General features: G+C 36.3%; 1 protein-coding gene across 3 annotated transcripts; it reads left to right on the top strand.

Annotated features, from left to right (window-relative positions):
• The first annotated feature begins 61,050 nt into the window (after nucleotides 1-61,050).
• On the top strand, nucleotides 61,051-116,241 carry LOC101028844 (transmembrane serine protease 11E). 3 transcript variants are annotated; one of them, XR_012516840.1, is made up of 11 exons: nucleotides 61,051-61,140; nucleotides 77,311-77,435; nucleotides 82,100-82,221; nucleotides 84,270-84,337; nucleotides 86,845-87,008; nucleotides 90,242-90,280; nucleotides 91,709-91,886; nucleotides 92,824-93,083; nucleotides 93,898-94,040; nucleotides 110,021-111,547; nucleotides 113,142-116,241. XR_012516840.1 is itself a non-coding variant. In XM_003931900.4 (10 exons), exons 1-10 carry the CDS (start codon nucleotides 61,133-61,135, stop codon nucleotides 110,180-110,182), a joined length of 1,269 nt encoding a protein of 422 aa, XP_003931949.1. In that variant the 5' UTR covers nucleotides 61,051-61,132; the 3' UTR covers nucleotides 110,183-112,609. The 3 variants fall into 3 exon arrangements, 2 of the variants coding, with proteins under 2 accessions (XP_003931949.1, XP_074252324.1); XM_003931900.4 differs by lacking the exon at nucleotides 113,142-116,241 and having other exon boundaries at nucleotides 110,021-112,609; XM_074396223.1 differs by lacking the exon at nucleotides 113,142-116,241 and having other exon boundaries at nucleotides 86,890-87,008; nucleotides 110,021-112,609.
• The last annotated feature ends 14,064 nt before the right edge of the window (nucleotides 116,242-130,305 follow it).

The raw sequence follows: 130,305 nt of genomic DNA on the forward strand, positions 1-130,305 counted from the left end.
CTTACAGAATTGGAAAAAGCACTTTAATTTTCATATGGAACCAAAAAGAGCCCACATAGACAAGACAATCATAAGACAAAAAACCAAAAGCTGGAGCATCACACTACCTAACTTCCAACTATACTACCAGGCTACAGTAACCAAAACAGCATGGTCCTGGTACCAAAACAGATATATAGACCAATGGAACAAAACGGAGGCGGCAGAAATAATGCTGCATACCTACAACCATCTGATCTTTGAGAAACCTGACAAAAACAAGCACTGGGAAAAGGATTCCCTATTTAATAAATATGTTGGGAAAACTGACTAGCCATATACAGAAAGCTGAAACTGGAGCTCTTCCTTACACCTTATAAAAAAATTAACTCAAGACGGATTAAAGATTTAAATGTAAGACCTAAAACCATATAAACCCTAGAAGAAAACCCAGGCAATACCATTCAGGAGATAGGTGTGGGCAAAGACTTCATGACTAAAACACCAAAAGCAATGGCAACAAAAGCCAAAAAAGACAAATGGAATCTAATTAAACTAAAGAGCTTCTGCACAACAAAAGAAACTATCGTCAGAGTGAACATGAAACAGACAGAAAGAGAGAAAATTTTTGCAGTCTACCCATCTGACAAAGGGCTAATATCCAGAATTTGCAAAGAACTTTAACAAATTTACAGGGAAAAAAAAAAACCAAACAACCCTGTCAAAAAGTGGGTGAAAGATATGAACAGACACTTCTCAAAAGAAGACATTTATGCTGCCAACAAACATGAAAAAAAAGCCTATCATCACTGGTCATTAGGGAAATGCAAATTAAATTTACATTGACATACCATCTCATGCCAGTTAGAATGGTGATCATTAAAAAGTCTGGATACAACAGATGCTGGAGAGGACGTGGAGAAATAGGAACACTTTTACACCGTTGATGGGAGTGTAAATTAGATCAGCCATTGTGGAAGACAGTGTGGCAATTCCTCAAGGATCTAGAACTAGAAATACCATTCGACCTGGCAATCCCATTACTGGGTAATATACCTAAAGAATTATAAATTATTATATTATGAAGACACATGCACATGTATGTTTATTGCAGTACTGTTCACAATAGCAAAGACTTGGAACCAACCCAAATGCCCATTAGTGATAGACTGGATAAAGAAAATGTGGTACATATAACACCATGGAATCCTATGCAGCCATAAAAAGGATGAGTTAATGTCCTTTGCAGGGACATGGATGAAGTTGGAAACCATCATTCTCAGCAAACTGGCATGAGAATAGAAAACTAAACACTGCATGTTCTCACTCATAAGTGGGAGTTGAACAATTAGAACACATGGACACTGGGAGGGGAACATCACAGAGTGGGGACTGTCCAAGGGTGTGGGGCTAGGGGAGAGACAGCATTAGGAGAAATTCCTAATGTAGGTGACGGGGTGATGGATGGAGCCAACCACCATGGCATGTGTATACCTATGTAACAAACCTGCATGTTGTGCACATGTACCCCAGAACTTAAAGTACAATTTAAAAAAGATGCCTTTATAAGACATCTTTAAAAATAAAATGTATTCTCTGAAGTGTCAATACAATAAGAAAGAAAAAAAAAGGCACTTAGGTTAACTAAAATAATGAAGGAACTCAAACTTGAACCAAGAACTATGTGATCTTAAATCTCACTTTAGTCTGCCTCCCAGACGCTTTGAGGCTCAGGGGTCTAAAGTGGGCATAGTGGCATCCTGGGAAGATTTCATAGGACAACAAAGTAAGGCACACAATTAGCTCCAAATTCTAGTCAGTCCAAAGCATGCTCCCTTCTAAAATTACATTCTAAAATCTTGAGAAAAAATACAAAAAAGGACATTTTCCTAAAATGTCTTATAGTCCTTCCTCTGAATGACTAACCTCACCTTTGTTCTACATTGCATATTCTTTATCCCAAACCTGCAGAACATGTTGATGTGTTCTTGGATTACTGGTGCTTTCAAATGATAATGTGATAACTCAGTAGACTTGTAAAATGGAGGCAGAAAAAAATATTTAAAATCAAAATTGACTGTGATGCTTCTATCTGCTAAGAGAAGTGCTCTAATTCACATCAGAGGGGTAAGAGGCAGAGTTTCCTTCCCCTTTTGTTAAAAAAAAAAAATTGGGAGCAGCAAGCAAAAAATCATTCAATTGTTAAGAAAAAAATCTAAGCCACCCTCTCGATTGCCTTCCTTCTTTTCCCCAAGAATTGATTGCACTACTGAAACCAGAGGAATGCAGGAATTCTACTATTTGTATAAAATAAGTTTTAGCCAAATTTGCTTGAATTCCTAAGAACAGGCTACTTTGGTTGATACACAAATTAAACCTAAAAATAAAAACTTTTGAGAGAAATTGGGTAGTACAGCCACAAAATTGCAGCTGAGCTAAGGAGGGAAAACCTTTTGGTATTGTATATAAAAATAATTTTTAATTTTTCCTACAATGAGGCGAAACTACTCACATGTGTTTAACTGTTCACTCTGAAAGACACACAGGCCCGTTACAAAAATAATTTTTGCCATGTATGGTGATTCAGTTACAAAGCAGTGAAAAATAAATTGTGTCTATAAAAAAGTTAGAGAATTTACTCCTGTGCCATTAAATATTATTTAATAATGCAGTTTTTAAATTGATGTGCCATATTCTATCATATCAATATTGTATTTGATATGGTTTAGTTGCAGACCACTCTTTCAGAAGAATGAATTTATTACTTGCTGCAAACCATGAGAAGGCTTACAAACCGGAATTGTAGGAGCAGGCGCTGTATGAACGTTTAGGAAAAGCTTCCATTCTCTGGAACCGCATGGGCACTCCTGCGATCCAAAGGCAGCACTGTCAGGAGGATGCCCTAGAAGCCAGAGACTGCGGTTGGCAAAACAAAGCAGTCTTGGCCTGGGTTGGCAGCACTCAAAAGGGCCTCAGCTGCCCTGCGGGTGCATACGGGTCCCATGCATCTGATTGGTGGAACCCAAACCCATCCGCAGTCCTTCCTGGGAAGATATCTGGGGAATGTAGTTTCTAACCTAACCTCTAAGGCACGGAAAGCTTATAGATATTGATTGTAATGGAGATCGAATAATGTACATGTATTAGAATTTGTTTAACCCGAGTTTTACATATTTTGGTTGTTATATAATTTTCTCTATGATAAATAAATTTCCCAGTCAAACAATACGAACACTCTCAATTTTTTGATAATGATTGCAAAATTGCTCTCTTGAAAAGTTATACTGCTTTATACTCCTTCCAGTGATCCTTGTTCCATATTGTCAGTCATGATTAATACACTTGTCAATACTTTTGAAAAGGAAGATGACGTATTATTTTAAAACTTTGAATTTCTTTGGCTAGTAAGTTTAAAGATTTTAATCCTCAACACAAGTGAATTACGATTACTTTTTTTTTTTTTTTTTTTTGAGTTGTCTCACTCTGTTACCCAGGCTGGAGGCTGGAGTACAGTGGCAAGATCTCGGCTCACCACGACCTCTGCATCCCAGGTTCAAGAGATTCTGGCTGCCCCAGCCTCCTGAGTAGCTGGGCTTACAGGCATGTGCCACCACGCCCGGCTGTTTTGTATTTTTAGTAGAGACGGGGTTTTACCATGCTGGTCAGGTTGGTCTCCAACTCCAGACTTCAGGTGATCCACCTGCCTTGGCCTCCCAAAGTGCTAGGATTATAGGCGTGAGCCACTACGCCCAACCTTGTTTTCAAAATTAAACTTAGTTGAAGCCTGTAAGACTTAAAATGAAAGCAAAAATATGTAACTTGATTATGATGCAGCCAAATGAATGTAGGTGCAAATGCTAGACTTGAAAGGTAAGTGTATGAATATGCATTAGTAGAATTTGATGAGGTCTTGGGATTACTTGTCCATTGGCCCAGGCTTTAGATGTCTGGCTACTCACAGTAAGATTCATGAAGGAAATAAATTCTGTAAGGAAGCACTGTATGACTTAGAGAAACTAGAGAGATCCAGATGTTCAAAGCTGCCATTTCACTTGCTGGAATTTGCTGGTGGAATAACTACCCTTCCCTGATTTAATGAGGCTAAATGAATTCCTGGGGAACCCTCAGGTTGTCAGTGCAACATCTCCAAGATCTTTTTTCTCCAGCAGGTGGCATGTACACCACTATCCTGAAATGGTGATAACTTTATTTACGGAGTTTTAGCACAGGCTTTAAAGAAGGCTCTCCAGGCATGATGGCTTCAGTGTGGAATCCCAGCTACTGGGGAGGCTGAGGTGGGAACCTAAGAGTTCAAGGCTACAGTGAGCTATGATCATGCCACTGCACTACAGCCTGAGTGACAGAATGAGACCCCCTCTCTAAAAAAACAAATTAAAGAGAGAAAGAGAAAAAGAAAGCGCGCACGCGAGAGAGATTTGTTTCAGTGACTTAAAGGAAAAAAAGATACTCTAAATTTGCTTTTGAAACTGGAACATTAACTTTTCACCAGATTAAGACAATACCCTGTATATACACAGTAAACTTAAAGAGCTATCTTTAAAGGCTGTTGAATGCAAGGCGGTAAATTTATGTACTCGCTTAGTGGTAGGCATCACTCTCTATCTAGTGGCATTGCTCTCCATCTAGTGGCAAGACAGGCTAATTGAAAGCAAGTGCCAAAGAAGAAATATTCTAATACCAAAATGTTGGACAAAGTTTAAAAAGAGAATAGTATTATAGTATCACATAAACTTTACCACTGTTGTATTAATTGACATAAATAAACTATGTAAAATAATCCGTGATTGTACCATGTCATCTAATTTGGAAATGAAAAGAACACTCTTGCTGGATAGTAAACAGACTATTTCTAACATCTTTTCTTGGAAGTGTTTTATCTTATCTTAAACCTTTTATGATCTTAAAAACTTTATTTTCAAATCTTAAGAAGCTGTTGAATTATATTTTAATCATTTCAGGGAAAATATTCAGAAATTATATTGTCAACCAGTTTAGATCAAATCAACATCCGAATTGGGTCATTACAAGGAGATTTTTGGTATAATAACTTTGTAATCTGAGGATAGTAATCAGGGTATGATAGTATATATAATTAGTATGGTTAACTGATAGTCTAAAGTTAGAATGACAGTCATTGAGCCTATATCATGTAGTTACAATGAGATCTATCTGTTCTAACATGTTCAGCATTCTGTTAGGATTAGTTGGTATCCATGCTGTCTTTGTTATTAAATCATTTGAATATTACCCAAGACCGTAAGGGACTGTATGTTCACAGGAAAGAAATAACAAAATCACAAAATGTGAAGAACGTATGTACTATGAAAAGAAAGTAGGCAAACAGGTTTCTTTAAAAGAGGAAGCTAAATAAAAATAAAAGAGGAAGCCAAATGAATGGATCAGATAGAAAAAACATTTTGAAAGCATAATAATTTTTTAAAAAGGACAATAAATGTTTTTAGCGATCTAAAGAAGGAAATTGAAAACATGAATCAGAAAAATTAGTTATGAAGGACCAATTGAAGATAATCAGTACAAAAAAACCTAATAACTGAAATAAATCAGTAAGTATGGTATTAGATAAAGCTTATAGATTTTTTTTTAGAGACTGCTTTTTAGAGTGAAGACATTTGAAATATAAATTAGTGAACTGAAAAATCCGATGAAAGAACTCTTTTAGAAGGATTCAGGAAGTGACGAAGCAGTGCTAAAACACTGAGAGAAAAGTTAAGACATAGTGACAGAATTTTGCAGGACTGAAGAGTGATGTTAGTACAATCTTTCTTCAGTATCTTCAAAGATTAGTTCCAGGACCCACCGCCTCCATAGTAAAATCCAGGAACGCTCAATTCCCTTATACAAAGTGGTGTATTTGCTCATAATCTGCATACACCCTCCTGTATACATTGAATTATCTCTATATTACATATGATATCTAACACAATGTGAATGCTATATAGTTGCTATGCTGTATTTTTTTAAATTTATATTTATATTGTTATTATAAATTGTTTTTTTTTTCCTGAAAAATTTCCATCCCAGGTTGGTTGAATCTGCAAATGCAGAACCCAAGGATACACAGGGTTGGGTGTATTTAGATAGAAACAGCACAGAGAAGTTGTTGGAATAAGAGAAATTTGAAGCTAGGACGCTATATGCAATTAATTCGATGTAAGGCTGACATAAGTTATTGAAAGGTACACAAGGCCTCAGAAGGCTGACAAAAATTCCTTGAAAACACTTTGGGAGAATATGTTCAAGTAAGACAAGGAGTGAATCCAGGAGGTAACTAAGAGATGTGAAAAATGTGGAACAAGTGAAGCTCTGTAATGTGTTTAGATAAAAACCTGCCAGAGTCATATTTAATCTAAACAGCTTCAGGAAGAGAGACACACTGTATTGCTTTCTTTATCCCAAAGAGTTCAGAGTGTATACATAGGTGTCATGCATGTCATATGCATATGTGTGTATTTGTTGGAGGAACAAGCCCCCATCCCCCCCCCACAAAATTCCCTAAGTTTGTTTACAAATTGTACATGAGAATATGCACTATTTCCTATCATCAGAGGTTGTATTTGAAATACATAAGAATTGGTACAACATGGGGCACTTACCAATCAGAGCAGACATACAAATTGTACATGAGAATATTCACTATTTCCTATCATCAGAAGTGTATTTGAAATACGTAAGAATTAGTACAATATGGGGCACTGACCAATCAGAGCAGACATCAGCAAACTACTGGAGTAGGTTCCTGGATGCTGTGTCCTTCATGTCAGGATTATGAGTACATTTCTGGTGGGCTGGGGCAGAGGCATGGGGCAGGAACTCAAGGTAGCTTCTATTTACCATGTATATAGGATAGTTTTAATATTTTAACAACTTGTATGGCCATGTATACTGACCAAATGGCAATTCTGCTATAAGACATGTTTGACGACTTCATGTAATTTTCTGAAACATGCTTTTTTTTTTTTTTTTTTAAATAAACCTTGGGCAATGTTATGTTAAGACAGTCTCAGTAGTAAAATAATTTGTCATATTGAGAGACTTACCTTCTTTACAATGAAAGTCAGAAAATATAAGTAAAACATATTAAGTTATACTAAAGCAGAGAGAATAATCAAATATAATCTTACTCAAGATACTTTTGTGACAACTCAGCTTGCAAGATGTTTTCCTAGGCTTACTGGGTCATAAATATTCGGTGTCATTTTCTTTCCCATATTTTAAAGAAAGGGAATTTAGAACACGTAAGTTATTAAGCTAAGTTTTTAAAAATCTAAATAATAGTTTCCTCTCATTGCAGACCTCAATCAAATTGCAGGCTGGAATCATGCCCAATAGACCTCTTCAGAGCCACAATTACCCACAGGTAGGTGGGTACTTGATGTGTGAGAAAAAAAAATTTGCTGTTATAGGTCATTGAGTTGTGCCAGATGTTTGTTACACAGCAAATGACATTCTTTTTTACTTATTCATCATTCATTCAATATATTCTAAACATATAACTATGAGCTATAAAAACCCAAAACTGGCTTTTCTTTTGAAAGGTTGACTAGACGAATAGATGTTAAAACTAATCAGGAAAGGAAAGGAGATGCAAATAAATAACAGCACCCATGAAGTTTGCATTCTACTGTTGAAACGGAAAAGACACAAATACACTGGGAATTCCAGATGAAGAGTGACTTACCCTTACTCTGTAATCAGAGAAATGCAAATTAAAACAATTAAGTCTGAGAATATCATGTAGTTGTGAGGATGCTGGGAAATAAGAAACCTCCCATACTATTTAAGGGACAGTAAACTGGTGCAAACATTCCAGGGAGTCACCTGAAAGTACTTGGTAAATTAACTATATTTATACTTTCTCTACAATGTAGCAATTACATTTCTAGGTCTCTTGTCCATGTCCCTGGGAATATTTTTCATAGCAGTGTTTGTGGCAGTAAGAATGGGGAAAGTCTAGATGTCCACTGGCAGAGGAATGGAAAATAAAATAAGAGACATATAATAAAGTTATATTCAGCACTCAGAAATAATGTTCTAGACTAATATTTATCTTGATGGCTCTTGAAATATTATGATAAGATGAGGAAAAGACAATACGAGATTCATTAAAGAATAATTTTCTTTCTTTTTTTTATTTGAGATGGAGTCTTGCTTTGTTGCCCAGGCTGGAGTGCAGTGGTACAATCTTGGCTCACTGCAATCCCTGCCACCCTGGTTCAAGCAATTCCCCTGCCTCAACCTCCTGAGTAGCTGGGATTACAGGCACATGCCACCAAACCAGGCTATTTTTTATGTATTTTTAGTAGAGACGGGGATCTGACCATGTTGGCCGTACTGGTCGCCTCTCAAAGTGTTGTGAATACAAGTGTGAGCCACCATGCCCTGCCAAGAATGACTTTCAAGGAGATTAAATGCATATGCCCAGAAACACTAAATGTATCTTTAAAGATACACATATAAAGATACACATATATCCAGATATACTGGAAGGGTATAAATTAAATATGTAAGGGTGGGTGAGAATGGTGAATTCATGGGAAAAAGGTAGTAAAAAGTAGAAAGGTAAAATTTAAAACGGATATTGCACAGATACTGATAGGGTGCAATGAAATGGAAGGTGTGATTAATTCAATTTTGTGACTTAGTAGTCTAAAAATAAAGATATGTAGTTCAGGAATAGGGCAAAGGGTGTATATAAAGTCAGTGCTGTCTAAGCATGCGCGCATTGAATTCTCACACTTTCAGTGATCTCTTGCTATTAGGTCTTTTCTAAGGTTAGAGGAAGACAAATATCACAGTAGTTATATTTTAATTCTAGTTTGGTTTAGGCAAATGATAATAATAGATAAACAAAGCTCTAATTGACATACTTATTAATATTTGTATACGTAAATGTAGAAAATCTATTTAAAAAGAAAAAAAGAATGTACCACGTTTATTAAAAACTTCATCTTTCCATGTGATAAGTATTGTTGATATTTTGATTTCTTTTTGCCATGGAATGTATTTTGCAATTACCTTGGTAATCAGTATAATGTGAGGATTAAATTGCATTTATGGATCTTGCTGTGTCATCTTTAGAAATTATTTAGATAGAAGCTATCATGATAGCTTTCTTTAAATATCTTATTAATGATCTTGAATGAAGATTATTATAGGAGTTCAGTGTCTTGGAAAATTGTCCTGCACTTTCCCTGTGCTTCATATCCGTATTGTCTTGCCTCTTTTGAATAATCACAAAAGAAAAAGAAGGCAAAGGAGTATACAGCACAGCCTATTAGAGGAAATGGCTGAGATACTATTCTCATATTGTTGAATATGACTATTAAGAGGATATTATGCTTGCATGTAAAACATTTAATTATATTCAGTGTGCTTTAACATCACTGATTCCACCTTAATTGATGGTGTAGTGAATGTTCATCTTGGGGAAAATACCACCTTAGTATCTCAGGGGATCTGAAGAATGTCTTTTGCTGATGAATAAAGTGCTTCAGAAAGTTCAAAGGGAGAAATATGTATTTTTTTTATGGTAAGGAAGGATAGATTTTACCATCTGGGAAAGTAACAGCTTATTAAATCACTCAGTGATTATTGTAATTAAGCTGTCATTCTATTTCTTTAACCTTATAACCAGTGAACAAAGTTAGGTTACTTATATCTTTGACTAAGTGAGTTGAAAAGGAATAGATTAAGAAAGATTATCTAAGAAAACTTGTTATTACAGCAAAATGGTTTGTATTCATTCTGTAAATGAATGCTGCTGCTGTTTTGCTCTTTATTTTAATCATAATATTTCTTTATTCTGGTTATTTCATGTGAATTTTTTGTTTGTTTTTGTTTTTGAGATAAAGTCTTGCTCTGTCGCCCAGGCTGGAGTGTAGTGGCATGATCTCTGCTCACTGTAATCTCCACCTCCCAGGTTCAAGAGATTCTCCTGTCTCAGCATCCCAAGTAGCTGGAACTACAGACATGAGCCACCACGCCCGACTAATTTTTATTGTATTTTTAGTAGAGATGGAGTTTCATCATGTTGGTCAGGCTGGTCTCAAACTCCTGACCTCAAATGATCCGCCAGCCCTGGCCTCCCAAAGTGTTGATATTATAGGTGTGAGCCACTGCACCTGGCCATGAATTTTTAAATATATCACATTTCAGAATAAATGTGCAGTTCCAAAATAATTATTTTGTAATTCAAAGACAGTTGAATAAGCAAATCCCTTGGGACTGGATTGTGTCAGAATTATAAGGTCCTGTTTATTTTTATTTAGAATTTGTCTGATGGTTGCTGATTATTGTCATTACTTCCTCATGTTTGTTCCCAAAAGAAGTATGATTTGTGAGACTTGGCTCCACCTTTGATTTTGCTCCATCCCTCTGGATCAGGCTGCCACAGACTTCCTAGGTCATTGCCGCAATTTTATAAGTAAGGCAACTAAAAATAACCTACGGTACTCACTTTCAGAAGATCAATCACTCAATTCATTGAGTGTTAATAATTAATTTAGGCCTAGGAGAAGGACATTTCTCTTATCATTCTCTAGAAGAAGGTCAAATATCTAGGTTCTTATATTTTTGAATAGCAAAGTAATGTTGAAATTAGATGGACACCTTGACATAAATCTGAATAAAACTAACATATCTCAGGAATCTATTAGTATTATATTATTGATATAAAAATTATTAAAATAGCAGTATTATTGTCTACCCCTGATCTTAGCCAAAAGGCCAAGAAGCCATAGTGTCTTAAATTTCTGAGATCTTTCTAATTGATAAAATCCTTTAATATAAAGCTTTATATTTATTTAATTTTTTTTAGATACAGAGTCTTGCTATGTTGCCCAGGCTGGACTAGAACTCCTGGGCTCAAGTGATCCTCTTGCCTCAGACTCTTAAATTGCTGGGACTAGATGTGCACACCACTGCACCTGGCCTCTATATGCAGCTTTTTAGAGGCAGAAACTATTCCATTGACTTCTATCCTTGAACCCAGAAATTGCCAGATATAGGTCAGTAAGTGCCTAAAGTAAACGTGGGTCTTTTGTTGTTACTGCCCAGAGTGCAAACTCCCTGCCTATATTTGGGGAATTTTCTTCAATATATATCTTTAACAGAAACTGCAAAGGCCATGTGCTCTAGATTCCACCTTTCTTTTCAACTACAGCACAGGAACATGATTTAGGCTCACCCGATCAGCTGTACCCACTGGAACTTTCACTGGGAGCAATTGATGCGAAAGAGAAGCGATGATGGCGAAATCTACTCTGATAGTGGCAGCAGTACAGATATCAACAACCTCTTCCAGGGCAGTAGTGGAAATGAAACTAGTGGTGGCCTATGGTGGCTTTGCCAGAGGTGATGGCTGTGCATGTGGTGACATCCAGTGTTCAGCCATGGTGGGAGCAGTCCGCGTATGACCCTGGATCGATGGTTTTAGTTGTGAGTCTGGCTGCTGCATAGTGCTTGTGGATTTTCCCTTTTTCAGAACTTATTTCTCCATGCTTCTTGACAATTCTCTTGGATACATACAATATTTTTAATAAATCACTCTTCTGCTTAAATTAGCGTTGGCTTCTGTTACTTGCATTAATATACTTGACTGATAAAATATGAAATTGAATTGAATAGCTCTATAACATTATCAAGATAGGCTTTATGAACACAGTTTATAAATCAGTAAGCAAAGACTAAGAGTAATTTACTTGGCTAAGATTAACATTTAGTAAGAACTGAGAACCAGGAATCATACCTAGTCACTCTGATTCTGTGTCTGGGACTCTTTCTGCCCTATCACAGTGTGGTGGAGATGGGCTAATAGAAATTCTAAGTACACAGAAAGCTTACATTTCACAACTTCTCTTGTAATTCTCAGAGTCATCACTTGGAGTCCCCAGAGAGCAACCTGATCCATATCACAAACCTGAGACAAATTTTTGTTGCATTAAGCTCCTATACTTCGGACTTTATTCTTATAGCAGCGAATGATCTTTACTCTATTTTTTTTTTTTTTTTTGAGATGGATTTTCACTCCTGTTGCCCAGGCTGGAGTGCAATGGCATGATCTCAGCTCACTATAACCTCTGCCTTCTGGGTTCAAGCAATTCTCCTGCCTCAGCCTCCTGAGTAGCTGGGATTACAGGCATGTGCCACCAAGTCTGGCTAACTTTGCATTTTTAGTGAAGACATTGTTTCCCCATGTTGGTCAGGTTGGTCTTGAACTCCTGACCTCAGGTGATCTGCCTGCCTTGGCCTCCCAAAGTGCTGGGATTATAGGCATGAGCCACTGCGCCTGACCTCTACTTTTGTTTTTTATGTTTTTCAGCATTTGCTAAGTTTCCCTTTGGTAAGATTTACCCTATTTATAAGGAGGTAATTTCATTTTTACCTGTGTTTATCTATTATTTCTAGTGGGGAGAGCATTCAAAGTACACCGTATCAATGTAGGAGTTAAAAATATAAAGATCTTAGTCTTTAAAGAGTTTGTAATTCATTTCAACAAAAACTATTAAGCTCCTGCACTGTACTCAAGATATGAGGATGAGTAAGTTGGAGCTCCTACCCTCAAGGAGTTAACAATTGATTCCTAAGAAGGGCGTGGACATGTAAAGATTCACAGTTCAGTGTAATAGTTAGCATACTAGTTAACTACATAGTAGTTAAGAACATGAACACAGCTGGTCTGATGGTAGTGGATTATCAGAACTTACTAACATTAGTGTCATTAAAGCTGTTACACAACTCACCACAGCTAAATTTGTGTGTGCTTCCCGGGCTCAAGCCATCCTCTCCACCTCAGATTCCTAAGTGGCTGGGACTACAGACATGCACCACCATGCCTGACACATGTTTTTACATTTTTTGTAGAGAGATGATTTCACCATATTGCCTAGGCTGATCTCAAATTCTTGGGCTCAATCAATCTACTTGCTTTAGCCTCCCAAAGTGCTAGAATTGCAGATGTGAGCCACCACACCCAGCCACACATTATTCTTTATTTTTTATGAGACAGAGTCTTGCTCTGTTGTCCAGGCTGGAATGCAGTGGCACAATCACAGCTCACTGCAGCCTTGACTTCCTGGGCTCAAGCAATCCCCTACCTCAGTCTTCCAAGTAGCTGGGACCACAGCTGTGTACCACCATGCCTGGCTAATTTTTAAATTTTTTTGTAGAGACAAGGAATCACTATGGTGCTCAGGCTGGTCTTCAACTCCTGGGCTCGAGCAATACTTCCACCTTGGCGTCCCAAAGTATTGGGATTACAGGAGTGAGCCACTGTGACTGGCCTATATGGGTAATGTTTGAAAAGTCATGTAAAATTTGTGTGCCTCAGTTAGCTTGTAACAGAACCTTCCTCTGGAATTACTTGAAGTTTAAAAGAGTTAATATATCTAAAGAACCTAGAACAGGCTGGGTGTGGTGGCTCATACTGGTAATCCCAGCCTTTTGGGAGGCTGAAGTGGGTGGATCATCTGAGTTCAGGAGTTTGAGACCAGTCTGGCCAACATGGTGAGACCCCATCTCTACTAAAAATACAAAAATCAGCTGGGCATCGTGGCATATGCCTGTAATCCCAGCTACTTGGGAGGCCGAAGCAGAAGAATAGTTTGAACCCAGGAGGCGGAGATGGCAATGAGCCAAGATCACACCACTGCACTCCAGTCTAGGCAATACAGCGAGACTCTGTGTCAGAAAAGAACCTAGGACAATGGCTGGCATAGAGTAAGCACCATATTTATTAGCTATGATTATAATAGAAGAATCGGTTAGGTATTGTGTGGGCAAAGAGAAGGAAGTGGCTAATTTAGTATGCAGGGTAGAGAAGGACCTCCGAGAGCTGGAATTTGCAGGCAAGGAGGAGAGATCAATTTTTTTTTTTTTTTTTTTGAGATGGAGTTTCACTCTTGTTGCCCAGACTGGAGTGCAATGGGGTGATCTCAGCTCATTGCAACCTCTACCTTCCAGGTTCAAGTGATTCTGCTGCCTCAGTCTCTCAGGTAGTGGAAATTACAGGCACCTGCCACCATGCCTGGCTAATTTTTGTATTTTTAGTAAAGATGGGGTTTCATCATGTTGACTAGGCTGGTCTTGAACTCCTGACCTCAGGTGATCCACCTGCCTTGGCCTCCCAAAGAGCTGGGATTACAGGCATGAGCCACCGCACCCGGCTGAGAGATGAATATTAAAGCATATTTGCGGGACTTTAGAAATTGTCTATCTTTAAAGGGTGTGGTCTGGATAAAGGATGGTCTGGATGACTCCTTTAGCATGAACACACTATTCAGTAGATGACTTCATCCCAATTAGTATTTTTGCCTGTGGAAGTTTTATATGAAGAGCTAGATTTGATCAGCAGTTCTATTATATCTAGCTTAATGCTTACAATTTGGTCTACAAAGTTATTTTTTTTCCGTTTATCTCTTTCCCTCCTTCCATTTTGTTAGATCACATCCTTTAATAGTTACACAGTTTAAAATCTTACTAGAACAGTAAAGAGGACTGACTCACGCTTCAGACATTGTCTCTTTATGTCACTAGTTCTAAAACTTGCTCAACTTAATAATAAAATGTAGTGCCTCCTCAGATAAGAGTTTCATGATAGTTTCTTAGAAATGAGTCAATGACATTACTGTAGCGTCAGGGGAAAAGATTTCTAAATTACAACATATTTTCAACTGACAATTTTAGATAAAAAAGTACAAAAGTTCAACTTCTAAGAGGTAAACATGGAAGGGATTTACTAATCCACAGAAAAGTGACTCCTCTTCCTTGGATAAATGAAATTCTTTGCTTTCTGAAAATGAGAAACTGCTATCTCAATTTCAATGCCAAAGATCAAATTTTCTGACTATTGTGAATGAGTCTGCTCAGTGTTTAGAACACTGAAAACAAAGAAAGGAAAGCCAAAGAGGAACACCTTTTTTAGCATTTGCCCCAGGCCTTTGCAACTAAAGCATAACCCAGCTTATTTTTGAGATGACGTCGCCCTCCCTCCTCCAGGTAGTTGAATCTTCCCTGCATGTGTGAAAGCATCACTGATGAAGTTTCATTGTCACAGAGTTTCTAGATAAGTATCTCTGAGTTAAAAATCCCAAATTATATGCAGCCACCCACTCTTATACTGTAATTAATATCTGTCTTGGGGCTTCTTAGAAATAACTACACACATCAACGGTTTCACAACTGCTTCCGTGACTGGTAAGATTAGTAGGCAGACTTCTAGGGAAATTATACAGGTGACCAGTCATTAATGTCCACATTGTTAAAATGTTTGAACATTGTCATGATGATGATACAGCTCCGATGAGTGGAGGAACACCAGGTTCTTGGTCCTCATGCTTGTTTAGATAAAACGACACGGACACATGTGGAGTGGTTTTAAGGAGTGGAGAGTCTAATAGGCAAGAAGGAAAGGAGAAGGCAGAAGGAAGGGGCTCCAAAGCCGAGAGAGGGAAACCCACCCGCCACAGATACCAGCCAGGTACATATACACAGGCTGGAGGAGATGGTGTCTGATTTGCACAGGGCTCAAGGGATTGGTTTGACAAAGCATGCCATTCACATAGCCTACTGAAAAACTAGCCCTCCCACCCTAATCTTTTAATATGCAAATGCAGGGTGCCCTGATGTTCTACACAAGTGGGGATATGTGTGTAGAACGTGGTCGCCATGTTGCCAGGGGCAGCCATGTGTGGCAAGTGCAAGAAGGCAGTGGGTAATAGCCATGTTTGGGTGGACCCAGTTTCTAATGGCTGGCATTTGCATATCCAAGATTGCTGGCCTGGCTCTAAGAGCTGCTTTAAAAATGAAAACTGCCCAAGGACCCCCTTTTCCTCTCTATCTGCCTAAAATAATTTCTTTAATAACTCCTACAACAATGAGACGAAGGCGCCAAACTCTAAGATTCCATTAACATGATGCAGTTGGCTTGGCACTTCAGAACTCAATTAAAGGGTATTTATGAGGGTTGTTGCCTTAGGTGTATACTGCCTGCTTTGAGGTTTTTTCCTCATGAAGAACATAATGCAGTAATGTAGGAGAGACCATGAAAGCATTTTCCCTTTAAGAATTGCAGCAATAATTATGATCTGGTAGCTACTTTCTTATGTTCTTATAGGATAGCTAGTCATCAGCCATTTTTTTCTCTATTAATTTCACTTCGATTAAATAATCCTCAAAATGAAAATAAAAGATAAGAATTTCCTGTGTATATATATAAACTCAGTTATTTTGAAAAAACACACAACATCAGAATTGAGAAAGACCATAGAAACGTTGATTTTAGTGTGAATGGAAAAGAAAAACTTGGGACTCCAATTCACTATGCGAAAATAGAAAAAAATTAAAAGATGAGTCATGCAAGAAACTGCCTTTCCTTTTGTTCCTAAGCGGATAGCTACAGATAAAAGTTAAACATCTCCACTAGTTGTTACTCTATATTCACCTTATTTTATGCAAAGTGCCGATTTACTGAGCCCAAGATTAATACATAATTGCCGATTCCCCTACTTGTTCATTTTCCTCTGCCAATTGTGGATTACCATATCCTCCCTTTTCCCCCTCCAGCTGGCTTTTTCTCTTCAAATATTGAAACCTGCAAATTCAACCTCGGAGAAAGGCACAGACCATAGACTGTCTCTGTGATTCCATGTTTATTTCGTCCTGGCATGTCCTTAACCTTGGCAAAATAAACTTCTAAATCTATTTAGATCACAGAAGTGATTTTTAATTTCTATACTTCTTTAATGTGTTTTTAAATGTCTGCCTAACAGTCCATACAGTTGGTATTCCATAATCTCCTCATGATTATTTCTCTGCTGTATAGAAGAGGACACAAAGGAAAAGAGAAGGTAAATATCTTGTCCAAAATTACCTAGCTTTTAAAACTAAGGTAGGAAAAAGGCAAAGGCCAAGAACAGTCACATCCTTTCATTTTGTTTCTTCTTTTGCTTTTCATGCTTAGAAATTCTTTCTCTGCCTAGAGATGAGATGAATATTCAATTATGGTTTCTTTCCATTGTTGCTGGTACTTGTTTGTATATTTATATTTAACCCAAGATAGTCTGGAATATATTTTGGTAAAACAAATAAATTAGATGTTTCTTCTAAGAGAAGATTTGATGAAATGATTAAAAGGTTTATCTTTAAAAATTAATAGCTAATACCACTGAGAAATCTTTAAAAGGAAGAGTACTGGAACAGGTAACTTGTACTGACAAAAATTGAAACTGATAGTCATTGTAACAGTTTAATTAGCATGCACCATTTTAAGGAAAACAAGATCAATTCCATTTAGTATAAAAGCAACAATGAAAATGATATGAAAATCTATTTTTCTTAAAGAGCATATTAGTTTATTAATTTAGTATTTGATAATTTTTTCAGATACAGATAATATCAAAATGATAATTAAAAAAATCCAAACATCCCAAATAAAAATCTAGGCTAAAATCTCCTAGTAAGTCTGTCTCTTAATAAGCTGTGACAGTGAAATAATCCTTTTTACCTGGTGATAGCTGATACTGTAATAGCTGTAAACTTGGTTGTCATCACAGATCTTGGCTACAGAGGCTCCTATGGTGATGAGTGCACACTAATGGGCTTTGTTTACTTGAGGGAGACGTTTCCTTCATGCCCCACCCCTGCCTGTTTACAATGTGCATCTGAAGGCAGGAGGATGTCTTTCCAGTTGATCCCACTATATTTCTTTTTTCTTTTTGGGATGGAGTTTTGCTCTTGCTGCCCAGGCTGGAGTGCAATAGCATGATCTTGGCTCACTGCAGCCTCTGCCTCCCAGGTTCAAGCAAGTCTCCTGCCTCAGCCTCCTGAGTAGCTGGGATTACAGGTGCCTGCCACCAAGCTTGGCTAGTTTTTTTGTATTTTTAGTAGAGACAGGGTTTTGCCATGTTGGCCAGGCCGATCTCAAACTTCTGGCCTCAGGTGATCTGCCCTCCTCTGCCTCCTAAAGTGCTGGGATTACAGGTGTGAGCCACCGTGCCTCACTGGATCCTACTATCTTTCTGCTTTTGAATTGCAATGTGGTTTATGTCTTTGGATTTGAATAAGCAGAAAACTCCTCCTGGAATTAGCAAGATATCAAAAAAGGCCTCTAAGTGGAGAGCATTTGGCCTTGACCTCATGTAGAAAAGAAAGGCGTTGGCCAGGTGCAGTGGCTCATGCCTGTAATCCCAGCATTATGTGAAGCATAGGTGGGTGGATCACTTGAGTTCAGGAGTTTGAGACCAGCCTTGGCAATGCAGTGAAACCCTGCCTCCCCCAAAATACAAAAACTAGATGGTCATGGTGGTATATGCCTATTATCCCAGCTGGTAGGGTGGCTGAGGCAGGTAAGTCGCTTGAACCCAGAAGGCAGAGGCTTCAGTGAGCTGAGATCCTGCCATTGCACTTCAGCCTGGGTGACAGAGTGAGACACTGTCACAAAAAAAAAAAAAAAAAGAAGAGAGAGTTTGAAGAACAATAATTCTATAATTAAAGTGTTTAAAAAACAGCCCTTAAGGATCCTCTTTCTACCTTTTATGCCACCAAAACTCTATAAACATATGTGTGGTTTCCTGGATGAGGAACACAGTACTTGAGATGGAAAACTAAAGACTGGCTATGAGCTCCAAGATTGAGGAACTTATTAGCTAAACCCTTCCTTCAATTACATTTATAGAAATAAGAAAAATAGAGTATTTCTATTGAGCAGCATTTAAAAACACTGAAGAAGTGTAGGGATGAGAAAACACTTCTAAGAAAGCAAACTTGGCAAAATATCAACTTTTCTTGAGGAACCAATCCATTCTAATTTTCTGTTGATTTGCCTCAGATTATTAAACAGCATCTGATTTCTAAACTCTTACAAGGGTAGCTGGATAAAGCAAGTTATATTTTCTCTGTTGAAAACCAGCTGATATTGTGATGACTGTAAACGTAGCTATCATCACAGATCTTGTCTACAGAGGCTTAAATGGAGAAACATGCCTTATTTGGTAGTATGCAAAGGTTTAAGGCTTTTTTTTTTTTTTCTTAGATGAGGGATATCAATACAGAAAAGTCTGTCACTGTTTTAAAATGTATAGAAGCTCAAAGTTTCAAGTGCTAGTTCATGGGGAAAGACATTTGTTTATTTTTTATTTTTTGCATTTTCTATGACATCTTTTAGCCTAAATCGTTATGGGGATCATTTTTAAAGTAGTAAAAACAGAAATGCTTCTTGAACTGAGCACCCTAGCCAAAGATAATCTTTTCATTAATTTTGAGATAAGAGGCAAAAATGAAAGCACATTACAAACCTTACTGATTATTTATTCCTTACTTTGGCTATTGGCCATCTTTTTGTTGGAGCATATACATTTATTTCTCTTCAGTCTCACATTAAAAAAGTTTACAGGAAGATCTCTCCTTATGCCTTAGTGCTATCTTCCAGGAAGAGGGTATATGGCCTATATAGAAAGTAGGTATTCCCTCTTATTTTGTAATATATGTCCTTCTGCAGCATGAGAAGAAAACTTTAAGATCACAGACTAACCTAAGAAAAATGATTTATTCTTTCAGCAAATATTTCTCATCCATAATTTACTTTGACTCACTTCTATGTCTATAAGTCTTTGTTGTACCATATAAATGAAACTATTTTCAAATCATCTTTTAGGTGGAATATCAAAATGTATGTACCAGAGCTTCTGGATAGCTGAACACGTGGCCATTCCTGGAGGGTGGTGTGTCCAGGGATGGCATGGAAGCTCTGTGCCCCTTCTCCTATGTCTCACCCTATGCATCTCTTCATCTGTATCTTTTGCAATATCTTTTATTTTATTATATTTTTTAGAGACAAGGTCTTTCTCTGTCATCCAGACTGGAGTGCAGTGGTACGATCTTGGCTCACTGCAACCTCCTCCTCCTCAGGGTTCAAGGAATTCTCCTGTCTCAGCCTCCTGTGTAGCTGGGATTACAGGCGTGCACCATTATACCTGGCCAATTTTTTGTATTTTTAATAGAAATGAGGTTTTTGCATTGTTGGCCAGGCTGGTCTCGAACTCCTGACTTTAAGTGATCTGCCTGCTTTGGCCCTCTAAAGTGCTGGGATGAGACATTGTGCCTCGCTGCAATATCTTTCATAATAAAGCAGTAGATGTAAGCATTTCCCCGAGTTTGGTAAACTGCTCCAGCAAATTAATTGAACCCAAAGAGGGGGTCATGGGAACCACAACTTGAATCCCAGTGGTCAGAAGTTCCAGAGGCCCAGACTTGCAGCTGATTTGTGTTTGGTTGGCAGTCTCGGGGACTGAGCCCTCAGTTTGTGGAATCTGATCCTCTCTCTGGGTAGATAGGGTTGAGATGGAACTAAAGGACACACAGGTAGTGTCTGCTGCTTGGTGTGTTAGGAAAAAAACCCATGCATTTGGTCATAGAAGTCTTCTCCTGTGTTGATGATTGTTGTGGTGTGAGAGGAGAGAAAAAACACAGGGAGAATTTCCCTAAACAATTGATGTCACTGAAGTGGGATGTGCGGGAACAGCCGCTACTCATGGCAATATGTGGTTTAGAAAAAGAAAGGGTAAAAGAGCCGAGGGATGAGGATTCTTTGATTCCTGGGTGACCACGTGGTCACCCATGGTATGAAGTTGCAGGTATGTTGCAGTTACTAGAGGTGAAAGTCATCAGTGGAATTTAGAGATGGATAAAATTCCCCAGGAATTGGTTCATTGGATGCAAAAGGAAATGCAAACTAATAAGAAAAAAGCAAAATATTCATTCCTTTGGTTATCGTTACTTATCATTGCTAAAATGAAAGTAAAAGAGGGTGCTGGGTCAGGACTTGAGGCTGGATCAAGTTCAGATGTGGATGTGTCTGAGCTTAGGCCACTAGCCTCAAAGTCACCCACAAAGGAGAAAATTACGTGGGGAGAAAGTACCTCTGAAACTTTTGGAAGACAGTTAGTGGGAAGGAAGGGCAAAGCCAGTTACTCCTGAAACTATTAGAGTAGGTAGTTGGGCAAGTATGAGCAGGGCAGGAGCAGGGCCCCATTCAGAAATGCCAGGGAACCATCAGGTGATGGTCAGGTGGTTGTTAAACTGTTACTCTAAAATAATAATTGGTCATAGGCAATGCCAGGGAAAAGCAGTCTCCCAATAAATAGAAAACACCTGAAACTGGTGATCAGCAGCTTCCTGGTAAGATTTCAGGAGTTGGGCAAACAGGCTCAAGAATACCCTCTAAGAAGCAAAATGGCTGGTATATTAACTGGTATATGATCTTCCTCTAGGAACACTTGACTAGTAAGGATAAAGTGCCTCAAATGAGCATATGGACAACTTCAGTAAACACAGTGTGCATGCAGCCCCTCCTCAAGTGTTGGCAGGCCAGTGTGCATGCAGACAGCCCATCCCAAGGGAAGAATCTGGGGAGAAGAAATGCAAACCTTGGAACCATGCCAATGTATTCTTTCCTCTTAGCAGGCAAGAATCACTTGCTGCAGACCTGTCCGATTCACAGCTAAAAACAAAACCAGAGGGTATAGTATAGTGTGAAGGAATTGTTTCATTTTTGTAGAATGGTATTATCAGTTTCCCGAAGAACCTTTGCTAAAATTGATATTAGAGTGACACATATAGGGGCAGTGTCTTTGGTTTTAAATGTTGCAGAGTGAAGAGTATGTGTTAAGGTTGATAGAGGAATCACAGCTCACCATTTGAACAATCACAGATGGGTATATATGATCCAGATACATAGGAGGTTATTTCTCAGGGAACAGCCAGTCTGATAGATTGGATAAAAGCCATTATAAGATCTTTTTGAGAAGACGGATTGTCCAACTCCACCTATAAATGCCAAGTGGAACACCTTCGGTAAGGCAGCTGATACTCTTCATATGCAAGTCATGTGCGATTGGCTTTATGATGACATGAATATGTCCATTACACAGGTCACGGTAAATGCTGTGGTTAAGGGGGCCCCTTTTACATGGGCACCCCGTGTGACATTACTCCTGCAGAATCAAACAATAGTTCAAGAAGCCTTATCAAATTTGTGGTCTCAGTTTCCCCTGATACATCTCACAGATGCTAATAAAAACAATAGGTTAATTAATAAGAGAACAGTAAAGGCAAAAGGGAGAGTCAAAGGACTCGTCATCCCAGGAAGTTAGAAATTTTAAAAGGTCATTAAAAAATGAGGTGAATAAAGAAAACATTGATGGGGTAAAACTAAAAAGAAAAGGGAGAGTTATGGGAATTGTCCCAGCAGAATGGAAAACTTAAGATGGTTCTTAAGAAATTGAATAAATAAAATGGAAATGGATGCCGTTAAAGCAGAGGTCTTAATACAACACCACTGAAGTTTGGACAGACCAAAGGGAGCCCCATCTTGTCCCCTAACATTAAAAGGCCACAAACCAGTCTGCTGTATTTCTCCCCGTTCGGAGAAATTTAAAAAGCTAGAAGGCAGAGATTACAATGAAAAAATCCGATCTGAAATTGCCTGGGGCAACAGTCAGGAAGACTAATCAAGGAAAAGGTTAATAAAACGGCTAGGGTCCTTTGGCTCAATCCTTGGCTGAGGACCCAAAGCTTTTTACACAAAAGAGGGTAAAATAATCCGGGGGTAAAGAAGAGAAGATCCTGAAACTAGAACATAAAAATGTAAGGGTTGATGGGATTATGAAAGTTGGTATATTTGAAAACACTTTCTGTGAAGTGACTGCGTCTCTTTTACCTGATTTTTAAAAAATGGGAATGAACACAGTATCTCATTGGGAAATATTTCCCCTACCTGGTACTGTAAAACAGATCTGCCCTCAAGCAATATTAATTGGATATGCTAAATGGGAACCAGAGAGATTGCCCAAATCCACACAGTGCAGAGTAGAAGCTAGAGTGCTGTTAGGGATAAATTCTCCATTTGAAAAGCCTCTCTGGTATATTTCCTGGAGCTTGTGGCAAAAGCCCCACAGCACCTCCCAGCAACATCTACTGGGATTTTGGACTATGGAATTTCCTTTTGAGGGGCACTTACTTCCATGCCGTGAAACATTAGCTAAAGCTACCCTTATAACACTTGAAATACCCATGTTGTCCCAAATGTCAGAGAAACATTCTAATGGGGATAGCAGTGCCCAGGAGAGTTCCATAATAAAATGAACATGGTTTATAGAGGATCATATCATCTGGGAAATGCAAGGAGGAGATACTGGTGAGCAGGGAGTTTCTTTTCCCCTAAGACTGACTCTGGAACTGTGTAAGAAACTGCTGGATTCCACAGTGCCTGATAAACAGCTCTCAACTGATGAGAAAGAAAGACTTGGTTTGTGGATGGCAATTCCAAGGCAAATGGACACCACCCATGTTTGGAAGGCAGCTACTTTGATCAGGGAAGATAAAAACAGATTTGTTCGGTGGGCTGAATTGCATGCTATTTTTCCTAACAGTGATAGAAGAATTGATCAATGGTAAAATCCCCTGAGTTTGGATGTTTACTTACCCATGGGCAGTGACCCATGGCCTGGCCATACACTCAGGCAAGAGAGCCATAGAAATCTGACCTATTAAATGTATACACATAGTAACACAGTTCTATGGAGATTTGAGGGTTGCATTAAAGAAAAACAGGTTAATGCCCATCAGAAGAACTCCCTTTTGAGTTAGAAAGTGACTGGAATTGACAAGCAGATATTTCCATGTACTCCCTTGAAATGGCCACCTGGGTCCATGAAATGAGTGGATGTGGGAGTATTGTACAGGGCAGAGATGAGCTGAATGTAGACATGTTTTTTTTGCACCCTCGGGCAAAAAATGTCATAGAGAATTGTTCTGTTTCTCAACAAGAAAGTCAGAGACTGCTGATGTCTATAGGACAGATTCTCTGGTGGGAAGGCCCTGAACGTAGCTGGCAAGTGAGACAAATGCTGGTAGCCATGGAGGGCTACAGTTGGGTCTTGACAGGAGAAGATGCTGGCTATGGAGTGGGTGTTGCTTATTCAGAGGAAGATGAAACTGCTCCGAGTGCCATGAAAAACCAGAACAGAAGATATTGCATGGATATAGATGGCTAACCATCATTTTTTTCAGACCAAGGAACACACCCTACAGCCTGTAACAACAGTCCAGCAATAGGCAGAGAGATAAACACCTTAGAGTAATAGTTTGATAGAGAAGTAGAGCAGGCAATTGAAACATTGGTTGTGTAAAACAGGAAGAGAAAAAAGCATGAAGGGCTGGCTTACATGCCTTCCTGTCTGCTCACACTCAACATAAGTAGGACTAGAGTGTTTCTGCTAGATTTTTTCTTTTTCTGGTTGATCTAAGGACAAGGGGGTTGGGGGGATGCTGGTATAACTATGCCATTCTTGCCAAGGAAGGAGTACACTGGCATAACAAATGTAATTTTTGTTTCTTCCCCAAATCACCTAAAAGTAATTCATTGTTTCTCCCCTACCTGATGCAGTGGTCCTAGGACCAGGACTGCAATTACAGCTGCTTGAATAGCAGGGATGATTTCCAAGCAAAAAACTATAACAATGTTTTGAAACCTTATGTCAAAATTTCCAGAGGCATGATAGGAGTGAATTGTGTCTTCATGCCATCTAGCAAAATTGGGGCTGTGAATGCAGATCTATTGCCTGGTGGTAAAAATAGCTCACTCATTCTGCACCTGTGTAACCTTACCCTGTCTGAATGGGCATGGACTGAGGAGGAGCTACTTGCTAGACTTGTACTGCTACGTGCAGCATAGACCAGCACGGTGGTGGTTCTAATTTCCCTTTCAAAGGTGAAAAGGTTTGGGTATTAATGAAGAGAAGGAGAAATAGCTGAGAGTAAGGAAATGAATAAATGAGTTATTAATTAAGGAAAATTCAGTATTACATTAACAACTCAAAAGAGTCTCAGAGCAAGAGATGACATTGTCTCTCAGCTTAATTATCCCAGATGCCTGAAAGGGTGAAGCTGTGTATTACCAAGGCCACTCCCGCTTTCGGGATCTGACAAGACTGAGAGGAAACCTGCAAACCTGAGTGGCCTCATCCTGGAAGACATTCAAACAATATGAAGGACTAGATTAATTGTTAATGATTGTGCATTATATATATATATATATATATATATATATATATATATATATATATATGTATATTTGAAGTAAAGGAACCATGGTGGAAAACCAGGGAGTGGCCTGTGGTTTTGTGATATACAATGGTTTTAGTCCACAGTTCCTGGCTTAAAATTCCTATATCCCTTGTTACAGTTTTTTGTTATAATATTCGGTATGTTAGACCTCAGGAGCAGGCCTCTGACCTTCTGCCTTCCTTTCAGTCTAATGTTCCCCACCTTTCTAACTGTGGGTCTTAAGACCCTCCCAGGAGAGGATCTCATCCTGCACCCTGGGGGAAGGAATGCTGATGTCATAAAGCTTCCATAAAAATCCCAAGAGGACAGGGTTCAGTGAGCTTCCAGACAGCTGAATGTGTGGCACTTCCTGGAGGGTGGTGCAGCCAGGGAGGGCATGGGAGCTCCAGGACCCTTCCTGCATACCTTCCCCTGTTGGTCTCTTCATCTGGATCCTTTGCAGTATCCTTTATAATAAACCAGTACATGCAAGAAAAAAAAAAATGTACCTACAGCATTTTCTCTAAGTCCATCTCTAGTTGCATACTTACCAAACTGGGTAAATTTTCTCTGAAGGCATATGCCATAAGTCAGGCTTTTGTTTTGTTTTGTTTTGTTTTGTTTGGTCAGGATTAGTTTCTACACGTCACCCAGTATTTTTTTTATGTCTAATGAGACATAAATGTGAAGTTGTATATATACAAGTGAAGGTTTCAGGACCATTTGGCAAGTATTCCATTAAAAATATTGCTATCCTGCTTCTCAGAAAAAAGGCTAGGCATAAATTATTGTTGTTATTATGATTATTTTTTAAATGTAGCCCTTCATCAGAACTTAGGTTTATAGGTATAAATTATTAATGGTCATCCCCTTCCAGTGGCAAAAGGAGATACCAAATTATTTAAGATTTGAGTAAAAATAAAATTAATACATGAATAGCAAGAGGATTGGTGTGTGAGTAAGGTTTGGGTTACTTTTTTATTTCCTTTTAACAAGAATTATTAAATTCTTACCTGGCTCTTGCTGCAGTCAATTTGAGAAGAAAGGACATATTGCCATTGATTTTAACGATTCCGTCATCCCATTCGTTTTTTAGTAGATTGAAACTCTCCTGGTCTGGTTTCCTAGCTCCATCTATGTATTGGATGTCACTTCTTGATTTAATTTTGCCTGTTATTATTCCTTCATAATGCCTTTCCTGAGGCAACAGCACGTCCTTCACCTGCCAAGGTAAGCAGACCACAGTTTGCTACAGGAGATGACTCTTCCAGGATCATATGCTAAGCCTATGTAAGGGCACAAACAGACTGTGGTGGTAACTAATAGTCTCAAAGTTACTTTCTTTCTTCAGCTTTCTTGCTATATAGTTTTTGCATACTCTCTAAAGTAACACATGATAATTGGAAATATTTGAGAAGATAAAAAAAATCAGAGAAAATGAGACTGTGTATTAACCAGTTAAAAAATACCAAACTCCAGACTGTATAAAATGTAAAAACAGAAAATAATCAAGAGAAATAATAATCAACAGAAAATAATCAACAGAAAACAGCAAGTCCTGCTTAATCTTAAACATTGACAGCAAGTAAAGCCTTCTCTGGCCAGGCACAGTGGCTCCTGCCTGTAATCCCAGCACTTTGGGAGGCTGAGGCAGGTGGATCACCTGAGGTCAGGAGTTTGGGACCAGCCTGGCCAACATAGTTAAACCCCATCTCTACTAAAAATATAAAAATTTGCTGGGCATGGTGGTGTACCCGAATTCCAGCTACTTGGGAGGCTGAGGCAGGAGAATCACTTGAACCAAGGAGGTGGAGGCTGCAGTGAGCCAATATTGCACCACTGCACTCCAGCCTGAGTGACAAAGTGAGACACCATCTCAAAAACAAAAACAAAAACAAAAACAAAAAAACTCACATTATCAGCCAGTTGCAATGGCTCACGCCTGGGTGACAGAGTGAGACTCCATCTCAAAAAGAAAAGAAAAGAAATGAAAAAAAAAGCCTCCCCCCGCCCATCTTCAGACCTAATAGGAAATGCCAATCAAAATAAACTACATTCTTGAGACACGGGGCCAGAAATTAAAGCTATTTAATTTATGGTCCAGGGACTATTGCCAAAATGGTGGGCTTGTGAGACTGTAAGGGCTGAATTTGAGAGATTAAAATAAATTCAAAGGCACACTGATGCAAGAGCAGCATATGGGCCTCTGTGTCAGATTAACAAAGTTTTCTTGAAGCATTAACCAACTCTTTAATAAAGGTTATAAAGGCTTATGGAAGTTATATCTTATAATCAAAATGAAAATGTGATAGATTGTTTATAAAATTTTGAAAAACAAATTTAATTGGCTTCATGCTGTTTTTATTAAGGCTTATTGTTTGGAAAATTAACTCTCCTCTACCAAAAAATGAAAGTTTTCACCTTTTCATGAAATCCTTGATTTATAACTTCAATTAAATGAGTGACTTATTTTACAGTGATCTGTGATGTTATTCTGTAATATCAAGTGTTTCAAACCTTTGATATTTGATAAAATTACTAAAATCAAATTATAAATTATGTTTTTTTTCCTGATCTAATTATTCCTTTTAGACAGGCGTCCCCAAACTACGGCCCCACGGGATGCATGCGGCCCCCTGAGGCCATTTATCTGGCCCCCCACTGCACTTCAGGAAGGGTCACCTCTTTCATTGGTGGTCAGTGAGAGGAGCACAGTATGTGGTGGCCCTCCAACGGTCTGAGGGACAGTGAACTGGCCCCCTGTGTAAAAAGTTTGGGGATGCCTGCTTTAAGATATTATTAACAGATTTCATAAAGTTCAAAAAATGACATATTTGGCTTGTTTGGTATAAAAATCATACAGGAAGATTCTCAAATATAAAATAGTGTTTGGGTTTCTTTGGGCTGTATTCGTATGTGTATGTTATTGTTATATGTTCCAAAATTATAGGCAACTCCTATAATTCTGATATGACTTAATGTATGTTATCAGTAATAGTTATAATTGCTATAATTACATTACTGTATCCCACAGAGGTAACGAATTTCTTTGTCAACTGTATCTATGGCTGCTTTAAAACTTTTTGTCATCTGCAGACACTTTTTGTCTCATTTTGGTCCTCTTTAGAAGGTGGTTTTCCAATCAGCTATACAACTCTAACAGGTGCTCTTGAATGCAGGTTTCTGATAACTTTGAAGATTGTGACATCAGAATAGAGGAAAAACTTACAGGACTCATGGAGACCTGGAATGTTCATGAATATCAAGCAGAACAGGAATTAACTGCATGGACTAAACTAATAGAAGTCTAAAGTAATCTTTTAAACTTTTTGCTTAAAATGTTACTGATCTTTTGTTTTTCAGAGTCAAGAAAACTTTTTTTAAAGCTATTTATAATTTTTAACAATTGATTAAAGTATACTTCTATGAACAAAATTTGGAGCATATTTGTTTCCATCTGATTTCTACAGAATTTGGAAACTATTTGTAAGGATTCTTAAGTTATTTGGATAAGTGCAATAAGCATCTATTTTCATTTGTAACAGGACACAATTGGAGAAACTGGTTATTTTATGAAGGCTTTAACTGGAATGGTGTGCTTTCCTTTAATAAATCAAACTTGACTTATGGAACCAATAAAAGCTCGTTGGGAAAACTGGCCTTAACTTTTGTCAACATAATCCCTGTACAGGGTTCCTGACCTATGGTAAGTAAAGAATATCACTTTATTACAGGACCAGGAGCCCCAAGTTTATCTTGGAACCTCAAGAGGACAGGAATTCACCCAACTCATAGGTATTTAATGGCATAAATCTGTGGCTGGTCTCAGCTTTAAAGAAAGTCTTATCTGTGATTCCTTTATGGAACAAACCTTTATCAAAGCCAATTTAAAAGCCTATGTTAAAAAAAAAATTCTTCTAGGGTTTTTATGGTGTTAGGCCTTATGTTTAAGTCTTTAATCCATCTGGAATTAATTTTAGACTTAGATTTTTGGGATCACAACATTCGTTGGAGACTGGGGGTAAGTGTAAGGTGTCAGGAAGGGGCCCCATTTCTGCTTTCTGCACATGGCTAGCCAGTTTTCCCAACACCATTTATTAAACAGGGACTCCTCTCCCTATTGCTTGTTTTTATCAGGTTTGTCAAAGATCAGATGATTGTAGATATGTTGTGTTGCCTCCGAGGCCTCTGTTCTGTTCCATTGGTCTATATCTCTGTTTTGGTACAGTACCATGCAATTTTGATTACTGTAGCCTTGTAGTATGGTTTGAAGTTTGGTAGTGTGATGCCTCCTGCTTTGTTCTTTTTGCTTAGAATTGACTTGGCTATGCGGGCTCTCTTTTGGTTCCATATGAAGTTTAAGGTGTTTTTTTCCAGTTCTGTGAAGACTTACTGCACTGTATACAAATAATTAGGCCAATTATCATAAACTAAACCAATCCTATCATGATTTATCTTTAGTAAAAATGGGAAACTGAAGAGAGACTAATTATGTTTCAAAACCCATAGTAAACCTGTTGTTAGATTCTAGTCTTGCCTAATGTTTTTCAATTTTTATTTCTACAGTTTGGACTAAATTCTAATTTTTCTTGGTTACAAGTCTTCAAAATAACATTTTCAATTTTTTTCTTCCCCCTCCCCACATTTTTCTTAATTTGGAGTCAATGAAAACTAAGCTGTGCTTTTGTAGAAGCCCTGTGAACTGAAGCTAGACAACTCAAACTTCAGAAGAAAATAACAGCAACCTATTTATGTACATAAGCCACTTTCCTACCTGCCTACCAATGTATGGATTTCAGAGTAATGTGGCCTATATCGATTTTCTAGGATTGTTCTTTTGTTTGTTGTTGTTTTTCTCCCTTCCTTCCCTTACTTTATTTTCAAAAGATATGAGACTTCACAGCCTTCTAAAAAATGGGCTTTCCTAATAACTCAGGACCTATCTGTCTAGGAATAATCCATCCTAGCCATGAGAAATCAGATGAAACCTGAGACCAGACACTCATTTTCTTCTAACATGCTTTCCTCAAAAGATTTTTAAAAAGTAAATGGGGAAAATGTGAAAGAAAAATATCTTGGGCTCCCCAAATTACTAAGCTAGAGGGAAAAGTCAAGCTGGGAACTGCTTAGGGCAAATCTGCCTCCCATTCTATTCAAAGTCACCCCTCTGCTCACTGAGATAAATGCAAATCTGTCTTCTTTGGAGAGGCTAACTAGGAACTCAAAAGAATGAAACCATTTGTCTTTTATCTACCTATGACCTGGAAGCCCCCTATAAGCTTCCAGTTGTCCTGCCTTTCCAGACAGAAATAAAGTTTATCTTACATATGTTGATAGATGTCTTATGTCTCCCTGAAATGTACAAAACATAACTGTGCTCTGACCACCTTGGGCTCATGTTGTCAGGACCTCCTGAGAATGTGTCATGGGTATGCATCAACACTGGTAAAATAAACTTCTTAAATTAACGGATACCTGTCTTAGATTTTTGGGATCACAACATTCATTGGAGACTGGGGGTCTAGTATTGAAATTTAAAGGTACGGGTGAAATCTGACAGATCCAATCTGATGTTAATTCTGGGATTTTCATTAGTTTCTACTCAGTCCCCCTGTACTCCTTAAAGTACTTTACACCTCCCAGTTTCTTTCCTTTCATAAAAGCCATTAGTCTGTCTAACACTAGGTCTCTGCCTTGCTGTTACCTGCCTTCAGAACGTGGGGTCTTCCCTTCATGGTTAGGGTTCCCACAGGCAAAGAATTCACTGGGTGGATCTCTGCATATCGCCTATGGTCAGTTTGCCTTGCTGCCGTGTCCCACCTGTCCTGTCACACTTTTCTCATCTGGAGTTTGATTCTTTTCTTGTCATTATTCCTTCCTTGTAGTGTGCTCTACTTTGCTTCTCTGAGCAGACTCTTGCGTAATCCTGGGTCTGCCTCTATATGCCTCTAGTAGGAGTCGATGCTGGACTTGTATTTTGGTGATTCCCAATGGTAAATAAACCCTGACTGTCATTCATTCATTCATCCATCAAATATCATTATACTCTACTGTGTATTAAGTATTATGTTAGGTACTTGAGACATAATGAGAGAAATAACCACGGAGGAACACAGAAACCCTCATACATTGCTGCAATTTGGTAGTATTTTGTAAAGTTGAACATGTACATGCCCTACTCTCCAGCTAATTAATGTTTCAGGATGTACCTATAAAGACTCTTGCTTTTCTTCATTTACTTCACTTGGTTTTCTTTCATTTACAACATATTATGTAGGACATACAGGTTTTTTTTTGTTGTTGTTTGTTGGTTTTGTGTTTTTTTAAATTTGTTTGTTTTTTGAAATGGAGTCTCTCCCCGTCCCTCAGGCTGGAGTGCAGTGGCTCAATCTGGGCTTACTATAACTTCTGCCTCCTGAGTTCAAGGAAGGTGGAGGTTGCAGTGAACCCAGATCCTTCTGCCTCAAGCTTCTGAGTATCTGGGACTATAGGCACATGCCATCTAGCCTGGCTCAGGTGCATGACTTCAGGTGATCCTGACCTCAAGTCATTCACTGACCTCAGCCTCCCAAAGTACTGGGATTGCAGGCATGAATCACCATGCCTGGCTGAGAATGGAAAATTTATAATCAGTAGACATTGTTTATAGGCATGTTTCATAATTATGAAATTAATTAAAAATCAGTCACATAAATATATAGGTTTTTGCAAAATAACCCAACATGGAAACCTTGATATCCTTCCCTAGTTTTTGTATGGCAGTCTTTGGCGTCTCCATAAAATTACATAGCTTTGGTTCGGAAATGACTGTCTAGAGAAACTGAAACACCACATTTCCGTAGATAACGATGTGCAGCTGGGTATTAGCTACTTGTGTTACTGAAGGTCCTTTCAAACTGAAGATACCCACCCCACTTCCATATTATATTCAATCACAGTATTTCAACTTCTGTCAAAATTAATTCCCAGTCTTGATCTATGGTGCAGCAGATCGTTTCAAATGTAAATATAACAGCATAAACTTATAAACTGCCAGTTTTGTAATACACAGAATTTCATTCTGTACAATTCTATTCAGTGTATTTTCAAATGATTCATATGGATGACAACAAAATAAAGTAAGGTTAAAGATGTGCTCTTTATGAAAAGGTGTAACCTACATTTCAATCAGGGATACTTTACAACCTTTAAAAAACATACCATTGGCCAGGTGTGGTGACTCACGCCTGTAATCCCAGCAGTGTGGGAGACAGAGGCAGGTGGATCACCTGAGGTCAGGAGTTTGAGACCAGCCTGGCCAATATAGTGAAACCACATCTCTACTAAAAATATAAAAATTAGCCAGGCATGGTGGTGGATGCCTGTAATTCCATCTACTAGAGAGGCTGAGGCCAGAGAATCACTTTAACCCAGGAGGTGGAGGCTGCAGTGACCCAAGACTGCACCACTGCACTCCAGTCTGAATGACAGAGTGAGCATCCATCTCAAAAAAACAAAACAAAAATAAAACACACCATCAGCCAGGCACAGTGGCTCATGCCTGTAATTCCAACATTTTGGAGGTTGAGGTGGACAGATCCCTTGAGGCCAGGAGTTTGAGATCAGTCTGGGCAACATGGTGAAACCCTAACTCTACTGAAAATACAAAAATTAGCAAAGTATGGTGGTACACACCTGTAATCCCAGCTACTAGGGGGAGCTGAGGCACAAGAATTCCTTGAACCTGGAATGTGGAGGTTGCATTGAGCTGAGATTGCACCACTGCACTCCAGCCTGGGTGACAGAGACAGACTCTGTCTCAAAAAATCCAAAAAGCCCCCCAAAACAAAAAACCATCATTGTTTTTATTTTTATTTTTTCCCTATTTGCTACTTCCAAAGGAAAATTGTTTGATTTTTGCTCTATTTTAAGCCAAACTTCATGTGCAAGGTAAGACTGAGCGAAAACAAGTGAGAAAGTGGTTGTAGATAAATGTAAAGGAATGACCATGAGATGACCCTTTCAGAACTTGTGCAACAAGTATGTCAACAGCCCCATTAGCCTGTCACTACATAATGAGGTTATGCTTCATTTTTATATCTATATAATTATGAAAAAAGACTCTGTCTATTTGCTTACCAGATGTTAACACATATTTTTCTACCACACTGTTTGTAGCATTTCCCAGGGTACTGCTTGGCTTTTGTTCAGGAGTCTTGCTGCAGCTGGGTCCTTCCCTGTAGACATCCCATTCTGCTGATTGACAGAATGTTACCTTTATTGCTGCTGATGTTCATCTGACTCATACTCTGCCTCTAATTGCAACTGGCATTGCCTCTCCAGCTCACAGGAGGGGACACTGTTCTTGCAATTCTTCATAATACAGTTGAGGCCCAGCTAGGACCTTGGCCAGGGTTGGGAGTCATAGGGTTTAGAAGCTCAAATGTCAACAGAAGTATGGCTGGTAATGGAAATGTGTGAAGGCTGCATAGTTTAAGAAATGTGGCCATGCCATTTGGCTTTAATGTTAAGAAATAACAGACAGCATGAGTGAACTGATGCCCACATGTTGCATTTAAAAGAAGCAGCTGCTATTCAAAGCCATCTGATTTGTTGATATATGGAAACAAGGGCTTAGTTCTTCCAGTCACGATTTTGCAAAAGATTTCTGAAATTTATATGTTTTAAGTGAAATATTTTTATTTTTCAGCACTGGCAAATAATTATATATTTTTAAAGACACTGCAGTGGCCAAACCAAATATTTCTGTGGGCTTTAATAGAGCTGTGAGACACTAATCTATGACCATTGACTAACAACTGCTACCAGAAGTTACTTGCTACTCCTAGAATTCACAGACCAATTATCTTTTAGATTACCTGCATAGCAACCGGCAGACCTCCATGTGGCATGAGCCAACACAGACAGACATACAGACACACACACACACACACACACACACACACACCACACACACATGCACACGCACATTTACAGAGTGCATGTGAATGAAAATCCCATTTATAGCAGGAGAAAAACCCACATCTTCCCCAATATTGGTGTTTGGCTCCACGGACTACTCAAAGCCATCACTGTGGTTTGCCCATTTAGTCTCAAATAACAATTTATGTTGAAGAGAAACGTTACATTATAGTCCATATGTCATTGCATCAAACCTAATACAAGATTGCATTCAATCTTACCTTGAGGATGAAGAAAATTTGCTACGGTATGTATGGCATAATCTCATCTCTTATCCTCCTGGAAGTAAATGCTTGAACGAAAATTATAAACACAACTTCCAAGAACAAAATAGTAATTTTCATTAGCAAGTAGGCTGAATTCGGATTTAAGATAAACTATATCTCACTCTGTAAACGTTTACCCTGGCTATTAAATAAAATTTACCTTAAGGTCGGGTGTCTAGTTGGGGAATATTCCCTTATATTCAGGAGTGTCTTCAAGAATAATGGAAAGCTACTTGAGTACAAGAATAAAAGGACCCCCTCAATTTCCACATTAGAATGCAGGAAAACCACATGCCATCTTCTCATTGGAAACTTCTCCTGCTTCAAAATTTAAAGTTCATTCTGCACTATATAATCCATTTGACTGAAAGAAAACAACTAACTTCTGAGGGCTAACCTATCAATAAGCCCATATCCAAAGTTATCTTAAAGGTGACTCTCAGACCAGTAAGATGAAACAATAACCCTGCTTGAAGGCAAACCAAATTTGAAGAAAGGGTGACTGGCCAGCAACAAAGCTGATACAAGCAGAGTCTTGAAGTCTAATACTAGCTGTAACAAATGAACACTATGCTGGAAAAGAGGTGAGAGATCAAACTACCTCATTTTTGACTAACCTAGCATGTACACATCCATTGTGGAGGAAGATGTATCAGGTACATTGGAATTACGAAACTAATGTCTATGCTGCTGAATTTATGCTAAGAAATATTCTGATAATTTGATTTTCCAATTAAGAAAATGTTTGCTGGTCAACCTTAAAAATATGGTCCATTTGACCAGATTGACAATATTTCTCGTTATAAATTAACAAATAAGTTTTCTGGTTATATGCTTTAGTTATGCAAATATTTTGTATAATTGTATGGTATGCATATATTGAGAGGGTCTAAATATTTTATATACTTAAGAAATATTAGGCAATAGGCATTTAACAGATGGCAATATGGCTAAATTAAAATATCACCTTATACAGTCAACTTATTTTTAACTTTTCTTTATTCATGCACTGGAAACATGCATTTTTATTTTTGTTTCTCAAATTATTTTTTAAGATTAAATGAATTCATTTTTCTCTACCTACAGAACTTGCTCTGCCATTAGAGGGAGGAAGAAGAGAATATTCATATTTATTGACAGCCTATTATTGTTTGGCTTCTTATATATATTATGTCATTTGTTTTGCATAATAACCCTGGGGAAAAAAGATACTCTCCCTGCATAATAAAAATAGGTTTAAGCATGTTTAGTAAGACATGCCCTAGGTCATACAGCTAGTAAATTGTGGGCTAAGACAACTCTTTTATTCTTTATAATTTTTTATTGGCACACTGTAGCCTAAAATTCTAAAAGAACATATAATCTTATGTGCTACTAAAAATTTTAATCTGCCCTAACCAAGGTTTAAGTAACATTTGAATGAGCCACATTGGGAGAGGCCATGACTCAGAGTCAAAGTGTCAGACTTGCAGTGTTGTTTGGAAAGATGGGTTTTCAAGATGGGCATCAGGTCAGAGACATGAGGCTTCAAGTAAATCTAAAATCTAGGAGATTATTCTTCATAGGGTAGAGGAGAGGCACAGGACACAGGTCTAAGATAAGCATATTAACCTTTCAACCGAGTGCAGCCTTGAAAAAAAATCTCTTCATTAACAGAGAAAATAATGAATATATTCATACATAGTAGGCCATTGACAGGAGACCCAGGAATAAGATCAGTCATGCATTATATTGGAATATGGCTAAAGTGCAATTAAATATTTGATACTAAACTAAACTCATATAGAACTGGGAAACAAGGCCGTCAAATTCTCAGTTATTATCTCTGAAAGTGGTTTTTTTTTACTTGATAATTTGACTAGGGATAGAATTCTAGGTTCAAATATATATATATATATATATATACACACACACACACATACATTATATATATATACACACACATATATATAATGTATGTGTGTGTGTATATATATATATTTTTTTTTCAACTCAAAATTTTGCTCAAGTGTTTCATTGCAAATAGTATGCTGATGAAAAATGTGATGTCAATCTTGTTCTTATTTTTCTGTAAGGAATCTTTCTTTTCCTTCTAGTAGTGTCAGGATTTTTTTTTTTTTTTTTTTTTTTTTTTTTTTTTTTTTTTTGTACTTGGTATTCTAAGATTTCAACATCTCGTATATGTCTTTTTAATTTTGCGTGGCATTCACTGGCCCATTGTGTAGTTTCATTTGAAGAACATGCAGGTTTGTTAAGACGTATACATGTGCCTTGGTGGTTTGCTGCACCCATCAACCCGTCATCTACATTAGATAGTTCTCCTAATGCTATCCCTCCCCTAACCCCCCATCCTCTGACAGGCCCTGGTGTACGATGTTTCCGTCCTTGTGTCCATGTGTTCTCATTGTTCAACTCCCACTTATGAGTGAGAACATGCGGTGTTTGGTTTTCTGTTCCTGTGTTAGTTTGCTGAGAATGATGGTTTCCAGCTCCATCCATGCCCCTGCAGAGGGTATGAACTCATCCTTCATTATGGCTGCGTAGTATTCCATGGTGCATTATGTGCCACATTTTCTTTATACAATCTATCATTGATGGGCATTTGGGTTGGTTCCAAGTCTTTGCTATTGTGAACTGTGCCACAGTAAACATACATATGCATGTGTCTTTATAGTAGAATGATTTATAATCCTTTGGGTATACACCCAGTAATGGGATTGCTGGGTCAAATGGTATTTCTGGTTCTAGATCCTTAAGGAATCACTGCACTGTCTTCCACAATAGTCGAACTAATTTACACTCCCACCAACTGTTTAAAAGTGTTCCTGTTTCTCCACATCCTCTATGGCATCTGTCTTCTCCTGATTTTTTAATGATTACCATGCTAACTGGCATAACTGGCATGAGATTTTATCTCACTGTGGTTTTGATTTGCATTTCTCTAATGACCAGTGATGATAAGCTTTCTTTCATGTTTCTTGGCTGCATAAATGCTGCCTTTTGAGAAGTGTCTGTTCATATCCTTCACCCACTTTTTGATGTTTTTTTTTTTTCCTTGTAAATTTAAATTCTTTGTATATTCTGGATATTAGCCCTTTGTCAGATGGATAGATTGCAAAAATTTTCTCCCATTCTGTAGGTGGCCTGTTCACTCTGATGATAGTTTCTTTTGCTGTGCAGAAGCTCTTTAGTCTAATTAGATCCCATTTGTCTATTTTGGCTTTTGTTGCCATTGCTTTTGGTGTTTTTGTCATGAAAGTCTTTGCCCATGCCTATGTCCTTAATGGTATTGCCCAGGTTTCCTACATTGTTTCTAAATCTATTTAAGAGTGTTATGAGTGGTGGAGTACCTTGGTGACTGGTCTTTGGGTATGAGTGCACCTCATTCCTTTGGGTGTCATCAGCTTTCAATACATTGCCCTATTTCTCTGCAATAAGTGCTGTATTCATCTTTCCTTTATGGAGATAAATATTTCCATTTGTCTTATAGGAGGGAGGGTAAAGAGATAGGAAAAGCCTGTCTGGCTTTTCCCTTTGTGGGGCTCCAACTAATCATCCTGTCAATAGCTTCTGGGTACTCCTCCTGCTTCTGGATTTCATTCCCTCGAGGCATGGAGCAGTTTTTCTTGTTGGTCTCACCTCCCAGGTTAGAACTTTCTTGAGGAAATCATGGACTATGACCTCTTTCTTTTGTGCTCTTATTTTTCAAAGACTAATTACTGTTTCTGTAGTTTTCACAATAGATATTTTTACTTATTTAAAAAGTGAATTTTCCTTAATTTTTATGAATTTAATGCAGGAGGAGGGATTATATTAAATGTTCATCATTTTAAAATTAGAAGTCTGCCTTCTACTTTTCTTTCACTAATATGTGTGTTTTGTATTCAGTCATATGGTCAAATACTTGTACATAAAATTATCTGAAAAAACAAAAAATTAACTAGATTTCCCTCTCGTATTTACATATATTCCTTAAAACTTACCTCAGTACTAATTTTTTCTGCCTTGTTCATTTTCATCCAAATGTACACATATATATCATACACTCAAGATAAGCATGCATATATTCACAAATATCTTTAATGACAGTTTGAAAATATGACTCTTCATTAAATGATAATGGAGAAACAATAAAGGTAAACTTAGAGGGTATCATTAAGAGATAGTATTAAAACAATTGACTTTTAAACTTATTGGTCTTTACTATGGAACAGAGACGGGTGAATCATTCATTTAGATTTTATGTTATTTATTTATAGCTTGATAATATTTTCTCTTCTTTTATTGTCTAAATATTCAGATTTAGAGGAAATATTATTTTCTTCAGCCCAAATAACAGTCCTGAGAGGCAAATTTTTTTTTTCTTTTTTTTCTTTTTGGGATGGAGTTTTTGTCTTGTCACCCAGGCTGGAGAACAGTGGTGTGATCATGGCTGACTGCCACCTCCACCTCCTCTGTTTAAGTAATTCTCCTGCCTCCTGAGTAGCTAGGACCACAGGTGTGCACCACCATTCCTGGCTAGTTTTTTTATTTTTTGTAGAAACGGGCTTTCACCATGTTGGCCAGGCTGGTCTCAAACTTCTGACCTCAGTTGATCCAACCACCTGGGCTTCCCAAAGTGCTGGGATTACGAGCGTGAGCCACTGTGCCCAGCCTGCTTTTAAAAATATTAGTTTTAAGTTATTAATATAATGGACTTATTGAAATATATATATATTTTAACTGTATGTACTTAGCATGGTGAATTTAATTGTGTTTAACTCTGTTGATTTGGTTTTACATTTTGTGCAATCATAAGTGTTGTTCAGTTCTTAAATATTCACAGCAAATCAAATATCAACTCTGTGTGTGCATGTATTTTGAATTTTTATTAAGTAGTGTTTGTATCATTGTACATCTTCTTATATCTATTGTCTACATCCAAGTAGGCACCTTGTTTAGCTCCTTTTCTTTAGTCTCTCAAAATAATGAAAAGTGAAAACTTCTATCATTTGATTGATTTTTAAGTCTTTAAGTATATTACACTTTGGGCAAAATGCCTACTACTGATAAAGACAACAAAGTTTTTACAGATGTAAAATTAAAAACTGAAAATACGGTATAATGGAGAACTCACACAGAAAGTTCCTTTTGTAGTAGTAAAAAGCTTGGTATGCATAGAGGCGGGAACTTCAGTGAGGGTAGTATGGAGGGAGTGGTGTGGAGGTGCTATGCAGTAAGTGTGGAAAGGTAGGTAGGAAACAGACCTTTCCTGGCCTTCTAGGTTATAATAAGAATATTAGATCTTTTTCTCAAGCCAATAAGAAATTTAAAAAGTAACTTTAAGGAAGGAAATGTCATGATTAGTATATAGTTTTAAAAAGTCACTCTGCCTTCACTATGGGAAATACGCTGGAAGCAGGGGGTGCACAAATGCACATAGGGAGGAGGATGTGCACTGAAACATGTATGTGGGCACAAAAGAAATATTTTGCAATATTGGTAGATCGACTAACTCTATTCTCTTTAGATTTCTTTTTGATATTTTCTGGAATTATCACTATGGACAAATATAGTTCTTAAAAATCAATAAAACATTATTACCAACCCTAATATAATGTAGTACAATATAATATGTAATACAATACAACATAATAGGTGCAATGACTAAGGAAAGTTCAGATTAGGAAGGACACCTTATCTAGACTAAAAGAGAATAGCTTCCTAGAGAAAGTGAAAGATGAGTTAAATGCTGGATAGCTGGATAGTTCAGTAGGACCAAGAAAGAGAATGGATTCTGAATCAAAGAACATTTATGTAGATAACCTGATATAACAGAAAATATCTCAGAGTACAAAGTACACCATTACCAGGGATGTGGCTGAAAAGGTAGGAAGACAAGATATTAGATATTATGCTAAAAATCCAGAATTTATCCTGAAATGGTAAATGGTAATTGGAAGATTTTTAGCAAGACAGTGACATGACCAGACTGGTATTTCAAAATGAACACTTTAGCAAGAGGTGGGATAACGTGTTAGATTAGAATAAGACAGGAAGAAGAAAGACTGCTTAGGCCTTTGATTCATTTATTCAATAATAGTGGTACCAAATTCTTAGTAGATAACAACTATTGAGCCAGGTGTTAGGGACACAGTGGTGAACCAAAAAAGATGACCACTGCTTTCTTCAAAAGTTTGAAATCTTGCACATCAATACAATAATCCAGGAAGGTAATTCAGTATTTGATCATTATCTCCCTTTAAAAATTATATGTGTGTTACTTTATTAGAATTAAAGAACATAGCCGGGCGCGGTGGCTCAAGCCTGTAATCCCAGCACTTTGGGAGGCCGAGGAGGGTGGATCACGAGGTCGAGAGATCGAGACCATCCTGGTCAACATGGTGAAACCCCGTCTCTACTAAAAATACAAAAAAAAAAAAAAAAAAAAATTAGCTGGGCATGGTGGCACGTGCCTGTAATCCCAGCTACTCAGGAAGCTGAGGCAGGAGAATTGCCTGAACCCAGGAGGCGGAGGTTGCGGTGAGCCGAGATCGTGCCTTTGCACTCCAGCCTGGGTAGCAAGAGCGAAACTCCGTATCAAAAAAAAAAAAAAAAAAAAAAAAAAAAAAAAGAATTAAAGAACATAGATTAATAAGAAGAGTAGGAACAAAATCTGACATCATTTCAACCTCTAGGAAATATTAAATTTTATTGTAGATAAATACTTCTAGATTTTTAAAAATATATGTATATATTATATATCATACAATTATATGAATAAATCAGACTATTCTCAATTGGTTTTTAATGTAATTTCCTCATAACAACACACGGTGATCTTTCCACAACCATAAATCAATTTATCCGTATTATTTTTTTAAGAGGCAATGATGTTCTTTTGCATTTTCAGACATTTTGGTAGGACTATTCTAAACAATGTTAAAGTGAATATACTTATAGGCAAGTTTTAAATTTCATTTAATTAGATTAAATTCTTAGAAGTGAATTCAAAGAAAATGCACATTTTAAAGGCCTTTGATAATGCCTCAAGTCTTCCTTTATAATCTTTTTTTCTGGCTTCTATACTATACTTCTTTAGGGCTTTTATTTTTAACCACATCAGCAACTCATACACAGTCTTATTCATTAATTCATTGCTCCACATTGAAATATTTGGGGATCTTTAAAAATTATTGATGCCTGGCTCCCGCCCTTAGATGTACCAATTTCATTTGTATGTGGTACAATCTGGGAATTAGAAGTTTTAGAAGTGCCTCAAGTGATTCTTACTTGCAGCAAGAGATAGTAACTACTGTATTCTTTTTTTTCTTTTTTCTTTTCTTTTTTTTTTTTTTTTTTGAGACGGAGTTTCGCTCTTGCTACCAGGCTGGAGTGCAATGACACGATCTCGGCTCACCGCAACCTCCGCCTCCTGGGTTCAGGCAATTCTCCTGCCTCAGCCTCCTGAGTAGCTGGGATTACAGGCACATGCCACCATGCCCAGCTAATTTTTTGTATTTTTAGTAGAGACGGGTTTCACCATGTTGACCAGGATGGTCTCGATCTCTTGACCTCATGATCCACCTGCCTCGGCCTCCCAAAGTGCTGGGATTACAGGCTTAAACCACCGCGCTCGGCCTGGAACTACTGTATTCTTTTATTTTCCCTGTTTACTACAGAAATTTAGGTTCCATCCTAGATCTGTATCTTATCTTTTTTCACATGCTCTATCTTCGTATGTAATCATAATTTCACCTCTTCCAGTCTAAACTCTATGAATGTAATTAAAAACTCATATCTTGCATTTTTCCTGAGGTCCAGTTCCACTTTGTTCATTGTCTATAGGAAAGTGTGCACTAATGCTAAACATAGAGTTAGCTCCCAAACTTGGTGTATCTCAAACTGAATTAAGAGGTCTACCTTACTCTTGATCAAGAGAAAACTAAACACATGTTTTAAAAAACAGCAACACTTGTGGGAAAAGATATTTTCTACCTGTCAGTTGGCTGCAAACCCCTTCTTTTGATTTTTTTCTCTAAAACATACTTTAAATCAGTTTTCTCTACTCCTTTCTATTACCATTCCCACAGCCTGTGCTCTCAGAGTAGTACCACTGTGACAATACTCATCTGAACAGCTGTCTTGGGAGCACTGGCCTGTCAGGGTAGTTTGCCTGCAATCTCACTTTCATAAAGAAAGCACCTAGTGAATGAATACCAGTAAATATGATGTTAGGACTGAAATCAAGGTGGAATTAAAACTTAAAAAAAATGCTTTAAGTTCTGTGGTACGTGTGCAGATCGTGCAGGATTGTTACATAGGTATACACATGCCATGGTGGTTTGGTGCATCCATACCCTACATTAGGTATTTCTCCTAATGCTATCCCTCCTCAATCTCCCCACCCCCTGCTATCCCTCCCCTAGTACTCCCCATCCCCCAACAGGCCCCAGTGTGTGATGTTCCCCTCCCTGTGTCCACGTGTTCTCATTGTTCAACACTCACTTATGAGTGAGAACATGTGGTATTTGGTTTCCTGTTCTTGTGTCCGTTTGCTGTGAATGATGGTTTCCAGCTTCATCCATGTTCCTGAAAAGGACAGGAACTTATCCATTTTTTATGGCTGCATAGTATTCCACGGTGTATATGTGCTGCATTTTCTTTATCCAGTCTATCATTGATGGACATTTGGGTTGTTTCCAAGTCTTTGCTATTGTAAACAGTGCTGCAGTTAACATATGTGTGCATGTGTCTTTGTCATAGAACAATTTATAATCCTTTGATTGTATACCCAGTAAGGGGATTGCTGGGTCAAATGGAATTTCTATTTCTGGATCCTTGAGGAATCACCACACTGTCTTCCACAATGGTTGAATTAATTTACACTCCTATCAACAGAGTTAAAATGCTCCTATTTCTCCACATCCTCTCCAGCATCTGTTGTCTCCATATTTTTTAGTGATTATCATTCTAGCTGGCCTTGTGGTTTTGATTTGTACTTCTCTAGTGATCAGTGATGATGAACATTTTTCCATATGTTTGTTGGCTGCATCAATGTCTTCTTTTGAAAAGTGTCTGTTCATATCCTTTGCCCACTGTTTGATGTTTGTTTTTTTTTTTTCTTGTATATTTGTTTTAGTTCTTTGCAAATTCTGGATATTAGCCCTTTGTCAGATGGGTAGCTTGCAAAATTTTTTTCCCATTCTATTGGTGGCCAGTTCACTCTAATAAGTGTTTCTTTTGCTGTGCAGAAGCTCTGAAGTTTAATTGGATCTCATTTGTCTATTTTGGCTTTTGTTGCCATTGCTTTTGGTGTTTTAGTCATGAAGTCCTGGCCTACGCTTAAGTACTGAATGGTATTGCCTGGGTTTTCTTCTAGGCTTTTTATATTGTTAGGTCTTATGTTTAAATCTTTCATCCATCACGAGTTAACTTTTGTATAAGGTATAAGGAAGGGGTCCAGTTACAGCTTTCTGCACATGGCTAGCCAGTTTACCCAACACCTTTCATTAAATAGGGAATCCTTTCCCCATTGCTTATTTTTGTCAGGTTTGTCAAAGATCAGATGGTTGTAGATGTGTGGTGTTACTTCGGAGGCCTCTGTTCTGTTCCATTGCTCCTGAAGGAAGCACTAAGCCTGGAAAAAAAAAAAAAACAACCAGTACCAGCCACTGCAAAAATGTTCCAAATGGTAAAGACTATTGACACAATGAAGAAACTGCATCAACTGATGGGCAAAAATATCAGCTAGTATCAAAATGGCAGGATCAAATTCACACATAACAATATTAATCTTAAATATAAATGGGCTAAATGCCCTAATCAAAAGACACAGACTGGCAAATTGGATAAAGAATCAAGACCCACCAGTGTGCTGTATTCAGGAGACCCATCTCATGTGCAAAGACATACATAGACTCAAAGGGATGGAGGAAGATTTACCAAGCAAATGGAGAGCAAAACAAAAAAGCAGGGATTGCAATCCTTGTCTCTGATAAAACAGACTTTAAACAGAGATCAAAAGAGACAAAGAAGGGCATTTCATAATGGTAAAGGGATCAATGCAAGAAGAAGAGAGAACTATCCTAAATATATATGCACCCAATACAGGAGCACCCAGATAAATAAAGCAAGTGCTTAATGACCTACGAAGGAACTTAAACTCCTGCACAATAATAGTGGGAGATTTTAACACTCCGCTGTCAATAGTAAACAGATCAATGAGACAGAAAATTAACAAGGAAATGCAGGACTTGGACTCAGATCTGGACCAAGCGTACCTAATAGACATCTACAGAACTCTCCACCCCACAGAATATACATTCTTCTCAACATCACATTGCACTTACTCTAAAATTGATCACATAATTGGAAGTAAATCATTTCTCAGCAAATGTAAAAGAATGGAAATAATAGCAACCAGTCTCTCAGACCACAGTGCAATCAAATTAAAACTCAGGATTAAGAAACTCAATATTTTTCACATATGTAAGTAAGCATGTGTGTGTGGGAGGATGTGGGATAATGTAGGAGAAGGGACAATAATCACTTCCAGCTACTTAAAGATTGCCATGCTTGGGCCAGGAACTCAGCCCAGGGTTGGAGAATGTTGAGATACATAGGGCCCATACCGATTGATTTTAGGCTGCAAGGGTCACTTTGAGAATTAATTGACCTAATAATGGTAGAACAACTCTGAAGTTCCAGGAGAAAGAAGGCTAAAAAGCAAAACTATTTTATTTATGTTACACATTTCTGAAATTTTAGAAAAATTTAACTTTCCCAGGCAACTCTATCATAATTTCAACCAAGGAGTCCTGACCAATCTAGAAATGAAGAGATTTATAAGCTACCAAATCTAAAATATGGAAGCAGCTAAGCTGAGATGACTGGGAAAAGTGAGGATCCTTTAATCTCTGACTGTGAGGGTGACTGTCGTTGACATGTTGTAGAGAGTAGCTAGAAACCATCATTTCTTGTTTCTTAGTTCTCAGACTATTGATCCATTCACCTAACTTTAAAGCTCCGTTGAGCAGGGACTTTCATTATACAATTAATTATTCTCCAGTGGCTCTGAGAGTATGAGATACATGGCAGTCATACAAAAAAAATATTGAGTTAATAATTTCTTATACTGGGACCAAAAGCCTTGGGACCCTAGCAGCAAAGTATTAGGGTGTTCAAGTGTGTTACTTCTTTTAGAATTTTAGAAATGTAACTTAAGATATTTTTTATGAGATTTAAGAGATACTAATTTCTGTCTTTGAAGAGATGTACTAATTTCTATCTAAGCAGGCCCACCGGAAAGTAGATAAGGAAAAATAGGACAAGGATTTAAGTTTGTAAAGCAAAGCATTTCATTTCTAGTGCAAGATTTGAAATCCATGGAAGTTAGGAGATAACACAGTTTTTTTAGTTCTTTGTCACACTTTAAAGGATTGTAGCAGTTAGGAAATGGTGGGATCTTTGCTCACAAAATGTGGACACCTAGGAGAAGCCAAAGAGTTAGGAACATTTTTTAAGTATCTCTGACAGCTCCTGTCTAGTTGGACTAAAGGAATACTATACGTTATTGTAAGTCACATTTCCCTGGAATTCAGCTTGAACGGCAAGCTATAGAAGAAAGACCTCTATCATCCTCATTCAATACTTCAGCTATTATTTGTCATCCAAGTCTAAACAAAGGTCATTAAACAGTTACAGGGAAAGGCAGAGCTGCCAGGAATGAGGTAGAGATGGCCTATTTTTCTCTTTCTTTAGCAAACCAAAAGCTTAAATGAGCATGACTCCACAAGAGTTTTTTTGTTTTAGTAATTAGCAAATAAGAGTCTCAAATTCAAATTGACTTGAAGCAAGGAGAGGTTTTAAATTAATTAAATTTTCCAAGAACAGGAAACCTAGCCCTAGGAACAGAGATTACTTACCTTGCAATGCATTCCTCAGGCCTAAATATCCACACCTATAAAGAATGATTTGTACTTGCAAGGAAGACTCTCTCCACATTCCTCTTAGAAGCAGCCCAGAAAGTTACAACAATAATCTTTCCAGGGAGCAGAACTCAAGGCGCTGATTGGCTTTTAAAGGACATTTGCAAGATGGGTGTGTTGGCTCATACCTGTGACCCTAGCACTTTGGAAGGTCAAAGTAGGTAGATGGCTTGAGTCCAGAGGTTTGAGACCAGCCTGGTGAGCATGGTGAAACCCTGTCTCTACAAAAAAAATACAAAAATTAGCTGTCTGTGATGGCACACATTTGTAGTGCTAGCTACTTGGGGGCTGAGGCTGGAGGATCGCTTGATCCTGGGAGGTCGAGGCTGCAGTGAGCTGAGATTGTGCCGCTGCACTCCCGCCTTGACAGTAAAGTGAGACCTTGTCTCAAAAAATGAAAAACAACAACAACAACAACAACAACAAAAACACCAACAAAGACTCTTCCTCTACTTCCAAGGAAGCAAGTCAAGGACATTTTATACTGCCTGCTCCTAACAAGTGATTATTCCCAAGCTCCTTTCTTTTTTCCCTAGATGAGATATTTTATTATGGTTATTCTGTCTGTGATGTGCCTTTATTTGCCCCTCTGAATCCTTCTCCACTCTCCGCCTTCTTTTACCTACATGCTATCCTGGGAGGCTGACCTGCTTGAACAACCTTAAAGGATTCTTTCCTCCTCTGGCTTGCGGTTGGACTCAGTAAGAGGCACAGCAGTAGATAATAAGGAGGTGGGAGGATAGGATAAGGGTACTTATCTTAAGCCTCCCTTCCTGTGTCCCTTAGCTGAAGGTTCTGCTCATTTCAAGCTAAATGGCTTTATGGGACTCTCCGTCCTTTGGTAACTGCTGGCCTAGGGGCAATAGCTTAGCTACTATAATGTGGGGGTTCACTCAGGGTGGTAGCAAAAATATTAAAGGAAAAATATTAGAGATAGCTTTAGGGAATAGTCACAAACTGTTTTTGCAAGACCAAAGGTTTCCATAGCTTGTAATAATTAAATGGGTCCAAGGCTATGGCTCTTACTCTAGGGTATTAGGACAGTAGAGTAAATGCTAGAAACTGTAAAAAAAGCTTCTCTGAATAAGTCTGTTTACCCCCACCCTCATTAGCAAAACCTTTGGTCATCTGCTTGTGCTTAACTCCCTTCTACTCAGGGGGTTGGCAGAAGTTAATTACCCTAATGGTGTTTATCCAAAGACCTTTGTCCTTCGATAAACTAAATAGAAGCCTGGAGTAAGGGCTGCTCTAGGCTGGCTGCCATTAACTTCTTCCAGTGAGTGGCCTGGACACCCCAGCTCACTCTTCCACTGTATTCTGTGTTTGAGTGTATGTTATTCATCTATCACTGAGTCAGGGTCTGCAGGACAGACCCCCACAGGTGGTGACCCCAACACTATAAAACCCCAGGTTCTTTAATTATAATTCAGAATTCCCCTACATCTACACTAAATATCCTTCTTGAAATCTACGCTCTGCAGAAAAGTGAATTTTCTCCTCCCTGACCAAATAAGGCCTCTAAGTATAAGCCTTTGTAGCTTCCTTAAATTCTTGATTAATTTTTAACATTAATTAAATGATTAGTTTGAATTCTCCCTTCCTCCCACAGAATGTAAGTTTCACGAGAGCAGAAAGTGCATCAGGGTTGTTCTCAGCTGTTTGCTTAAGGTTTAAATAAAAATTTAAACATAGAAACAAAAATTTTTCTTTTTAGTTGTGCTTTCTATTTTTTGATGGGTAGAGCAGTGAAATTCATCATCTAATTGAAGATTGCAGCATTTTGGAACTTAGCATAAAAGCCTGACTCAACTACACTGAAGGGGATTGTGCATCTCACAGAAAGCTTGAACTTGAAGAGCACTGACCTCCAGACACCACTTGAGAAGATCTAACAGACATGATTTTATGTAATTTCCCATTGGAGAGGAGGTGGGTGTTTTTGATGGCATGTAGATTATGACTGGCAGGGGCATTTTGGAATGTAAGCATGTCTTTGAGTATGTGCTGGATAATTAAAAAGTAGATTGTAGTGAGCATCCACTGTGGTTCTGTTTTATGCCAATAATTTTTCTTTTAATTTATAAAATAAGCTGCATTTGGATATTTAATTCTACTAATTCTACTAATTCAGCAGAATTATGTCATTTAAAAAAGGAGTATAATAGAACATAAATTGGCTTGCCTGGGCATGAAATCCAAATTATGATGAGTATTCACAATTTTGACAAAGCAATCAGCTTAAGAAGAGGCAAACAAGCAGGGAAGTAATACAGATACAGTTAGATTTAGTAGGACACTGATACTTGTGATATTTATGACATGATCATGGTTCTTTTTGTCATAATATGGTATTTTATATGGCTATTTACTTAACTATATGCATACGAACTACTGACATTTTTCACATTTTATTGCCCATATTTGGCCCTCAATAACAGAAATGTTATAGTTAAAAAGAAAATTATTATATGGCTGGGCACAGTGGCTCACACCTGTAATCTCAGCACTTTGGGGGACTGAGGCAGGTGGATCACCTGAGGCCAGGAGTTTGAGATAAGCCTGACTAACATGGTGAAACCTTGTCTCTACTAAAAATACAAAAACATTAGCTGCGTGTGGTGGCAGGCATCTGTAATCCCAGCTACTTGGGAGGCTGAGGCAGGAGAATCACTTGAACCTGGGAGGCAGAGGTTGCCATGAGCTGAGATTGCACCATTGCACTCCAGCCTAGGCTACAAGAGCAAAACTCCATCTCCAAAAAAAAAAAAGAAAGAAAGAAAAAAATAAAATTATTATCTGTTCTTCTTAGATAACTCTATTTTAAATCTGGTAATATTGTATCCTTTTTGAGAAGATTTCAGCTAGTTGAAGGTTAATTGGTTAACATGACATATTAAGCTTAAAAATACCTAAACGAGTTGTTTAAAAACCTGTCTTTCCCTTTAATAGCCAGAGTTTCTTTGGGCATCATTACTTTTTGATCTTTCTGAATGATACTTAAGAATGCCAGGAAAACAGTAAAAAATATTTCTTGTCACCGAGCCCTACTTTTGCCTGGAACTAGGGAACATCCTACATGCGGTGGCAAAATTGTTTCGATATTAGTTTGTAGTAAACTTTTCCTGAATTAGGAGTGGAAAGGAAGACAGTATTATGTGGAACTTTCTATGGGTTCACAAAAATGAAGTGTTATCTTGTTGTCAGCTCCCAGACTTAGATAAAATGATGATGATTACTTTTTTTTGAGATGGAGTTTCACTCTTGTTGCCCAGGCTGGAGTGCAATGGCATGATCTCGACTTACCGCAACCTTTGCCTCCCAGGTTCAATCTATTCTCATGCTTCAGCTTCCCGGAGTAGCTGGGATGACAGGCATGCGCCACCACGCCCAGCTAATTTTGTAATTTTGGTAGAGTCAGTGTTTCTCCATGTTGGTCAGGCTGGTCTCCAACTCTCAACCTCAAGGGATTCACCTGCCTTGGCCTCCCAAAGTGCTGAGATTACAGGTGTGAGCCACCGTGCCCAGCCAATAAAATGATTTTGAACCCATAGTTGCTATATTATATATAGTGATGATTTAATGGAAGAGAAGTTCTGCCTTCAAAAGACTATTAATATTGGGACTGTGTCCTTAGTAGATTTGTCTAAAAAACTCACTCATTTGGCAGCACAAGATTGCACAACAATAAATATTGGAGATGTTGGAAAGGTACAGGTACACAATTTGACTACACAGTCAATCAAAATGAGGCCATAAAATTGAATTTATTGACAGAGAAGGATGTTTATAATATATCATTATGTGCACAAAAAGAGTAAACTATATGCTGAAGCATAGTTTGGGCAGCAAGTAAAATAACATCTAATTCAAAATGAATTAGATAAATATATTTATTTTTATAATTATAATAATTACATTTATTAATCTAATTGTTCTAGTGCAGAGGTAAAATAAGCTTCAGGGTAGACTGAATCAGTGACCCAAAAATATTATTAAAAAAACAATGTTCTTTTTGTCTGTCTGCTCTGTAATCTAAAATATCACAGCTGGTTCCCCAAATAATTGTAAAATAGATTCCAGGTACAATTGGATATTACTACTTGTTTTCTTATTTGTATGCTGAAGGAGAGAATGGTTTGCTATTCCTTTCTGTAAAGACCAAAAAGGAAATTTTTATAAGTCTGTAGTCACCATCTCCTCATTTATTATTGGCTAGAACTGATGATTCCTAAACTGATAGCTGGCAGAAAAAATGTGATTATCTTTAGACCAATCAGACTCACCCACTGAGTTAAGGGCAATTTCCAAATCAGAGTGCTGCCATTTCATAGATAAAGAGTGGAATGCATTTGGGGATTTGGAGACAGATAAAAAAATCTCTAATCTCTATGGATACTCTAGAAAATTAATACTGTCATAGGGTAGTATCTGGACAATGAATTACATTTCTTTTTGATTTTCTTTCCTTCACTCACATGTATATAATATTCTTCTGTAAATAAGTATACATTATTTTTGTCTCTTTAACCTTTTAGTTTGGAAGATTTCAAATAAATCCAAAAATAATGATAGTAATATAATGAACCCTCTCATTTCTATCACCAAGCTTCAACAATGATCAACTTGTGAAAAACCTTGTTTTATGCATTGTTTTGTAATAAAAAAAAATTTTAGCTACAAAGGAAGTTAAGATCTGCTTAATATTTTCTTTCATTTATAGAATATACCTTAAAGCAAATCAGTAAAAATTAGCTAAGGGTAGCCCAATATTTTTCCTGTCAATTGCCCAAGTTCTCTCTTAGACTATACCCCAAATATTTTTTTGAAAGTTTGATTTTTCTCAGTTTCTTAAACTACATATACATCTCAAAAATTTGTATTGCAATATCCCAACATCAGGGGAAAAACACGAAATTCTAGGAACTTGTGTGTACGAAACAAAGGGGCTCACTAAAAGCATATAGTTATTTTGAAATCTCATTTTTAAAAATACATATATATATTTTTGTTATACTCTATCTACCAATGTTTAATAGAAGTAAAATATTTCAAATTACTCACCATTGAATAAACTTGACACTGTTGGAAGATGATCCATGTTGGTTTTTGGCTTCTTGTCCTCTGAGGCACCCTGACAAATACCCCTGTGAACACAAGGTTCCCAATTTAAGAGTCATAGATTAGAGTTTTCTTCCCATTTAAGACTCTGCTTTTGACCTTTGACCATATTTCTTTGACTTTTAAGCTTCATTCTTTTTGAGGACTTTGCTTTGAATTCAGTCCTCTTGCTTTTTCCGTTTTAGACCTCCTCAGCCCGTATGCCCTATCTTAGGACTAATACTCATTTTCCAGTCCTGTAGACTCATGTCCTGGCCAGTCCTGGCCTAGAACCCTGCAAGAGGATCTTAAATCCATAAATCACAAGTATTAAGCTATTCATTCATTACCAAATCTTTGGTGAGTACCAACTAAGATTGTCTGGCATTTAGCTAGCCCTTGGGGGATACTGTGGTTAAAAAGGATAAAATATCAGTCTTTAGGAAGACTAAAGACATGAGGAACACAAAAAATATTTAGGCAATTATAAAATGGGCAAATAAGTGCTATATTGGATGAATTACTGCACCCTGTAAAGCACAAAAGAGTCTCTTAAGTAGATGAGGGAAGTCTTCCAAGAATGAGATGCAGTATAGCAACAGGAAAGAAAAGTAAGTGGTGATAATTTTCTATATTTGAATGAAAACTTACTCTTGCTCAACCAGGAAGGATGATTTCTTAGAAGTAAAGGGATTGTCAAAAACAGCATTCAGTATGGGAGCTTGTTACACTGATGCATCTAGAGGGATAAGCATGAAGTGTTTGATTACTTGGGAATGCAGTTCAGAAAATAACTATGTTTCTTTCACAGAAGGGTAGCGTTCTGCCAAGCAGAGTCATTACTTCATTTTCTCTCTTCCGTTAGTTCTTTCTTTTCTTTTCTTTTTTTTCCTTTTTTTTTTTTTTTTTTTTTTTTTCTTAGATGGAGTCTCACTCTGTAGCCCAGGCTGGAGTGCAATGGTGCAATCTCGGCTCACTGCAACTGCGGTCTCCTGGGCTCAAGCTGTTCTCCTGCCTCAGCCTCCCAAGTAGCTGGGATCGCAGGCGTGCACCACCAAGCCCAGCTAATTTTTATACTTTTAATAGAGATGGTGTTTCACCATGTTGGCCAGGCTGGTCTCAAACTCCTGACCTCAGGTGATCTGCCTGCCTCAGCCTCCCAAAGTGCTGGGATTACAGGTGTGAGCCACCATGCCTGGCCTAGCTCCTCTACCACATGTGGAACAATCCTATCTGCCTCTCCTCCTTTGCCTTCCTACCTGAAGAAAGAAATTAATAATTTCCCCTTTTAATCTCAGAACTCAGTATTGTACTGAAGCACAATATTTTTTTAAAAATTTAAGAATTAAATTGATTCAAATTTAATCTTATTTTTAGATTCAGCTGATTATTTCAATTCCTTAATCATTAAACAACCCAATACTGTTCAATATTCAGGAAGTTTGGGTTCATTTTTTTCTTTCTTGTTTCTCAAGAAAAGAAATGGGCAGTGGTAGTGATGTTGGCATTTGTTCTGAAAGATAAATGTGACATGAGACTCATTTTCTGCTACACCGGCTCACGGCTGTAATCCCAGCACTTTGGGAGGCTGAGGTGGGTGGATCACTTGAGCCCAGGAGTTTGAGATCAGTATGGGCAACATAGCAAGACCCCCTCTCTAAAAAAAAAAAAATTAGCCAGTCTCATAACTCGACCTTTAAACAAACAAACAAACAAACAAACAAATTTCCCATTCAGTAATTCAGAAGGAGACACACCCAACCATTGTTGAACTCCTCTAAGGCAGAGATAGAGGACACAGGGCTGAGAAATGAGAGAAGACTGGGAAAACAGATGAAGAATGGCCTGTGCTGACTTTTTCCATGCCCTCCCATGGATGTGTTTTTCCTGCATGTCAAATTATTTAAGAAATAGATTGTTCTTGTCTAATTTTTTTTTCTTCCAACTTTAACCATTTCTTTAGGTTTTCTTTTTAGGCATGAAAACATTAAATAAGGTGATTCTTAATAAAAAAATTCTCCCTTAAGTCTTTTTAGATGATAAAGAAACAGCATGACTATTCCAATAACCTCTTTAAGAGTTGTATTTTTAATAATTTGTGTCTCATACTTCCAGATATTCCACACATAGGGCAGGTCTTATTATCACTTGTGTATTTCATTATAACCTTATTAGGCCCAAACAAAGTAAGAGTCACTAATAGGTAGGAAAACATATGACTGTAGTAAACTAGGTGCTGAACAGGAAATTGTGGTTTCCAGAGATTAAAACAGTCTTGTTTGTGACCTTAGAGGAAACTCAAAAGGTGTTCACTTAGGTCCAGTTTTAAACATGCAGAACAACATATTTTAAAGTAGTATTTCTGGTAATTCTGCAACTGCTGTGTAGTGCTAGGCATTGTACTAGATGGTATGAGGAATTAACGATGAGTAAGAACAAAATTTCCTTCTCAGAAGGGAATGCAATCTAAGTTAGCTTTTCTCTTTATTATAACCAAAATCATTTTATGACTTCCAAACATGGAGACATATGTATGAAATATGGTCATATTTAAATAATCATTTCAAGGTTCTGCAGTTCAAGTTCAATGAATTTAACATCACTTAACTTCATTTAATTTGGACACTTCTAGTAATAGAAAAATATCTTTTATGCTATCACCCATTAAACCATCAAAATTTTTAAAGATTCACTGCTATCTCTCTTTTTTAACAATGAGGTGTTACATAAAATTATAGGTAAATAAATTTGAAAAAGAAAGCAAGTAAGGCTGAGTGCAGTGGCTCACGCCTGTAATCTTAGCATTTTAGGAAGCTGAGGCAGGTGGCTCACTTGAGATCAGAAGTTTGAGACCAAGTCTGGCCAACATGGTGAAAACCAGACTCTACTAAAAATGCAAAAAATTAGCTGGGTGTGGAGGCATGCACCAGCAATCCCGATTACTTGGGAGGCTGAGGCAGGACAGTTGCTTGAACTTGGGAGGTGGAGGTTGCATTGAGCTGATACGGCACGACTGCACTGCACCGCTACACTCCAGCCTGGATGACAGAACAAGACTTTGTCTCTAAACAAACAAACAAATAAATAGATAAATAAATAAGTAAGTAAAAAAGGGGGAAGCAAGCAAGTGCAAATAAGACTTTGTATCTTTGACTAGATGTTGAACAGTGAAGGCCTCCTCCCAGCCAATTTAGATAATTTACACATATTCTTTTTCTGGTTAGCCTTATGGATTAAAAAATGGTGATCTTTTAAGTTGAGTGACTTACCAAAAATACTTTAAGACTTGAAGACCATCAATCTAGAAGTTAGAGATGTAACATTAAAATATGGCAGAACACAGTCCAGCCTATAAACTAGAACTAGATTGACTGAGTTCAAATCTCAGCTTAGCCACCAACTAGTATGAGACTTAGGTTAAGTTACATAAATCCTTGTATCTGAGTTCCTTATCTGTAAAATGGAGATAACAATAATGTTTACTTTATAAGATTGTTGTGGGGATTAAATCAATAAACATATGTGAAGTGCTTGAAAAAGGGTATGGCCTAAGCAAACACTCCATAGAGTGTCACCTATTATTTTTACATGAGTGTGGGACCTGCTATCCAATGACATCCGTGGTCTCCAACTGTGACATAAAAAGATTGCATACAAATAAATGCTTAATAAATCATTCTTTCATTCAAACAAGTATTTTTGAGAGCCTAAATCCTGTCTAGATTCTGGGGATAGAGCCTAGGAAGACAAACTGAAGTTCTCAGTTTCAAGGGACTTTCATCTGAATGAAGCAAACTGACAATAAACAAGAGAAACAAACACATATATAAATATATTAAACATTAATACCTACTTTGAAGAGAAAGAATGCAGGCTAAAGGGATAGAGGTTACTAAGAAGTAATAGTGGGCAAGCTGTTTTAGATGGAGGGATTTACACTCTTTTGAGGAGGTATTTGAGCAGAGATGTGAATGAAATGAGGTCGAATTCTGGAAAAATCAACAGGAAAACAATTCTAGAAAGTGGAAACAGCAGAATAAAGGCCAGGAGGCAGAACTGAATTCAGGGGTTCAAGAGTAAACAGAAGGCCTGTCGTGGCATAAAGTAAGATCTAGTATTCAAAGATGAGGTAGAAGTAGTCAAATAATTTTTGATTAATAATAGATTCTTTTAATGATTCAACAAAATGATAAGACATCATGCTGAAAGGAAGCTTAAGATACATTTGTAAACAAAATTAATAGGAGTTGAAAAAAGGCTCTCCTAACAGCAACTAGCATCCGGCTGTCAATACGCATAAAGAGAGAGAATCAGTGCAAGTCAGCAGACCGTGCTTACAGGGAAAGGTTACTTCTCTTCCCAAGGGGAACAGAAGGATTATTATTATTTTTTTCCTGAAGCCAAATAATGGGAGTCCATCAGAGAATGTTTAGAGATTGTGTGTGTCTGTGGGAAGGAAGACTGGCAATTCATTACTCAGGAGACTGGATGGTTATCTATTAAACACACAGGTCCATCGGGAGCTGCTTTGGCAAAGCAGGAGCAAATGCCTCAGTGGAGATGTGTATATGGTACCCAAAGTTTAGGAGACACCCGTACCCGTGAATCCAAAACAGCTGCTAGTCTTAAGATTTCTGAAGGAGAGGAACTTGCTGGAGTAGCTTATGATAACAAAATAAGAAGGAACTGTAGTTTAGTTTGTTACTGAGAGAGGTTAGATTTCTTTTTTTATCCCCACCCTAATCTTCTGTGGCCCTTGGAGCATTTAGAAGATAGTCTCAGAGGTTATTGTGGCTATATGTAAAGCAGCATGGTGGCAAAGAAAGGAACAGGATAGCTGTTAGTGAGACACTCCAGCTGGGGAAGCAGTTAGGGGCATGAACTGGTGTCAGGGTCCGAAGTGGATATGGTTGCTTTTCTCTGAGGGATTCCTCAATGAGTGAGGTGGGTAAAGCAAGGGTAAAGCTGAACATTGTCTATAGAAAACCAAGCAAACCACCAGCACAGCGTTCTCAGTACCACAATCTGTTAGCAATAGACAAAACTGGATTGAACCAGAGAAAAACCCAGGACACTTTTTCATACAAACATATAACTGACTATGTAAGATGTCTACCACCCTTGTCTTTCCTCTCTGACCCCAAAACGAGAGGAGCTCAGCAGTGGGGAGTGAGGATGGTTGTTTCAGAGTCAGACCTCCTTTCAACTTCTCTATTCCAAGCAGCAGCCTCACGGTTTGTGTAGAGGGGAAAGAAAGATTATATTTATGTCAGTTTCACAACTGAAGTTTTAAATTGGACAAATAAACGTCAAATAACTGAAATTGGTAGAAAGTTAGAAGATGTGCTAAGATTTCGTTAAAGAACACGAGAGTAAGATTTGACACATCGTGAATGGAAGCCTGGGTTGGTATTAAAAATATAACTATTTTGTGTTTATACTCTTGTTGAGACATATTACTTGAGTAACCAAACAATGAAACATAACATTATAAGCCACACCAAACTAAGGAGGAATCAAAATCCACTAATCTAAAATTATAATTTCATGGAACATTTTATTTAAATGTAAAATTTCATCTGACTTCTCAGTTTTGGGATTCTGTCAATTGCTTTTTTGTTATAACAAAGTGAGTTGATCTTCCTTCCATCAGCAACCTATCATACAAACTCTTCAGGCCCTTGTCTGAATATATACTCATATTATCTCCTATTCTGTTTCTAAAAGGTTCTTCTGAGGGAAGTAATATTTAAGAAAGTTCATTTAAGGAACATTGTACCCTTTGTCTAAATACTTTGAATTCTGCCTTTAGATCAAGCTAGATCAGTGGAAGTTTATGTACCTGGAAACAAAAATATATCTCCTTTAAAAAGCTGTCACCAACTTTAACCTCAAAGTTATATTCTCAAGCTTCTTTGAATTATTACAAGAAATAGTTTATAAAATTCTCTTCTATTTGTTGGTAAAAGTATTGCTGATATTATTCAATGTGTTGCTCAGTGTGATCTCCCTATGGGAAATTTCTCCATCAACTTAGTGACAGGAAAAATTCTCTCATGATTTGTTTCTTTCTTTTAAATAATGAGAATTGTGAAACTTCTGTTTCCTTTGTTGTTCTTAATATCAGTAAGTTTAAAGCCAAACTTGCAGTTCTATCAGAACAAGTATCTTAAATAATATATACAATATATTACACTTCTGTTTTTTTCTTGAATTTCATCCTTATTTTATCAGTATATTTTACATTTTGGGGGAGTGTCTGTTTGTAAAGAAATAGAGTATAGGTAAATAAATTTGGTTGATGTGCCAGGAAAAGTTGGTTCAGGTGACTGAAAGTTGAACTCCTAACATGAAATTGATTCATCTCTGAGGTATTTTTCAAAGACTATTTCCAAAAAAAAAAAAAGAGAGAGAATTAAAATGGCCACCAAAATGTAATCTTCATTCATTTATTAGTTTAATAACATTAACAAGTCTATACTGTATATTCCATTAAATTGAATAATAGGATTATTTTTTAACAGTGTTACTGTCAGTTGATTCTAAAAACTCAATCTCTGTTTTTTATTATATGTATCGCTATATGTAGAAAAGCTTAGCAGATCCTCACATCGATGCCCAGGAAAATTATCCCCAGCATTATAAAGACACTTAGGTCAGTTATAGAACATCTTATAGAAGAATAGGGCTAATAGGTAATATTTTGGATAAGAATGTAGCACAAGGAAAAGGAGAATCAGTGACACAGTACTGACAGCTTGACTTCACATACTAATTAATTATATTGATCCTCTTTGTTTTCTCAGCTTAAGCAAATTAAAGTGCATGGGTACCTTCAAAACAACACATGATGAAAGAAAATGGATTCACAAATGACAATAGCCGTGTTTACCCGACAACTAGTTAATTCACTAGTTTAATGACATTGGCCAGTGTAATGTACATTCCAATAAACTGACCAATAAAAGGATTGCCTTAGCATTATGGAACTATAATCCAAGTATAAGTTTAAGGGCTTCTAAGTATTAACCAGATTATTACACACAGACATTCATGTATTATCAGGTATGAAAGAACCTTGTGCAAGCTAGGGGATATTCAAACAATGATAAAAATCATCCATGACTAGCCACCTGGGCACTGTACTTCTGTAGTTTAAGGCCATAAGATGCCTCAGTGCTTTGACATTGCTAAGTGTAAAAAGGACTATGCAATAATTTGTTGGCTGATAGAAACACATGTGGTCACATTGCTATTTCACTTGTTATGAAATGTAAGATATCTGCTGTGGATTTCTAAAAGACTCCAGTCCACAGAAGTATTTCTTCTGACTGTCCCTGTAATTGCACTGAATGGCACAGGGAACACAGACCAACACACAAAAAGAAGAGGAACTCTTTGAAAACATCTTTTTCACACCGTACTTTAGGACAAAAGTATTGCAGAATAACATTTATGGTTTTAGAAAAATCACACTGCCATGTGTGTACCTATGCAACAATCTTGCATGTTCTTCACATGTACCCAATTAATTAGATTTATTCTTCTTAAGAATTTTTTTTAGGTTTTACCAAAATACTGATGATATTCTGTCAAATTATGTTTGTCAGATTGAATGAAATGAACTTCTTAGTGGTCCTGAAATAAAAAAAAAAAAAAAACAGCAAAAAAGAAATTTGAATAAAACACAAACTTTTGCTTCTCTGAACTTTTGGAAGACAATATTATCAGGATCCAATGTTTCATTACTTCTTTCCCTGCCATTCAAATTTCTACTAAAGTGTAAGGTACATCATGAAATTTGATAACATGCACTGCAATGCCCACTGAGTAGACTGAAAAAAGGCCATTAATACAGCAAGGAAGACACAGTTTTCATATCTTTATTCTGATATCCACTTATTCTTTATTTACATAGGCTTAATCTCTTAATTTTCTACAAATTGTAGCTTATAGTCACAGAGTTTTTAAAAACTTTATGAGAGCCCTCTCATTTTATGCATATACAATTCTAGGTTATACATAAACCTAAATATACAGGTCCATGGGGCTATATAAAGAATTTATTTGAATTTGAAATCCAGATTTTGTGAAAGAATAAAATGTCTTGAGATTTTGTTAAAATAAGTCTGGCAAGTCTTGGCCCAAAGTTACACTGAGAGGGAATCTGTATTCCTTTGAAGGCAAGAGTATAATCAATATTTTCATAGAATGTGAATATAAAGTATAATATAGTATTATTAAACCATATTAACATTTCATTGGCAGAGATTTCAGTTTCTTAAACACTGTTAATCTCATAACCCGTAATCCCTGCCTTTTTACTGCTATTACTGTTACTGTTGCCTCTTTATTTTTGGCTAAATTACAATTTTTAAATGAATACACAGAAACCCGATATTATATATTGAATGACTTTAAGTAAATAAATATCCCTGCTATTCATGGAGGTAAGTGATCTAGTGACAATAAAAAGGATATATATTGCTAGCCTCTAGCACAGTATGCCCCTGCATAGAAGTTTCTTGGGTTACTTCTAGTGAGTGATTCCAATTCTTGGCAGTCTGATCCCACACATTATATAAATTCCAACTCCTGCATCTGTTTAGATGAGCTGTTGGCTAAATAGATGTGTAGTTAAATTAAACAGTATTTATTTGTTTTTTAAATGGTGATTTTTGGGACTGGTTATGCCCCTTCTTTTTCTACCCCTTTCCTTGCACCCCATCCCCCACTCATCCTTCCCATGCATATTTTTGAGAGCCTGTATATGCCAGGAACAGGGTTTCAGTCTGTTAAGAATTCACAACCTTGTGGAGTTGAGATACAATAAATAAAAAATTCTAGTATAACGAGGTAAATATTATGACACCATCAAAGCACAGAGGAGAAACACCTACTTTGGTTTGTGAGGATTAGGGGAAGCAATTTAGAGATTACACCTAGCACAAACACACAGATATTTGCATAGTATGTGGTCACGCATTAAAAAAAGATGTTATTTATGTCCCAGAAATAAGACAGTAGTGACTCAGTGTGAGCTGATATTCTCCAGTATAATGAAAGAAATATAATGTCTCAAGTGTGGGTTGATATTTGCAAACTACCTGATTTTTCTAGAAGAATGATGCCACATAATTTAAAAATATTAATGCTTTTCTAATTTCTAATGTATTTTCAATGGCTAACATAGTTAAGACCAAAGGGAAACTTTCATTATGGTCATAATAGAGTAGAAAATGTCTCAGGTTAGTTTAAAAAATATAAATGTCAGTCCTGGCTTGGCAGTTTAATAACTATTTTGTTTTGACCAAGTTATTTAATTTAATTAGATCTCAGTTTCTTTTCTGGAAACAAGAGAAGGTCAAGTAAGATAGTTTTAAAATTTCTTTCTAAAATTTCTTTCCACATCTGACTTTTCTAAAAAATATGGTTTACACTAATACTTAAAAGAAATTATCTTAATAGCTTTAAAGTTCCCACTCCTAGGAAGTGCTTATAAATTATTTTTTCTCTTGCTCCCTGTAAAATTTGTCCTTGTCCTACTAGTCACATACAGTCCCCACCACACTAGCCGAGACTTGTCAGACTGGTTCTGTTGAGATCATCAGTGACTTATTTCTTCACTTCAATTCAACCCACAAAGTCACTGATGGAGCTGGCTGCACACACTTGGATGTAGACCTCAGCCTTCACAGGACTCTTCATTGCTGGTCAGCAATGTATCGGTGAGTTTCCTTTTTCTTTCTTGAAGTCTTAAGGTAACTTTTGGTTTAAAACAGCATGAGCCACACCAAGGAATCTGTAGATCTTCAATTTATTGTTATTTTTTTTTAAATATAGAAACATACTTGTGAGATTTGACATAAAATTATATCAAGAAAAATATTTCTATTCTTTCTCTATCAGTGTCTCCTGTCCTCTCGTGTTGTATCTCACAGTGTTTTTCTGTATACCTTTAGAAGGGTCCTATGCAATGTAAAGCACATGGTGTTTGACAGCTGTCTTTTAGTTAGTTAGTTTGCCTATATGTTTCAAGAAATATATAACACATTTTTAGCCTGGGCTTTGTTTGTCTTAAGATGTTTTGAAAGAACCAGAAACAACTGAATAAAGTAATATGACTAATTTTTTATGGTCTGATTTAAAAAATAAACCCACTGATATACCTGGCCATAGTAAACTCCAATATGTAAATCATGGTCATTTTGAGGTTGTTTTCTTTCAAAGTTAAAAGCTAACCAGTAACAACATTTTAGGGTACTAATTTCGTCTTTGAAAATAATTTTGTCTTCTGATTCAAATTTATTTTCTCTGGTTCACATATTGGCATATAATTTTTTATTAGTTTTTACTTTGAGAAGTTTCAAATGTTAAACTTTGAATGAAATTGTGGTCTTCATTTAACATAGAAAAACAGATTCTGTCATCAATTGAAAGTTCTACATCCTTGTTATGAGAAACTTAATACTCTTCTGTACATGTCCATGAAGCAACTAAAAGCTACAGATACTAAAAATTTTGTCAGACTTCTCAAGGCTCCCTGCTTTTTGCAAGTATTTCTTTATAACCAATGATGGTTTTGTATCCCATTCTCTTTTTCTCATTTCTTTAAGAATATTACAGAAAACAGTGCTTCAAGAAAGCTTGCAATAAACTTAACATACTAAATAGATTCCAAGCCTTATCTATGGTATATGTGAGTGAGTTGGAATTTAGTTATAAATTTGTAGAGGAGGTATAATGTGGAAATACTGGAATAAATTTTTCTGAATGTAGTCTCTAATTTGACAAAAGATGTGTCTATTTTTAAAAATCCTACTGCAGAATAAATGCAAGTAATCTCTTAAGGAAAAAGCCAAAAACAAAAACCAACCACTCAACACACAAAAAAATCTTCCTGATCTGAAGATTGTATAAAAGTTGAAGCACATCTATGTTTGAGTGAGTCTAGATGAGAGAAAATGTTAACAGCATGTACTAAAGCAGAAAATGATTAAGTTTATTATTCACATTTGCTGTTGTAAATGCACCAACCAGAGTATTTTCGAGAAAGAGCGATAATTGAAATCCTAGGATATAAGCAGACAATTTCTTTTTAAGGTCATTGGCGTAAAACTCAGAAAGAATATAAGAAACAGGTGGGGAATTTTATTAAAAAGCATGCTCCTTCCTTTTCAGTCAGATTTCTGATAGCCTTCTCCCTGACTCTACCTGAATAAGGATTTGTTTTTTTCTAGAATTTAAGGGCAGGAAAAAATTTAGACTGGGTAAACATTATTCTTCTTGTACTGTCATTTTCTCCAAACTCTTATTTTGGACTATTTGAGCATGAAGAGATCAACACGTGAATCTTATAAACGCACGACAGAAAGTTAAAGAAAATTTTATCAGGCAAAGTTTATAGAAAAGAGATCTGGGAAAAGAAGAATGTATTCATTAAATATACTTATTGGTGATAGAAGTATATGCTAACTATATTTATCAGCAACCACTGAGAAGAATGAAAAGTAAGCAGACTGAACTTATAGGCATCAACATTCACACACGTTTAGATGGATGAAGGTGAAATGAGTAATATTCAAATGAGACAAAATGGGCAACTTTAATTTTTACTTAATAGGGTAAGCATTGTCTCTCAAAGTGTGATCCATAGATCCCGAAATGACAGTGCTTATTAAAAATAGAAAATCCAACTTTCATCCCAGAAATTACAATGAATCTCTGATTGAGACATAGGAATCATATTTTAAAAATTTACACAATGTAATTCTTATTTACCCTGAAGTTTGACAAGCACTAATAGTGTAAAGACATTAAAAAAGAAAAAGAAACGTGTAAGGCTGAAAGAAATTAAACCACAAATGAAATAAGCCAGTTGTTAAAAGAAGTAGTTCTTTGTTTTGTTAAATTGGTGTAATTATATCTTAATGGGAGCTGCTCTCTCCCAGTCACCTTTCTCTTCAAGGGAGAAGAGTACTCATTTATGCAACCTGGTGATGATTAAGGAAGAGAGGATAATTTCAGGAGGGATAGGAAACTGAAGGGAGAATATAGACATTTTTTGGTTAGTTTATGTCTGATAAGGAGGATGACTTTATTTGGATCATGAACATCGATTCATCTATTTGTTTACAGAAAAAACTTTGATATAAAATTAATCCAGCAGTGTCATCCTGTGACACTAGTCAGTAGCAATATTGAAGGGACACTCCTTTGAGGCTTAGGCCCTGAGTTGCTATATTATTGTGCTAAGTATTTAACACGTGCTCGCACTTCTCCTTCAACTAGAATCAGCCCTGATCCATATAACAACTTTTAGTTAGTTTTCACTGCGTGCCAAGTCCTGTGTGGAAGAAAATTATGTATTGAACACCTACTGTGTATTGTGTATTTTGTTAAATGCAATTTCATTAAATTTCGGTAACACTCTGAGAAGTGGTTACTGCTTTTATTTCTTTTAAAAGATGAAGTGCCTGTAACTCAGATTGACTAGGCTGTTAGTAAGTGCTGAATCTAGAATCTAATCCTGATATTTCCAGTTTTAAAATCTATACTTTTTTTTCCCTATGACATATTGTCTACCATGTGTAGGAGGCTAAAAGTAGAATCTTTGGAAAGTTTGCAGAGAAAATAGATGGTAGCAGAGAAATAGAAAACAAACCCACACATATCCACACATGGAGAAAACGTAGGTGCATAGATTTGAAAAACAAGAAGATGTACAGATTAATATAAAATCATGTACATTCTAAAAAGAAGTGTGGAGATATAATTTTATTTTCATTTATAAGTTTTAAAAACATTTAAAAAAATGCACTTCCTGCCCTTATACAACCTGCTTTGTATTTAAACAAAATAAGCAGTGACCTAACTTTTCTGCACTGTCTCAAAGGTGATCAGATCATAGCACTTTAATTACATCATCTCTGTTTTCTAAAAAGGATTGTATTTGCTGTACTGTGAAAATCATGTCTATCTTAGAGCAACATTTCATGAAACTAATTCATTGGTCTGTAGTAACTGCTTAATGGATCTTTGTTATTCTGCCATTGTTGTCTACTTTCCTCCAAAAATATGTCATTGCTTAAATGACATAAAGATAAAGTAAATAGAAACAGTCCAGAAAAATATGAAAAATAGCAGTGTCATGTGCTTCCATATCAGCACTGAGATTTATAAGCACTCCTGATGGCTTTAGTGCTTGTGAATGAGGTATATTGAACAGTTGTGAAGCAGGTATTCTGGAAGGGTAGGTGGTGAAATGGCTTCCCTGGCTTGTTTTATGGCTCTATCAGGGTTAGAGTTTAGAGAAAATTTTTAAGTGTACTCCTTTGGATCTGCTCTCATTGAAGATAATGGATGAGAATCGTGAAGAATACTTTCACATTTTCAGGCTTCAATAGGTTTGAAATGACTGGATTAAAAAGAAGGAAGGTTTTAAGATGTTGAGAAAGAAAAATGGGCTGCAGAAACACCTGGTCATGCCAGAACCTGTGAGCCCAACCTTCTTCTCCTGGGTACACATGGCCTGTGTGGTTGGGTAATTTCTGAGATTTTTAGAATAGTAATTCTAAGATGATAGAACTAATCTTAGGGGGATCCAAAGTTCTATGCAGGCATATTTAAATTCTGTCTTGCAACCTCTCATCTGAAGATGGCAGATGATATCTCTGTTTTGAAGCTGCGAAAGCAGACGCAGAAGGATTTAGTTCTTTGTTTAAAGTTGAACTGCGAGTCAGTGCAGGACAAAATAATAATTGCTATCTTTAGTTTCACGTGTACTAACTGCCAACTACTGTCCTAAAACATCATGTGCATTTAAACTTCATATCAACCTATGGTTATGTTATTACACTTATTTTACAGATGAGAAAAATGAGGCTCAGACAGGTAATATTTTTTTGCCCAGGGGTAATAAAAGGCAGAACTGATGGTTAGCCCAGGTCTATCTGACTTCAAAGCCTATGCTTTTAATCACAATGCTATCTGTCCTCACAATGTCTCCTTTGTCTACCAACATGGTTCTTTTACTACTTTGATTTAACTGACTTATTGTGTTAAAAGATAAAAAAAATATTTTCCAGAAACATTGTTATGGATGGTCTTTGAAGTAGACCTTTAAGGCCAGTGGATAGGAAGCATTGCTGCATGCATTCTCTAAAGGAAGGGAATAAAATGCTCAAAGATGAGATAATTTGCATGTGGCCACAGGAATGGATGAGTCAGTCAATACCAGAGATAGAGTCTGTCCTTCCAGTTCACCTGTATACTGAAGTCAATATAGTCAAATAGAAGAGTTAAATTAACATTGGTGACTACGTAACCCAAGAAATATTATTGTTATTGTTATTATTACCATTTAAGCTTGTATGAAAATATAGGGCCCATTTAAAATTAGTCACTTCACATTAAATCTTGTCAGGTCACATTTAGTAAAATTTAGGGAGGGTACATATAGTGAAAAAAAATATTTGATATAAATATGAGATGACACACTTATGAGATATGACATAAATATGCTACATATATAATTTCAACGTATGTTTTCTCATTGATACTTGACAGCCCTGAGAATCAGATAATTTTAATATCACCATGAATTTACAGCTAGGGAAACCAAAAATTAGGAAGACTGAGACTTTTAAATCTCTGCATTAAGTGACTGGTAGAGCTGGAAGCTGAGCACACATGTTCTCACTTCAGCCCTGCTCTTTCTAGTCCTTCCTGCTGCTTCTGCCAGCTCATGATTCTGGGATCAGAAGTACTCCCTTGGCGAAGCACAGTTAACTTTCCTTGGCTTTCAAAAAATTACTTAGTGTCTCGACTTTCCTAATGAAGAAAATATCAAAGGTAATAAATGAATACTTTAAAAATATTTCAAATCAATCTTTTAATTATATAGTACATTCAAGTCATTATTAGGCATTTGGGCACAAATCATTTGATTCAACAATAAAGCTTTATTTGGCCTTTTAAAACAGGTTACTGAATGCTTGTTCTAAACTGTAGGACAATTGGCAGCTGCCTGACTCAAATCTCAAAGCTGGATGGGTCAGAAGATGAATGCTTTTTTTAAAGTTTTCTTTACTGGTTGAATCCCTTTTGCACTGAAAGCTTAATACAGATCCTTGATGTTCGGAGCAGAATTGCTGCAGGTGGAGTGGATTTGAGGCTAAAAGCTCCCTCTACCTTCCCTTCTTTTATTCCCTTAGGCATACGTGAGGCATCTGGGTGGATTTTTCAACCCACTTTAAAATTAATTTTTTATTATTAAAGAGGAAATAATGACAGCCAACTTCTGTGGTGTATTTACTGTGTGCCTGGCATGGTGCCAACTGCCTTGTAAGTATTACTTTACTTTAGAAGAATCATCTGAGTTAGGTCCTATTATTATCTTCATTTGTGTGTGGGGAAACGTAGATTTAGAGAGGATGAGTAACTTTCTTAGAGTCACCTAACTACTAAGAAGCAGTTAGGACTAACCCCAAGCTGTCTAAGCCCAAGTCTTTATCCATTAAACAAGAAAATGGAATTCATTTGCTTAAAGTCATAGAGCTTGTTACAAGGGTACTCTTGACTGGAACATTGGTCTTCTGATATATTAGTATTATAATTATCAAATGAATCTCAAAATTGTGCTGCTAGAGAAAATTAAGTTAAAACAATTTACTATCTTTCACATATACAGAATTTGCAAAAGAATTAGTAAATATGTTTCTTCATGTCATTTTCCCCAAAGATCATTACGTGAAAACGGCAATTTACCTTGATTGCAACAATCTGTTTACATATTATAATAGTATCAGATTCAGCTATGAGTGACAGGAAACCCAGAGTAACAGGGGATTTCATAATATGGAATTTTATTCTGTTTAAAGTGAAAAAATTCCGGATGTAGGCAAGTAAGAGCTAATAGAGAGGTTCACAAAATAATTAGGAATCTAGGCTCCTACTATTGTGCTGTCCTACCAGCCTGATCGTGTGTCTTCCAAATTCTGATCTATTATGGCAATCTGTGCTTCAACTAGCACAGACCTATTCTAACTATGAAATGCACATTAGGATTCTAGCCACCAAAATAGAGACTCCATTGGAAATAATGTATTCATATGCTGACTCTTATAAACAAGGGACACTTTTATTTTTCCTGTGGCCATGTGCCTAACGAAAGATCAAGGTTTCTGTTACTAGGAAGAAAAGAATAAATATTTGGGATAGGCATCTAGAAGTTTCTAGTATAGCTGTTTTAAGTTTGAATAATAAGAGGTATAGGCTATTGTGATGAACATAGGCTGGTGGATATACGGTTCTGAAGTGTAGGCCAGTGAGCTGAGCTGCAGTTATAGATTTGGTAGTCATCAGTATATAGATATAAATTAAACCCATGGACATTGGTAACTAAAAGTATTAAATCTTTTGGGTAAAATAATGCTTTTCTTGTAAGTTTTATGGTATTAATTTGCACAGACAACTCACTTTAATATTAATCTGAGTTTATTTCACTGTTATTATTAAATGCCAGTATAATAGAATATAATTAAGTTAAAGTGAGTATATAATGATAAATTTCATAAATCTTGTGTACCATCCAAAAATTAAAACGTAATTCTTACATATATTTCAGGTTGCTAATTGGGGCAGAAAATTCTTTAATCAAGAAAACTCACTTTTCTTGATTAAACATAATAACTCACTTTTCTTGATTAAACATTAATAGGGCCTATACATTTTTCAATTTATCTTCATTGCTAAATTAATTCAGATAGAATTTTGTTACATGTAAAAATTTCTAGATTGTCTAAGGAATTCTTGGTGTATGGTTTAGCGTGCTTGCTAAGGAAGCAGCAACCCGGAGGGCACAACAAGGTGGCCCAGCTTTCACATTCAGGCACATTTTAATCAGGATCTAGAGATTTTAAAAAATTGGTGTCTAATAGTTATACATATTTTGGGGGTACCTGTGATATTTTGATGCTTGTATGCAATGTGTAATGATCAAATGTTGGAAATATTATAGCTCTCTTCTAGCTATTTTTAAATACACTATACTAGAATACGGTACTGAATACTAGAACCTTTTTCTTCTATCTATACTTTTGTACCCCTTAACCAACTTCTCAGTGCAAGTAGTAAAGTATGATTTGTAAAGTATGATTTTCAAAGTCTGACTTTCTCATAGGTGTGGTACTTGGATCATTTCAAATAATTTGTAGTCTTTTAGTTTGACTGCAAATTATTTCAAATTATCTGACATTGTAGTCAACAGAAAAATGAGGCCTTTGAAAAATTACCTAAAGTCTGATTGTTTAATAAAAGCTGAATTTTAAATATAATATTAAACATTTTTGGGTTACTTGAGGCATGGAATATTAGCTTGGATGGAAATTAAAGAACATTTAGATCAATTTAAATTTCCACTGATTTTTTTTTTTAACATGTGAAGAAAAGGAGAGCACACAACATCATATAAGTTGGGGCTGAGGGGATGCTGGAACTCGTGTGATATGGAATATGCTCTCAGATTTCTCATCTGTTTGAACTAACACTAAGACATAGGTCACTGGTCTTCCAGTTTAGAGCTACTTTCATTGTATCATGCAAACTTTCCTGGAGTCATCTAGACAGTGTCAAGAGGAAGAGTTGGTAGGAAGACACCTAACACTAAAAAAAGTTTCTGAAAGTCTCAAGCTATATATTAACAGCCACAGGAGTGTCTCTAGCTCAGGTTTCTCAATCATTTTTCTTCTGATACACTTGCCATGACATCAGCACACTGCCTGTTAATTCTTATTTTTATTTCACACTTTGAAGTGTGTACAATTTCTGATGACTGGCGACAGTGGCATCCCTTGTTAACTTTGCTGTGGGATAATGTTGCTTATGAAGTTGCTGATTCAGATAATACCAATTTATTATCTTGAACTAGAAAGAGTTCGAGGATTAGTGGAATGAAAACTTAGTTTATATGTCTATAAACTAAGAGTTTCGTTTATAAGTCTATAAACCCATAGCTAATTACTTAATAATATATTTATTTATTTTCTTTTTTGCAACACATCTATCTGCATGTAGTTGCAAATTTCTAGAGATCAGGCAAAGTGTCAACTTAAATATCTGTTGGTAGTCACCTGTGCTGTACCATATCTAGCTGGGAACTTAATAAAGACCTTGATGATAACTGCAATGGAGAGCAGACATTCCTTACTGTTGAGTTGCCACTAATATTTATACAGTACATCTATTTAACAAAGTCTGTTGATATCATTTGCAATCTTCAAAACCTCCTTTTAAAGGTGGGGGCAAAGATACTGTCACATAAGTTTTATGGTTGGTTAAATAAAAATAGTTAAACTCCAGGTTTTGTTATTTGCTTAAAGTCATAGAGCTTGTTATAAGGAGACCCTTGTTATAAAGAGACCTTGGTCTTCTGCTATATTGCTTATATCATCTAGCAATCACTTAATAGTTAGCAAGTAGTAGGATTTTTTTGTCATTCACAATGTTTACTATGAACTTACTGCTGTACTAAGTAATATTACACCTTTTAGATGTCCAGTTTTATGCCTGGTATTTCAAGAAAGCTTAGATAATTTTTATAATATGAAAATACCTTCTAGAGCCATTTCTATATAATTAGGGAAGTATCATCAGGTATTTAAAACTTATCATAGTGCTTGGTATCAGAATGATTTCATAGCCGCCTTACTCTCAGTCCCCATAAAATATAGCTTTTACTGAATAGCAATTGATGCCATTTTCCAGCATTGAAGAACATACTAAGTGTATTATAAAACTGCATTTGTTTTTATGCAAAGAATATTGTAGAGGATATAGTTCATTACATTATACAGACTTCTTCTTATGACAACCTAAAACAATTTTATTGCTGCTGAACAAAATTGCTGTTTTTATCTATGGGTACATAAAGAATCTTCCTGAGCAAGGTTTGCTGATTTTTTTTATTTATTTTGTTTTGTTTTTGAGTGTGTTGCTAGAAAGTCACCAATTTTGTGGCCTTATGTAAGGAAATGTCTAAATGAGAATTATACACAGTTTAGTACTATTCCATTTTATATTTGTTACTTGTGTTTTGCCTTCTTTTTGTATTTATGCATTTAACACCACCCACACAGTCTATATTTATCAGTTAGCTACATATATACATATATAGTATATATACATATATATATTGTGTGTGTGTGTGTATATGTATCTATATATGTATGTCTTTATAAGCCACCTTAAATTAGCCTGGTACAAGTGGGATATACATGTAAACATTTATGATTGAAACAATGAATTGCCTATCATTTAGGTATTGTAAAAAGGAAATGAAAATAATTTTCTGGTAATTAGACTACCACCTTGTTATAATTGTGACTTCTTTATGAGAACTAGCCATAATTATTATGGTAGGGAGTGAAAACATTATAATTCAGCTCACGGGCATGGCTGATGCTATTAGATACGTATAGATGTGTTTTATCTATCAGTGGATATGTCAGAAATACGTTATTTATAATTTTATATGGAGTAATTTGCTTGTATTTCTTAAGAAAACAATAAAAATATGTAATCTTATGCACATACATACAATATTCTGTTTTATTTCTAATGTGGATATTTTTATAGTCTTGTTCTAGAAAATATGAGAAGAATTAAAGATATCACCAATGCCTATGGCATGGGCTTTCCACAAAGTAAAACACATCTCAAATAGTTTTGTTGATAGGATAAGCAGGCACAATCCTATGAGCTAAGCTACTGTCAAATACATAACAAATGCCAAATGTTTATTAATCGATGTTTTAAATCTTAAGCACTCATTTAGAAAATGTGCAGTACCATAAGGTACTATGCTGTTACTTCATTGTGGTTACCTTCTTTATGCATTTGTTTTGATATTGTAACATACAGACGTTCAATGACCCCAAATAATATGTGTCACTTGAAATTGATATCATTTAGGTATGATATCCTAATTTGCATTTGTCACTTTCTGTCCTATGATAAAACTTTTACAGTAGATAGAATACACAGTTGGGAAATAGTGTAATTTTAAATGCACGCTAAAGAGAAATGTTAATGACAAAGATTAATCAATATGTGTTTTTGGATATTGGGCTTTATTTAAATATCAATTATTCTTCACAATGACTGAATTGCATTCTTTGTGTACAATATTCCAAGTTATTTTCTAGGTCTAAGAGAAGGATCGGCCCATATTGTGGTATTGATAAATGATCAGTTCATTTTGGTTTAGTCAACCTCATTTCAATTACTTCTGTGAACATTTCTTGAGCATGAGTTCAGAGAATACAGACAGAAATACAGCTCAGACTTTATTCCCAGGTAGCTCAAAATGTATACTTCAACATGATGCATTTTGACTAGAATGTATGAATACACTTGACTAGAGTAGAAGGGATTTTTTAACTTGCTCTTGAATACATACAGGCTTTTATGATGCCAGCAAAGAATAGACTTTAAGCTACTCCATAGAAAAAGCAGCAGGAAAAAAGTCAAAGAGCTCAGGGGGAAGATGGGAAATGTTAGGTTAAGGAAGGCAGATGTAGATTTTAGATAGTCTAAGCCATTGTCTCTATCACGTCTAGAAAGACAGCTTACTGGAATGGAGTGGATTCATAGACTAGGGATACAAAAGAGAAACCTGTTGACAAGATATAGGACAAGTTTTAGTGAGAATTGCCAGACTGGAAACAGACTACATTAGATTTGCCATGAGGGTGAGACTCAAAAATGCAAAGATCATTATAGCTTCCCAGCACAGTTAACATTGACTTGGAGTCAATTGCTAAAGTCAGCATCAATAAACTATGGCCCAAGGACCAAATCTGACTCATCACTTGTTTTTATATGGTGCTGGAGCTAAAAATGACATTAATATGTTAAAATTGTTGAAAACAAATAAAAAATACTTCATAGAAGAGATATTATAGGAAATTAGGCATTAGAAATTTCAGTGCACAGAAATAATGTTTTATTGGAAGAAAATCATGCTCGTTAGTTTACGTATTGTCTACAACTGCTTTTGTACTACAGTGCTGGAGTTGAGTTATAGCCACTTACATTCTATAGCCCAGACAACCAAAATGAGTCATCATCTGCATCTTTACAGAAAAGCTTGCTGAATTCTGGCTTACTAGCTGATAATAATGTTTCGGAGCCACTAACTTTATAAATATTGTGAACACATTTGTTTAAAACATCTCAGTTGGACTGAGCTTGTGAAACATGGGAACATGGGGACTGAGAACATCAGTGTTGGCTACCATTAGGAAGAATAAGCAGAGTTCAAGACCCACTATTGGTCAGCACTTGGTGGTGGTGTTGTGAAGAGGCTTGTCCGGTAAACTTTTCTTTGAAACACCGAGTCTTGACTTGTCATTTTCCAGTGCTTGCCATTAGCTTTACTTGCATTATACCTCTTTTTATCTTGTCTTTTTATTGTTGCTGTTGCTTTTCTTTTTTATCACTATTCTAAAAATGACACATTAAGAAGTGATAATAATAATGCAACTCTAAACATATTCCTTGTTTTCTGGCAATTTGGGGCTAAGAAAACAAAAGCATACCTTAACTGCTATATTCATTTGACTTGTCACTAATTTTGCCTGTCCTCAGATTGAAAAAAAATCATAGAAAGAAAGCAATTTGATATGACTAAAGCTATTAGAATTCAGTCAGTATATCTGAAGGTGATTTTAGATGAAGAGGTACACGTAAGTTTCAACAGATGAAAATAATGACTAGACAAGTATTTATGTATGTTCAGGAGGAGGTTAATTATACAAGTGTCTGTTGATATATAAAATAAATTTATTCCTTCACTTTACTATTTTTTTTTGAACATATTTTCTTCCACATCTAATTTGGAGGAATTCAGTATTGAGTCACTTACTGAGAAAATAAAAAAGTCATTAAGGAATAGGGTCAATTATATCTCAAAAAAGCTAAAAAAAAAAATAGGGTGAATCAGTTTGAAAAACAATGCTATACAGACTGGGAAAAGAGGAAATAATGTTTCAAATGACAAACATCTTGGTAATGTGGTCATTATCACTGTTACTAATAATTAAAATGATGATAATAATTATCATACTTGTTATTTGTACAATGATTTTTCCACTTGGGAGCTCAAAGTGCTAAACCGCCTTATCATTTTTATCTCTACCTAGCTCATTAGGTTAGGAGGGGTCTGGTCTTATTAAGCTTGTTTTTCATATGAGGAAATTAAGACAGATAATTGAATCTGTGGATACAAGACTATACAATAAATGAGTTGCTGACAGGGCTCAGAAATATAATTTCTTAATTATTTATTCAAAGTATTTTCGACTGGATTCTCTTTCTTCTTTGTCCTGTGTTATCCCTTTTGTCTTCTAGCTACCAAGGAGAGCATATCACTAAAATAGTTGTGAGTAATGTAGGAAGGCTGGGTTCAGAAAAGGATTCACAATGGTACCTTGGACACTGCAGTGATGTGCATTCCATGAAAATACATGTATAATCTTCCTTAGTTTTTTTTTTCTTATTTAAGGAATATCTTATGTCTCTCTTTTTTTTTGTTTAATTCAAAAACCATGATGTTTGTTCTTAAAAAATCCACCATAAAACAAGCAAAACCATAAATAAAAATTTATTCTTATTTGTTATTCTGCTTCTTACTGATAATTTGTTACGCCTTCCATATATTTTGTTATGCACACACATATATAGTTTTATTATTTATAAAAACTGAAACATGGAATGCATATTGTTCTATAACTTTTTATTTTTATTTTTTTGAGATGGAATCTCGCTCTGTGGCCCAGGCTAAAGTATAGTAGTGTGATCTCGGCTCACTGCAACCTCTGCCTCCTGGGTTCAAGTGATTTTCCTACCTCAGCCTCCTAAGTAGCTGGGATTACAGGCACACACCACCTCACCCGGCTAATTTTTGTATTTTTAGTAGAGACAGAGTTTCACCATGCTGGTAAGGCTGATCTTGAACTCCTCACCTCAGGTGATCCACCAGCCTTGGTCTCCCAAATTGCTGGGATTACAAGTGTGAGCCACCACACCCAGCCTTATTCTATAACTTTTTAAATTAAAATGTATCATTAACCTTTTTAATGTTCATACATGAAACCTACTTCATCAATAGAATGACTGCGCTATTTACATTTTTGTCTGAAAACTTACTGTAGAACAAATAGAACTTGTCTAATATTTCACTATTCTGCATAACAGTTGTATGCTTTTGATAATTTCATAATGTTTTCTACAAGCACGCATTCATTTTCTTCACCTGACATGTTTTGATATTAGTCGAGAAACCCTTCCCTCCTCGTATTTCCCCCAAAGTTTTGCATACGTCGGTTACATGCATCTCCTTTCTTCTACAACAGACAAACAGCAAGCATTCAGGGATGATGGAGCAAGAATCAATTTTGGATTTTTTTTTTTTTGACACAGTTGCACATAAAAAATAATCTCATTGTGAAGAAGTCTTTTTTATATTGCAGTAATTGCCATTGCAGGAACAGGTGTTTGGAATTCTTTTTTTTTTTAATTGCATTTTAGGTTTTGGGGTACATGTGAAAAACATGCAAGATTGTTGCATAGGTACACACATGGCAGTGTGATTTGCTGCCTTCCTTCCCCTCAGCTATATCTGTCATTTCTCCCCATGCTATCTCTCCCCACCTCCACACCCCCATCCCTCCCCCATTTTCCCCCAACGGACCCCAGTGTGTAGTGCTCCCCTCTCCGTGTCCATGTGTTTTCATTGTTCAACACCCACCTATGAATGAGAACATGCGGTGTTTGATTTTCTGGTCTTTTGTCAGTTTGCTGAGAATGATGGTTTCCAGGTTCATCCATGTCCCTACAAAGGACACGAACTCATCGTTTTTGATGGCTGTGTAATATTCCATGGTGTATATGTACCACATTTTTCCTGTCCAGTCTATCATTGATGGGCATTTGGGTTGGTTCCAGGTCTTTGCTATTGTAAACAGTGCTGCAATGAACATTCTTGTGCATGCGTCCTTATAGTAGAATGATTTGCAATCCTTTGGATATATACCCAATAATGGGATCTCTGGGTCAAATGGGATTTCTATTTTTAGGTCATTGAGGAATCACCACACTGTCTTCCACAATGGTTGAACTAATTTACACTCCCACCAACAGTGTAAAAGTGTTTCTATTTCTCCACACCCTCTCCAGCATCTGTTGTCTCCAGATTTTTTAATGATCGCCATTCTAACTGGTGTGAGATGTTACCTCAATGTAGTTTTGATTTGCATTTCTCTAATGACCAGTGATGATGAGCATTTTTTCATATGTTTGTTGGGCTCCTGTATGTCTTCTTTTGTAAAGTGTCTGTTCATATCCTTTGCCTACTCTTGAATGGGCTTGTTCTACTCAAGGGAAAACTGGAGATGGGAATGGTTGAGGAGAGTAAGACAAAGCTTCCCTGGTTATGGCCCTTGAAAAATCACAGTAACAAGAGAGGAGACCAAGCAGAGTCCCTGGAGCCTTCCACCACATCTCAGTGCCTTCCCCAAGGACAGGATTGTATAGTGATGATAACACTGCTGACTTCTGTGCCAATGCTCTCTATTTTGTGTCCAGTCCCAGCCAGGATGTAATGATGGTGTGGCAGGGGCTGATATGATAATATCATCACTTCCTGATCCTATATCACCAGGAAACAGAATGTTCTTGATTTCTGTAAAGAAAAAGTATTTATTGTGAAATCCTTTGCTGTTTACATATTCCATGATCTAATTCACATTCATGGCTATCCTGACCCTTACTGACAGATGGAGAAATTGAGCTCAGAGTTTAAATGATTTGTCTAAGATGCAGATCTGTTAATAAAAGGGCTAGACTCAGAATCCTCCTTATTTTGATTCAACACCCAGTACTCCTCCAGGAGAATATCACATTTTCCTCAAGTCCTCCTGTATCAGACAGTTAGCACTCTAGAAAAAAAAGCATAGCACATGCCGGCATGGTAAATGCCTCATGAAATACAAAATAACAGTATCATATTCAAACTCCTTAGTCATTTCTGACTTATTTCACATTTCTGGCTTTAGAGTTTGCTTGTCAAATATTATAACCCAAGGGGACGGCAACTTTACCAAGCAAACAAAAATCACGTGGATCAATGTTTTTCAGTAATGTGTATTTTTGAAGGCAGAACAAATGGAAGAAGTTGAGGGAATCTCATGCGAAAAAAATTACCTCTAGCATCATTGAGGCTTAGAGGTAAATCTTAGCCCAAAACCTCAGGTTCTTTAGGAGCGGCCTCCGGTTGTCTCTCCTATGTATCCTCAAAGTTTGGTTTGTAAATAGATCAGAAAATTAGAGGAAGAGAATTAGCAACTTTATCTGAAATCTGGTATGTTTCAAGCTATAAGACTTTCAAAGACTATTTAAGATTCTAGAATGCTAGAGAAAAGGCTTAAAATATTTTTGTAGCTCCCGCAGTGTCTAACTCTGTATCAAGTACATGGCAGGCTCAATAAGTGATAGCTAACACGTAGCATTGCACTTTCTACATGTCAGGCACTGTTACGGGCACTTTATATGTAGTATTCATTTAATCCTAACAATAATTGTATGAGATGGGTATTATCACTACTGTCTGCCTTTAATGGATGAGGAAACTGAGGCACAGCATAGTCAAATAACTTGCCTAGCAACAGGAGCCAGAGTCAGGGTTGGCCTCAGCAACCTGGGACCATGGTGTGTTCTAAACCCAGACAGTACACGACCCTCCAACTGAATGTCCTTTATTCCCAAGAAATATCTGTTTTGTCTAAGGAGTGGATGGTTGTGTGCTCTGAAATAATCTATATATTTACTTTCTTCCTTAGGCCAGATGTGGCGAGGGCTAGGAAAAGAGTTTGTTGGGAGCCCTGGGTTATCGGCCTTGTCATCTTCATATCCCTGATTGTCCTGGCAGTGTGCATTGGACTCATTGTTCATTATGTGAGATATAGTAAGTATAAGCTGCCCTGGCATCATGTGATTTACCCCAAACATTTCCTCATACCTTCCTGTTTTCATTTGCCTCAGGCTTGTTCATTCATTACTAGGATTCATTTGCATAGCCTGAACAAAGAAATCTTTACCTGTTTTGTCTCTTATTTTGTCCTCATAAGTATAAGTCATGGAGGATTCTTTTTTCTTTCTTTGATTTAGTGATGCTTCCTGCTAGGAACAGCATGCTCATTTGCATCTTCCTTAATACGCAGTAAGTGAATATTAATCAAGGACAATTCACAGGATAGCTAGAATGTAATGTGTTGAGTTTTTTGAGATCACAGGGCAATCACTTTGATTTAAAATAATTCTGGCCAGGCTCGGTGGCTCACTTCTGTAATTCCAGCACTTGAGGAGCTGAGGTGGGTGGACCACTTGAGATCAGGAGTTTGAGACCAGGCTGACAAACATGGAGAAACTTGATATCTACTAAAAATAAATTTTAGAAAAGTAGCCGGATATGATGGTGTGTACTTGTAATCCCAGCTCCTGTGGAGGCTGACGCAGGAGAATTGCTTGAATCCAGGAGGCGGAGGTTGCAGGGAGTTGAGATTGTGCCACTGCACTCCAGCCTGGGCAACATAGAGAGACTTGGTCTCAAAAAGAAAAAACAAAAACCAAAAAACAAAAAACAACTCCAACTCATTGAAGTCCTGACATCTCAAAAAATCAATGACACAATCAAGGGTTATAAAAAGGTAGGCTCAATTCTGTACCAGTAAGTTAAGAAAATAGTCATAGTGATGTATTGTTGAATAAGTGCCTATTTCTGTTATTAAAATCTCATCTTAGGGTGTATTTTAGGTGATTAAAGATGATAGGGTATGCTGAGAAAGCTAATTATAAAGAAGTTCACTCTGCGGTTATCAGGTACCTCATTGCTAGATGAACTGCTAGTTGCTATGTTATTAGAAAGGTCTCCAGGGTACTTCAGAACTGTTCTTCCAGGATAGCACAACCCTTCTGAAGTTTCCTTCTACTCTACCTTGGGTTTTAATTACTTGACTCAACTATGACCTGTTAGTTTAATATCTCCCTCTGTTACTAGATTATGCTTGGATGTTCAAGGCACCATAATTATAGAAGCTAATCACTCGATTCCAAATTAATTGGGACCTCGTTGAAGTTGCTTTCCTGGAACAAGAAAGAGTAATCTATAAACTGGTTATCTTCCCTACTACCCACGCAAGTGTGATCTCAATTTCCAAAGCAAGGTGGATTATTTCTGAATAGTTTAAAAAAGTTTAAAACAAAGGTTTTTTTGGGGGGTAGAATTTGCCTACAGGCAGGTATTTAAATTTGAAATATCTGCATTTTAATAACAATTTTTCTGTAGCATACTTTATTATTTTTTGCAATGGAGTTTTACTCCATTCCCAGGCTGGAGTGCAGTAGCTTGATCTTGGCTCACTGCAACTTCTGCCTTGTGGGTTCAAGCGATTTTTGTGCATCAGTCTCCCGAGTAGCTGAGCTTACAGGTGTGTGCCACCACACCCAGCTAATTTTTTGTATTTTTAGCAGAGACAGGGTTTCACTGTATTGGTCAGACTGGTCTCGAACTCTGACCTCAAATGATTTGCCTGCCTTGGCTTCCCAAAGTGCTGGGATTACAGGTGTAAGCCCCTGCGCCAGGCCTGGAGCACACTTTAAATAAATATGAATTGCCAAAATAACTTTATAGTTCTACAGTTCTGCTGAGTATATTGAGTCTTATTTTGTTGTAAGCATCATTATTTGTCCTCATGGATGCCTGGGACTGTTTTACGCACTTTTTTCTGTCTAGAATTTATTCAGAATCTTGGCACCTGTTAGTTGTTAAATGTTTATTGAATACTGAATGATTAAATTGAATGAATCATACCTATAGTATTTTCTTGGGCCATATTTTGGCTTGTCTGACTTCACAAGAAATTCTTAGTAACACTAGGGGCTAATCACCTCAGTGAGAGAAAATGTCCCTTACTACTTCTCCTTTGCCTCTTCCCAAGCCAAGTTTTATAAGATTCATAATCTTCCTCATATGCATACAGTGAAAAGTTGGCAAGAATTTTTTTAGTAACCTATTCCTGAATCCTGTTGTTTGGATGATCAGTTGAGCAATATTGAACACACAGCTTCCACTACCCACACAGTACACCTGAATAAACAGTGACTCTTGTGATGTGTGTTACTGTCTTCTACTGGTGACCTGCTTTCCGTTTTGAAACGTAAACTAACAGAGTGGTTTTGGCAGATGAACATTTAGGAGCTGAATGCCAAAATAATCAAACCAAAAACAATCTGTTACAGAAATAGATACAGATAAAGGTAATCTGATTTGGAAAAATATCATTTTGATTCTCATTTCATAAAGCCGAGGACAACATAGAATTCTGTGTATAGTTTGTGTCTGGGACCTTTGGGGGTACATTTCTGCCCCTCTGTGATTTGGATGTCAGAAGATGAATCTGTTATAAGCAACATCATTGCAGATTATAGAATTACAAACCTGCTAGAAAATTACCAACAAACTCATGTTTATCCTTATTTTTAACTTTTCTCTTAATATTCCCAACATATTTTAGTCACTACTTGTACCGTATATTTATGGAAGCTAGTAATATGTTTTAACAGTGACATGCTTATGTCTACAAAGTAAAATATTGAGCACAGTTAATAAGTTGTTTATTTGTTGGAAGCATATGAAATTGCCAAAATTTGACCAATTTTGATCTATACTAATGACAATTTTAAATCAATCTAATAAATCAAAAAACTACATTTAAGTGTATAGAAGTGTCTGTTACCGTTCTGTCTAGAACCTTGCTATTTAACCTGTGATTAACTACCAGAAACATCAACATCACTTGGGAGCTTGTTAGAAATGCAAACTCTTGAGTCTAACTTTAGATCTCATGCACCAGAATCTGCATTTTAACAGGCTCCCTAGGTGGTTTAGCTTTACATTAAAGTTTGAAGCAGAATTCTAGAAGAATGGATACAAGTACACAGAAAATTATAGTTAACTATGAGGCAGATGTTAAAAAATACGAATGTAATAGAACAGTAGTTTACAGAGATAGTGTGAGTTATTATCCAGTATTTCAATAAATTTAAAACCTTACTAGAAGTTATGTATATTTCCAGGTACCTGCCTGAATTTCATGTCACCCTGGCCATTCAGAGAAAGGGAGGTAAGGAAGGATGGAGGAAAAGCAAAACCTTCCAAGTCCTTCACTTAGATCTCTAATACTCTAGAGACTGAACTTTCAGTGTCTCCAGCCTGCCATCCATCTCTTTTATTCATCATCAGTCCCACCCCAGCCCTTGTCAGAGTCTGATAGCAGCTTCTCTCTCTGTCCCACTAAATCCTCTGGATGACCAGGGTGTTTTCTTGAAATATACCATTAGTTTTTTGCATAACTTTCATATAATGAAAGACTTCTCCTCTAGCTTCAAAAAGTGGCTTTTTTTTTCTACTCTAAGAAGCAGCATGTGAAATAAGTGTGTACTTTAGAAGTTAGTCCTGGCTATGTCATGTCAGGGTTGGACAAATTATTTACATTTCCAAGACTGTAGTCTGCTAAATGTGGATAATATTGCTTTTTCATGGAGTTATTGTTAATTAAATGAGATACATGAATGCACCGGGGACATTGGTGTTCAGCCTTAGTTTCCTTTTCTTCTGGGGTTTAAGTGAAGAGGGAAAGAATAGGAAGGCAGGAGGAGAGAGATGTTGATTGGATGAGCCACACTCTGCTTTCCTATAGTAGCAATATACGATTGTCTTGATCACCAATTAGTGTATTTCTTGATACAGTGTCTTTTGCTAAAAAGTGGCTGACATTAATATTTGTTGAATGAATACATGAATTTTCTGAGGACTGTGTGCTTGCTTCATGCACTGAAGGGTAGAGGAAAAGTTACGTGACATTAACTTTTCAGCAGGTCAAAAATGTAGGTTGCTTAAATTGCATGCAGAAGTTAGAGACAGTGGCTGAAGAGCAGACAAGTCAACCCCTGTGGTTGGTGGGAAAAAAAATAAGTGAAGTGGCAAGGGAGCCAGGTGAAACTGAATAGTGTCCCTGGAAGGTTATGCCAGGTGGCAACGCTAGTTCGCTAAACTTCTGTTTACTGAATCCCTTGCATTTTAATTCCTCATCTTCCTTTTCTGCCAAAATAAATTTTCTCAAGCTAGAGTTCTTGTGGCCAGAATTGATGTGTGGTTGATAGAAGGAAAAAGAAAATCTACATTTGTAGTATAAAATGCAGTGACTCTTGGGAGGCTTCTGAATCCATCCCATTTTGTGTGCTCAGATGGCGTGACTTGCTGTCTCTTGTGGCTTACTTAGGAATGAATAGCATGTGAATAATCAGCACACTGCTCCAATGAGGTACTTGTACAATACTCCAGGAACACCAGGCATTTCTTACAGCTTTCATACCCTAAATCACATGATGATAAATGTTGTTGTCTTCTATCTTGTGATAACTATGAAGCCTGAGGCAGGATGATGATGATGACCTGGCTAGGAGCATTCCTTCCTGTTTCAGTCTTCTAGCAACCACCAAGTGGGGAAATAATGATGTTTACACACATCTGATAAAAATTATGATAGGATTTTGCCTCTTTCATTGTAGATCAAAGGAAGACCTACAATTACTATAGCACATTGTCATTTACAACTGACAAACTATATGCTGAGTTTGGCAGAGAGGCTTCTAACAATTTTACAGAAATGAGCCAGAGACTTGAATTAATGGTAAGCAATTTTTTCATCCACTTTTAGTGCATTTGATGTCACTTTTTACCATGTTTTTTAGCATCCTAGCTTCTAAAATATCCATTCAACTAACTGATCCCTGTGTATTTGCAAAATGAAAAGAGGCCCTAACCCAAGGAATATGAAACAAAACAGATGATACATCACTTAGGGGAATATGCCTCACAGGGATGAACCAAAGAAACTTTAGCTATTCAATCAAGTCCTTCTTACTCACCTTTCCTTAGCTGGTGCTATACTCTTTATCAGCAGAGTCCAGAAATTCTGGAAATGGTAGCGTGACCTAAAATATATTTGTTGTGTCCTAGACTTTCTAATAAACAGGATCTGAGCAAAAGATTGCCAAAATTGAAATTATTTAGGCACATACCTAAATAGTCTGTTAATTTTTTCAAATATCTAATCTTCAGTCAACTTTTGGTACATACTTCTGTAGTAAATTCAAAGATAGGCAACTCTACCCTTAACACATCAACGTTCATCAAATACTTAAGAAACTGGAAAAATTAGCAGCATGGACCAAAAAAACAAGCACCTGAGTGGTAACTTCTTGTCATTATCAGATTAATTAAAGGAAAATTTAATTAACTTTTTCTGGTAATCTGTGAAGTAATTTGTGGTATAATGTGATGGAAAGAACACTGAGCGGGAAGCTGGGAGGCACATGTAGCTCCAGTGGTATCTACTAACTAATGATACATCACGTGGAATTTCACTTTATCATTCTGGACAAATTTCCTTGTATGAAAATTAAGCTATTAGATTAGATAATTTCCAAATTGTCTTCCAGTTTCAATAACCTGAATAAGAATGGAAGTAACACCCTGGAAACTGCCCAGTAGACAGAAGCCTAGGGATCTGGCCACCTTGCTGAGACAGAAGTTGAATACTGTTTACATTTGCACATTTCCCAATCAGGGAAATATCTGAATAAGCTCTTCTCTAAGGCTAAATACATATGTAAAATGAAGGAAGTGAAATGGAACTAAAAAGATCAAGAAGAGATGTCACTATTTCCTTTGTTTTTTCGTGCCATTCTGTCAAATAAATTTTATTTAAGTAAATAAAATCCAGACAGATTTAAATCTAAAGGAATATACATAGGACTCTTTAATGCCTTTAAAATTTATAGTTTTGAAGTTACTGTACAAGAATTAACCCTTAAATACAAATTTTCCTGTGAATATTATCATCCTATGCAAAGGACTTGTACTATTCTCCTTTGTCTCATAATTGCAGGAACTGCCCTTGGATAAAAAAATTCAGGAGTTAATAAAATGTAAGAAAGAATACAAAGGCTCATTGCTTCTATTAATCACCAGCATGTAGTGTTTAATACATATCCACATACTGAAAATAAGAAACTCTTAAAGTGTTTCATTACATAAACTCCTTATTAAAATATTAAGTTGCCTAGAATTCTTATTTAGAATAACAACAAATGTCTCTGCAAAATACATTCATTCACTTTAGTAGAGTAAAAATTCATAGATGTGTTAGGTTAAGTATCCCAGTTCACCTATACTCAAATGCCTTTCTAAGAGCATTTGAGTGCTGAACTGGTTGTACATTAAGCCAGGATACTTGGCAATTTTATCACTAGGTTTGGGAAGTATTTGACACGGTCATGCACTCATTCCTATGATCCAAGTACTATGTGCCAGAATTATTTCATTTCCTTTGTCTATGTGCAGTAAAAGTCCTTATCTCAGGGTAAAAATGCTCACTCTTAATTTTCAAGAAACAGTATGTTCATTTTCTTTGGTCTCTTTCTGAGCATTAATATAGCAGATGGCACTTCTGGGCCCACTGAGATTCCCTACTCCTATCATTCCTCAGACAGAGTTTAGTTGAAATCACTGAGAAAACCACAATAGATTCCTCAGGCTACCTCAAGTTCAGCTCACTGTGAAATGTTTATGTTTTTTGTTTTGTTTTGTTTTTTAATTTTCTAAAAAGCTTTAAATTAGTTTGTGGAATTTCAGAAAGTTGTTCTTGCTGACATATTTTGAATATTTTTCAAACAGGTGAAAAATGCATTTTATAAAACTCCATTAAGGGGAGAATTTGTCAAGTCTCAGGTTATCAAGTTCAGGTAGGTAAATCTGAATTGCTGACTTCTGAATTTTAAGTTGAAGCTGTTAATCTGCTGAGCAATAAATATGATTTGAAGAGCTAAAGATATAATTCAATGCAACAAACATTTGACACTTGTCCTGTGTAAGTCATGGGTTACAAAGTCCCTTATTCATTCTTTAAATCCCAAAGTAAGCATTTGCAAGATGAGTGCCAGGGACAGAGGTATAATTGGTGCCTATGCTGCAAAATTGTTTTCTGGGAAACTTACTAAGTACAGATAGGGACCTAACACACCTCTTTGGTTTAATGGTAAGTAGTGCCCCACATAAAATGGTATAGCAGATCAAGTTTGTTTTTAGCTCTTCTTTCTCTTACTAATGAATTTTTTTTACTTTATTCTATTCCACACCTCTATTCTGTAGCTGAGAAGATTTCATCTGTTAACCAATCACTGATAAATAGGTTTAGAACATAATATTAAGAAAAATATTATATAAGAATTTTCAATAAGGTATATTGCTATGATACAAATTATTTGTATTTTAAAAAATACAATAAGAACTATTTCCAATGACAAAACTCTAAAAGTTTCCTGCCATTCTGTTACTTAGCTGATATCTCTAAGGCATTACTTCAGTTGCTGTCTTCTAAAAATTCTGTACTCTAGGTTGTTTGAGATTGTACCCTTTCTTGGGTCTGCAATTACTTCTGTCATCCTTAAATTTAACCTCTCAATGGGACCTCATTCACTCACATGGCCTCATATGCTATTGAAATGCAAGTTTCTATTTCCAGTCTGAACTATTTTTCTGATTTCTATAACTGTATACACATCTTCATGTGGAAGTTCCACAGAAAATTCCCTAACTCAGGGAGAATATGACCACAAAAATGAGAAACCTAGAAGTCACCAAATGCTCCTTCCTTTCCTGGGCCCCTTACACTTTATGAATAACTAAGCTCTACTAATTCTATTTTCTCAATCCCATTTAATTTGCTTACCTCTGTATTCCAGTAATCTTGTTACTCATTGTTACATCTTCTGTTACTGCAACAGTGAGAAGAGCAAGTGTATTGGAAAGATGAAGCCAATTTTGGAGATGTTAAATTTACATACTAAAGGACCATATAAACTTGAAAAATGAGTGTGACTTGGTAGAAGAAAACGGAACTGAGCAGAAGATAGAAATTTACTCATGATCAACCAAAATTTTGAAAGCATGGGTGTAAATTTATCGGAGAAAAAAATTATGAAAGGGAATGAAAAGGACAATAAAGAAAGCTTGAAGAACAATATTTAAGGAGATGGAAGGAATATAGGAACCTAAGATGTAGGGAAAGAGTAGGAAAATAGAAAAATCATGACAGAGGCACCACTGATGCAAAAGATAAAAATTTCAAAGACAGTGTGGTCTGCATTGACAAATACTCCTACTGAGTAATATAAATACGGAAAAGAATCCACTGGCTATGTCAACTAGGATACTTGGGTTGTTATTATTTTCCTGTCTTGAAAACAGTGCTACAATTAACATGTTTATAGGTATGTCATTGCACAAATGCATGAGTGCATTTGAATATTTAATTTCTAGTGGAAATGCTGTTAGGGAAGACAGATTCAAACTCCTAATAGTTAAAAAACTGCCCTCCAAAAATAAGATTCTAATTTATATTCCCACTTCCAGTTTATGAGAATAGTGGTTGATGCATTATATAGCAAAGGCTAAGATTCTTCCGGAACTGACTATGAAAAGGAGTGGGTAAAGTAGCTGGCGGGATGATTCCAAGGTAGTAATTCATACAAATAGCATTAAGATTAATTAATACTCTGTGTTGAAAATACAGCCACATGAAGTCAGTACAATTTGGTAAAACATTATGATATCTTTAGGATTAGGAGTTGTTTAGGATAGCCTGAAGATTGTTCAGAGGAGGTAAGTAGACTTGTCACAAGAATAAAACCTGAAAGCCAAACCACAATTGGTTTCATATTTAAGGCACATTGTATTTGATAATTTTGAATCATTGACAAGGTGACTTTTTATACTAATAGCTACTAGACTATTAATAGTCTAGTAGCTATTCTAGACTATTAATAGTCTAGTAGCTATTAATATAAAGACTATTAATAGTACTGGACTGTACTTAACTAAACCTTTTGATGGTAAGGGAGACCACGAACAGATTGGCTTACTATAAGAGAGGCTGAATTTATGGTTCTTCACATAGTAAACAGTAGCAATATAGAGGAAACATTTATGGATTTATTTTATGTGTGCATTTTATACAAGCGATAAAGAAAAATGAAGATTGTGATATTACCCTTCTTTTCTTTTTTTATGTTTTCTTCCCTCTTTCCCTCCCTCCCTCCCTCCCTCCCTTCCTTCCTTTCTTCCTTCCTTCCTTTCCTCTTTTCTTTCTTTCCTCCCTCCCTTCTTTCCTCACTTTCTTCCTCCCTCCCTTCCTGCTTGCCTTTTTTCTTCCTTTCTTTTCTTTTTTCTTTCTCTCTTTTTTGGCCCACAGTCAACAGAATCATGGAGTGTTGGCTCATATGCTGTTGATTTGTAGATTTCGCTCTACTGAGGATCCTGAAACTGTAAATAAAATTGTTCAACGTGTCTTACATGAAAAGCTGCAAGGTGCTGCAGGACCTCCTAAAGTAGATCCTGCATCAGTTAAAATTAGAAGTAAGTTAATTAATCTTATTTATTTATTTTTCATAGAACAGTTTCAAGTTAGGTTTGATCTTGGCACTCATTAAAAATTTTATTTTTGCTGTCCTTTATTTCTGGGTTCTTGCCATCAACAGTATATTTCTTTGGAACTAAATTGGTCCTAATGAAGTATTTTAATTTCTAAAACTACCCTAAACTTAGGCCTCCCATGCAAGCTTTTTATTAACTCCTGAGCAGTTTTCTTCATATTAAACTTTGTACTTGGGCTATAGAATCCAATTATTAATGAAGAAAATGGCTTTGTATTTTCCTCTTCTTTTTTTTTGTTGCTTTCATTTTATGTTCTGAGTGTATGGTATATGGAAAGGTTCATGCCATTTACACATTTGTTTACAAATGTCATTAATATACCTTGCTATATTTTCTTCCCTTAAATTTTTCACCAGTGAAACATTTGTAATAAACTTATTTGGTATATTTACAACCATAAATGAAAAATTTAGGTAGTTTTTGTTGTTCTTGTTGTTATTGTTTGCAGGGCCACATAGGACAAAACAAGTGATGTTAGGTCCTCACAATTAGAAAATGAGAAATATGAGATCCTCAGTGGAAATTAAGTTCTGGCTAAGGGCTGGGTCATATGTTCTAGAACAGTGCAGGTCTATAGAAATAGTATGTGGGCACAAGTATAATGTTACATTTTCTAGAAGTTACATTAAAAATAAAAATAAACATGTAAAATTAATTTCAATAATTTGTATATTCAATCCAATATGTCCAAAGTATTATCATTTAAACAAATAGTCAATGTAGAAATTATTTATCAAATATTTTACATTTTTTGTAGTAAGACTCTAAAATATAGTGTAAATTTTATATTGATAGTACATTTCAGTTTAGACTAGCCACACTGCAAGAGCTCACTGCCACATGTGGCTAGAGGATACAGTAATGGATACGGCAGCACTGGAAACTAGAGAATAGGAACAAGTAGAGAGAAGGCATACAAAGTGCTAATACAAAAGCTGATACATCTAAGTAGTTGCCTAAAGTGGCCAACCAACCCACTTGCTTAGGAAGGAGGCTTCAGTAGTTCAGTCTTGCTTTGTCACCCAGGCTGGAGTGCAGTGGCACAATCTTGGCTATCACTGCAACCTCTACCTCCTGGGTTCAAACAATTCTCCTGCCTCAGCCTCTTGAGTAGATGGAACTACAGGCATGTGCCACCATGCCCAGTTAATTTTTGTATTTTAAGTAGAGACGGGATTTTATCCTATTGGTCAGGTTGGTCTTGAACTCCTGACCTTGTGATCCCCCTGCCTTGGTCTCCCAAAGTGCTGGGATCACAGGCCTGAGCCACCGCTCCTGGCCTCATGGTGTTTTCATTTGCTGATTATTGTCATTCTAAGGGAAAAAAATAAATTTGTAGATGACTGAGTTTACCTGTATCTCGCAGTGTCTATTTAAATGCATTATGAGTACATTTAACTGTATTTCAAATCATGGAAATTATGCAGCTATATTTCATAGCTTATACATACATGTTTTTCGTTTTTGTGAGATCAATGGAAATAGTGCAAAAGGCTCAGACCTCTTTTTATTTTCCTGGTTGACATGAGCAAATTCTACCAACACTCTCTACCTTCAGCTTATTGAGGTGTGAGGAAGGACTAGAAGGAAAAGGATATCTGGGTTTCCCTATCTTTCTCTTTCTATGCTATTATTTCCAGCAAAAGCTGTTGGCTAATACACAGAAGTAACAGAAACAAGAAAGGATATGACAGGATCTTTTGTGCACTTGTGTTTATTAGAATGCCATTGCCTTTTCTCTGGGTTCTAAGCAAGTTTTGGTTCAAACAGAAAACATGGTATCCAGGAGGTGTCAGTGCGCCTCTGCTTACTTAGTAGAAAGGATAGCACACTTACTTTGTACTTGTCTTGAGTCTTGCTGAACCCCTGTTCATTGTGGGTCCACTAGAATTCTAATTTCACAGGGAATTGTGAATGATGTATGCAAATGAGGTGGGAAGAAACCATGGACACACTTATTGTACACATCTTCTCTGCTCACCATCCTATAATTTACCATCCTATTAAACTTAATTTTCAAAACACAAGTTACAAGATAAAATCACTAAGAATGTTAAGTGAGCAACGGCAGAACATTGTACCAAGCACAAGGCCATTGTGAGTGTGTCACCCAGTGCAGATGTATAAGTCACTCATGAAGCCAACCTTGTCAGTAGCATCAACACACAAAGCTTGAAATTCTAGGAAGAGCTTGAGATAGAGAACAGGCTATTTGAAACAAGAGATCAGAGGTGGCCCTTTTAATATTAACCAATAATAAGTTGTAAATTCTTCCTTATTTTTGCCATTTTCCCACAAGTAGCCAGAATAAATGAAGTCAGAAAGAAGGCTTTCTAGAATATAGATTTCCACTTCATTCACACTATTAAATACTAAAGAAAAAAATTAACATTAATATTTTTGTTCTTAGAGTGTCCATCCTTCTACATACAGAGAATAGTTTTGGTCATTAGAACTCTGCTGAGTCAGGAAGTTTGCGTTTTAGAGTTTTATATACCTATTGGCTGGGTTAGTGTTTGCACAGGGTTTGAGAGTGACTAGTGAGAAGTCAACAGACTAAGGAGTCATTGGCTGGAGCTGAATGACAATTTGAGGGCAGACTGTCGTTCTGAAATCTTAGCAGAAAGAAGATTTGAAAAGGGTAATGCTGTTTTTAACTGTGAGTGAGTACAAATTTATGGAGCTGCTACTCAGGTAAATGGGACTATGCTTAGAAGCTTAATAATGTAATCTGAAATAATGGTTAATAAAAGTATGATTACATTTGGGGAATCAATACTATGGTTTAGAGTAGTATTTCCCATGGAGGGGCTGTGGACTACCTGCATCTTATTTACTGATATAAAATCTGTATTCTTGAGCTTCAACACAAAACTACTGAATTAGAGTTACTGGGAAGAGAAATAGGAGTTTACATTATAAATCCACTACCTATGTGACTCTTATCTCATTAAAGTTTAACACATCTTTCACGTGCTCTCCAACGTGATGATCATACTATGTCTACGACAAACTTACTGTGTTGCTTTCTTTATATTCTTTAGATACTGTTTTACAATAAAATCAAACAGTCTTTTAGTATTTGAAATACTTGGATGCATAGCGTGATTTTGGTGTGCTGATCCTATTCTCTTTACCATTTCTGTGTATTTCAGAAATCAACAAGACAGAAACAGACAGCTATCTGAACCATTGTAAGTTTAATATATTTTTCAAATGGCATTACATGAATGTAAAAAGTTAACACTATAGGTCATTTAAGTTTACTTTGTGTTGATTATAGGGACAGAACAGATGAACTTTGATGAATTTATGTACAGTTCATGGTGCCTTATCATACCTTGGAGACACACTTTATTAGAAAAGAATAGCAAAATTGAAATAACTTCCGAGTGGATGTATGAGAGGCTGTGGCAGATGTGTAGTGGAAGTGAGTTGTATAGCTGTTAAAGAAGAGGCACAAAATGTTTACTTATCTATATTCTGTTTGTAGATATCTACAAGTTAAAACAAATCTATATGTTGTGTTTTCCAGCTAGAGACAGAAACTTATTATCACTATATCCTAGATTAAATCTTGATGTTATTAATCCTATGTCATGGAAAGTGCAGAAAATTATGGGGTTGGGGTATATTTTAATAAAATTACTGAAGAAAATGGATCATATCGTCACCTATATTTTGAAAGTGCTGACTCCAAGCCTAGTACTTTCCTTCTCCTATAGTCGAGTACCGCACTGGGATCTACAGTATACATTCCATAGTTATGGGATTGTTGCACATTATATTTCTCTTAAAAAGTGGAAGAAAATGTGTTGCTTAGCAGCTCATATAGTTTTTTAATTTCTAAAATTAACTAAACACAAAACCAGAAGATAATTTTATTACATAAATGGCATATACTCTTGCCACCGATATTTACTGGGAACCTGCTATGTGCTAGCACTGTGCTAGGCAACAGAGATTCAAAATGGATAAGATATACTCTACCTAAAGCACCTCATACTCTAATGCGACTAGATGCATGAGACTAATTTGTGAACACATCATTCTTAAACAACAGTTCTTAACTAAGAGAAATATTGTTTGGCCAATCTATCATGCCCCACTGTGGCATTTTTTGTCATGAATATAGGGGGATTGCTACTGGCATCTACTATATGTAGGCCAAGATCTTATGGTGCACAGGACAGCCCCCTATGACAAAGAAGCAAATGGTTCAACATGTTGGTGGTGCCAAAGTTGAGGAACCCTGTCATAAACAATGTCGATATGTATATACACACACACACACACACACACACACACACACACACACACACACACACAATGTGTTTGTTATTCACATAGACATGCACACAGAGTGTTTTTTTAAAAAAATCATTATTTTGGAAGCACCAAGGAAGTCATAACTAATCCAGATTGGAGACAGGAGAGTCAGAGAAAGCATCCTAGACGGGGTAGCAACTGATATAAACTTTACAAAACGAATAGGAGTTACTGATACTATTGGAGCACAAAGTAAAAGAAATTTGGGACATAGCAACACAATTTGACGCTTAAAACAACCGCTAATTAATGCACCCACCAATGTACTCCCCACTATCCGCCCTCTTTCACAGGCTGTGGAACACGAAGAAGTAAATATCCAGGTCAGAGTCTTAGAATCGTTGGTGGCACAGAAGTAGAAGAGGGTGAATGGCCCTGGCAAGCTAGCCTGCAGTGGGATGGGAGCCACCGCTGTGGAGCAACCTTAATTAATGCCACATGGCTTGTGAGTGCTGCTCACTGCTTTACAACGTAAGTCTTGAACCTTGAGAATCATTGGGAGTGAACAAAGTGCACTGGTTTTCGCAAGAAAATACCTCATCAATTTTGGGAGATACGAGTTTAGCAAAAATTAAAAATAATGTGTATATCACAAAAAGTGGAAAATTTGTAAACCTTAGTAAGAGGTTTTAAAGTCTGGAAATTGAAATGGAATCAAAATATATGTAAATAAATAATCTTTTGATAAATACACAATAGTTTCTCGAAGACAGCAAAAATTCTAAAGTCATTTTTGGACTTTGAATTTGATGTCATACAGAAGTGCTCTATCTCTCTGCTGAGTATCTGAATCAGAGATGGAATCTGGATAGGTTGTAGGTTTGACCCTAAGGGGGATATTTCACATGGTAAGGAAAAGAATTCAATATGAAGAATTAGAATTATGTAATGATGATATGAAGAATTTGGAAATAGCAAATTGTACAAATGAATAGATTGACTAATTATATTGCAAGAAATGGAGGACCCTTCAACCTATTGTCAAAATGTCCATAGTATATAAAATAGTAATACTTTATTAAATTATTGTGTGGCCTTTATGGCTTTCAGAGAAATGTGTATGTTTGTGGGTGGGGCACGAGGCACATAGAATATATTCATTTCTCTCATTATGTACAGGGTACTTTCCATAGATCCTTGGAGTCACTGATATCCAGAAATATCAAAAAGCCCTAGAATTTGGAATGAATGACTTGGTTATGGAGTGGCATTTATATTATAGGAAATGGTAGCTTTTTTCACCTGGTCAGACCCCTGAGCCTTACTCTCAAATTAGAAAGAGTTCTATACATAGAAACTGTAAAAAGAAAAAAAAATCTACACCTGTAGACTAAATTATTTAACATAAATTATTAGACTGGTAGCATTGGTAAAATAAATTTATTCTTCATTTTTTTTTTCTCCCCAGATATAAGGACCCTGCCCGATGGACTGCTTCCTTTGGAGTAACAATAAACCCTTCAAAAATAAAACGTGGTCTCCGCAGAATAATTGTCCATGAAAAATATAAACACTCAACACATGACTATGATATTTCACTTGCAGAGCTTTCTAGACCTGTTCCCTATACAAATGCAGTACATAGAGTTTGTCTCCCTGATGCATCGTATGAGTTTCAACCAGGTGATGCAGTGTTTGTGACAGGATTTGGAGCACTGCAAAATGATGGTGAGCATCTGAAGAGAAACTCAAGTCAAAGCTAAATTGATATTTTATGGCATTTAAAGAATGAAATGTCATTATGCCAAAATATGTTAGTTGTTTCGTCATATGACCTGGGCCAACTAAAAGTGAAGTAACTTGGAGACACACAAATTTCTTCCTGCCTAAGTTAATATCAAGTAATTTGCTACTGCTGCAGTCATAGTACTGCTAGGATGTCTAAAAATGCAAATGTGTCTCATAGCCATGAACTTTTCTTTGAAAATTGACCACTTTAGGGATTAGCAATAAAAAATATACCCAATTCTGAAGACTGGAGAATCATAAAGCCATCATTCTCCCCTACTGAAATTTCCTTCTAATCTTCAACAATGGAATGTACATTATTTAAATAACTTGTGGTCCTTTCCTAGGCAGTTAATGTTTTACTTAAAGTAGTTAGGAACAAATTATCTTCCCAAATATTACTGATCTAAAAATATGTATTCTAAGATTCTGTATTATCATTTTTTTTTTCTTTTCTCTTTTTCCTTTTTGAGACAGAGTCTTGCTGTTGTTGTCCAGGCTGGAGTGCAGTGGTGCAATCTCAGCCTAACTTTTCTATTTTTAGTAAAGACATGGTTTCACCATGTTGGCCAGGCTGATCTCAAACTCTTGACCTCAGGTGATCCACCACCTCAGCCTCCCAAAGTGCTGGGATTACAGGCATGAGTCACCATACCCAGCCTATATCACCATCTTATTCATAGATATGAACACTTGCTTCAGGTTTATAAGATATATGTATGTCTACAAATACAAAGACTTCTTTTTCTTTTAGGCATCAGTCAAAATCATCTTCGACAAGCACAGGTGACTATCATAGACACTGCAACTTGCAATGAACCTCAAGCTTACAATGGCGCCATAACTCCTAGAATGTTATGTGCTGGCTCCTTAAAAGGAAAAAGAGATGCATGCCAGGTAAAGGGTTTTGCCTATTAGTATGCTGTGTAATTTGTTGCTTACTTTTCTTAGAAATAATTATATATTTATAGGAAGTTGCAAAGATGGTACAGAGGAGTCACAGCCTCTCACCCCGTTTTCTCCAATGATTACATCTCACTTTAGTTCAATATAAGATCTGGGAAATTGACAGTGGTACAATGTATATGTCTAATTCTATGGCATTTTATCACATCTGTAGATTTTGTATAACCACCACTATAGTTAATATGGAGAACTATTCTACCACCACAAAGATCAAGAGTAACACTTTTTTCCCTCCTCCTACTATCCCTGACATCTGGCAATCACTAATTTATTCTCTGTCTCTATAAGATTGTAATTTTCAAAATGTTATGTAAATAGAACAACAGTAGCTTTTTAAACAGAAATTAATTTTGGGTAATCTATTGGTATTTTTGGCTTTTTTTTTGTAGAAAAATTTTAGTGATTCCTCTAAATCACGTAGATGTGTGTATAAATATATATTTATTTATATATCCATACATAACTTATCACTGTGTATGTGTATTGAAATTTTACTAGTTTTGGTGGGGTGTAGAATAGAAAACTCACTTCCCCTTAAATCCTTATACTCTTCCCTCTTTAATATTAAATATTAATAAATATAAACATTAAATATAATATAAATATTAAATATTTGCTTTATATTTTGAGAACCACAGACTACAACGTTTCGTTTCGACTGTCAAATGTAATTTAAAAAACATAAGAGGAAAAGGAAAGACTATTTGCCTGTAGATTTGTTGTTTACTCTTTCCTGATTCCTTTTTTAAAAGATGTCATTTATGTTTTAGGAATTTCCTTTAGCCACTCTTTTTGTATAGGTATGCTCGTGCAAAATTCTCTTAGATTTTCTTTGTATCCAAAAGTCTTTATTTCTTCTTCATAACTGAAGCATAATTTTACAGTTTGGCACTGACAGTTCTTTTCTTTCATCACTTAAATCATTTCCTCTGTGATTTCTGCAAGGAATTTGCTGCTGTTAGAATCATTTTGTTTTTCTCCAATAGATGAGGTGTCATTTCCCTCACGCTGTGTTCAAGATTTTTCTTTGTTTTTAGTTTTCAGAAGTTCGATTATGTGTGTTGGCTTGGATTTCTTTGGGTTCATCCTGTTTAAGTTTTGCTCAGTTTTTTGAATATGGAGTTTATATCCTTTGTCAAGTTTGAGAAATTTTCCATCGTTATTTCTTAAAACACATTTTCAGTCTCACCTTCTTTCTTCTTACCTTCTGGAACTCTAACCACAGCAATATTTATTTTGTATTATAGTTCCAGAGTTTCCTAAGCTCCTGTTCATTTTTTTCCCCACTCTATTTTCTCTCTGTTGTTCAGATTGGGTGATTTCTGTCAACTTTATCTTCAAGTTTAGTGATTCTTTTCTCTGTCTCCTTTATTCTTCTGTTAAGCCCATCTAGTGAGGTTTGAATTTTGCTTATCATATTTTTTAGTTCCAGGGTTTTTCTTTGATTCTTCTTTTTATATTTACGATTTCTTTTTTGACACTTTCTATTTATTTTCATTTGTTTTAAACATAGTGGTAATCAGTCGTTGAGATATATTTATGATTGCTTCTTTAAAATCTTTATCAAATAATTTCAACCTTTGTGTTATATCAGTGTTGGTATCTGTTGATTGCCTTTTCTCATTCAAGTTAAAACTTTTTCTGTTTCTTTGTATGATGAGTGATGTTCAAATATATCCTGGGCATCTGATTATTATTTTTTCTGTTTTTGTTATTGTTGTTATATCAGGCTTTGAAATTTATATTATTTAATTAATTACTTTTTTTTCTCCAACTTTTATTTTTGGCTCGGAGGTTACATCTGCACAAATGTTTCATGGATAAATTGTGTGTTGCTGGGGTTTGGTGTACAAATTATTTCATCATGCAAGTAGTAAGCATAGTAATCAATAAGTAGTTTTTGTCCTCACCCTCCCTCCTCCCATCATCAATCCTCAAGTAAGCCCCACTGTATATTATACCTCTCTTTGTGTCCATATGTACTCAATGTTTAGCTTCCACTTGTAAGTGAGAACATGAGGTATTTGGTTTTCTGTTCCTGAATTCATTTGCTTAGGGTAATGACCTGTGGCTGCACCCATATTACTGCAAAAAAAAAAAAAAAAAAAAACAAAAACACATGGTTTCATTTTTATGGCTCCATAGTATTCCATGGTCTATATGTACTGTGTTTTCTATATCAACAGTGGACTCACTGTTGAAAGGCATCTAGGTTGATTCCAAGCCTATTGTGAAAATTGCTGCTATAAACATATGCATGCATGTGTCTTTATGGCAGAATGATTGGTATTCCTTTGGATATAATATACCCAGTAATGGGATTGCTGGGTCAAATGGTAGTTATGTTTTAAGTTCTTTGAGAAATCTCCAAACTGCTTTCCAAGTGACTGAACTAATTTACATTCCCACCAGCAGTGTATAAGCATTCCCTTTTCTCCACAATCTCAACAACATTAAAAAACATTATTAAAAAGCTTTTTGACTTTTAAATAATAGCTAGTCTGACTGGTTTGGGATGGTATATTATTATGGTTTTACTTTGCATTTCCCTAATGATTAGTGAAATTGAACATTTGTTGATATATTTGTTGGCTGCTTGTATGTCTTCTTTTGAGAAGTATCTGTTCTTGTCTGTATACTGCTATAAACAAAATACCTGGACTGGGCATGGTGGCTCATGCCTGTTATCTCAACACTTTGGGAGGCCAAGGTAGATGGATCACCAGAGCTCAGAAGTTTGAGACCAGCTTGGGCAACATGGTGACATCCTGCCTCTGCCAAAAATAAAAACATTATCCAATGTGGTCGTGTGCACCTGTAGTCTCAACTACTTGGAAGTTCTGAGGCAGGATGATTGCTTGAAGCCAGCAATTTGAGGCTGCAGTGAGCTATAATCACACCACTGCACTCCAGCCTGCATGATAGAGCAAGACCCTGTTTCAAAAACAAAACAACAACAACAACAACAAAAAACAAAAAAACAATATTAGGTAATTAATAAAGCAAAAAAGTGGTTTATTTGGCTCTTGATTCTGCAGTCTTTATGGGCAGCTTGATGCTGGCATCTACTCAGTTTCTAGGGAGGAAACGTACAATCATATCAGAAGGTGAAGTGTGAAATGGGAGGGAGCAGATACATCACATAGCGAAAGCAGGAACAAAAAGGATAGGATGGTGGGGGAGGTGCCACATACCTTTAAACAACCAGATCTTACAAAAGCTCCCTCACTATTGCAAAGACAGCTTCAAGCCATGAGGGATCTGCTCCCATGACCCAAACACCTCCCACCAGGTCCTACCATCAACATTGTGGATGACAATGCCACATGAGATTTGGGTGAGGACAAAGAACCAAATTTTATCATTCTGCTCTTGGCCTCTCCCAAATCTCAGGTCTTCTCACATTGCAAAATACAATTATGCCTTCTAACAGTCCCCAAAAGTGTTAACTCATTCCAGCTTTAACTCAAAAGTTCAAAGTTGGCCAGATGCAGTGGCTCACCCCTATAATCCTAGCATTTTGGAAGGTCGAGGTGGGTGGATTTCTTGAGTCCAGGAGTTTGAGACCAGCCTGGGCAATGTGGCAAAACTGCATCTCTACAAAAAATAAAATTAGCTGGACTTTGTTTTGTATGCCTATAGTTCCAACTATTTGGGAGGCTGAGGTAGAAGGATTGACTAAGCTTGAAAGGTTGAGGCTGTGGTGAGCCATGATTGCACCACTGCACTCCGGCCTGGGTGACAGAGAGAGACTTCATCTTGGAAAAAAATGAAAAAATAGCCCAAAGTCCAGAGTCTCATCTGAGACAAGGCAATTCCCTTCTACCTCATCAATCTGAATTTCACTGTCCATATAACTATCAGCATTTTGGTCACAACCATTTAACCAGTCTCTAAGAAATTTCAAACTTTATCTTTCTGTCTTCCTCTGAACCTTCCATATTCTTCAATTTTTTTGCCTCTTATCCAGTTGCCAAGTCACTTTCTCTTTTTCAGATATCTTTAAAACAATGTCTGACTCATGGGTACCAATTTTCTGTGTTAGGCTGTTCTTGCATTGTTATTAAGGACTATCTGAGGCTGGATAATTTATAAGAAAAGAGGCTTAATTGACTCATGGCTTTCAGACTTTATAGTAAGCATGATACCAGCATTAACTTGGCTCCTAAGGAGGCATCAGGAAGCTTATAATCATGGTGGGAGGTGAAAGGGGATCAGGGATATCACATGGTGAAAGCAGGAGCAAGAGAGAGAGACTGTGGCAAGGTGCCACACACTCTTAATCAACCAGATACTGTGAGAGCTCAGTTGCTACTGCAAAGACAGCACTATGCCATCAGCAATATGTTACCCGAACCACTCCCACCAGGCCTCACCTCTAGCAAGGGAGATTAAACTTCAACATGAGCTTTGGGAGGGGACAAATACTCTAACTATATTTTTTTCTCATGTTTTAATGGAGTTATTTTTTGTTTGTTTGTTGATTTAAGATTCCTTATAGATTCTTGACATTAGACCTTTGACAGGTGCATAGTTTGCAAATATTTTCTCCTATTCTGTATGTTGTCTGTTTACTCTGTTAATAGTTTCTTTTGCTGTGCAGAAACTCTTTAGTTTAATTAGGCCCAAGTTGTTAATTTTTGTTACAGTTGCAATTGCTTTTAGGGTCTTTGTCATAAAATCTTTGTTAAGACTGATGCCCAGAATGGTAGTTCTTAGATTTTCTTCTAGAGTTTTAATAGTTTTAGTTTTTACAGTTAAGTATTTCATCCATTTCAAGTTGATTTTTGTATATGGTGAAAGCAAACGGTTCAGTTTTAATCTTTTGCATATGGCTAGCCAGTTATCCCAACAACATTTATTGAGTAGGGAGTCCTTTCCTCATTTTTTGTTATTGTCAGCTTTGTTAAAGATGACATTGTTGCAGATGTGCAGCTTTACTTCTGGCTTTCCTATTTGTTTCCATTGGTCTATATGTCTATTTTTTGTACTAGCACTGTGATCTTTTGGTTACCGTAGCTTTGCGGTATAGTGTAGTAAGTCTGGCAGTGTGATACTTTCAGATTTGTTTTTTCGTTTAGGATTGCTTTGCCTATTCAGGCTCATTTTTGGTTCCATATGAATATTATAATAGTTTTTATTTATTCTATGAAAAATAACATTGGTAGTTTTATAGGAATAACATTTAATCTGTAAATTTCTTTGAGCAATATGGCCATTTTAATAATACTGTTTCTTTCTATTCATGAGCACAAATTGTTTTTTCATTTGTTTGTGTGAACTATGGTTTCTTTCTTTCTTTCTTTCTTTCTTTTTTTTTCTCTTGGGACAGGGTTTTACCATGTCACCCAGGCTGGAGTGCAGTGCCACAATTGTAGTTCACTGCAACCTTGAACTCCTAGACTCAAGTGATCCTCCCAGCTAAGTCTCCTGAGTAGCTTGGACTACAGGAATGCACCACCCCACATGGCTAATTTTTTAGATTTTTGGTAAAGATGAAGTCTTGCCATGTTGCTCATGCTGGTCTTCAATTCCTGAACTCAAGTAATCCTCCTGCCTCTGTCTTGTAAACTGCTGGGATTATGGGTATCAGCCACTGTACCTGGCTTTCAACTATGATTTTTTTTTCAGCAGCTTTTTAAAATTCTCATTGTAGTGATCCTTCATCTTCCTAGTTATCTGTATGCCTGTGTATTTTATTCTTTTTGTGGCAATTGTGAATGGGATTGCATTCTTGATTTGACTGTCAGCTCAGATGTTATTGTTGCATAGGAGTGCTCCTCATTTTAGCACATTGATTTTGTATTAAGAAACTTTACTGAAGTTATTTATCAGTTCAAGGAGCCTTTTGTGCCATCTCAGCTCACTACGACCTCTACCTTGCAGGTTCAAGTTATTCTCCTGCCTCAGCCTCCTGAGGTGGGATTACAGGTGCCCACCACCACACCTGCTAATTTTTGTATTTTTAGTACAGATGGGGTTTCATCATGTTAGCCAGCTAGTCTTAACTCCTGAGTGATCCACCTGCCTCAGTCTCCCAAAGTGCTGGGATTACAAGTGTGAGCCACTGTGCCCAGCCTTGGTCCATGTAATTGTATAATTTTGAGAGATCTTGATGTTGATTTCTATTTCCATTGCACTGTGGTCTGAGAGTGTGACTGGTATAATTTTTTAAAAATTTGTTTAGCATTGCTTTATGGCCAAGCGCATGGTTGATTGTAGAGTATGTGCCATGTGCAGATGAAAAGAATGTTTATTTTCTTGTTGTTAGGTGGAGTGCTCTACAGACATCTGTTAGGTTCATTTGGTCAAGTGTTGAGTTTAGGACCAAAATATCTTTGCTAGTTTTCTGCCTTTATAACACCTTTAGTGGGATATTGAAGTCTCCACTATAATTTTGTATTTATCTAAGTCTTTTTTTGTAGGTTCTAAAAACTTATTTTCTGAGTCTGGATGCTCCAATGTTGGATGCATATGCATTTACAATAGTTAAGTCTTCTTGATGACTTGAGCACTTTATCATTCTGTTATACCTTTCTTTGTCCTTTTTAATTATTACTGTTTTAAAGTCTGTTTTGTCTGAAATAAGAATGGTAACCTCTGTTCTTTTTTGTTTTTCATTTGCTTGATAGATTTTTCCTTACGCCTTTACTTTGAGATTGAGTGTCATGCATTTGAGATGGATCTCTTGAAGACAGCATACAATTGGGCCTTGCTTCTTTATCCAATGTGCACTCTGTACCGCTTAAGTGGGGCATTAAGCCTGTTTTTATTCAAGTTATAATTTTGATATGTGAAGATATGATCCTGCCATCATGTTGCTAGCTGGTTATTCCATAGACTTCATTGTATAGTTGCTTATAGCATCCATGAACTATGTAATTGTCTTTTTGTGGTGTCAGATAATGGTTTTGTTTGTTGTTGTTGTTGTTGTTGTTGTTGTTGTTGTTGTTGTTTTAGGATGGAGTTTCACTCTTGCTGCCCAGGCTGGAGTGCAAAGTTTCGATCTCAGCTCAATACAAACTCCACTTCCTGGGTTCAAGCAATTTTCCTGCCTCAGCCTCCAAAGTAGTTGGTACTACAAGTGCATGCCATTGCACCTGGAAATTTTTGTATATTTAGTAGAGATGGCCAGGCTGGTCTTGAACTCCTGGCCTCAGGTGATTTGCCCACCTTGGCCTTCCAAATTGCTGGGATTACAGGCAGGAACCACTTTTTTGCCTGGCCAGGTAATGGTCTTTTGTTGCCATATTTAAGTCTCTTAAGGATTTCTTGCAAGGCAAATCTGTTGATAATAAATTCCCTTAACATTTGCTTGTCTGAAAAAGATTATATATCTCTTTCTCTTATGAAGCTTAGTTTGGCTGGATAGAAAATTCTCGGTTAGACTTTTTTTCTTTAAGAATGCAGAATATGCCAGCTTGACTAACATGATGAAACCCTATCTCTATTAAAAATACAAACATTAGCCAGGCATAGTAATGGGTGCCTGTAATCCCAGTTATTTGGAAGGCTGAGGCAGGGAAATTACTTGAACCCGGGAGATAGAGGTTGCAGTGAGCTGAGGTTGCATCATTGCATTCCAGCCTGGACAACAAGGGTAAAGCTCTCCCTCAAAAAAAAAATAAAAAAAATAAAAAAATAAAAAGATAAAAAGAATGCTGAATATACATTCCCAATGTCTTTGGCTTGTAAGGTTCCTGCTGAAGGTTCTGCTGTTATCCTGATAGTGCCCCCTTTGTATGTGACCTGTCCCTTCTTTCTACTGCTTTTAAGATTTTTTTCTTTCATGTTGACCTTGAAGATTCTGATGACTAGGTGTCTTGAGGATGGGTGTCTTGTATATTATATCTCTGGGGTTCTCTTAATTTCTTGAATTTTTACGTTGACCTCTGCAGCAAGATTGGAGAAATTTTTGTGAGCAATATCCTTAAATGAGTTTTTCAATTTGCTTGCTCTCTCTCTCTCCTCCTTTTTTGAGGATGCCAGTGAATTGTAGATTTGGTTTCTTTATGTAATTCTGTATTTCTTGGAAATTTTCTTCATTTTTAAAACATTCATTTTTCTTTATTTTTGTCTGACTGAGTTGATTTGAAGAACTGGCTTTCAAGTTCTAAAATTGTTTTTCAGCTTGATCTGTTCTTCTGCTAATACTGCCCATTGTATTCTGAAATTCTCGTAGTGAGTTTTTCAGCTCTAGGAGATCAGTTTAGTTCTTTCTTAAAATTACAATTTCATCTTTTAGCTCTTGTATTATTACATTGGATTCCATAAATCCCTTAGATTGTGTTTCAATTTTCTCCTAAATCTCAATGATCTTCATTGACATCTTTATTCTGAATTCTGTGTCTGTCATTTAAGTCTAGTTCAGAACCATTGCTGGGGAGCTAGTTGTCATTTGGAGGTAAGAAGATACTCTGGCTTTTAGAGCTACCAGAGTTCTCACATTGTGTGTTTGAAGTTATTGTCCTTTGTATGGGGAGTTTTACTTTTATATTCCTTGATGCTTTTTGTGGTTTGATTGTGGTATTAGTGGCACTCAGTTAATTTAGTTTATTTTTGGATGATTTCAGGGGTCCACAGTTTAGCTAAGCACTCCTGGGCTGCATGCTGTACCAGGTTGTAACCTTGGGGAACTGGGACCAGGCCTGAGGCTGTTTTTCTCTAGCCCCTAGAGGTTAAGCACCTGTGCTGGAGGGGATGAGGTGTTTTTGGTCCACTGGCAACAAAACTGTGCTGGCAAAAGGACTTTGGCAGGGTGGCAGTGGGTCAGCGAGAGTCCTTGTGTGCACATATATGCTGTTGGGGTAGTAGCAGGTCCTGCACAGGCATGTGTGCTGGTGGTGGGGTGGTGATGGGGTCAGTGTGCATGCATGCACCAGTGAGTCATTGGCTGGAGGCTGCAGGCAAATACATGCTAGATAAACAGCAGGAGGAGGCTGCCAGTGAGTGCATGCTGGTAGGTGCTCACTGACAGGGTCCTGCCTTCAGTAGCTCTCCAGCTGTTAGGCAGGGTCTGCCACCCAAATAGCTATGGCTGTGGATGTCAAAAAATGCTTTGGCTGGGCAGCTGAGGCAGTGCTGCAAGTATGTGTGGCCAGGCAGGGACTCTGGCATACACCAGCAGACAAGTGAGTGCTCAGATCATACTGTTCCCATCCCACAAGCAGATAGCCCTGTGATGTCCATGTCTGTTGGTCAGCAAAGGCTAAAGTCACCTAGAAATGTATGATGAACTTTAGGGGATGGGCACCTATGGTTATGCTCTGCTGTAGCCATTCTCATGCCAAACCCTGTGGACACTGTGCAAGCTAGAATTATGTCTCTTTCAACTCTCCAGGCCATTCTCCCTGCCCGCTCAAATGTCCATGGGATTGAGGGGTCTCCTGCAGCTAAGATTCTGGAGGTCTGTGATGTGAGTTGGCCACTCCATGCCAACTTAACTCACCCCTTCCCCAGGAAGCTCTCCTGGCCAGGAACAAGTTCTGGTGCCTGGCAACCATGTGCAGGGTTACCAGCTTCCTCTCCTTTCAGCCTGGGGACTGCATTCTCCTTCCATCCACTCTTAATGCCTTCTTTCTGAAAATTTGTTCAGAGTGTGCCAGTCTTCTTGATAGTCTGGTCCCTCATTGGGAGAAGGTTTTCTTGTCTGCATCTGGTCGGCCATCTTGTTTTAGTATTTATTAAATAATGAAATAATAATTTGAAGAAATTAAATTATTATTATTTAAAACTCTAGATCTATTTAAAATTTTCTGTTTAACCATGCCTCAGCAGACATTGTGGTGTGGAGGGAGAGGGATGTATGAAGAAATTGCCTCATTTCCCACTCATCTTCCTTTGATACTCAGGTGAGGGACTAATGCCTCATTACTACTGCATGGAGGTTAGAACTCCTCCAATAGCACTCTGGCTGAAGGTACCTTGTTCCTGCTCCCCTTTTTACCTCCACTGACATCCTGGGGTAGTGAGTTCATTACTGCACTGCAGTGGTGAAAGACCTGATTCCCCACTACATCTCCTCTGACATGGCTCTAGTAGATGTGGAGAGTTATTTCTTATTATTACTTGGTGATAGTTCATGCTTCCCGCTCAGTATATCCTTTTTTTTTTTAAAGTGTCTTTATTTATTTATTTATTTATTTATTTTTTGAGGTGGAGTCTCTTTCTGTTGCCCAAGCTGGAGTGCAGTGGTATAATTTTGGCTCACTGAAACTTCTGACTGCTGGGTTCAAACAATTCTCCTGCCTCAGCCTTCTGAGTAGCTGGGATTAAAGGCATATGCCATGATGCCTGGCTAATTTTTGTATTTTAGTAGAGATGGTGTTTTGCCATTTTGGTCAGGCTGGTCTTGAACTCCTGATTTCAGGTCATCCACCTGCTTCAGCCTCCCCAAATGCTGGGATTACAAGCGTGATCCACTGCATCCAGCCCCTATTCAGCATATTCTGACACAAATCTAGTAGGGAATTGAGCCTTGTTATAGCCTGGTAAGCATGGAAATCTTTTCAGTTGAGATGTATTGTCTTTCTAGATTTTCTGTTTTCCCAAGGTGTCCTCTTATTAATTAGTTTACAAGGGGGAGCAGGATTTTCTTGGAGACTTAAAAAATCTACACCTGTTGGCAGGTTGTCAGGTTGCTGACTTCTTCAGTTTCAGGTCCATGATATATGAAGCAAAAAGAAAATCCAGAGAGCTCACTGTCGTATTATTCCTTTCATCCTGAGTTTCAGAGCCCACCTGTCTTCTTCTCTCTATTTTTCGGAGTCTTTTTATATTTGTTTTATTTGTAATGTCTAGGGGTTTTTGTTTGTTTAAGCTGTATTTAGCTGGGGAGAAAAAGAATAAGTAAGTCTATTACTTATTGATCTGGAGTGTTTACATATTTTTGAACCCAAATTTTGTTTTCAAGTGTTTGGCTAGTGACACCAATTTTGTACCTTTGGTGGATACAAAAATTTTGATCTCTATGTCTTCGTCTGTATCACTAACAAAATCTTGGTGGGGAGCAATAACCGGTTCCTTGTGTATGTCACTAAATGCTCCTATACTTTGCATTTTGTGATTTGACAGAATTTTTGTTTAATGTGCTTTCTAATACCTATATTTTGCTTTAAAATTTCATGTTACTCTGTGTGCTTTCTAATATGAATACATAAAATGGTATCATTAATTTCTAAGATTTTTTTTTTTTACAACTTTTTATGTTGTTCTTTCCATGCTTTCACATGAACACTGCATCTGTTTTGCCTTCATTGGCTCCACCTCATTTAATTCACTGTTGTCATCACTAAAGTTCCTTCCCAACTTTTACCTTTGGGTTAGTCTTTCAGCAATGTTCAGTTTGCTACATTAAACTCCTTTATCCAGTTGACCTTTGTTTAAACTCTGACCAATGCCAAGTTTAGACTCACTTCATTGTGTTTCTTTTTCTGCTCTGAGGTCCTAATTGCTCCTAATTCCTCCTGAAGGAACACAGGGAACAAAGTAGGTCTGTCCCATTACCACATTCTACTAAAAATTCCTTCCTAAAAATTGAAATTGATTCTGTAATTCAATCTCTTGAAATGAATTCAACTTAAAAGATGCACTTCAAAATACACCTGATCCTTGTTATTTGCAGATTCCATATTTGCAAATTCACCTACTCATTAAAATTTATTTGTAACTCCAAAATCAATACTCAAGTCACTTTTATGATCATTCACAAGCATGCACAGAGTGGCAAAATATCTTATTACCCAATGAGCATATTCTTACCTGAGGTAGGGTGATGCTGTGCCTTTTTGTTTCAATTCTCATATTGTAAACAAATGTCCACTTCTATGTAGTGCTACATTTTTCACATTGCTATTCTCTTTGCTGGTGATTTTGCTGTTTAAAATAGTCCCCAAGTGTAGTGCCAAAGTATAGTGCAAGAAGGTGGTGATGTGCCATATGGAGAAAATACGTGTATTTAGTAGGCTTTGTTTAGTTATAAGTCATAGCACTGTTTACTGTGGGTTTAGTGTTAATCAATCAGCAATGTATATTAAACAGAATGTCTTTAAATGGAGACACACATGAAATCTGTTTATGTATTAATCAGTTGACAAAAATGTGACCATAGTTTCCGTGAAAACCAACCCTGTATTTCTCCTAAGAATGACGATTCAACGGTTATTAATTCAGTGTTTGTGGTGACTTCACAGAACACAACTACCAAGAATAATGAGAAAAACCTGTATTTTATTTGTCTTCTTGATGGTCATAGAATCACTCATGGTTTAGTTATCCTAGACCTTCTTTTGTCTTAATCATCATCATCCTACTTTCCTCCAGCTTTACTGAAACTGTTGAAAACATTTTGTACTTTTACGTTTATGATCATCCTTTATGTTCTTTATTCAACTATCTCAGTCTTGATAGTCTCTATAGTAACGACATTCCCAAAAATTTCAGAGAAACAGATGTATGCCCTCTTAATCTTTTATTTTATAATTTTTATTATAAAAATTTCAATGGTATGCAAAACTAGGGAGGATAATGTAATGAACTTTTCATGTACTCATCACTGAGTTCAAAAATTACAACTCACGACCAAACTTATTTTATCCGTACATACCTTACCACAACCCTCTCATCCCCTTCCCCCACCAAAATATCAAATCTATTTTGAAGTTAATCCCAAATGTTATATTCTTTAATCTGAATATGTCCCTATTCAAAAATACCATTTTGATAGTGATACTAGGGGTTAGATATTACAAAGTTTGTATGTTACGGAAGAGAAACCAAATGTGCCCTCTGATTAAAATATTCTGCTTTCCTATCTCTGGAAGGACATGGAACCCATTTTTTGGGGGAGGCAGGGGCAGAGATGGAGTTTCATGTTTGTCACCCAGGCTGGGGTGCAGTGGCACAGTCTCAGCTCACTGCAACTTTCACCTTCCGGGTTCAAGCAATTCTCCCACCTGAGCCTCCTGAGTAGCTGGGATTACAGGCAACCACCACCACGCCTGGCTAACTTTTATATTTTTAATAGAAACAGGGTTTCACCGTGTTGGACAGGCTGGTCTCAAACTCCTGACCTCAGGTGATCCACCCACCTCAGCCTCCCAAGGTGCTGGGATTACAGGTGTAAGCCACCGTGCCCAGCCTCCATTTAAAAAACGTTTATGTCTAGCATCCACAGTTTTTCTCACTTGCCTTGTTCTTACATTTTAATATCTCAAAAACGATTAAAAACCTCATATGTTAAAAAATTTCCTTGAGTCTCCTACTGTTTCTCATCTCAGCAGTATTTAACGACCTTGTCTTTCTTAAAACATAGTCCTTATTTGCATTTCATAATTCTGAAATTTGCTGACTTCTTTCCCCCCCTTCCATCTACTCACTTATGGCTCTATCCTTTGATTAATTTTTCTCTCTCTAAGCCTGGCTATCCCTCAAGATTCAGATCTCAGATAAAATTTGTATCTGCTGTCTGTATTCCCACTCAAAGACATCATCTTTTCTTTGAACTCAGCTATCATCTTAATGACTGCCACATCTGTGTCTCCAGAATTCAACTCTTGCCCTTATTTAGTCTCACATTTCTACCTACTTCAAAGCAATTTCTGTTTATATAATGTAAGTTGTTCATATGAAATGAAAATTTGTATATGTGCTATTTGAAATTCAACAAGCATCATGAAATGTTGCCTGAGTTTTTAAGTTTCTCGTTCTCATTCATATTATTAGGGTTCACTATTCTTAGAGTTTTCTTTGACTCTTATATTTCCTTCACATGTATTCAGTTAAGTCCTAGACTATTTTCCCACTTTACCATATCTTTTATGTTTATTTCCTATGCCTGTATTATTTCTGTTGACACCCTAATCTAGTCCTTCATTTCTTTGTGTCTTAATACTTCCATTACTTCCTGTTTGGCTTCTTAGTACCAACTTTAGAAGTTTCTGTTATGATATGCACATTCCTAAATACATCTCCTGTTCTCGCTAAAACATTCACTAAAAAATAACAGGATTAGTAAGACAAATAGGGTTAGAGACAGACGGGTCCCTCAAAAGCGATGCAACTTTATAACAAATATAATAATTGGTACCTTTAAAAATAGCTTGCACGGCATAGGCAGACAGAATGCCCAAGTTCCGGTGGCTGACTCAGGGCATGTTAAAAATGCGCAGAAACAATCGTGTGGAAATAGAGATTTGCTGGTGCTAAGCAACATACACAGGGAATTGCAGTCTTGAGCAGAAGAGGATATGCAACTTGCCAGGACCTAAAAACTATACAAAGCTAGGATACATCCCTCTGGGGAGGGAGTTTTGGGTACAGGAACTCAGGCATTTTCTTACACTAGTGCCCCACAGGTGTCTCCCTGGGCAATAGCTGAGTTGAAAGGGTTTTCCTTTTCTTTTGAAGTTTCTAATTCTACTCCCATTATTCTGGCTCCCGTGCCTAAGAAAAAGCGCATATAAACCATCACAATTTCCATCTTCTACTGACAACTCTGCCATTCACTAATCAAATGTGAGCTAATTAGTATTGGTAGAACAGACTCCATATTTTTTTCTATTCGATACTTACTGGACATAACCTTACTTTTCAGCTTGTAGTGCCATTAGATATATTGCTATCTCTTTAAAAAGAATTATTTATTATCAGACTCATTTATTCCTGTTTCTTATGCTGATTTAAGCTTTGTTGTCTCTTGTATCTTCTATTTCTTTATCCTAATTTCTCTGCCTGCATATAGGCTTGGGATTTTATTATCAAAATTATTTACTTTTAAGTAGCTTCATATGGTTCATCTTATTTCTATAAGCAGATTGGGGGTTCCTAGAGGAGAAGCCTCATGTGTTTATCTCTTTTCATATCTTCTACCACGGATGAGGGTATCAGTAAATGCTTATTGGTTAGTTGATTTAAAATCACAAATGCGTTATTTCAAATTGAACTATTATATTAGCTAATTTTTTAAATGAACAAAAGAAAATTCACAAGGAGTTAGTATAATGTAGGGAAAAAAGCATAGGTTTCTAAGTTAGATTTGTCTGGATTCGAATTCAGGGTGTGCCACTGATTAGCACATGATCTCAGGCAAATTACTTAATGTTTCTGAGTTTCATTTTTCTTATTAATAACCTGAAAAAAGATTAACGGTTATATTTTTAAACAAGAATTACAAAAATTAATGAGATAATATGTTAATCAATTAAGATCTTCATAGAGTGTGAACACTTAATGGGTGGTCACTGATTAGAGGCTCCAGGATCTTTAGGAATAATGTCTGTGCCTTGTTATTACAACCCCTATAAAGAAGCAAACCTCTGGAGTTTGCAGGATATAAGTAATTAGAATTAGCGATTTTATAGATGCATTTCCTAAGTTGTGCTTTTTGCTAGACTAAGCACTTTACATTCACTGTCTTACATCATTCTCATAGTACTCATCACAGGTAGGTATTATTAGGAGCATTTATAGATAAATAAATTAAAGGTCTTAGCCAGCTTGGAAAGGCCAAACTTGAGACAGAAACCCTGGTGTCTGATTTTAATGCCTGTTTTTTTTTTTTTTAAATCAGCAATAGACTCTTCACTTCTTTTTTGGGGAGTTATGTTGCCCGAATAAAGAGATGGTCTATACAGGGAGTTATTTTGTCAGATGTATCATGTAAGTTAAGAGTACAGTTCAGAGAGATGGAGCCTTCAATCTCGTTTGAACCTTGAGGCTACATCAGTTTTCAAGGTATTGGAGCTCCTCTTTTAGGTGGAAAATTGACGTAGATGGAGAAAATCACTTATGAATGCGAACACACTGAATACTTTTGAAAATTAACCCTTTCATTGCATTCTTAAGTTAGAAAAACAGCCAATTCCTCTGTAATGAACTGAATTATGAGTCACTGATTTCTGTCTCTTTTTTAGGGTGACTCTGGAGGACCACTGGTCAGTTCGGATGCTAGAGATATCTGGTATCTTGCTGGAATAGTGAGTTGGGGAGATGAATGTGCGAAACCCAATAAGCCTGGTGTTTATACCAGAGTTACTGCCCTGCGGGACTGGATTACTTCCAAAACTGGTATCTAAGAGAGTAAAGCCTAATGGAACAGATCCATTTTTTTTTTTTTTGGGATGTAGAGGTCATTTTTAGAGATACAGAATTGGAGAAGAAGACTTGCAAATCAACTAGATTTGACTGATCTCACTCACTAAACTGTTTGCCTGCTACATATGTTTTCTTCCCAACTCTGTTCCACACATAAGCATCCTGGTTCTGCCAGATCAACTCTGTGATCCTCTGAGCAATAGTTCAAACTTTATGCACATAGAGAAATAGATAATACAATCTTACATTACAGCCTGCATTCATTTGTTCTTTAGAAGTTTTGTCATCAGAGTTTTGACTTGTTGACATAAATTTCTCCTGCATATATACAATTTGAAGCACTGTTTTTCTTCAGTTCCTCAATTCCTCTCATTTCAGTAAATATCCATTTTCAAGGCACAGAGCAAGGAGTGAAAGAAAATATAAGAAGAAAAAAAATCCCCTACAATTTATTGGCACAGAAAAATATTAGTTGTTTTTCTTTTTCTTAGTGGAATATGGGAAATGATCATATTCATTATGAAAAGTCAAGCAAAGAAATGCAGCAGAATATCAATCAATTCATCATTTAAGAAGTGTGGGAACTAAGTTAAGGAAATCCAGAAAGAAGCCAAGATATATCTTTATTTTCATTTCCAAACAGCTACTATGATAAATGTGAAGAAGACTGTTTTCTTGTGATCTACAATAATGATACAAACTCCATGCAATGTACTTGTTCTAAGGAAGTTAAAGCAAATATTTATTTAACAATGTGTTACTGAGGATGTCAATATTTAGTAATAAAATGTAAATCACCCATTTGCTTGATATTATATGATAACCCACAAAGAAGGAGAAGATGGGAAGATGGGAAAAATATTACTAGCCAATTTATTGTATATTATTTTAAAATTTGAGACTAGGATGAAAGTTAATTTAATAACAGCATGCCTATGTAGTAAAATAATTGTGTTGTGGAATGGGAGGAATGGGAGAGAATGAAAAATTTAAACAATTGACTGAAAAGGAATTATCCATTGAAGACTTTCCCAAACAGCAGATTCTTGAAGGGAATGAGATCCAGGTCTTAATGTATAGCCTAGTGATGCAACTAAACTGGGGCTCAGACCTCCATTTAGAGATGATTGCAGATATTCTTCTTCCTTTCCTGCTATGTTTACAATTCATGCACAGCTAATGTTCCTGTTAGACTGATTTGGACTGAGATGGAGAGATATCATGAGAAAATATCCTGGAAGCTACCTCACTGCTTCATCTAGTGTGACATTGAATTGCTAACTGTCTGGATACAAAAACTGAAGAGTAAAAGCATAATATTGGCCACTTTTGTGATTTTAGTTTTGGTAAGTTATTACTGAGCTGTTAGAGACACAGCTTTCAGTAATCTAAGTCACAACAAAGTTAGGACTGGTATCATGACATATGACATGTTAGTGGTGAGATTTCTTCAAGTCTTTCTCATTGCACACAGCTGCTCATATAAATTTTATGTTGTACCATAATCACCTTGAAAATCAATATTAGTGGGAAAAATTTGACTTTATTGACCTGAATAACATTGGAGTATGAACTGATAACATTTAGGTACTTGGCAAGAATACGAAAACTGACCTGAATTGATAGTGTTAAACATTTTGCATAAACTATTTTTGTTTCATTGAACAAAATGCTCTGAAGAAAAACAAAATCGAGGAAAACCTTGAATTTTAATCAAGGATACAAGTATGTTTAAAACTACTCTCAGTATTCTGTGAAAAATGAATTCCCCTTGTTTCAGTGTATTCTGTAGTTGAGCCTCTAGGTGGCACCCACAAGCTGTGGGAAACTATAGGGAAGCCGGACAGACGATTCAAGAATGTGTAGATGGTTAAATAATAATGAGAACTGTACCTGAGTTTAGAGTCTTGCAAAACCAAAAGAATACAATTTAGCTTGGCAAATGGCGTTTAAAAATTGAATCGTGTTGATTTACATTATTATTACTATTTTTCAAATTTCTGGAGATTGAATTCCAAACTAAAACAAAATTTATGATGCATGATTTGAGGAACCGTCTCTGGAAACACACCTGGAGCATGCTAACGACAGCCACCTAGCTCCCTCCCTACCCCCGTTCCCAGTCTCTAATCCCTGGCAACCACTAATCTGTTCTCTATCTGTATAATTTTTATTGTTTCAAGAATGGTATATAAATGTATTATTCAATATGTTACTTTTTTCAGGTTGGCTTTTTCACTCAGCATACTTCCCTTGAGATCTATTCAAGTTGTTTTGTGTGTCAATAGTTCATTCTTTTTTGATTAGTGAGTAGTATTACATGATATTGATGTACCACAGTTTGTTAGCTGTATACCCACTGAAGGGCATTTGGATTTTGGCTGTTACAAATAAAGCTGCTATGAATATTTGTGTGTAAACTTTTTGTGTGGACATAAGTTTTTATTTTTCTGAGATTCATGGCCTACAGCACAATTGCCAGGTCATATGATGAGTACATGTTCAGATTTCTAAGAAACAGCCATATTCTTTTTACATGGCTCCTTACTACTTGTAAAACTCTCTATACTTAGAATCTCTACCTGTGTATTTCAGATTTGTAGATAGATGTGATTTCAACAATTAGACTGTAAACTCCATGGGGGTAGGGACAGTAATGAATTCATTTTTATATCCTTCACAGTTCACAAGACAGTATAATATTATTTATGACAGTTGTTCCATAAAGATTTATTAAATAAAAAGTAAGGACACTAATAAAGCAAACAAATATATGTAGAATAAAAAAGAAGAAATGGCTTTGGGTAGAAAAGAATGAACAGCATTTTCTTCATGAAGGTATTGCTATCCAATTTTTGTAATTCTTTATGGACTTTACCATGGTACCTCCAAGTAGCTTATGTTTGTAGATATAAAATTTTGTTTTTCATTTTTCCTCAGGTTACACAATCAGACATGGACTAAACACACGGTTGATATGGTGAGTCTATCTTTATGCCTGAATTTATTTTCTAATTCATGTTATATTTAATAGTTTTCTGACACATCTGTATCAGCTGCTACTGCACCTGTGGAATGGATTTCAGTTTAGGGATACACCTAATAAATGTTTGTTGCTCTTACTTTTTATAACCATGACTCTATAATTTGTTCTAATGTAACTTTTATCATATAACTCTTAAGGAGCAAAAGACAGAGACCTGTGAAATGCAATCAAAAGGTCTCTCCTAGTTGACCCTAATCCATTAATCGGTACCTCTTTGGCATATATGAAGTCACCTTAAATTTTAGAATCACTGTATTCACTGTTTACCCTTCACCTGTTTATTCTCTTGCTCCACTACTCTATGACACTTGCTTTTTACTATGATCCTGGTAAAATCCAACTCTCCACTTACTGTTTTTAAAAACTAATTAATTTTCCCCATCTTCCTTAAAGTATAATTGGCTAAAAAAATTAATATAGTTACAGTGTACAACTTGATGTTTGAAATATGTATATATTGTGAAATTATTAAATCAAGCTAATTAATATATCTACTACATCAATACTTATTTTTATGAGAATATTTAATATCTACTCTCAGCAATGTCTACTCAACAATTTAAAAATACTCAATATATTATTATTAACTGTAGTCCCCATGCTGCAAATAGGCTTCCAGAACTTATTTATTTTATGTAACTAAAACTTTGTACCTTTTAACCAATATCTTCTCATTTCTACCACACTCCAGCCTCTAGCAACCACCACTCTACTCTCCGATTCTATGAGTTCAACCTTTTTAGATTCCACATGTAAGTGAGATCATGTAGTAATTAGCACTTTGTGCTTGGTTTATTTCACTTAACATAATACCTGCCAGGTTCATCCATGTTGTCACAAATGGCAGGATTCCCTTCCTTTTTAAAGCTGAATGGTATTTCACTGTGTGTACTTTTTTATTCCTCCATCAATGGACATGTGGGTTGATTCTATATTTTGGCTATTGTGAATAATGCTGCAACAAATATGAGAATGCAAGTATTTCCATACTGAAAGTGAAAAATAGAATGTTTGTATGGTACTTAAAGTATGGTTTCTACTGAATAGTTCAATTAATCACTGCTGAGATAGCCAAAATAAAGTGTAAGAAACAATAAAGCAAATCAGCAAAACCAAAACTGGATTTTTTCAAAATGTCAAATAAATTAGTAAACTTTTAACTAGACTAACCTCCCAAAAAAGAGATGATTCACATTTTAATAATAAAGTCAGATATAATAGTAAAGACATTATTACTAGTCATAATAGAAATAAAAGAATTATAATTGTATACTATGAGCACTTGTATGTCAAGAAACTATAACTTAGATGGAATGAACAAATCTCTAAAAAGACACAATCTATCATACAGACTTAAGAGTTCTAATACAATTCCATTATGTTCAAAGGACACTGCATGATTTCAGTACTTGTATTGAGAGTTTGTATGGCCTACCAACAACTATCTTGGAAAATTTTAATGTACTTGAGAATATTATATACAATTATCCATCACTTAACAGGGATACATTAACCCCATTGTTACATGATTTTGCTGTGTGAACATTGTACAGTGTACTTAAGTAAACCTACATGTTGTAACCTACTACACACCTGGGCTGTATGGCATAATCTATTGCTCCTAACCTGCAACCTGTACAGCATGTTACTGTACTGAATACTATAGGGAACTGAAAAACAATGGGAAGCATTTGTGTATTTAAATATTACTAAACATAGAAAAGTTACTGTATAAATACAATATAAAAAATAAAAAAATGGTACACCTGCATAAACTTGTTATCATGCATGGAGCTTGCAGGACTGGAAGTTGCTCTGGATGAGTCAGTGAGTGAGTGGTGAATAAATATGAAGGCATAGGATATTATTGTACACTACTGTAGACTTTATAAAGAAAATGCACTTAGCTACAGTAAATTTGTAAACCATTTTTCTCCCATGAAAAATTAACTTTAGCTTACTGTAACACTTTTAATTTATAAAGTTTAATATTTTTAACTTTTTGACTCTTTTATTAAATCAGTTAGCTTAAAAACAAACACATTTTCCCAGCCATACAAATATATTTTTTCTTTATACTCTTATTTTATAAACTTTTAAAATTATTTTTATAATTTTTTTAACTTTTAAGCTTTTTGTTTAAAAACGAAGGCACAAACACACATAGGCCTGCACAGGGTCAGGATCATCAATATCACTGTGTTCCATCTCCACAATTTGTTCACATGCATGGAGTTGTCATCTCCTGTGATAATAATTGCATTCTTCTGGACTAACTCCTGAAAGACCTGCCTGAGGCTGTTTTACAGTTAACTTATTTTTTTTTAAGTAGAAGTATACTCTAAAATAACAATAAAATGACATGAACACTTTTCAAAAAAAGACATACAGGCAGCCAACAAACATAAGAAAATATCTTCATTACTAATTATCAGAGAGACATAAAGCCAAAACCACAATGAGACACCATGTCATACAAGTCAAATGGCTATTATCGGTCAGACACAGTTACTCTGGACTGTAATCTCATCAATTTGGGAGGATGAGGCAGAAGGATTGCCTGAAACCAGAAATTTAAGATCAGCCTGGGCAACATAGTGAGACCCTGTCTCTACACAACACAATGGCTATTATTAAAGAGTTGAAAAGATAACATATTAGTGAGGTTTTGGCATAAAGATAATGCTTATACACTGCTGGTGGAAATACATATCAGTTCAGCTTCTGTGGGAAGCAGTTTGGAGATTTCTCAAAGAACTAAAAATAGGCCATTCAACCCAGCAATCCCATAACTAGAAATATACTCAAAGGAAAATAAATTGTTCTGCCAAAAAGATACCTGCACTTATTTGTTTATTGTAGCACTGTTCATAATAGCAAAGCCATAAAATCAACCCAGATGCCCATCAATAGTTAACTGGATAAAGAAAATGTGGTGCATACAAACTATGGAGTTCTATGCAGCAGCCATTAAAAAAAAAAAAAAAAAAAAAAGAGTGAAATCACGGTGTTTGCAGCAACATGGATTCAATTGGAGGCATTATCCTACGTGAATTAATGTGAAACAGAAAACCACATATTCCCATTTATAAACTGGAGCTAAACAAGGATAGACATGGACACAATGATGAAAACAATGAACACTGGGGATTTCAAAAGGGACAAGGTAGAAAGAGGGAAAATAGTTGAAAAACTACCTGTTGGGTACTATGTTCACTACTTGGGCAACAGGATCACTCAAGGTCCAAACCTTAGCATCCTGCAATGTACCCATGTAACAAACCTGAATATGTACCCCCTGAATCTAAAATAAATCTTTAAAAAATAAAAATAATAACTGTAAAATAAACCAGTAACATATTGATGGTCATTATCAAGCATTATATACTGTATGGAATCATGTGCTATACTTTTATGTGACTGGCAGTGCAATAGGATTGTTTATACCATCATTACCACAAACACAAGTAATGCATGGCACTACAAGCTACAGCAGCTGTGACCCCACAAGGTGAAGGAATTTTTCAGCTCCATTATAATTTAATGGAAGTACCATTGTATATGTGGTCCATCATTGATTGAAACATTGTTATGTTACATAACTGTATTTTGGTGTTTTGGAGTAGAGTGCTGTATATCTCTGTTAGAACTAGTTGGATTTTAACTCTTCAATACTTTTATTTCCTTGTTGATCTTTTGCCTGGTTTTTCTGTTCACCGTCAAAAGTAGAGCAATAAAGGGTCTAATACTATTGTTGGGTTCCTTCTTTTTATTTCTGCTATTTTTGTTTCATGTATTTTGGGCTCTGTTGTTGGATGCATATGTGTTTGTAATTATTACATATTCTTGAGAGATTGACACTTTCTCTCTCCATATCTACTGATTTTTTTTGGTTTTAAGTCTATTTGTTTGCTTATTAGTATAGTCACTCCAGCTGTCTAAAGTGACTGATTGCTGATTGTATAATACATCTTCTTTCATCCTTTTATTTCAACCAATTTGTATCTTTAAATGCATAGGGCGTCTACATAGATAGCATATTTGGATTTTTTAGTGCAATTTGTAATATGCACCTTTTAATTAAATTATTTAATTCATTCATATTTGTTGTTTTTTTTTTCCTTTCTGCTTTTTTAGACTTTTATTTTAAGTTCAAGTGTACATATGCAGGTTTGTTACACAGGTAAACTTGCATCATGTGAGTTTATTGTACAGATTATTTTGTCACCCAGGTATTAAGTCTTGTTTCATGGTTCACCTTCTCAGGCTTGTTATTAGCATCTCACATTTAGACTTTTAGCTAGATGAATTCAAATCTAGACATAATCCCACTACAACATAATATTAATTAGGCAGTTTTTCCAAGTTTGAGATCATCATGCTAATCTAGTTGTGATGTTTTGAGGCTTCATAGTTTAAATCCATTATAAAATTATGAAATCTACAGATCAAGGTTGTGAAGACAGCCTTCAGATAAGTTTTTTTGTTGCTGTAATAAATCCAATTAAGGAACAATTTCAGGAATTGTTGGAAAGTGAGTTATTCTGTAGCAACTATGCTTCAGTTGCTATGCAGTATGATTAAAAAACAATCCATTTCAACTTCTGAACATTTGGTTTGGAACACTTGCTTGATGAATATTCAATTAAACACTTGGCTACAAGTTCTTGCCAGAAGGTTAAATCTCTGCTATTGATCTTAGAATGTTTCTGAAGACATTCTATTCCTTCTGTTAACTCCACACAGTTCTGTGCTTGGATTTCCAGTGCAATGGCAGACAATGCCAACACAGAAGACTTCAGCAGACTTAAATGTCTCTGCCTAGCAGCTCTGAAGGGAGCATCAGCTCTCCCAGCAGAGCACTTGAACTCTAATAAGGGGCAGACTGGCTCCTCATATGACTCTCTGATCCCCATGTATCCTGACTGGGAAACACTTCATACAAGAGAGTTCTGGCTGGCATCTGGTGGGTACCCTTCTGGGATGAAGCTATTACAGGAAGAAACAGGCAGCAATCTTTGCTGTTCTGCAGCCCCTTTGGGTGATTCCCAGGCAAGCAGGATCTGGAGTTAACTTCTAGCAAACCCCAGCAGACCTGCAGCAAAGGGGCCTAACTGTCAGAAGGAAAACTAATAAACAGAAAGAAATAGTTTCAGCATCAACAGAAAGGATGTCCACTCAGAGACCTTGATCACAACTCCTCACCAGCAAAGGAACAAAACTGGATGGAGAATGAGTTTGATGAATTGGAAGAAGCAGGTCGCAGAAGGTGGATTAATAACAAACTTTTCCAAGCTAAAGGAATATGTTCTAACCCAATGCAATGAAGCTAAGAACTTTGAAAAAAGAATAGACAAAATGCCAACTAGAATAACCAGTGAAGAGAAGAAGATAAGTGACTTGATGGAGCTGAGAAACACAGCATGAGAACTTTGTGTCCATTAAACACTTTCTCCACTGAAATGCCATGATCTTCCTTTATGCAGTGAGCATAAAGAAACCCTTGGGCATTTACATCATCACAGAGCAAATTTGCAAAGACTGGGACTGTATTTCTTTCGCAATAATTTAAGAAAATTTCTACCCAGTCCCTCTCTGACTACCAAACTAAGAGACTAGAGACTTCTGTGACCACACATAGAATACAGATTATAGAAAAATAGTGTAGAAATAATAACAAACAAACAGTAACAACCCAAAATAAGAAGCAACATTAAACAAGCAGGAAGGCAGACTCACCACATTATAGTATAGAAAAGTTATCAGTTTTGAAGAACAAGTATAAGAAGCATCAACAAAGTGTAAAATACTGATGGGAGAAAAAGAAATTAACTATTTATGAAGACACAAAGACATTGAAATTACTAGACAAGATATTTGAACCTACTGCCTTAAATAAGTTCACATAAGTAGAAAAACCAGAATACAGAATAGAAGATAAGTAGAAGAACAATAAATCAAGACATAGTATATCAGCTAAGAGATAGAAATTACAAGAATGAATCAAGTAATTTTTGAACTGAAAGCTTATTAACTGGAATAAAATATTTGCTGGAGGGCTTCAAAAGATTTGCAGAAAGAGAAGAAAGAAGTAGCAAACTTGAAGATTGGTGAATTGAGATTATGTAGTCTCAGAAATAGCATAGAATGAACAATGATGAATAGAATTAAAAAAATAAAAGAGAAGAAAGAATATTTCAAAACATAGCAGTCAAATACCATTCAAACATTCAAATTCTATGAGAGAAATATATATATATATACCTATCCATAATCGAAAAATTTTGAATATAATGTACTCCAAAATATCCACACTAAAGAATATCATATTAAAATTATCAGAAGTTTAAATAAAGGTCATCTTGAAAGTACCAAGAAAGAAGCTATTCATCATGCACAGGAGATTCACAATAAAATTATCAGAAGAGAGTGTTTTGAGTTAGGTTGTGGTAGAATCAACATTCCTTCATCTTTCAAGTCTTTGATGGTGGCACTAATCTCTGTAATCCTTCCACAAATAGGGTATTCATTTTGGTTTATTATATTCCTGGATAGAGGAAGTTCTCCCTTAACCTTTCCCATTATAATAGTCCTACTTTGCAGGTAAGGGAACCAGTGTGACAATTCTGCAACTGCTGAGTACAACTATTTGTTATACAATTCCGAAGTAGGGAAATACCATAGAAGGGGTTGGGGAGCCACTGGAACAAATGTAAGATAAAATCCATTGATCACCTAGCTTCCATAAATGTCACAGTCATGTTCTTGGTCTACTAGTATAACCAGTGTCCATTCAGAGCCAATGTCCAGTAGTCCCTAAAAGTTATAATTATTTCCTTTTGTCAAATTAGCTTTGTAAAATGCTGAAGATCTCTTTGCTTAAGGGTAGGAGAAAAGTTTACATTATACAGTTTTGGTAATATAATGAAGTCCTTCCTCAAGGACAGTCAGTATCTTCTTAATTAAAAAGGTCTGGGTTTATAAACTGGCTCAAGGATAGAAATAGATTGGGGGATTGTCATTATGTTTTTTTTTTTTTAATTCAAATGAGAATTTTGTTCATTTTACCTGGATTTTTTTGCTTATACAGACCAAGTAAAAATTTATTAGACTTTCTGTATTTTACCATTAGGAAACCATGGTAAAGTAGACAACACTATTGGACTGCATGAGTCAGGCCACATTGATTGCTATTATGGTAAAAATAACTACCTTGCCTTGGGTGATTAAGTGCAGTTACTTGATCCTTACCACCATCATATCCAATTATTCCCATTGGCATTTGATTTTTCTATTAATTGGCAGATGTTTCCACTAAATTTGCCCTAAAATAAAGAGTAATTGTAGGTCTCTTCAAGGATGCTGAGGCTCTTTTTAGAAATTTTTTCTCAGAGTATTGGTGAAATTTATCTTCTGAATCCTCCCAGTATAAGTGAGCAGATCTTAAATGAGAAATCCACACTAACATTTCAAGCTCCCGAAGACATTGAATGCCTTCTCCTACAGTAAACCAAGGCAGGATGAACATTTTCAGGTAACACACTATGAAACAACTTTTGGTCAATATGACAGCCAACCAACTAACCAGACTGTTAGAATTATTTGTAACTTCCCAAAATTCAATAGTAAATGATAACTTTCTGCTTAATAATCCCATATCACCACATTTCCTTTGATTCAAATTTATGTTCTTTTCACAATTATCTCATACCCTTTGTACCCGTTCTCACACATGTCCCCCAGATTTCTGTCTGTGTATCGGACAAGTCTGTTAGAAAACTCCAGTAGTCATTTTTGAGTGTTGTATGCCTACTTGTGGGTCATACTTTTATCTCACCCATAGGGACCTGATAAGACTTGAGTCTCGTTATTTTTCAAGGGGCAAAGAGGACAATCATTGCTTTGTAAGTCAAAACTAGGGCACTGACTAAGGCACAGTCATTGTTTTGCAAAGCACTGACTAAGTAGGTAAGTATAATAAAAAAGAAAAACAAGAAGTTTTCATGAAGATGAGGAGAATCTGAATATTGGACATCTCATCCATTGCTGCTGAGAACATAAAATGATGCAACCCTTTGGAAGATAGTGTGACATTTTCTCCAATGGGTAAACAGAATTGCCATGAAACACAGTATCCACTCATAAGGATATACTCAAGATGACTGACAACAGGTATTCAAACAAAATGTTGAACAAAAATGTTAATAGCAACACTGTTCATAGATGAATGAATCAACAAAATATGGTATATATAAAGAGAACACTATTTTTCACCATGAAAAAGAATGAAGTACACATACATTCTACAACATGAATGAATGTCAAAAACATCATTATAAGTAAAAGATCCAGACACAATGGACTAAAAATGCATGATTCCATGTATTTAAAATGTGCAAAATAAGCAGATAATTATGCAGAAAGCACATTGGTTTTTGTTGTGAGTTGCACAGAAGGGGAGACAGGAAACGACTGTTTGGCCAGGCACAGTGGCTCATGCCTGTAATGACAGCACTTTGGGAAGCTGACGTGGGCAGATCACAAGGTCAGGAGCTTGAGACCAGCTTGACCAACATGGTGAAACACCATCTCTCCTAAAAATATAAAAATTGGCCAGATGTGGTGGTGCATGCCTGTAATCTCAGCTACTCAGGTGGCTGAGGCAGGAGAATTGCTGGAACCTGGGAGTCAGAGTTTGCAGTGAGTCGAGTTGGTGCCACTGCACTCCAGCCTGGGTGACAGAGTGAGACTCCATCTGAAAAATAAAAAATAAAAAAAAAAGAAAAGAAAATGACTGTTAAATGGTTTTCTTTTGAGGTGATAAAAATGCTCTGAACCTGTATAGTGGTAATAGTTGCACAACATTGTGAATTTATTCAACAACACTGAATTGGACACCTTGAAATGATTAATAAAGTCAATTTTATGTTAGGTGTATTTTGCTTCAATTTAAAAGAAAAATCAAAAAAGTTCTTGTTTTGATTTCACCCAGAGGTTCTAGTTTGTTAGCCTTTGGTTTATGCCATAATTATGAAATTAAATTTTGTTCATTTATTTAGTAATATCAACTTTTATTTTATATTTGGAGGTACGTGTACAGAAGTTACATTAGTATATTGTGTGATGATGTGGTCTAGAATATGAATTATCCCACTACCCGGGTAGTGAGCATAGTGAGCATAGTATCCAATAGTTTATCAGGCTTTGCACCCTTTGCTTCCCTCTGTAGTAGTCCCCACTGTCTATTGTTTCCATTTTTGTCTATGTATATCCCAAGCTTAGCTCCTGCTTATAAATGAGCAACAAGTATTTAGTTTTCTGTTTCTGGGTTAATTCTTCTGGTTCATATGTGTGTGTGCAAATGTCCATGCATTTGTTTGTCTTGGCCTTAATCTGTCATTTATTTTCTTTTTTCAAATGTTGCCTATCTATCTACCTACCTACCTACCTACCTACCTACCTACCTACCAACCTATTATCTATCATCTGTCTACATATTTAGGAATAAAGACATAGAATGACTCACTGAGATATCTTTGTGTCTGTGAAGGATTTAGTATCTGATTGGCTTTGATTTTTATGCTGAGCATATGTAACTACTAGACCTTACCTAAAGGGAACCAAAAATTTCAGAAAAAAGAAGATTGTACTTGGATGTGTTACATTAATTCTAGTTTTCTCATTTTACCTTGAAGAATTTATTTCAATTTCTTTACAGAATAACTCTCTAGTTCTTTTGTGGAGAGTGTGATGAGGATGGTATTATGTAATACAGTAAAGATCAGTGCATTTCATTTTCATCTCTTTAGTCTCCTTTAGTCAGTAATAATCCCTTCATTTATTGTCTTTGTTAATTTTTGACTTTTAGATGAATTATTGGCCAGTTGTATTATAGAATGATTTTTATTTTACATCTGTTTAATGTTCCTTTATGATTAAGTTTTGATCACACATTTTTGGAAAGGATGTAGAGAAATAAGAATGCTTTTACACTGTTGGTGGGAATGTAAATCAGTTCAACCATTGTGGAAGACAGTGTGGAGATTCCTCAAGGATCTGGAAATAGAAATACCATTTGACCCAGCAATTACATTACTGGGTATACACCCAAAGGATTACAAAACATTCAATTATAAAGACACATAACAGCAAAGACTTGGAACCAACCCAAATGCCAATCAATGATAGCCTGGATCAAGAAAATGTGGCACATATACACCGTTGAATACTATGCAGCCATAGAAAAAGATGAGCTCATGTCCTTTGCAGGGACATGGATGAAGCTGGAAACCATCATTCTCAGTAAACTGATACAAGAACAGAAAACCAAACATGACATGTCCTCACACATAAGTGGATGTTGAACAATGAGAACACATGGATGCAGGGAAGGGAACATCACACACCGAAGCCTGTCAGGGGGTGGGTAGAAGGCAGTGGGGGGTTTGGGGAGGGATAACATTAGGAGAAATCCCTATTGTAGATGATCGGTGATGGAGGCAGCAAACCACCATGGCATGTGTATATCTTTGTAACAAACCTGCAGGATCTAAACATGTACCCTAGAACTTCAATCATAATAAAAATAATAAAAGTATACTGCATACATGATGTTGTAGTCTTCACATTGCATCATTTTGGGCAGCAGATAGTGTGGATTTGTCATTCTGGTGATACTAACTTTGATTTCTTGGTTAAGATGCTATCTACGAGTTTATTCTTTATAAATCATAATTTCTCATTTTGGAATTAGATGTATCTTGATAGGAGATTTTTTGAGACTGTAAATATCCTGTTTCCATTACATCCTTTCCCTCTAATTTTAGCATCCATTGAAAGATAATTTTTGCCTGAATTAAATTAGTGTGGAATTTGTCTATTGTTTATTTCTGTCTGTACTTTTTAAAAATAATTAGTAGAGGAATTCTACCCTAAGAAAGGAAAATTTCCCCTTTTTATTTTCTTATATTGGATTTTGTCAATATGATTTCATGAGTATTTGGTTTGTTCCAAAGGTCACAATCCACAGCTATCATTATTCCATTGCTCAAATTGGTCTAGATTTAATTCATTGGGACTCCCTTCAGTTTTCTTCTATATTTTTCTGACATGTTCACATCATATTGTATACTTATTTACTTTCTGGCACTCCTAGATGTTTCAGGCTTATTCTGTACTTTTGTTGCCTCAGGGGTAATATCAATTTTATCTTAAAAAAAGGCATAGTTCATTTTATTGGAGCATAGAGTCTAGAAGCTAAAATTCAAGTACTTAGGGTACTCATTGTATCTGGGATATTACTGCTTCTAGACCATTTAAGCATAAAAATATTGGAAATAGATCTATGAATAATTTTTCATCAGCAGCTTAAGAGAATAAAAAATGATCACTTCCAAAAAATACAGAAAATGGACAGTGTAGTAAGCTAAAATATGGGAAATCTAAATAGTAAATGTTTGCAGATAAGTTGAAACTAATAATTTAATATAAAAAGTTATTTTCCTTTAATGTCGTGTAATGCTTATATATCAATTTAAATAAAATTAAATGCACCTGTTATGATAAAGATTCACAGATATTTTAATCTAGTTTTTATTTTTGTTTAAAAGAGGAACACCTAATAAAAATGGCCCATATTACTATAACAACATATATAGGTTTTACAAGAAGTATATAGCCAATACTAAATAAATCAAAATTGATGCAATAATACAAAAATCAAACAAAGCAGAACTAAGATACAAAATATCAAAAGTGATAAGGTGAATAATTTTATATGGTTAGAAATAATTCACTTAAAATTAACAATAATAAATATTTTGAGATTGTAATATATCTCAAAAACTGATGGATTAAACAGAGAAAATAAATTATATGGAAGTTGATTGTATTAGCAACAAAAGTAACAAACATAATGTACTGAATCCTGCATCTCCAAATAGAGTATAAATATCCTTTTGAAGTGCACATGAAACATTTTATAAAATTGGCCTAAGGCAATGCCACAGATGAAATCTCCAAAAATTGTGAAGTATATGTATTATATGTACCTAACTATAATACAATAAAATTAAAAGAATGATTAACTAAAAGAGAATGCACTATCTTTCAAACGTACACATTTAAGAATTTCATTCAGTGGAGTACACTTCACTTATCATTCAGGACTCAAGTCTTTGCCACTTCTTCTGCTCCAAACACATATATCATGAAGAGAAGACAGCATGGAAGATACTCAGACATGTATGCAGTTGAGAAAAGTTATATACCCGTTGTTAGCATTAGGAAATATTATATGAATAGATTCTTATAAAAGCTATAACAAAGTAGTTTTGGGGAGAATAAAAAATGAGTCAAAAGCTTTAAAAGTAGAAAATAAAATTTATCTACAGAGTTTAGGGAATTTCTGTTCTGAAAATTAACATAAGTTGTAATGAAATGGCTAAAAAAGGTAAACAAATTGTAATAAAACTGATCTTTCTAGATGACAGCAGAGACAAACAAAACACCATTCTGAAGGATGTTCTCACTATGCAGGAAATGAAAGTTTGCAGAAATTAGCACCCATTGAAGATTAACTCATGAAAACCACACGAGGAAATAACCAATTCTACACAATAGTAAGATTTTCACCCAAGGTTTATAGATAATAGGAAAAAATAATCAAAAAAATTTTTTTTTCTCAGAGATGAGAAAATAGTTAACATAAGTATGTAATGGGGTGAGAAGCATAAATATAAAGAGGAACATTTAGAAATTATAGAAATTGGAAATAAAAATCTTCAATAAAATACTGGCAAACCAATTGCAACAGGATATCAAAAAGCTTATCCACCATGATCAAGCAGGCTTCATCCCGGGGATGCAAGACTGGTTCAACATTCGCAAGTCTGTAAACGTAATTCACCACATAATCACCACAAAAATCACATGATTATCTCAATAGATGCAGAGAAGGCCTTTGACAAAATTCAACAGCACTTTATGCTAAAAACCCTCAATAAACTAGGTATTGACAGAACGTATCTCAAAATAATAAAAGCTATTTAAGACAAACCAACAGCCAATATCATACTGAATGGGCAAAAACTGAAAGCATTCCTTTCGAAATCTGGCACTAGACAAGGATGCCCTCTCTCACCACTCCTATTCAATATAGTATTGGAAGTTCTAGCTAGAGCAATCAGGCAAGAAAAAGAAATAAAGGGTATTCAAATAGGAAAGGAGTAAGTCAAATTGTCTCTATTTGCAGATGACATGATTGTGTATCTAGAAGACCCCATCGTCCCAGCCCAAAATCTCCTGAAACTGATAAGCAACTTCAGCAAAGTCTCAGGATACAAAATCAATGTGCAAAAGTCACAAGCATTCCTATAGACCAATAACAGACTTACAGAGAGCCACATCAAGAACAAACTGCCATTCCCAATTGCTACAAAGAGAATAAAATACCTAGGAATACAACTAACAAAGGTGATAAAGGACCTCTTCAAGGAGAACTACAAACCATTGCTCAACGAAATAAGAGAGGACACAAACAGATGAAGAAACATTCCACATTCATGGTTAGGAAGAATCAATATCATGAAAATGGCCATACTACTTAAAGTAATTTACAGATTCAATGCTATCCCCATCAAGCTACAAAAAAAAAAAAAAAAAAAAAAAAAAAAAAGCAGGAGGCATCACTCTACTACAAGGCTACAGTAATCAAAACAGCATGGTACTGGTACCAAAACAGAGATATAGACCAGTGGAACAGAACAGGGGCCTTGGAGGCAACATGACACATCTACAACCATCTGATCTTTTACAAACCTGATACAAACAAGCAATAGGGAGAGGAGTCTCTGTTTAATAAATGGTGTTGGGAAAACTGGCTAGCCATGTGCAGAAAGCAGAAACAGGACCCCTTCCTGACACCTTACACCAAAATTAACTCCAGATGGATTAAAGACTTAAACATAAGACCTAACGCCATAAAAACCCTAGAAGAAAACCTAGGCAAAACCATTCTGGACATAGGTGTAGGCAAAGACTTCATGACCAAAACACCAAAAGCATTGACAACAAAAGCCAAAACAGACAAATGGGACCTAATCACACTCCACAGCTTCTGCACGGCAAAAGAAACAGTCATTAGAGTGAATCAGCAATGAACAGAATTGGAAAAAATGTTTGCAATCCACCCATCTGACAAAGGGCTGATATCCAGAATCTGCAAAGAACTGAAACAGATTTACAAAAAACAAAAAACAACAACAACAAAAAAACCCCAAAACAAACAAACAAAAAAAACCCCAAAAAACAAACAAGCCCATTCAAAAGTGGGCAAAGGATATGAACAGACACTTTACAAAAGAAGACATATATGAGGCCAACAACCATATGAAAAAATGCTCATCATCACTGGTCATTAGAGAAATGCAAATCAAAACTACATTGAGATACCATCTCACGCCAGTTAGAACGGTGATCATTAAAAAATCTGGAGACAACAGATGCTGGAGAGGATGTGGAGAAATAGGAACACTTTTACATGGTTGGTAGGAGTGTAAATTGGTTCAACCATTGTGGAAGAGAGTGTGGTGATTCCTCTAGGGTCTAGAAATAGAAATTCCATTTGACTCAGCAATCCCATTACTGGGTATATATCCAAAGGATTATAAATCATTCTATTATAAGGACACAAGCACACGAATGTTCATTGCAGCACTGTTTACAATAGCAAAGACCTGGAACCAACTCAAATGCCCATCAATGATAGACTGGACAGGGAAAATGTGGCACATATACACCATGGAATACTATGCAGCCATCAAAAACAATGAGTTTGTGTCCTTTGTAGGGACATGAATGAACCTGGAAACCATCATTCTCAGCAAATTGACATAAGAACAGAAAATCAAACACCACATGTTCTCACTCATAGGTGGGTGTTAAACAATGAGAACCCATGGACACAGGAAGGGGAGCATCACACACTGGGGTCTGTCAGGGGGAAATTGGGGAGGGACAGCGGTGGGTGGTGAGTTGGGGAGAGAGCATGGGGAGAAATGCCAGATATAGGTGATGGGGAGAAAGGCAGCACATCACACTGCCGTGTGTGTACCTATGCAACAATCTTGCATGTTCTTCACCTGTACTCCAAAACCTAAAATGCAATTAAAAAAAAAAGAAATAAAGTCACTGATTTTATAAAATGTAAGATTTTATGAAATAAAATGGAACTGAATTAATGAATAAAAGAATGAACAAGAACTGCAATAAGGTGAACAAGTAAACTTTCTCCTTTTCTGACTGAACCTTGACTGATAGAGCCTCCAATAGAAATTACCTAATGCTGTTGGAATTGCCACTAAGTGGATTGAAATATAAAAGTATTATTTGCTCTTACCATATGTTAGAGCTCTCCTGATTGCCTTCTTTACATCTGAAGCTCTCTTGTTATTGTTTCCTGGTCTTAATCACTCATTTTATGCTTTGCTGAAGTATTTTTGAGCTGATTCTGTGTTTCTCTCAATTTTAATTTTATTCTATTCTGTTTCTTGCCTCCTGCATGCTCTCACTTTGAGCAATCCAGCTCCACAGTTTACTTTATCTGACCTAGGGTTTTCCATTTTTTAAAAAAATCAGTTTATCTGAATTTCATTGACCTTGTTTCTTTGCCAATCACTCTGAGCCACTGTCATCATGACTCAGGATTCTAGAATTTTAACAAATTACAAATTTTTCCTTTGTATCTTCTCTACTCCAAAGAAGAGTCAGTAGATAATACCACAAGAGAAAATGGCTGGAGTATATGAACAAAACTCCTGAATGAAACACAAACAGAAATGATTGATTAGATTTATATTTAAGCATTTGCCAATCAGATCAATAATACATTTTTATATTCATATAAATAATTCTTAAAACAATAAAACAAATTAATTAAAATGTTGAATCAAAAGAATTAATTAGAAGGTTGGATAAGCCTGGATTTCATGGTTTATGTCATTTTTAGTATTTTTATCAGAGCCACTCAACAATTCTCTAGGTAATTGCAAACTTTCTTACATTTTTCTGTCTTCTTCTGAGCCCTCCAAACTGTTCCTTTGCCTGTTACCCAGTTGCAAAGTCACTTCCACATTTTAGGGTATCTTTTCAGCAATGCCTGACTCTAACAGAACGAATTTACTCTGTTTGTCCATTTTCACACTGCTGATAAAGACATAACAGATACTGCGAAGAAAAAGAGGCTTAATTAGACTTATAGTTCCACATGGGCGAGGAGACCTCAGAATCATGGTAGAAAGTGAATAGCACTTCTCACATGGAAGCAGCAATAGAAAATGAGGAAGATGCAAAAGTAGAAACCCCTGATAAAACGACCAGATCTCGTGAGACTTACTCACTATTACCAGAACTGTATGAAAGAAACAGTCCCCATGGTTCAAATTAACTCCTATAGGGTTCTTCCCACAACACATGGAAATTATGGGAGTACAATTCATGATGATATTTGGGTAGAGACACCAAGCCAAATCATATCAATACTCATCAGTGATATTGGCCTGTAGTTTTCTTATTTTGTTATGCCCTTGTTTTGTTTTTGTGTAAAGATAACATTATCTTCACAGAATCAGTTTGAATTATTCCCTTTTCTTTGTATTTTTTGAAGAGGTTGAGTGAGTAGGATTGGTATTAAGTCCTTACATGTTGAGTAGAATTCAAAAGTGGGGTCATAAGTTTCTGAGCTTTTTAATTTTGATAAAAGATATTTTATTACTTCAATAAAAGCTTCAAAACCTTGCCATTATCATTTGTTTGAGGTTTTCACCTGCTTTATATTTCAATCTTGGTAAGTTGTATGAATCCGGAAATTCATATATTTCTTTTAGGCAGTAACAAATAGCCTACCACCACCACCAACAACAACAAAAATCTCAGGATCAGGTAGATTTACAGCTGAATTCTAACAGAGGTACTATTTCTTCTGAAACTATTCCAAACAATTGAAAAGGAGGGACTCCTCTGTAACTCACTCTATGAGGCCAGCATTATCTTGATACCAAA

This window comes from Saimiri boliviensis, chromosome 3 (genome assembly GCF_048565385.1).
Source record: "Saimiri boliviensis isolate mSaiBol1 chromosome 3, mSaiBol1.pri, whole genome shotgun sequence".
NCBI classification, from domain to species: domain Eukaryota; kingdom Metazoa; phylum Chordata; class Mammalia; order Primates; family Cebidae; genus Saimiri; species Saimiri boliviensis.

What these genes read in the sequence shown, in the direction of transcription:
- LOC101028844 (XM_003931900.4), top strand. An exon ending in GCCAGAGACTTGAATTAATG is followed by an intron (nt 82,222 to 84,269) that starts GTAAGCAATTTT and finishes TTTTTCAAACAG; the next exon opens with GTGAAAAATGCATTTTATAA. An exon ending in GAAAAAGAGATGCATGCCAG is followed by an intron (nt 94,041 to 110,020) that starts GTAAAGGGTTTT and finishes TCTCTTTTTTAG; the next exon opens with GGTGACTCTGGAGGACCACT.